The sequence below is a fragment of the Phragmites australis genome, chromosome 1, assembly GCF_958298935.1.
Source record: "Phragmites australis chromosome 1, lpPhrAust1.1, whole genome shotgun sequence".
Lineage (NCBI taxonomy): Eukaryota > Viridiplantae > Streptophyta > Magnoliopsida > Poales > Poaceae > Phragmites > Phragmites australis.
In genome coordinates, this window is record NC_084921.1 from 9,696,834 (window position 1) to 9,839,191 (window position 142,358).

At 42.9% G+C, this 142,358-nt stretch overlaps 10 protein-coding genes and 1 non-coding gene across 16 annotated transcripts; 4 read left to right on the forward strand and 7 right to left on the reverse strand.

The window, feature by feature from the left end:
- The first annotated feature begins 9,272 nt into the window (after positions 1-9,272).
- Positions 9,273-12,902, forward strand: LOC133908841 (probable uridine nucleosidase 2). 3 transcript variants are annotated; one of them, XM_062351029.1, is made up of 10 exons: positions 9,310-9,405; positions 9,549-9,664; positions 9,753-9,812; positions 10,036-10,221; positions 10,338-10,442; positions 10,697-10,793; positions 11,291-11,398; positions 11,514-11,649; positions 11,821-11,871; positions 12,254-12,902. In XM_062351029.1, exons 2-9 carry the CDS (start codon positions 9,557-9,559, stop codon positions 11,840-11,842), a joined length of 822 nt encoding a protein of 273 aa, XP_062207013.1. In that variant the 5' UTR covers positions 9,310-9,405; positions 9,549-9,556; the 3' UTR covers positions 11,843-11,871; positions 12,254-12,902. The 3 variants fall into 3 exon arrangements, with proteins under 3 accessions (XP_062207021.1, XP_062207013.1, XP_062207005.1); XM_062351037.1 differs by lacking the exon at positions 11,821-11,871 and having other exon boundaries at positions 9,273-9,433; positions 11,872-12,902; XM_062351021.1 differs by lacking the exon at positions 11,821-11,871 and having other exon boundaries at positions 9,315-9,405; positions 11,872-12,902.
- Positions 12,903-47,601: 34,699 nt separating this feature from the next.
- On the reverse strand, positions 47,602-50,203 carry LOC133887560 (GDSL esterase/lipase At1g33811-like). Its single transcript, XM_062327550.1, has 2 exons — positions 48,720-50,203; positions 47,602-48,616 (listed from the first exon to the last, which is right to left on the reverse strand). The coding sequence occupies exons 1-2, from the start codon at positions 49,104-49,106 to the stop codon at positions 47,729-47,731; spliced, it is 1,275 nt and encodes a 424-aa protein (XP_062183534.1). The 5' UTR covers positions 49,107-50,203; the 3' UTR covers positions 47,602-47,728.
- A 5,818-nt stretch (positions 50,204-56,021) lies between these two features.
- Positions 56,022-57,438, reverse strand: LOC133908859 (uncharacterized). Of its 2 annotated transcripts, XM_062351049.1 has the most exons (4): positions 56,965-57,436; positions 56,767-56,851; positions 56,609-56,660; positions 56,022-56,263 (listed from the first exon to the last, which is right to left on the reverse strand). In XM_062351049.1, exons 1-4 carry the CDS (start codon positions 57,356-57,358, stop codon positions 56,201-56,203), a joined length of 594 nt encoding a protein of 197 aa, XP_062207033.1. In that variant the 5' UTR covers positions 57,359-57,436; the 3' UTR covers positions 56,022-56,200. The 2 variants fall into 2 exon arrangements, with proteins under 2 accessions (XP_062207033.1, XP_062207041.1); XM_062351057.1 differs by lacking the exon at positions 56,609-56,660 and having other exon boundaries at positions 56,965-57,438.
- A 605-nt stretch (positions 57,439-58,043) lies between these two features.
- LOC133908886 (amidase 1) lies at positions 58,044-60,964 on the reverse strand. The gene is made up of 9 exons (XM_062351099.1): positions 60,771-60,964; positions 60,510-60,662; positions 60,277-60,401; positions 60,009-60,134; positions 59,604-59,789; positions 59,366-59,513; positions 58,778-58,946; positions 58,506-58,640; positions 58,044-58,390 (listed from the first exon to the last, which is right to left on the reverse strand). Exons 1-9 carry the CDS (start codon positions 60,890-60,892, stop codon positions 58,229-58,231), a joined length of 1,326 nt encoding a protein of 441 aa, XP_062207083.1. The 5' UTR covers positions 60,893-60,964; the 3' UTR covers positions 58,044-58,228.
- A 142-nt stretch (positions 60,965-61,106) lies between these two features.
- LOC133908872 (sugar transporter ERD6-like 5) lies at positions 61,107-70,496 on the reverse strand. Of its 3 annotated transcripts, none has more exons than XM_062351088.1 (18): positions 70,119-70,496; positions 69,922-69,984; positions 69,730-69,819; positions 69,484-69,543; positions 69,284-69,349; positions 69,142-69,207; positions 68,992-69,067; positions 68,725-68,789; positions 63,083-63,175; positions 62,914-62,994; positions 62,747-62,843; positions 62,581-62,627; positions 62,440-62,502; positions 62,301-62,340; positions 62,144-62,197; positions 61,977-62,036; positions 61,733-61,847; positions 61,107-61,589 (listed from the first exon to the last, which is right to left on the reverse strand). In XM_062351088.1, exons 1-18 carry the CDS (start codon positions 70,284-70,286, stop codon positions 61,517-61,519), a joined length of 1,377 nt encoding a protein of 458 aa, XP_062207072.1. In that variant the 5' UTR covers positions 70,287-70,496; the 3' UTR covers positions 61,107-61,516. The 3 variants fall into 3 exon arrangements, with proteins under 3 accessions (XP_062207072.1, XP_062207053.1, XP_062207063.1); XM_062351069.1 differs by having other exon boundaries at positions 62,281-62,340; positions 70,119-70,491; XM_062351079.1 differs by having other exon boundaries at positions 62,281-62,340; positions 62,747-62,831; positions 70,119-70,490.
- On the forward strand, positions 64,135-64,273 carry LOC133891408 (small nucleolar RNA Z247). Its single transcript, XR_009904212.1, has one exon. It is a non-coding gene; the product is annotated as a small nucleolar RNA Z247 (small nucleolar RNA).
- A 417-nt stretch (positions 70,497-70,913) lies between the features above and the next one.
- On the reverse strand, positions 70,914-74,898 carry LOC133908895 (uncharacterized). The gene is made up of 5 exons (XM_062351110.1): positions 73,296-74,898; positions 72,762-73,213; positions 72,449-72,664; positions 71,253-72,083; positions 70,914-71,145 (listed from the first exon to the last, which is right to left on the reverse strand). The coding sequence occupies exons 3-4, from the start codon at positions 72,603-72,605 to the stop codon at positions 71,437-71,439; spliced, it is 804 nt and encodes a 267-aa protein (XP_062207094.1). The 5' UTR covers positions 72,606-72,664; positions 72,762-73,213; positions 73,296-74,898; the 3' UTR covers positions 70,914-71,145; positions 71,253-71,436.
- A 2,085-nt stretch (positions 74,899-76,983) lies between these two features.
- Positions 76,984-78,182, reverse strand: LOC133908903 (pathogen-related protein-like). Its single transcript, XM_062351123.1, has 4 exons — positions 77,956-78,182; positions 77,745-77,877; positions 77,352-77,650; positions 76,984-77,235 (listed from the first exon to the last, which is right to left on the reverse strand). Exons 1-4 carry the CDS (start codon positions 78,091-78,093, stop codon positions 77,098-77,100), a joined length of 708 nt encoding a protein of 235 aa, XP_062207107.1. The 5' UTR covers positions 78,094-78,182; the 3' UTR covers positions 76,984-77,097.
- Positions 78,183-101,784: 23,602 nt separating this feature from the next.
- On the forward strand, positions 101,785-102,925 carry LOC133908920 (uncharacterized). Its single transcript, XM_062351147.1, has 2 exons — positions 101,785-101,943; positions 102,575-102,925. Exons 1-2 carry the CDS (start codon positions 101,838-101,840, stop codon positions 102,763-102,765), a joined length of 297 nt encoding a protein of 98 aa, XP_062207131.1. The 5' UTR covers positions 101,785-101,837; the 3' UTR covers positions 102,766-102,925.
- A 2,954-nt stretch (positions 102,926-105,879) lies between these two features.
- Positions 105,880-106,695, forward strand: LOC133908912 (uncharacterized). The gene has a single exon (XM_062351135.1). The coding sequence runs from the start codon at positions 105,975-105,977 to the stop codon at positions 106,575-106,577; it is 603 nt and encodes a 200-aa protein (XP_062207119.1). The 5' UTR covers positions 105,880-105,974; the 3' UTR covers positions 106,578-106,695.
- A 13,871-nt stretch (positions 106,696-120,566) lies between these two features.
- Positions 120,567-126,491, reverse strand: LOC133908930 (protein MEI2-like 2). The gene is made up of 13 exons (XM_062351158.1): positions 126,287-126,491; positions 125,517-125,572; positions 125,266-125,418; positions 124,175-124,638; positions 123,844-124,002; positions 123,651-123,767; positions 123,403-123,554; positions 122,858-122,952; positions 121,848-122,751; positions 121,679-121,763; positions 121,520-121,588; positions 121,177-121,356; positions 120,567-121,010 (listed from the first exon to the last, which is right to left on the reverse strand). The coding sequence occupies exons 2-13, from the start codon at positions 125,548-125,550 to the stop codon at positions 120,879-120,881; spliced, it is 2,544 nt and encodes an 847-aa protein (XP_062207142.1). The 5' UTR covers positions 125,551-125,572; positions 126,287-126,491; the 3' UTR covers positions 120,567-120,878.
- Positions 126,492-142,358: the final 15,867 nt, after the last annotated feature.

Sequence of the window (142,358 nt, forward strand, 5' to 3'; positions counted from 1 at the left end):
AGCAAAGCCTCTGAAACTGATCCTGTATTTGACTCCCTCTGTCATCCAGTGCATAATGGGATTTTCACATCCCTCAAACCACACTGTGGCATAGAATTGTGCGATAACCTCCTCGCACCAATCATATCTGAAAGCCATAATATCTTTCACCCTTTTGCTCTCACAGGCTGCAATCACTTCAGTGAACACTGGGTTGTTCTTCCTGGCCATATAATCCCAATAAATCCATTGCATGGGAGTAATAGGCTTCTTCTTGGCCAAAATTACTGTCTCATAGAAGTCTGCCTGAAAGTCATTCCAGAAACGATAATCGGCAACATTCTTCTCAAAATCATATGGGTTGTTTAACCTTTCACTAACAACTCTTGATACATTCTTCATGTAGTTTACTGTCCTTTTTGGAGCATCAACAACAGAAGTAGTTCTCCGAGGTCTGTGAAGCTTTAAGGGTCCAATGACTTCATCAGCTTGTTCTTCTTCATTATCCTCGGATTCAGATGAGCTATCTTGTGCAACACCTTTGCCTCTTTCTTCAGTAGAAGGCATCCTTCCTCGACCTCTTCCTGCAGTTACTTTGGCTGGCCCCTTTCCCCTTACAGACTCTCGGCCTCGCATAGCTTGAGATTTGGTTCGGCAGATGGTCACAAGGTCCCTGTCACCACTTCCAGCAACTCTGCCTTCCTCGATGTGAATACCACCACTTGCGGCTATTTTGCGGACTCTTTCACCACTAGCATGGCCGCTTCCACTATCTTCTGATTGGGCAGGAGCACTTGATTCTTGAGCGCGGGGGTCACTTCTTTGTTTCTTCTTCCTCTCAAAAGTGCGACCCTTCTCAAAACGGTCTCCGGCCATTGCAAGAGCACCTAGAAGCAATGGAATGAACAAAGAATTTGAGGAATAAAAGATTGGACAGGAAAAGCTGAAATTTCAGGCTGATACCGGAGTATCCGGTGTACACCGGAGACTCCGGTCTGCCCCGACAGAAAACCTAACAAGCTAGGGTTTTGAAGATATGGCCAACTAGAGATGAAACAAGTTTGGGAATGGGTTCTAGAGGGTACTAGAAACTATTCTACCAAAGGAAAACAACTCTAGACAAGAGCATTGAGAGATCGGGAAGATTGATGAAAACGGTACCTTTGAGCTCAAATCCTCCGGGGATTTTTGAGAAATAGAGATTTCCGGAGATTCCGGCCTTTAATCCAAGAGAGAATCGTAGCAAGACTTGAAGATCCTTGGGTTCCTCTCAAAATCGCCGGAGAGAAGGTCGTTTGGAGAGAGGACAAGAGAATAGATGGGAAGAGGTAACTGTTCGGGCTGGGGGAATATATAGAATTCTGGAGACACCGGAAACTCCGGTGTAGACCGGAGACTCCGGTCCTGATACTTTTACCGGAGACTCCGGTGGAGACCGGAGACTCCGGTCCTGACACTTGTACCGGAGACTCCGGTGAATACCGGACTGTCCGGTAATTGGAAACAGAACGAAATAACGCTGAGTCTGTGAACAGTGTCAGGTCCGGATACTCCGGTGAACACCGGACATTCCGGGACCTGGAACTGTCACAGCAGGATTTAGAGCTGAAGAAAATTGAAAAGGATTTACTGGAAGGAAGAAGTTGGACAAGAGGATTAATTTGTCAAATGTGATCAGCCAATCAAGCATCATTACATAACTATGATCACAAGTTACAAATTATGATCAGGAGATCAAAAAAATCCAAATAATTTTGAGAAAAACACTCAAAATGCAGTTTTCGCAAACTCTTAACTAGAAAAGCTATAGATCTACAACAAGCAAGTGTATGCAATGGTTCAAGCCACGTTCCGAGAATCTAGGATATTTAATTCACTTCTCAACTCACAAAACCTTTGCTCATCTAGTGGTTTAGTGAGGATATCGGCTAATTGTTTTTCGGTTCTCACATGGCGAATGTCAATATCCCCTTTTGTTGCATGATCTCTCAAGAAATGATGTCTAATATCTATGTGCTTGGTTCTTGAGTGTTGTACGGGATTGTTGGCTATTTTGATGGCACTCTCATTATCACATAAAAGTGGAATTTTGGGAGTTTTGTGGCCATAGTCTCTTAGAGTTTGCTTCATCCATAGGAGTTGAGCACAACATGCTCCCGCGGCAACATATTCAGCTTCGGCAGTGGATAGAGCTACGGAGTTTTGTTTCTTGGATGACCATGACACTAAGGACCTACCCAAGAATTGGCAAGTACCCGAAGTACTCTTCCTATCCACCTTACAACCGGCATAATCGGCGAATAGCCGATAAGGTCAAAGGATGACCCTTTTGGATACCAAAGCCCAAGGTATGAAGTATGAACTAAATATCGAAGAATCCTCTTAACGGCCATCAAATGACACTCTTTGGGAGCGGCTTGAAATCTTGCACACATGCACACACTAAGCATAATATCGGGCCTAGATGCACATAAATAAAGCAAAGATCCAATCATGGAACGATATACCTTTTGATCCACACTTTTGCCTTCTCTATTGAGGTCAAGATGTCCATTAGCTTGCATGGGCGTTTTGATTGGTTTGGCATTCTCCATGTCAAATTTCTTGAGCATATCTTTGATGTACTTAGTTTGGCAAATGAAGGTTCCTTCCTTGAGTTGCTTGATTTGAAATCCGAGAAAGAACTTCAATTCTCCCATCATGGACATCTCAAACCTTCTTGTCATGATCCTACTAAAATCTTCACAAAATTGTTGATTAGTAGAACCAAATATAATGCCATCGACATATATTTGGCAAACAAATAAATCATTATCAATATTCTTAGTAAAGAGAGTAGAGTCGGCTTTGCCTATTTCAAAGCCCTTTTTGACAAGAAAATCCCTAAGGCATTCATACCATGCTCTAGGAGCTTGTTTTAGCCCATAGAGCGCCTTATGGAGTTTAAAGACATACTCGGGATGTTTGGAATCTTCAAAGCCGGGCGGTTGCTCCACATACACCAATTCGGAGATTGGTCCATTTAGAAATGCGCTCTTCACGTCCATTTGATATAACTTGAAATCATGGTGAGTAGCATAGGCTAATAAAATACGAATTGACTCTAGCCTAGCTACGGGAGCGTATGTCTCACTAAAATCCAAACCTTCGATTTGAGTGAATCCTTGAGCAACCAAACGAGCTTTGTTCCTTGTTACTATCCCATTTTCATCTTGTTTGTTGCGGAAGACCCATTTTGTCCCAATCACATTTTGTTTTGGCCTTTCCACCAAAGACCAAACTTCATTTCTTTTAAAGTTGTTCAATTCTTCTTGCATAGCCATTATCCAATCCGGATCATCAAGCGCTTCTTCTACCTTCAAAGGTTCCAAAGAGGAAACAAAAGAGTAAAATTCACAAAAATTTGCAATTCTTGAACGAGTAGTTACCCCCTTTTGTATATCACCAAGGATGTTGTCCACGGGGTGATCTCTTTGGATACTTTGATGAACACGTGGATGTGGCACTTGAGATTGATGTTGGATGTCTTCCACTTCATTATTCAAGAAATTGTTCGGATCTTCATGGTCTTGATGTTGATCTTGTGATCTCTTGTCGTCTTGATCTTGGGTTGACATTGATGGTTCAACTTGCATTGAAGAAGATGGTTGATCCCTATCTATTTGAGCTTCTTGAGTCTTTTCTTGTTCTAGGGGCTTGATTTCGCCAATTGCCATCTTCTTGATTGCTTCGCTTGGTATTTCTTCATCACCTAAAACATTTGTATCGACTTGCTCCACTTGGGAGCCATTAGATTCATCGAATGTTACGTCTCTCGCAATTTCAACACATCCGGTGGTTTTGTTGAAAATGCGGTAGGCGTAAGCATTTGAACCATAACCAAGCATAAACCCTTCATCTACCTTTGGAGCAAATTTAGAACTTCTAGATTTCTTGTTTAAAATAAAGCATTTGCTACCAAAGACTTTAAAATAGGAAACATTTGGCTTGTTACCGGTTAGAAGCTCGTATGAGGTTTTGTTCAACAACTTGTGTAAATATAACCGGTTGATGGCATGGCATGCGGTGTTGATTGCTTCCGCCCAAAATTGATCCGATACTTTGTATTCATCAAGCATTGTTCTTGCGGATTCAATTAGAGTCCTATTCTTTCTTTCGACCACTCCATTTTGTTGAGGGGAGTATGGAGCCGAGAACTCATGCTTGATTCCTTCTTCATCAAGAAACTCTTCAACTTGTATGTTCTTGAATTCGCTTCCATTGTCGCTTCTAACTCTCTTGATCTTTACTTCGAATTCATTTTTTGCTCTTCTCACAAACTTCTTGAGAATGGCTTGAGTTTCGCTTTTATCATGCAAGAAGAATACCTAAGTGAAACGTGAAAAATCATCAACAATAACTAAACTATATTTGTTACCTCCGATACTTATATAAGTGATTGGCCCAAATAAGTCCATGTGAAGAAGTTCCAATGGTCTTGAAGTGGTCATCACATTTTTCAAGGGATGAGATGCTCCAACTTGCTTTCCCGCTTGGCATGCACTACAAACTCTATTTTTCTCAAAGATCACATTCGTTAGTCCTAGAATGTGTTCGCCCCTTTGAAGTTTGGACACATTCCTCATGCCAACATGAGCAAGTCGGCGATGCCAAAGCCAACCCATGCTAGACTTAGCCATCAAGCAAGTTTTAGGCATCACTCCATCCGTTGAAAAATCAACAAGATAGAGTTTACCCTTCAACTTGCCCGTGAAGACTATGGAGGCGTCCTCCCTTCTAGAGACGACCACACCCTCATTTGTAAAAAGACAATTATAACCAATTTCACATAATTGAGATACGGATAATAAGTTGTAATTGAGTGATTTTACTAACAAGACATTTGAAATGGAAGTATCATTTGAGATGGCAATTTTACCTAGTCCCATTACCTCTCCTTTTCCATTATCGCCAAAAATGATGTTTTCATGAGGTCCTCCATTTTCTTCAAAGGAGGAGAACATACTCTTTTCTCCGGTTATATGATTGGTACAACCGCTATCAATGACCCAACTTGATCCACCGGAGGAGTATGCCTACAAAACAAAGTTATGCTTTTATTTTAGGTACCCAAATTTGTTTGGGTCCTTTAGCGTTAGTCACAAGCACTTTTGGCACCCACACATTCCTTTTTACAATTCTATCTCTTGTGCGGGGACCAACATAGAGAGCAACCACTTTACCATGGTGGTCTCTCTTTAGCATGTATGAAGCATAAAAAGAACATTGGGGGGCATAAGCCTTCGGTTGCCTTGTTTGAGTAGGGTGATCAACTTGTTTGCCTCCTTTAACAAACTTGAGGCATTCCACTCCATTTAATACCACACGATCATTTGGCTTGCTTGTATATTGGTCAAAGCCAAGACCTCTCTTTTGTTTATTGTCTTTGGCTTGGATAGTCTTGTAAAGTGCATCCTTTGACTTATAAGTTTTGATGCACCCATATTTGACCAAAGCATTTAGCCTCTCATTTTCCTTTTGTAATGCTTGCAAGGATTCAATATTAGTTGTACAAGCATTTATTTCAAGGTTAGAACAACGAGAACATCCATTGCTAGTAGATGCATTAGATAGTAAATTTGCTTCACTAGAGTTAGAAGAGCCTTTCTTAAGAATATCAATTTGTGTTTCAAGAGTTCTATAATTTTCATCTAAACAAGATAATTTTTCTAGAAGCACGAAATTGTTACTCTTAAGATCGGCAATTGAGGAATTGGTTAAATCACAATCTTTAGATAATTTCTCAACTTTTTCTTTCTCTTTAGCAAAGAGCTCCTCGAGTTCAAGGTTTCTCTCCTTTTCAAGGATGAGCAAGTCTTCTTGCCTCTCAAGGGTCTCTTCATGACTATCTATTGTATCCATTAGCTCCTTTATTTTAGCCATGACATTTTTATTCAAACCTTTGAACAAATTATCACAATCACTATCATACTCACTATCACTATCTAGGAGCTTGGATTGAGATTTTACCTTGCGGTTCTTGGCCATGAAGCATTTTGGGGAGTCTCCATCATCATCATCATCATCACTCATTAAGAGTGATTTTCTTGGTGTAAGCTCATGAATAGCAATGGTGGCGACTCCTTCATCATCGGAGTCCGAGTCGGAGTTGGAATCCCACTCTTCTCCAATATGTGCTTGACCCGAATATTTCTTCTTGTACATCTTGTTCTTGTCTTTCTTGTATGACTTGACTTTATTGTCTTCTTTGTCCTTTCCCTTCTTCTTGTTTGGACAATCGGCTATAAAGTGACCAATTTCGCCACATTCATAGCATGCCCTTCTTGATGTTTTTTTCTTGGGCATGTCTCTCTTGTACTTTGAATAGCCTCCTTTTCTCATGAATTTCTTGAACCTTTTCACAAAGAACGCCATTTCTTCATCTTCGGAGCTTTCATCATCACTTGTGCTTGATTCTTGAACTTGCTTGCTCTTGCTTGCCTTGAGTGCAATTTCTTTATGCCTTGAGATTGAGCTTTGTTTAGCATGAATCTTCACTTCATTTGCTTCTTCTTCCATGAGCTCATGAGCAAGAATCCTTCCAAGCACATCACTTGGTGTCAGTCTCTTGTAATCTCTTCTCTCACGGAGGAGTGTCACCAAAGTGGGATTTCTAGGAGCGAATGCCCTAAGAAGTCTCTTGACCACTTTGTGATCATCAATGTCCTCGCTTCCAAGTCCTCTTAGCTTGTTCACAAGCACCATCATCCGATCATACATTGCTTGAGGAGTTTCATGATCCTCCATCACAAATCTTCCTAGCTTTCCCTCAAGCAATTCTATTTTGGATTCTCTCACACTTGTAGTCCCTTCATGAGCAACTTGAAGTGTGTCCCAAATTTGCTTAGCTTCCTCAAGTCCATCTACTTTGTTGAATTCCTCCGGACTCAAGGCACTAAGCAACACACTTGTAGCTTGAGCATTGCGATGCATATTTTGTTCTTCACTTGAGGTGAGCTCTTGGTCTTCCTCCGGTAGCTCAAAACCTGTGCAAACAATCTTCCAAATACTTGGATGAAGAGAAATTAAGTGCATTTTCATTTTGTGCCTCCAAGCGGCATAATGTGTACCATCGAAGAATGGTGCACGTCCGGAAGGCACGGAAATGTAATTGCTAGAAGAATTCAAACGATCATAATTGAAAGGAATCTCACTTCCCTTTCCTTTACCATTACCATCATCACTTCTTGATGGATCATCTTTCGGACCCCTCGGACTTCCGGATGTCGACATAATAATTCCCTCCAAGCGGTGAAGCCTTGTAGGAGGTTAGGCTCTGATACCAATTGAAAGTGCCTAGAGGGGGGGTGAATAGGCTTTTCTGAAATTTAAAACTAAAAACAGCGGATTAAACTGCCGGATATTCCGGTGAAGTCCGGATACTCCGATATGGTCCGGAGTATCCGGTCTAGTCCGGAGTCTCCGGCCTGACAGGAAATTTTAGAATAAATTTGGACTGAGGATCACAGCTAGATTCTATGAGATGCACTAGGTCAAGTAGATGTTACTAAGCTAGAACAACAATTAAAACTAGCAAGATTAATACTATAGCAATTTAAATGACAAATGATCAAATGCACACGATCAAGTGAGTTTCACAAGAAAGAACACGAGAATATATCCCGGAGTTCGGCCACCTCACAAAGAAGTGCCTACGTCTCCGTTGAGGAGCTCACAAAGAGCCGGGTCTTCTCCAACCCTATCCTCTTCTAGCGACCACAAAGATCAAGCTAGAAATTCTTACTCAATATGAAGGTGCTTACAAACTTCCCGAGGCACACCACAAGTTTTGGGTGCTCTTCGGGCAACTCCTTTCCTTTTAGAAACCCAAAGCTTCAAAGGAAATGATCGCAGTAAATGCTCGATGAAGAACTCAATGCTCAAGTGGCTTGAACTCTCTCCAAACCCACACTCTCAAATTTGTGCAAATTTAGCTCTAGAGATGATTGGAGAGGCTTTGAATGCTCTTAAAGTGCTCAAGAGGTCTCAAGGAAACCAGCCACAGCAAGCTCTAAATACTATGGAGAGAGGGGGCATTTATAACACTCTCTCACAGACTAGCCGTTACTGTTTTTGTCAGAGCTTACCGGAGTATCCGGTGTACATCGGAGTCTCCGGTCCTAAATCCAAAAAACGGCGTCAGAACGGTCACCGAACGTGTCAGAACTAGCCGTTACAGTTCTGTTTAATTACCGGAGTCTCCGGTGAACACCGGAGTCTCCGGTCCTGACAGTCTTTCCAAAAAGATTAAGTCCGGAGACTAGCCGGACCCTCCGGCATCTTCAGGTACCGGAGTATCCGGTGTACACCGGAGACTCCGGTCTTTCCTATTAATTATCAAAAAGATTAAAAGCTAACCGAGAGCCTCTGCCGGAGTCTACCTCGGAGACTCCGACTGCACACAAAACATTTTACCGGAGTATCCGGTGAACACCGGAGACTCCGGTCTTTTTCTTGAAAAGATTAACCCGAAGCCGAGACTCTCTGCCGGAGGCTAGCACGGAGACTCCGGCTGAGCGCTGAGTACCGGAGTATCCGGTGAACACCGGAGACTCCGGACTCAGAAGATTTTCAGAAAGAGTTTCGTGTCCGTGAGTGAATGTGTCTCTCAATTGGGTGATTCTAAATGATCTCTTGAGTATTGAGACACTAATCAAGCAAATAAATTCATCCATCTAAGAAAAAATCTATCCTAGACTCAATTGCAAAAGTAAAAAGAATTTAAGCCCTATCTTATATCCTTCGTTGATTCTTCAATTATTTCGACGGGCGTCAAACGTCATTTACCTTCACAACTAATGCTCATACCTGTTCAATACTCACAAAGCATGTTAGTTCTTTAATCGTTTTGTCATCAATAAGCCAAAACCCACTTAGAGGATCTAGATGCACTTTCAACTATATATTTAATAAAAGAGAGTATTATGCACCTATATAAAAATTGTAATTTCTAATGATAATAAAGAGCGCATGTATTTAAATATATTTAACTATCTTGTAGCACAAATATAATCAGTGGTGCCTAAGTAAACACTTTACGCTCTGTCTAAGCACTTATGCTACGATAATTTTTTAAAATAACCTAATTTTTTCTACTAATACCTACTATATACACCTTATGATACATACTCTAAACACCTAACTACAAGCACTAGCAGTTCATGCCCTCGTGCGAAGCGGGTATAGGTTGCGCGTGCGCATTGAGCGTCCGGTGGGCCACGTCCGGTCGGAAGCAACGTGGAGGCTCCCCGTCCACCCGTTACCCTGAGGCATCATTCTTCTCCAAACCGAGTCGTCGTCCTCGTCAAAGCAGCCTCCAAGCTGCCTCTCTCTCTCTCTCTCTCTCCGATGGCTGGAGCCGCGAAGGCGGGCAAGGGGAAGAAGAAGGTGATCATCGACACCGACCCGGGAATCGGTCGGTATTCTTCTAATCTTCTTCTTTCTCGATCGATAGCAGCAGTTTTTGTTGTTCTTGGGTTTGCATCGCAATTGACCAACCAACCTGTGGATCGATCGATGGTGTCGAGCAGATGACGCGATGGCCATCTTCGTGGCGCTGAGGTCGCCGGAGCTGGAGGTGCTGGGCCTCACCACCACCTTCGGGAACGTGCACACAGCCCTCGCCACGCGCAACGCGCTCCACCTGGTATGGCCCATTCCTCTCTTCCCATCCGATTCCGCCCACTCCACCTGCAAATAACAGTTGTTGCAACTGCGTTTGGTGTGTATTTCAGTTGGAGGCTGTTGGAAGGATTGACATCCCCGTGGCAGAAGGATCCCATGTAACAATCAAGGTTACTACTATTTCTTTTTATATTTTCCTTCTCACATTGTATCAGTGTTCAATATTCAACATTGCAATTTCCAAAGAGAAAAGCAGATAATTACAGTGATCTAGATTCTAGAAAAGTGAAAAATCGTAGGATCGTGCTGATCAGCAGTTTTCAACAACGTTGTTTGTTGATTGCATCATCGTAACTAACAATCGGTTTTCTTTTTCCTGTACACGGAACACAGAAAGACACCAAGCTAAGGATTGCAAGCTTCGTTCACGGTTCAGACGGTCTGGGAAACCAGAATTTCCCTCCGCCAGCTACAAAGCCGGTAGATCAATCGGCTCCTGCCTTCCTGGTTGAGCAGGCAAATCTGTACCCTGGGCAAGTTACAGTCGTCGCGCTCGGTCCGCTTACCAACCTTGCTCTGGTCTGCTCTGCTCTGCTTTGATTACTCACTGCACTAGATGCATCTATCGTATTTGATTCTTGTGATCTAGCTTGTCTGGCTTCTTTTAATGGAAATGTCAATCTCTCGTTTTCCAGGCCATTGAGCGTGACCCTTCGTTCCCAAGCAAGATTGGGCAGATTATTATTCTTGGTGGTGCATATTCAGTTAATGGAAATGTCAACCCTGCAGCTGAGGCAAATGTGAGGGCTCTCTCTTTCTCTGATGCATTTCTTATTCCGTAGTTACCACCTGATTACATTAATCTCACTGAATCCCTGCAACTGGAGTTGGCAGCTACCTTAACTTGAGATAATATGCAGTAATGCTTTGTTAAATGGAGCTGTAGTATCATGGTTCCCTTGTGAATTCAGAGAAAAATAAACATTCTTCTGATCGAGTGATGCTTAAGCTTAAGTAGTAGAGCCCTCACTAATGGGGTCATGCTTATTAACAGATATTTGGGGATCCTGATGCAGCAGATATTGTTTTTACCTGCGGTGCTGATATTTTGGCCGTGGGACTAAATGTAACGCACCAAGTAGTTCTTACCGGTAATTCTGATCCACTTGCAGATACCTTCTACTCAGGATGCCTGCTGCATCGAACTGTTCAGATTAATGAGTATCAGAGCATACAAGTATAATGGACCTAGCATGATATACCTTCCAATTTCATCTTACTTCACCACAATAATTATGCAATCAGAGCTGAAAACAACTACAGCTCGTTGCATGATATCTTTGTGATTTTGCATATATGGGTTATAACCTGATTCTCATCAACCCACCCTTATTTTAAATCACAATCATTTGATAAAGAAAGTGTGAATGATTTATTGCTTCTGTTGTATGAACTATGAAGGGACAACATTGTAATTGTTGCTTGGCTAATTCATTAGATCAAACTTAGCTCTATGATAAGTAACCATGATTCCAAATTATTGGAAGTATGGGCTAACTGGCAGTGGCCAACTTGCCATGTATTAGAACACAAGTGCTTTCATGTTTTGATAACTCAATGAAACATTGACACATCCGTTTTATTGCAGACTCTGACCGGGAGAAGCTTCAACAGTCTGATAGCAAATACGCTCGCTACTTATGCAAGATAATGGGAATTTATTTTGATTTTCACAAGGATTCTTACTTCATACAAGGTTTGTATATATCAGTATTATGCAAGGAAGTCGAAATGGCTCGAAGTACTTGTAGATAGGACAGATCAGAAGCTGTGCAATCTTGTGAACTGACTTCACACTGAAATGCTTGCAGGAGTGTATCTTCATGATCCAACAGCGCTTCTTGCTGCAGTAAATCCATCGCTGATGACTTACACAGAAGGTGTCGTGAGGGTGCAGACGGTTGGAATCACAAGGGGCCTTACAGTTTTCGACAACAAGAAGAAAAGGTTAGGCCACTCTCTTTCTCTCGCACAAAGTCAAATGCGTTGAAGTAGAAGCAGAAGATTTAAGCATGCAGTCATGTGCTCCTAATCCTATATTTCTATAGTGCACTTGTGAATTGATTCGTTCCTAATGCCTAATGAGTTCACGTTCGCATGGTATATGACTGGCTCTAGAATGAGATGGAATTCAGTCTGATGTACTGAACATTCCGAGCGGGTTTGCAGGTATGCGGAGATCACATCCTGGAGCGATATGCCCACCGTGAAGGTTGCTGTCACCGTTGATGCCCCCGCAGTCGTAGAGCTAATGATGCAGAGGCTGATGACGGATGATTAGGGGCAGCAGACTAGGACCTCGACCGCTGGATGATAATCATTCTGTTTGCAATTCATCAGAGGGCGACCCGAGAACAGAAGTTGATTCTGCATCATGCTGTGCTCGAAAGAAAGCACCTTGCACTTGCTACTATCTGGGATGATGCGCCTTTGTTTTGTTGGAACATTACAGTCTAAGAAAGAAAGAGAGGAAGTAGATGTCCCTCATATGAAATTCACGGTTTCGTAGAGCCAATCTTGATATTTTTTAACCATGCCTTCTAAATTTCAGATGCCTGTTATTTTGGAGGCAAGCTCAGGCAGCTGCTCCCTATTGCGGTTCCCGATGGGGGTGGGGGTGGCTCTTTCTTCACCGGGCTTAGAAGAGGTCGGAGGAGGGAGGTTGGCTCGACGGAGGAGTCAGGCACAGGGGCAGAGTGGCGAGGCACTGTCCGCCATGGGGTGGCGGAGGATGGTCGGTGGGCCAGTGCAGGGCGAGGGAGGCAAGGACGGCATGTTAGTGTGGCGGTGGACGGCGCTGATGAATCTGGTGGTGGGAGCGTCGCTGAAGAAGGGTGGAGGAGGGTGGCAGGAGGGGGCGAGCACGTGAGCTGCGGCGTGGGTGAGCCTGTGGGCAGAGGTGGGTATGGCGCGACCGGGGAAGATGTTATGAGGAAGAGAGGGAGAGTGAGGGATGGCTGAAGGAAGAAGAAAGAATCTCGTACGTCCGAATGAATATGATGGCTGAGGACGTCGCCTGGCGAAAATATGTTATTTTCGTATGCATGAACTATAGCATCACTCTTTTTTAACATATTAATGTGGGAACTTTAGGAAATCTATATTGCCCGTAGGGGTGAAATGTGCCGGATTTTTCTCGTCCGAACTGTTTTAGATGCTAATTACATTTCGAATATTCAAAAGAAATCTTGTATGTTGGATGGATCGGATCTTGGATGGTTGCATCGGATTCTGATATAGAGAATTAGGTATTCGTCGGATATCGGATATTCAAAAATAAAATCAGATATATCTAAAAATTATCCGACAACTATCCAATCCTATTTTACAGAACTTATAACTTTTTCATACAGAGTCAGATAACGACGATCTTTATATCAAAATTGTAGCTCAACAAGATCTACAACTTTGCACTCAACTTTTTCTATATGAAGTTATTAATATGTTCAAATAGTTAATAAAAGTTTTAGTCAGTATATTGGGCACTCGTAACTTCTTCGTTTTCACTCTAACATATCTCCTTCCATGAGAGGATATTGTTGATAGATTGGTAGACCTCTAATGTAGTTGAGATTTGAATATATAGAATAGTCAAACAATCATAACATATACAATATATATGGTTGCTACTTTTACTTAATATCTGAATAAATATTTGTGACCAACATTGTCTACATATGAGTCGTCATATATTCGATCCGTATCGAACCGTATTTGTGACCGAGACTATCCGTATCTATATCCGACACCATCCATATCTAGCTCCGATTCTGATAAAAAAAAATGAGATAGGATATTGATTACACCTATGATTGCCCAACTATTCCACTTATTCTACATCTACACCTAATATTATCCTCAAATACTCCAATTGCTCAAATTCACCTTGGAGCTCCTCCCACTGAAATTGTTAAGGGAAGCAAAACAATTAGGACATATCATGGTAAGTCTCAAAACAAAAAAAAGAAATCTTTCAGCTATCTGACGGGCTCAGAAAATCTACTACGAAAGTCAAGCCAGAGCCCAGAGGTACTTCAAGATCCAGAAAATCTACGATATATTAGGTTACTCCTTGCTAACTTCTGTTTTAAGAGTTGGTAATTCAATGAATAGTTTTAACACAGTGCAGAACAGGTGCATGGATCTTTGGAAGTTCAGAAGGGAGCATAAAGAAAAAAAGGAATTAAGTGTATACAGAAATAAACGCATGGCGTTTTCTAGGAAATAACTTGTACCTAAGATTAGAAAACAAAAACTATGGCACCAATTTCTAACGGGTGTAGGTTAAGTTCAGACATTGGAATATGAGACTCTGGCCTGAAATTTCCTTACGGTACAGTGGAATACTCCAAAAATAATTACGAATCATAACCAGGTTATAGTACAAATTTAGAATTACTACAGTTAGTATCACAAATGGCTATGAGCATATGACTAACCTCTTGAAGAGACAAGGAAACTAACTTCCACCCGGAAGCAGTAATATAGCGTCGTTTAAATGCTGTGTGGCCTAACGGTGTACCTGCAAAATCAGCACAGGTCATGTAATCGTGGATGTTTATTGGAGGGAGGAGAGGAGGATGATGGCAACTATGGAGGTTACCGACAGCTATGATTTTGGGCGTAAGGAGGCGGTAGCATGAGAGAGAAGGCGAGGGTCGGCTAGACATTAGGTGCTTGGACAGCAAGAAGAAAGATTTCTCTTCTAATTCTTGCTTATCTCTTTATTGATGATTTGCTTCTTTTTATATAGAGAAGGGCTTAACTTGGTCTATACGTAATCTATTACAATTTGAAAAGTAATAAAAAATCCTAATCTACTTAATGACAAAAAAGCAGTGTGGACCTAGCTGCCGCTACAGTACACACAGTATTGTTTGTTCCTGTCAATAGTATCCGCAAGTGGGCTTTTGAGCCGACCAGTCCTAATGGGCTATGGATTGGGGCACGATCCATGACATCTCTCCCCTTTCACTTGCAACTCGTCCTTGAGCTACTAATTGGGGAGAGCTCCGCATGCTACAAGGTGGGGGCCATGGTTGAAGACCAAGGAAGCCCTGTGCTGAAGAACGAGTTTTGCTCTCATGCAGTTTTTTGGCATTATGAGGCAGTGCCGAAGATGTTTGATGAAGAACTCCATTCGTCTTGTGTTGATGATGACGATGGTGGCCTTGAGTCAAAGGAGTCTGTATATCATTATTACGCCATTGATGTTGACGAAGAAGAGATACTTGGCGATGAGCTCGGAGAAGACATGGATTATGGTGACGACGTCCTTGGAGATGTCGTAGAATCCTTTGAAGATGATTGCAGTATAGTACTCCCTTGTATCCACGTGCATCCTTGTTGTGCCCATTGGAAGATTTGATCCTCTTGATTCCCATGGGGACGAGGCAAGCAGGTAGGCGATGAGGACCATCCCAAGAGCGACGAAGGTCGGTACAACTTAAGAAAGCATTTTTGACATCTATTTGATACAACTTAAAACCTTAGGACGCCGCAAATGCAAGAAGAATCCTAATGACTTCTAGCCTAGCTACTGGTGTAAAGGTCTCTCTAAAATTTATCCCCTTTACTTGATTGAAACTTTGAGCCACAAACCTAGCCTTGTTTCTCACTACAAACCCATCCTCCTCCTGTTTGTTTTTGAAAACCTATTTTGTGCTAACAGTGTGAACATCAAGAGGTGGTTCTACTAGGACCCAAACCTGTTTTCTCTCAAAATTTCTAACTCTTCATGCATGTTATTGACACAATTTGAACTAGATAAAGCATGTCCAACATCATTTGGCTCGAAAGAAGCAACAAACGCAGAATCAGTAAAGTGAGCATGATGAGCAGATTTAGAACGAGTTACCCTCTCGCTGAGATCACCAATCATTTGGTGTGGTGGGTGACACAGCTGAATGTGCTGAGGGGTCTCACACTGTGAGAGGACCTCTCCCTCAAACACTACTGGTGCTTGAAAGCAGCTGAAATGGAAGAAGAGGCTACAGGACTCTCTGCCGGTGTAGAAGAGGCAGGAGCCAGCTCGGGAGTGAGTGTAATAGGAGGTAGTGGATCATTCTCGTCATCCCCAAGAGCTGGAAGGTCGCCATCCAAGAACATGCTTTCACCAATCTCATAATCATCTGCACACTCAAAGGAAGCACTAGCACAAGGGGCTGATTTATCAAAGGTCACATCACAGGACTCCATGATGATAATAGTGTCAAGATTCAAGACCCTGTAAGAATGACCATAAAAAGAATACACTAAGAAAATACCATCGGAATAACGCAACTCAAACTTATCAAGATTACCATGCTTTAGGATGAAGCATCGACAACCAAAGACTCTCAAGTGTGAGACTTTCGGCTGCCTCCCAAAGTGCAACTCATAAGAAGTCAAATTTAAAATCGAGCAAAAGAAAACCCGATTGGAGATGTAGCACGCTGTGCTAATGGCCTCAGTCAAAAACTTCCTAGGAGTCCTATGCTCATCGAGCATCGTTCTAGCCATCTTTACCAAATTGCAATTTTTCTCTCAACCACGCTATTCTGCTGAGGAACGCGTGGGGCAGAAAATTGATGCTCAATGCCATGTTCAAGACAGAAAGCATAAAAAAGATAGTTCTTAAACTCGGTGCCATTATCACTGCGAATTTATTTTAATGCACCAAAAAGTTCCTTGAACAATCTCAAAGCTAAGCTCCGAAATTGTGAGAACACTTCATCCTTGCTCATAAGAAAGTAGACCCAAGAATAGCGAGAGAAATCATCAACAATGACAAGTATATACCACTTTCCACCCGCTGAAGGAACCCGGAAAAGATCAACAGTGTCCATATGGAGAAGTTCTCCTAGTCGTTCAGTCATCACTAGATTGACTGGTAGATGGGATGCAGCAACCATCTTATCATGCCAATAGGGAGCACAAACAAGATTCTTCTCAAATTTGAGCTTGAGCAATCCTCGGATCAAGCCTAGGGCACTCAAATGAGTAAGTAAATCAAAGCTCATGTGCCCTAGTCTTCTATACTACATCCAAAGCTCAGAAGAAGATTGAGCAATCAAACAATGAGAAGAACCAAGAGACTTAGAAAAATTAGCTCCAAAAACTCTCCCAACTCTGAAAATCTTGCAAATCAAAGCGTCAGAAGAATCAAAAACTCAAGAAATATCGCGTTTGAAACGCACTTCCAAGTCCACATTTAGCAACTTAGATACAAAGAGAAGATTGTATCCCAGATGCTCTACCAAAACCACATCCTTGATAGTAAAACTTTTATTCACCCTTACCATACCTTTAGTTTTCATCCTTCCTTTTCGATCATCCCCGAAAGTGATGTACTCGTGCCGCTTCGTCATGGTGAGGCTGGAGAACCATGATGCATCTTCGGTCATATAGCGCGAACAACTGAAGTCGATGAGCCACTTGTTCCTCCCTCCCTCCCTCCCTACCTACCTCTCCCCCCCCTCCTCAGCCTATTTCTTCTTTTGTTTGCTGCTGCTTGATGCTTTCTTCTTTCAAATTGTCACTCCCCTACTTTAATGCAATTGGATGATATAGTTCAGTTGCACAAATCCACAAGTTGTGCCATCTGAGATAATCATGTGACAATTAGTAAAAACATATGGTACGGGATTACTAAAGATTGGACACTTTCGTTTGTGTTTGGTTAAATATTACTACCTTTTCGGTTCAACTACTGTTCTTTTTAGCCTGCCACATAGTTGATTTGTTGATTTGGGTAATGCTATCATCTTCCGAGTTTATTTCACTTCTTTCATCTATGCAACACACGACAGTTTTGTTCACTTAAGGTCAATCCATGCTTACCAACATGGATGGTCCTGTGCAAGAAATAGTGAATATATTTATTTTGTAGTTTCCAGGTATAAATATAATCAGATTTAAACATTTGTACAATTCCATTTTGTTGTCATTCATCGGCAAGTGGTATGTCTTGTGAACGTTGTATAGGTACAGTGAGGCAGTTCCATAGTGCCTGCTTGTTTTTGTCACTCTTTGCAGTGATTTCATAATCCTACAGTAGGGACTCTTGGTTTGGACATTACCAACTTTTGATAGTGTGATAGGCGCTTAGTAGTATAACCTCTGCTTGTACCTCAAGGTTGGGCTTGTCAAGTGTCTTGATAGTTAGGTTTTTACAGTGACTTGTAATGACAACACTTCTTATGTTGAGTTCTTGAGGTCCGTGATTTGTTTATTAATAGCCATGTGAGGTTTTGTATTACCTATCTTGCATGTCTTACATTATCTATCTCACATGTCATCTAAGAAATTTTGATGATTTTAGCACGAACTGAGTCTATGTGGTGTGATTGTTAATTGTAGCGAAGTTATTGAATATTACTGTGGCCTCGATAGTAAAGTTACATTGACAATCTATTGAAAGTTTTTCAATGCTTGATTCTTTGTCTTCGATGGTGTAATTTCTCGTGTTCAACCAAAATTTTTGGATTGTTTCTGTACATGTGTTTGGTTCCAGTCAGTACTAGCAGTTACAGCTAATCACTTCAGTCACCGGTCTGTGTTTTGGAAAATTTAAGTTTCAATTTATTGGATGTTGCAGGGGGTAGACGATGCGAGGTTGTTGGTGTCAGTTGTTAGTTGTAGCTTTTCCCTCAGAGTATTCCAATGTTTATATCAAATCCACAGAGATTAACAAAGAATCGTATAATCTAGAATAGATAATCACTCTAGCAAGATAATCCTATCAAATAAGATCAATTTCATCGACAAAGCAAAGCATGAATTAGGAGGGAATAAATCTAATCCTAAGACTAGATCAAGATCAAACCAATAGATCAAATAGATAGAACGTGATAGCCAAATTAATCTTAATTAGGGTTCAGCTGCATAAAGATAATCAATGGTTAAAAAGCGTATTTAAACTCCTTGGATCACTATAGACTCGTTGACTAAGTGCCAAATCTTTCACATCTAATTAAGATCTAATTACCTTGGCTAATCTAATTAGACAACTAGACTAGTTTAATCTGAGCGATTAACCTAGCCTAATTAGACTTATCTGATTACCCGACCTGAGGTGGCTCTAATCACGGATTGTGATTCTTTGATCTGAATTGGCATGTTTTGAGGCCGTGATCTCCCACATATTTATAGGTGGAGAAGGTTGGTTCAAGGGCCGAGTCGGAGGAGGACTTGGGCAGAGCCACCCATGGGCTCCCTGCACGCCCATGGGTGCCCTGGAGTCTTGGTCGACTCCGGATTGACCTATGGTGTGTAGCTTCCTTTTCGAGTTCTTGTCAATTTCCAACACTTGTTTGGGTTCCAAGCTTCTAGAATTTCCAGAATTCGAGTTTGATCATGATTCTGGTAGAGTCCGTGTCGGAGTAGGTTTTCATGATTTTTCTGTCGTTTCTGGAAAATTCGACGTGGAAAGCTTCTAGATGACTGAGAGCTTGATTAGGCTTGAAGTGGGTCTCTGATAGGCCTGATGAGTTGTGGGTGCCCATGGGCGGCTAGGCCCACCTGGCTTATCAATCTTGGCTTTTTCTCCAGTATTTTGATCATTTTCATGGCTTTTCCAAATATGAGCTTTTCTAGGTATTTTTTGCCTCTTTACTATATTCTGCAAAACACTTCCAAAACGGCAACATACTCGAAAATGGTTAGGTTAGTGACAAAATAATATAATATTGCTATGAATCATCAAATATATTAAGCGTGTGTTTGATTCGATGGATAGAGCTATCCGGGAGATGGCCATCCGCTTTTCAACATGTTTGGTTTGTTGGATGGGCTAGACGGGCGGCTAGGCTGAGCAAATATTGGCTCGGATGCTGGATGCACCCATCCAGGCGAAAACGAGCGGACGGAGCGACCCAGGTTCGGGGGCTCGTTCACTAGTTGTGCTCATGTGGGTTATTAGTTTTTCATTTAACTCTCAATTTTATTTGGGAGTAAATTAGTGGTTCAAAAAATTTAAATATTTTTATGAGTAAACTAGAGCTTACTAGCAACCCGTTTTAATTGGTTTGGTCCAAAAATCTTGAGTCAATATTTAAATAAAATTATCCAAAGAAGCATATTTTTATAACTTCTAGCAATTTATAATGCCTCAAATAAATTCGCACAAATCTAGAAAAAATCACTAATATTCTTCTCATGTGATGTACTAATTTATAAAATTATGTCCAATCCTAAGTTATTTTGTGAAAAAGTGAGTTCCTTTGAAATGCTCCATTGATATGCATTTTTATCATTTCATATAATATTCTCTTTTTAATTAAATTTGAATTCAAACATGCATAAATTCATCCAAATACTTATGGAATGCATAAAAATATGAATAGATTATTATATCCACTATAATCCTATCAACAAAATAGAAAATTAGCTCATCCTATCCATTCTAATTTCGCCAACCAAACAGAAAACTGACTCAGCGGAGGAATGCTGCGATGATAAGGCAGCCAACAGAGTGATCTGTGCTGCCAACGCTGGAGCGAAGGTAGCATTTAACTTCTCATGATAAAATAGATTGACATTGCCTGGATGCCCACCCCTATGCTATAGGTTTATAATCAACTGATTCGTTTTTCACATTGAATCAGAGTATTTAATAAATCCTTCTGTGGCAAATAGGAACTCCATAATGGTAGTTTTTGATTGGAGGGTAAGGTTGGATGGGATGAACCAGTTTTCTGTTTGGTTGGATGGAATGGATGAACCAATTTTCTGTTTGGTTGGATGTATGTGATGAATCAGTTTTTTGTTTGGTTGGTGGGATTAGAGTGGATAGGATGAGCCAGTTTTCTGTTTGGTCAGTGAGATTAGAGTGGATATGATGATCTATTTATATTTATATGGATTCCATAAGCATTTAAATGAATTTGTGCATGTTTGAATTTGTTTAATTTAAATTGAATTAAAAAGAGAATATCATATGAAATCATAAAAATGCATATAAATAGAGCATTACATTGAAACTTACTTTTTCACCAAATAACCTAGGGTTGGAAACATTTTTATAAATTAATACATCACATAAGAAGAATATAATTGAATTTTTTCAGATTTTTGGGAATTTATTTAAGGTATTAAAAATTATTAGAAGTTATAAAAGTAGGTTTTTTTGAGAATTTTAATTAAATATTGACTCATGCTTTTTGGATCAAACCAATTAAAACGGGTTGCTAGTGAGTTCTAGTTTGCTCATAAAAATATTTAGAATTTTTGATCACTTTTGTACTTTCAAATAAAATCCAGAGTTAAATAACAAATGTGCACAATGACCTCTTGCTAGCAAGCAGGAACCGGACGGCATCATCCGGATCTTTTTTCTGGATCGGCTCATCCAGGATATCAACGAATATTTGGATGATCATGTCCGCCTGATCCATGAAACCAAATGCTCGGCGAGCAAAAAAGTTGGACGGGACGATCCCATCCACCCCTGGTACCGTGAACCAAACGCATTCAATGTGACGTTAGCTAAAAATCGATTCGTGGATTCAGAAATTGATTCGTGGAGTTCAACATGTACCTTGCTATATTCATTAATCCGACAATTCACTGAAGCTCGATCTCTGAAAATAATTCTCCAAAAAAGAAAGCATACCCTAAACATGGAAAAAGCTAAGCTTGTTCCTGTTGGGAATAGGTTGAGCACACATATCTGCAATGGTGTTCAACACTTCTCAATTTTCAACATAGATAATTGGGCAAACATGTCAATTTATAGTTGTACATATGAAGTTAACTTTACGTTATGAATAGAGGACTTTTACAGTACACCTAAATAAGTGCATAGTGTTTATTTTCTTCATTCGGTGGTTTAGATTGGCCCAATGATACTCTATCGCCCATCAGTATCATGGGTATCATTAAAGAGTATCATGGGTATCATAAGGGTAGGATTGAAAAAAAAAACTAGGATAAACTTGTAAATTATATGTTTAATTAGGGAAGATCAAAATGTTAGTTTATTCTTCGGATAAGCTTTCACTTATTCTGTTCATTTCATTTATTAGGGTTTCCACCCTCTGTCGGTCGGTCGATGATGGGTGGCGAAGGTCCGAAGTCCGATCAGTCAATGACGTAATTACCCCTAAGGGTATCAAGATAATTACAATAATACCTACTAAAATGAACGGTTGGATTATAACAATGATACTCTCCATCATTTAGTATTATAGTGTACTGTAAAGGTTCTCGATGAATAAGAGTGATCATCAATCAAGTTGGAACCAAACTATAACAGTACAATTCAAATGAAACAAGTGGCGCTGCATGGTGGTGGTGGTGATGGTAGCAGTAGTACCTTGTGGTCCTTTGAGAGATGTCGGTATGCACTGAAGTCACTAGCCAGGAGCGTGGGTGCAAGCAATGCCAAATTGTTTCCAGAGCTCTTCTCGGAAGACAGGACCTTGTTTTGCAGCAAGTCCAGGCGAAGCATATAATGGGCTTTGAGCACCGGGCGCCTCCCCGTAAACTCCTCGAATACGTTAACAATGTCCACATACTATATATCATTCAGAGCGATATAGATGACCTCATCTTCATTCATGCTGAGGACGGGGCACATCGGCCTGACCCGCGGCAGCCCCATTTCGTTAAAGCTCTCGCTTGCCCAGAGATCTCCCACAGGTTTTTTCGATAAAGGAAGATTTTATTACTCTCAGAGAATTACATCCAGGTGATATAATAAATCTGAGAAACCTTCCGACCTCCGTAAAAGGTGCACACAGCCAAAACAAAAGACAAAGACATTAAAACCAACAAAGACTAGAGATGCTATGACGACCCGATTGGCCATCTATGCCGCCACCCATACACCTGGATAAAACAATCCTTGACCACCCTCTCCAAATACTGACAAGCCTCCATAACCATGGCCCGAGAATCTGACTTCTGCAAAATTGCCCAGGCATGGAGCCAGTGTGTACATAGGTAGACAACCTGCAAAGGAGATGAAATATATCTTTTGTCAAAAACCATATCATTCCTGCATAACCAAAGCGACCAGCATACAGCCGCCGCCCCTAGCAGGACTTTCGGTTTCTAAGTCCTTCCTAATACCATTTAACCAGGTATCAAACATATGAGATACACATCATGGTCGGAAAAGACCTGAAGCCGATTGAATAATAGACCAAACGGTACGGGCAAGACGGCATTCGAAAAAAAGATGTTTAATTGTCTCTTCATGGTGACAAAAACAACATCTCTTACTACCTTGCCAATTCCACTTAGCCAAATTGTCTTTAGTGAGAACAACACCTTGACATAAGTACCAAAGGAAGATTCGAACTTTGAGAGGCACCTTTAGTTTCCACAGTTGGTTGTTAATATTTGGAATATCACAATGCACTAAGGCAAGATAATGAGATTTCACCGAGAACATCCCACTCGAAGTTAGATTCCAGCGGAACTCATCTTGCTCATGAGTAAGCACGATATTAGCGGTTTGAGAAAGCACAGCATCCCACGCTACTAATTTTTGCCCTATTAGATCTCTTCTAAATGAAATCTTTGGCGGGAAAGTTTGAAGTACTTCTGCTACAGTATCTTGTTTGTTCCTTACAATATTGTAAAGACAAGGATATTGTTCTCGCAGAGGTGAGTTTCCCAACCAAATATCTTCCCAAAATCTGATCTGCGAGCCATCTTTGATGGAGAAGGTTCCGAAGCGTAGAAAATCCCGCTTCACCTTCATTAGACTAGCCCAGAAATGAGAGTCCCCGGTTTTCCACTGGACTTGCGATAAGGGTTTAGACCCTAGGTATTTATTGCGAATCAGCTGTTGCCACAATCCATCAGACGTGAGCAACTTAAAGAGCCATTTGCTGAGTAAGGCAATATTTTTTGTATGAAGATCCTGAATCCCCAGGCCTCCTTGTTCTCTGGGACGGCACAAAATGTTCCATTTAGCAAGGCGGTATTTTTTCTTTTGACCATCACTTTGCCAATAGAACCTAGATCTAAAGTAGTCAAGTTTTTTTAGCACTCCTCTCGGTATAGAAAAGAAGGACATCATATACATGGGAAGACTACTAAGCACTGAATTTATCAATATCAGTCTCCCACCAGTTGATAGATGCTTTCCTTTCCAACTACTAAGTCTCTTTTCCATTCTTTCCTCGACCCCTCTCCAATCCGCATTCCTCAGTTTTCTATAATGAATAGGAATTCCTAAATAATGCATAGGGAGATTACCCGTCCCACAGCCAAAAAGCTCGGTGTACTGATCGGACATGGAGCGGGCCTCACCAAAACAAAACAACTCACTCTTATGGAAATTGATCTTAAGACCCGATGCTAGCTCAAAAGCACAAAGCAGAAGCTTCATATTGCGAGCTTTTTCGAGGTCATGATCCATAAAAAGAATTGTATCATCTGCATATTGAAATATAGATATACCATCATCAATGAGATGAGGCACCACTCCAGCAAATTGGCCATCTACTTTGGCCCTTTTGATAAGGATCGCAAGCATATCAGCTACAATATTGAACAAAATAGGAGAAAGGGGATCCCCCTGTCGGAGACCTCTTTTCGTTTGAAAAAAAGGCCCGACGTCGTCATTTACTCTAATTGGTACACTTCCTCCCGAAATGAAAGTCTCAATCCAAGAGATCCATTTGGATGAGAAACCTTTCATTCGTAAAGTTTGAAGAAGGAAGGGCCATTTGACCTTGTCATACGCCTTCTCGAAATCCACCTTAAAAATTACCCCACTCAAATTTTTCCTGTGGAGTTCATGAATTGTTTCATGTAAAACGACGACACCCTCTAGGATATTTCGTCCTTGCATGAACGCAGTTTGAGTAGAGCTGACTACTCGATTTGCAACAGAATTAATCCGGATTGTGACTACCTTTGTGAAAATTTTGAAGCTGACATTCAGCAAACAGATAGGTCTGTACTGTTGGATGCGATTTGCTTCAACGATCTTTGGTAACAGCGTTATTACCCCAAAGTTGAGACTAAACAAAGGAAATTCACCCACATATAATTCATGGAATAAATTCATCAAGTCAACCCTGATGACATCCCAGAATCTCTGGTAGAACTCTGCCGGAAACCCATCTGGACCGGGAGCTTTATTGTGTTCCATGCTGAACACAGCATCCCGGACTTCCTTCTCCAAAAAAGGAGCTGTAAGGAAATCATTCTCGGCCTGAGAGACCTGGGGGATGTCCTCATTCCTGGACTCATCCAGCAAGAAAGAGTTACCATCGGACGACCCAAACAATTGTTTATAAAAATTGGTAATATAACCCATTAGAGCCGTCTCTCCTTCGATTTTGCCTTCATCTTGCTCTAGGTAGAATATTCGTTTCTTCCTATGTTTGCCGTTGGCAACCATATGGAAGTACTTAGTATTATTATCACCTAGTAGAACATCCGACACTTTCGCACGTTGGTACCATCTGATTTCTTCATCACGAAGAAGTCTGGCTAGCCGATCTCTAGATTGAGCGAACTGCTCTCTCTCAAGGTCTGAAAGACCACGAACCTCGGCAGCAATGTCCAAATCATTAACGATGGATTGAAGGGTGGACTTTTCTTTCTTGTAAGTCCCATATGAATGAGCCGCCCAACCCCGAAGGTGTCTGCGCAAGGCGCTCATCTTGTTATTCCAACGTTGGGTGTGATTACGTCCTTTTACTGGCATATTCCAAATTTCGACCACACGGTCATTGAAATCATCCCTAGCAAACCAGCTAAGCTCTAATTTGAACTGCCTCCGATTAGAAGGAAAGGCGGATGTTCCAGTGCCGAGCAGCAGAGGCGTATGGTCCGAGACACCTCTATCCAAAGCGTGCACATTGACCAACGGATACTTAGACTCCCATTCTGAATTCATCAGAACTCTATCTAACCTTTCAAAAGTCGGATTAGGTAGGGAGTTTGCCCAAGTGAACTGTCGACCTGTTAACTCAATTTCTCTGAGATCAAAGCTATCAATAACAGCATTGAACAGAAAAGGCCAACGGTCATTATATCTGTTATTATTTTTCTCACTGCTATTCCTTAGGATATTAAAATCCCCACCAATCAGGGTAGGGAGATGGTTCTGCTGGCAAGCACGCACTAACTCCGCAAGGAAGCTGGATTTGAAATCCTCCTGCGCTGGTCCGTAGACTACCATGAGAATCCATTTGAATTTGTCTACCTTGTTACTTAGATGGAATTTAACACAAAATTCCCCTTCTGTAATCATCAACAAATCTAACGAGGAGGAATTAATTCCGAGAAGAATGCCTCCTGATCTGCCTCGAGGAGGGAGACAATGCCAAATAAAATCTGCACCGCCTGAAAGGCGTGCCTGATTCTTTTTTGACATATCGCGCCTCCCAGTTTCTAATAAGGCCACAAAGTCCAAATTATATTCCCCAATAGCTTCTGCAACATACCGAATTTTAGCCAAGTCTGACAAACCTCTGCTATTCCAGAAGATGCCTTTCATTGGGAAACAATTTTGTTGGATTTTTTGACATTTTTCTGGACCTTTCGCCCTTTTTTCTTAGAGGATGATTTAGGTTTTCTAGCAGTAGCCAAAAGGTCACAAATTTTTGTGCCCAGCTCTGCCTCTTCCCAATCAGCCTCAGAAACATCTTTAATCAGATGAGTGAGTAACTCACCCTCAGGTTCAGTGCACTCGTCTTCACTGATAACAAAAGGATTTGTCTCTTTTATGGAAATATTCTTTGGCCGATTACTCGACTTTTTACACAAAGGCGACATCTTCAATCTATCTACTTCTATGTGTTTTAAAGCATTAATAGAGATGCTAATTTCACTGCTATTATTACCCAGCGAAAAACCTAAGTTTCCCAAATTGGAAGTAAAAGCAGTGTCCGGTAAAGAAGCAATAGAATAGACGGAAGGCGGATGCAGCATACCTGGATTAGTGCCATTGCGAACACTAGCCGAGCTTTCTTTCAAAGGGTAGTCCAAGTTTCGGACTGCCGCCCTCCTCATGGCCCTGGCAGTAATGTCTTCGTCCGCCGCGGCGATTCCGACTGAAGAATAGACCGCATTGGTACGACTGCTTCGACGAAGATTCAGAGAAGATTTCTGAACCGACTCCATATCAGCTAAGAACTGAGGCCCATTCTGGACCATCTCACCCTGCAGCACCTTGGAGCTCTCTGGACGTTTGCTGGTCTGGGTTAGCAGATTCTGCAAGGCAAGATCCTCCACGTGAGCCCTCTCTTTGGTCCTGGGTATGAAGCTGGCCGGATCATTGTGCCCAAGGCGAAATCCCTCCGCAGTACACGAGTTCCAATCAGCGCTGGAGCATTTCAGAGCCGGCACCCTCTCCACTGATGGCACTGCCAACCTGGGTGGCGTCTGCAGCATCTGCTGATCACCCTGCAGGACCAGAGCAGCCTGCAGCTCCACCACCGGCTGAACACCCTGAGAAATCTGCTGGACCATAGTATTTGACAATTTCCCCGCAGAGGAGCCTGAACTGCCGCTCGGCTTGAGGGAAAAACTTTTGTGTTTTGGATTAAAAGGTGTGACCGCAATGTGACTCGGCTTGGGTGATGCTAAACCAGGTAGAAGGCCTGCCCCCTGTTCCATCTGCCTAGATCTCGCTTTCATATTTTTGTCCACCTGCATAGGAGCTGAATTGCCTGAAATATTATCTGAGACCATTGAATCGTTCTTTTTTGATTTTTTTGGACTGCTCTTTCGATCCGCTGGTATGGTCTTCACTTTCATCAAGAAGGTCATCATCATCATCATTGAAATCTCCCCCCAAAGGTGGATCAGCACCAACCTCTACCAAAAAGCTTTGATCTTCAAGAGTAAAAGTGATTTCATACCCATCAAGACCGAAGACAATGTCCATTTTTACCGGCAACAAATTAGCATCCATCATCGCAACCTTCATGCGGATAATGCCTCGTTGCCGTAAGCATTTCATGTCAATTTCTTGCGGAGAGCCAAGCACTGTGCCAATAGCCCAAATGGCCAAATAATGTCGGTATGCAGGTGGGACTCCAGAAACATGCACCCAGACACTGTTCAATTGATAATGAGGAGAAGGCACATCGGACGGCATCCATTCTCCAAACGAGAGTGTTACCCCATGTGCTTTTAGACGGAATTCAACCTTAGTCATCCTGTGAAGCTCATCCAATGTTGGAAAAGCCACAAGAAAAGAGTCAGCCCCCTTAGGGATAGCCTCCCAGTTCCAATCTGCGCGAATGAAATTTCTTAACTCACTCTGAATCACATCCGCTGTTACCCGGCCGCCTGTGACAGAGACAATATCAGTCGGAGAGGATTGAGGAGCGATACCTTTATGCCCGGTGTCGGAAATATGGAAGAAGCCTAGTTTGGTACCTCCGAACCCAAAAAGAGTCGCGTTTGGCTTTGGCAATCTTAACAGCGGACATTTGTTTGGCAAATGATCCTTCTTGTCACAGATCTCACAATATAAAGTTGTGATGCAAGACTCCACAGTATGCCCCTTAGTTTTACACCGGAAGCAATAAGGTTTTTTCAGTTTTGCTGAACCATCCAGAGCATCAGATGACTGCAACGAAGAAAGAGGAGCTGCACACTTATTCGTCCAGGGTTGAACACCAGCTGAAGAGGACTGGAGAGCAGACTGAGTTCTACCACGTCCGCGGCCAGAACCACGCGCATGACTCAGAGACCCTGCAGCTGACGCATGTTGCACATGAGCTCCAAAAGAGAAATGGCCAAAGTTTCCGGAACCAGGACCTGCTTTTCCACCGAAGCCACCAACAGCACCCGCCGCATTGGTGGAGGAGAGGGAATTAAAGATCGGAGTCGACGAATGAAGGTCAGTTCCTCGTCCAGAGAGACTATTGACTGCTTTGTTCTGCACCGACGATGAAACATGGGAGGCACCTTTGGATCCACCAGCCTTCTGGCCAGGAAATTGATCCTCCCTGCGTCCGGCCATGAGCACCTGTGCATATGTCTTCCGAGAACCTCTCAGCTCATGGCGATGGTGTGGAATTGGCCCAGATGGTTCTGACGGAGAAGAACGTCCTGTATTGGAGCCATTCCTATCCCTTATATCACCGAACACATCCTTCCAATTTCTCCCTAACCTTTCCTTGTAAGGCGCCTCAAAAGAGGAAACATTCGCATGGCCGGGATCATTGGCAACAGATAATTCACCAAGGCAATCAATATTTAGCCGTTCAGAGGAGATCTCAGACTTCAGCTTTGCCGTCAAGAACTCACCAAAAACTACCACCGATCGGGGTCGCGGTTTTGGCAACGGCCCTTTCCATGGCCGCATAAGCCAGCCACGGCCTCTCCCCCGACATCCATGAGCCATGGGATGTCTCGGCGAAAAACCCGGATAAGGAACATCCTTGGATAAAAGACCTGGGGATAATCCATCCTTCCGATGAGCAGCTCCCCCGTCCGAGAACACGCTTTCAGCAATGAGTTGGTTTGCCACTGACTCGACGATCCGAACAGCAAGCGGACCTTCAACGTCTCTTTCAGCACGGACGATCTCATCCTCGGAGAAACCAGCCAACCGAGCAGCACGTATGATTTCTGCAGCCGAAGGGGAACAACCGCCAGTATCACACGTCGCCAGATTAGAGGAAGAAGAAACTCCATCCATCAAATTGATTCCGGTAGCCTGCATCACGAGCGCGGTTCACGAGCGCGGTTCATGATCAGCGCACGAGCGCAGCCGCGGAGGAGCGGAAGGCGCAATCGTCGAGGACGAGCGCAGACCGCAGGGCCAGAGATCTCCCACAGGTAGAGCCAAGCTTTCCTTCCACTCCTTGAAATCAGGGGACAAAGTCCAGGTTTTCAACGCTGTTTCATTGTAGGGCATACCTTGGGAGTAGCCCATCACGGCGACGAACTTGATGGCACTGCAGACGCAGCCCATGGAGCGGAACGCTTCAGGATTGGGACAAAGCCGGCGATTGTTGGGGGTATACTGACAGTGCCCCTCGGGCAACGGGATGAAGCTGAACTCGGGCCCTTGAGGCGTGAACAAGTCGCAGATCAAGACGCCTGTGAAGAGATCAACCTAGCAAACGCGAGAGCCCGCAAACAAGAATGTATTGATCGTATGCGAATAAGTCATGGGTTCATTATCCCCTTTTGAATTGGAGTCGTTCTTGACTAAGCTCGTCTTCTTCTTCTAAGTAAAGCTTCAAATTTGAAAAGTTAAATGTGGAACTAACTCTAAAATCTACAGGTAGGTCCAATTTGTATGTATTATCATTGTTGATCTCAATTATCTTAAATGGTCTATCAGCTCTAGATATCAACTTTGATTTTTCTTAGTTCTGAAAACCTATCATTTCTCAAATGCAACCAAACTAAATCACCCGGTTCAAATTTTATTTCCTTCCTACCTTTACTTCCAGCAATTCTATACTTTTCAGTCATGCTCTCTATATTCTTTTTAATTATTTCATGCAACTTAAGAATAAATTCAGCACGTTTTTTTAGCATCTAAATTAAGTCTTTCAAAAATAGGCAAATGTAGTAAATCAATAGGAGCACAGGGATTAAATCCATACACTAGTTGGAACGGACTTACCTTGGTGGTGGAGTGTACCGATCTATTGTAAGCAAATTCAATATGCGGTAAACACTCTTTCCAAATCCTCATATTTTTTTTAGAACAGTCCATAATATGGTCGATAATGTACGGTTGACAACCTCTTTTTGACCGTCGGTTTGGGGATGATACATAGTAGAAAACAGCAGCTTCGTCCTCAATTTATTTCAAAGTGATCTCCAAAAGTGACTCAAAAACTTTGTGTCACGATCCGAGACGATAGTATCAGGCACTCCATGTAGTCGAACAATTCTCCTGAAAAACAAATCAGCTATGTTTGTAGTATCATTGCTCTTGTGACAAGGTATAAAATGTGCCATTTTAGAAAATCTATCCATAACTACAAATATATTATCCCTTCCCTCATTGTCCTAGGTAGTCCTAAAACAAAATCCATAGAAATATCCTCCTATGGTGCACTAGAAACAGGAAGAGGCATGTAAAGACTATGTGGATTCAAGTAAAACTTAGCTTTATTGTAAGTGGTGCATCGGGACACGTAGCGTTTGATATCTCGTCTCATCTTTGACCAAAATAAGTGGATGGTCAACACATCTTCAGCCTTTTTTGCTCTAAAATGTGCCATCAATCCTCCTCCATACGCCTCTTGTAACAACAAAAGACGAACGGAGCTAGCTGGAATACATAGCTTGTTAGCACGATAGAGCAATCCTTCATTCAACACATATTTATTCTATATTTTCCCTTCTTTACAATGTTCAAGCACATCTTTAAAATCCAAATCAGCAGCATATAAGTCATTAATAGTCTCTAAACCAAAAATCTTATGATCAAGTTGAGATAACATGGTATACCATCTAGAAAGCGTATCAACAATCACATTGTCCTTTCCTTTCTTATGTTTATGACATATGGAAAAGATTCAATAAATTCGACCCATTTAGCATGTCGTTTATTAAATTTAGCTTGACTCATAATATGTTTCAGCGATTCATGATCATAATGTATAACAAATTCTTTAGGCTATAGATAATGTTGCCAATTTTCAATCACATGAACTAAAGCATACAATTCTTTATCATAGGTAGAATAATTTAGACTTGGCCCACTTAATTTCTTGCTGAAATAAGCAACATGTTTACTTCCTTGAATTAGTACACCTCCAATTCCAATCCCGCTAGCATCACACTCTAGCTCAAAGGTCTTACCAAAATTAGGGAGTTGGAGTAAAGGAGCATGGGTAAGTTTCTTTTTGAACAACTTGAATGCTTTTTCTTGTGTAGGTCCCCATTTGAAAACCACTTCTTTCTTCGTCAATTCATTCAATGGGGCAGCAATGGTGCTGAAATCCCGCACAAAGCGCCGATAGAAACTCGCAAGACCATGAAAGCTTCTCACTTGAGTAACAGTATTAGGGGTTGACCAGCTCTTTATAGCTTCAATTTTTTGCTTCATCCACTTCTATTCCTAGTGGAGTAACAACATATCAAGGAAAAGAGACTTGATCCGCGCAAAAGATGCACTTTTCAAGGTTACCGAACAAACGTGTATCTCTCAAAACATTAAAAACAGCGCGTAGATGATCAAAGTGTGACTCATGTGACTGGCTATAAATCAAGATATCATCAAAGTATATCACCACAAATCTTTCAATGAAAGCATTTAAAACTTCGTTCATCAATCACATGAAAGTACTAGGTGCATTAATTAATCCAAAAGGCATTACTAACTACTCATACAAGCTAAACTTAGTTTTAAATGCAGTTTTTGATTCATCCTAATTTGGTGGTATCCACTTTGCAAGTCAATTTTAGTTAAAATTATAGAACCATTCAACTCATCAAGCATATCATCTAACCTAGGGATAGAGTGACGATATTTTATAGTAATATTATTAATAGCTTTACAATCAACATACATACGCCAACTATTATCTTTCTTAGGAACCAAAAGAACAGGAACAATACAAGAACTAAGACTTTCTCGTACGTACCCGCGATCCAAAAGGTCTTGGACTTGTCACTAAATTTTCTTAGTCTCTTCCGTATTGGTTCTATATGCAGCACGGTTTGGCAAAGTTGCTCCCGAAATCAAATCAATTTGATGGTCTATACCTCAAATTGGTGGTAATCCCGGGGGAACTTTAGCTGGAAATACATCAAAAACCTCCTACAAAAGGTTAGCAACAACAGGAGGCAAAGAGCTAGATATATTCTCAAATGAAACTAAGGCATCTTTCCATATCAAATCATAGCATGGCAGCTTATTAGCATAAATTTCAGTAAGATCAGATTTATTAGCATGCATAATACACTCTTTCAGTCTAATTCTATCGGACTTAGAAGTTGTTGTTACTTTCTCCTTTTTGGGTGGAAAAACTTTTTTTCGCTACTTGCTGATTTTCATATTCATTCTTAAACTCTTTTCTATTATTTTCAGCTATATCTTGTTCACATTTCACAATTTCAGCAGGGGTTAAAGGCAGAAAAGTTATTTTCTTTCTTTTATGCATAAGGGTGTAGTTATTACTTCTACCATGATGTGTTGCATCAGTATCAAACTCCCATGGTCGTCCTAACAAAAGTGAACATGCTTGCATGGGCACTACATCGAAATCAGCACAATCATAGTATTAACCAACAGAAAAATATACCCTAGATGTTTGCATTACCTTCAACTTACCACTGTTGTTGAACCATTGAATATGATACGGGTGAGGATGGTTTCTTATCGGTAAGGCAAGCTTCTTGATGGCAACCATTCTCTTGCATCGATGGCATACAATCCCGATCGATCGGTCTGTAGAAGCAACTGAAGAAGAGCTCTTGGCTGGCCCCTGCACACTTACGAATTTGCTTACCTTGGGAGCATGTGATGGTGTCGAAGGTACTGCTGAACGCGCCCTACTCAAGAAGGGGACAACAGATCGTGTAGCTGAACGTGGAGCTATTTTGACTTGTCTCGGTGTTGATTTTGAAGTGGTCGTGCTTCCAAAATTGCTAATTGGCCTCTGTTGTCGTTCCTGCAATTCTTTTTTTTACCACACATGCAAGTTGGAATAATCTAGGAGCACTATTGTATTCTTTGTAATCAACTATGTCCTAAATTTCACGCCTTAACCCTCCATATAAGTGTGCCATTGCAGCCTCTTCATTCTCAATAATATCACAACTCAACATACTAATTTGTACCTCCTGGTAATATTCTTCTACGGATCTATTACCTTGGCTTAATCACTACAATTTCTTACGCATATCACGTTTAAAAAAGGGTGGAACAAATTAGTTACACATAGCAACCTTTAAAGTATTCCAAGTAGTAGGAGCTAATCCATCGATACATACCCTATACCACCAGATGATTGCAAATTTTTTAAATTCACTAGTGGCTTGCCTAACTCTATGCACTTCAGGAACTAAATGAGCATGCAACTTCTATTCTACCGTCTCCCAATCTAAATACCTTTTAGCATCATAAGCACCCTCAAAAGATGATATAATAAACTTAATCTTAGCAAATGGATCATCATTAATACGTGGGTTATGTTGCTAAAAATTATTACCTCTCATACCTTGACGGTTGAAGTTCAATCGGTTCCTTTGTCATTCACCAAAGGCGTCACGTTCTTGTCTCAAAATTTCATCATCTGCGATGGACTCCTCTTGTTCATAGGCTGCACCATGAGGATCCACTCGACCATTGTTCGGTGGCAGATTAACCAATCGATCAAAGCGTGTATTGAGCATCGCAATGCTTTCATTAATTCGTTGCAGTGTTGTATTGGTTCCCGCAAGCTTCTTGTCGATGTCGTCATTAATAGTTTGTCGATGATCATCCAACAACATTGTGAGTTCTTCTATCAAAACACACTCCTGTGCATTCGATGCTTCTCCTACCATGGTTAGTCGAAGATAGAAAACAACGAAAGATAAATTATCCCTATCGACTACTAGGTGGTGGAGGTGGAGTCATACACTCTCAAACGTCTTACCACACTCTTGCAAGTGTTCTTACCAATCACCGCAGTTGGCACAACCGGTGGCTGGTTCGTGATACCTTATCGGGTGCGAGTGAGGTAATTGCAAGGGAGGATACTATTCTGATTGAGAGAAGGTGTAGCTTGGATAGGCAATATTTAATAGCAAGGAATAGCAACTAATGAAATCAGATTAGCAAAGCTGAATAAAAGTCCACAATACTCGTTACAGTTGCTGGCCCGATCATGTTCCTAGAACTAGCTCAAGCAAGCCGAAGACTATACCAGACACAAGCAATGCAAACTGATGCTCTCTTTTTTTAATTCTCTCTCTTTTTTCTCTCTTTTTGCATTCTTTGCTTTCTTTTTTTGGCACTCTTTACTTCTTGCTTGCTTTTTTTGGTGAATGTGACACAAACTCAAAACTCTTCTACTGACTTTTCTAAGTCGAAAGAGGTATATGGGTCACAAACTTTTTTCGGAGAGCAGGGGTATAAAGGTACCTCTGTTTCGTCTATGGTGGTCGGATCTGAGAAGGTGGACGACTTTAACTAAGTGGTCGGATCCGAGAAGGTGGACGAATCCGACTAGGTGGTCGCGGCAACTAGGTGATCGAACCCGAGTGGGTGGTCAGAGTACTTGGTTAGACCCTGAGTGGGTGGTCGGAGTGACTGATCAGAACCCCGAGTGGGTGGTCGGAGTGACTAGTGGTCGAACCTGAGTAGATGGTTGACTCGACCAGTGGTCAAACCCGAGTAGATTGTTGAATTCGAGTAGGTGATCGAACACAACTAGTGGTCAAACTTGAGTTGATGGTCAAACCCGACTAGAGATCGAAGTGGAGTAGGTGGTCGAACACGACTAGTAGTTGAACTCGAGTTGATGGTCGAACTTGACTAGTGGTCGACACAACCTGTGACACAATCTCGACTAAAGCAAACAAGGGCAAATCGAGATACATGATGACTAAGACAGCAAAGACTCGACACTAGAAACTAGAACACGATGACTCGACCAGCAACAAATACACCGACGATGGACTCAAACTCAACAACGCGAAAACTGAAAACAAAATTGCGAAAAGCTCAAAGTGATTTGGACAGCCGAAAAACTATGATCTAAATATTTTTGTGGGGCAATTTTTCTGGACTCTAGGTAATGGAACAAAACTAAACAAAGGGGATAACTGAGATTACCTATCGGGCAACCAAGGCTCTGATATCAGTTGATGCTCGTTTGCCCGATCTTCCGAAAGGTAATATGATAAGTCGATTGGTGGAGCTTCAACGTTGAAGATCCAAAGGCTCTGAACAGAACATATCGAGAACCCTCTCAACCACTACACCACTACTTCGTGGTTATCAACCGTGCCAAGACACAATTGACCTCACCAAGAAGGCTTTTCCTACAAGCGAATCGATAACACAAGCAAGAATAGGTAGATGCAACCTGAATATTGCTAATTACCAATGAAGTACTCAAGTTTGGGGTTCAACAAACTGATAAACGATGAAACTGTCTAAAATAGAATAATCTAAGCTAAACTGGATCCTAAACTATGACGGCTACCGTATATTTATAGGGGGGCATGAGGGGGTCAACCTAGGTTTGTGCAGCCGTGGAAAGAGGCGTGCACAACCTGGACTCCGACCTCGATACGATTACAAAATCCGACAGGGTTCAGAACAGTGACGCAGCACATTATTCCTTTGACTCTGACTAAACTATAAGGAATATTTGGTTGAGCATGGATCCATTGGAAAGTTCTCGACATAAGCTTTCCAGCAAGTCCAAGAATGCCTAAAACGGACTTCATGTGAGAGAGTTATGCCCGTTTTACTGACGTGATGTCTTGAGACTCGACCACGACCACGACTTCGATCATGTCCACAACTTCGACTAGAACTCAGCCTTGAGTCCGAGTAGACTTGGCCTTCGAGGGGTGACGTCTGGGTAAGATTGTAGTGCTTCTCCCACATACCTAAGCAATAAAATATCACAAGAATTTAGTAGTGATCCATTCAAGGAAACATGAACAGCCAAAAATGAGTTCACCTGGTGGTCTAATTATCGTGCACATACTCTTGTAATTGGATCTTGTATGATTTAAGGATTATTGGCGGTATTGATCATATCCGAAGTAGCCATGGGCTCATCACAAATGCTACTCTGTAATTAGGTAGTTATAAATGTTGCTTTCAGGTATATTATGAAACATGTCGTGGGATGTGAGTGATAGAGATGGAATTTGCCCCTCCTAGATAAAGGGAGAGATATCTCAGGGCCCCTTGAGGTAGTTGGATTGAGAAAGTGCATGACCATGCCAATATGATTCAAGAGTTAATCATGATGAATCCAATACTTGATCGAGTGAATGGTCGAGCTATCACAAGGGTGGCACAAATCTCGCATTGAGCTTAACTGGTATTATTTGGTTAAGGGATTGGTGTATATGTATATCAAGGTTCAGTCGATGTGATCTTTATGTGTGCTCAGGAGTCAATATGTGCTACTAGGTACCACTATTGACGTGCAATTTGGAAAGGGTTTCCGGGTAGCGGCCGTTTACACAGGAACCTAACGTGTCACACACTTAAAGGGATGGAATTTAAAACTTGCATGAATTGACTCTAGTGCAAGTGGGAGATTGTTGGTTATATGTTGTAACACCCTAAATTTTTAATTTTTGCAATAGTTTAAAATTCTGCTAGAATAAAATAGAAGTTGTAGATTTTATTCATTGAAGAAGGAAATTAATTTCTAAATTTAAATTGCCTTAGGTTATATTCTTGTTTGATGCATTCATGATGTAGTAGGTTTAATAGGTTTTTATGTGTGGAAAAATGTTTGCAAAAGTTCGCTAGAAGGCGCTCATTTAAAAGATCATTGTGAAAATAGTTTAGAAGTAAAAAAAATTCCTATTTCCTAATTTATCCCGGGCTGAATTCCCTCCTAAAGCCCATCCCTTTTCCCTTTTTCCTCTCCCTTATTCTCTTTTTCGGCCCACTCCCCTCTCCTCTCAGCCCAGCCCGAGCCACACTCCCTCCCTCTCCCCGCTTGGGCCGAAGCCCAGCCTTCTCCGCGCACGCTGGGCCTGGCCGCTTGGCCAAGCCAGCCGCTTCCCGCTCCTGAGTCGCCCCCTTCCCTATCTTGTGGGCCCGTGCCGCAGCTGTAGCTGAGCCAATCTGCCGAGCCGAGCCCCGCTCCCCTTCTTCCTTCTCCACCCGGCTCGATCCCCTCCACCGGTTGCCGCCGTGATTCCCACTCCTCCCCACGCCCTCTCCCCTCCTCGTAACGGTGGGATTCAATGCCTTAACTTTCCATCAAGCGCCCCCACCCATTTTCCCCTCCTTTATCCATCTCTATCGCTCAATCAAAGAAGAAAACTACCGGCTTTAATTGCCATTTGTGTCATCGGTCATTTGTAACACCCTAAGCTCTCAAATTTCACAATAGTTCAATTTTTTGCTAGAATTAAATAGGAGTTGTAGGTTTTATTCAATTTAGAAGGATATTAATTTCTAAATTTAAGTTGTCATAGGTTATATTTATGTTTGATGCATTCATGCTGCAGTAGATGCATTAGGTTTTTGTGTGTGAAAAATGTATGCAAAATTCATTAGAAGGTGTTCGTTTAAAAGTGTTTTGCGAAAATGGTTCAAAACTAAAAAGAAAACTCTTTTTCTAAATCCTAATCTTTCCCGGGCCAAATCCTAGCCGAAGCCCAGCCTGGTTTTCCCCTCTCTCCCTCTCCTTCTCTCCCTCGATCCATTTCTTTTCCTTGCTCAGGCCGGAGCCCTATTGCGTCGGCCCTATTCTCCTCTCTCCTGAGTGGGCCGAGCCCGGCCTCCTCACACGCGCTCTGGCCAGACCAGCCTGGGTGAGCTAGCCATCCCGCGCTAAGCCGCTGCCCCCTCCCACCCTGTCTCTCTGCCATGTGGGCCTGAGCTGAGCCGCGTAGCAGCCGAAATGCTCCGCCTGACTCCCCTTCTTCCTCCTCTCTCCACCATTTCTGCCACCAAATTTCACCGACGATTCAAAATCCGGACACCTCCCTGAGCCATTTTCCACCGATTTAAGCATGCACCCGCGATCCTCGCCTCTCCTTTAAGCGTCACATGAAAATGCTCGGGTCCCCTCCCCTCTTTCCTTCCCTCTTCACTCCGATTTATGGCACGCGGTGGCCGGTTTGGAAACCGCCTCGGACGAGTCGCGCTCCCTCCTCGAGACCCCTTCTCCCCTTTATAAGCCACCCCAAGCACCTTGTGACCATTCCTCGCTTTGTCCGGTTGTTTTGCTCTCTCCCGCTTGTCATTGTCGCATTCTTCGTCCTCGCCTTCGATTAGAGCTCTACCAATGCATTCTTCTCTACGGCTGAGCCCCCTCTAACCTTGTTTCTCCCCTCTCTGGTGTCAAAGGGCCACCGGAGGGACTCCCAGTTGCTCCTTGGCGTTGCCCAACCCCCAGAGCACCATCTTCACTAAGATATGTCAATCTCCGCCGCTGTTCTCCATCGCCGGCTGTCCCCGAGCACTTACCGGCCATCGTGAACCCCTCGGTAAAGACCCCCTTGCGCTCCTCTTTCTTTTGTGGCATTTCCCATTGAGTTTCGTGGCCAGATGTGCTAGATCAAGCGTCTCCGGTGAGGTTCCGACGACGTCCGCAATGGCACTGCCATCCCAAGCCATCAGCGGTAGCTAAAGACTAGTGGAGCACTGAGAGCCGTCCATTTTGTGATGTGCGGTTAGGATTAATAGGTTGCTTATCCCTTTGTTTGCTGAGTCAGTGCTTCATAAACTGAGTCAGTAGCCTATGTGGTACCACATGGTGCCACATCACCCACCACCACAACCAGCCGAGCCCACTCAACCCTGTTTTGCGCTTAAACCCCTAGACATCCTTTTATTTATGTTTACATCCTCTAGTTTTTGTATCTAAGCCCCTAGACTTTTTGGATATTATGTTTAGGTCATATTTGTTTATAGAAAACCCCTAGACCTTTTATAAATAACTTTTAGCCCATGTTTTTCTTTAGTTTAGCACATATAGTTTTTGTTATTTTCAAATAAGCCCTTTGTACCTTCAAAACCATATATCTTTTTGCTCGTAGTTCCGATTTGGGTGATTGTTGCACTCAAATTCTTGTAGTGACATGTAGAATCTTGTTATAGGGTTTTTTAAAACCTAGTTTTAGTACTGTTTGGTGTAATGCTATTCTTAGTAGTTTCTTTTATGTGCTTTTGCAATATCAAGCTTTTGAAGACTTCGAACAACCCTTAGCTGAAGGCAAGTGTCCTTAAATATCTTACTCCTATTTTAGAGTTTATATGTAGTTATTTATCCTTCGTTGCATGCTTGTCTAAAATGAAAGCCTATCATTTGAGTTTACTAGATTTTGTATGATTATCCTTGTCATTATTGATGAGTCATGGGAATTGAAGGGTAGACATGCTAGTTGCTGTCATGGCTGGGGTGAATGTAAACTTGACTAATGATTATGCAACAAGAACCGAGTATGGTAATTTTGTAGCAACATGGTATAGGGATCCTAGCAGGATGGATGTGTGATGATGGTGCGGGAATGTATGTGTGCGGGAAATGCATAGCTGGTTTGTGGTTGTTCCTATGTGGGATCCTAAGGACCAGTTTTTGAACATGTAACCAAGTTAAGTCACACAACCACGAGGTTTATATGGGTACAGTCTGGCCAATTAATTAGCCACGCCTCCGGTTCTATGGGCACCAATGGTCGGTTCAGTGGCACAAGAGAGGGCTTCTGTAGCGATGGAATCGTCTGTTAGCGGTGAAACCTCAGTCGGTGCTTACGGATCAGCGGGAGCTTTGTAACAGCCTTATAGTGATCTCTTGGCACACACCTCGAAAGTGTGTAAGGTACAGACAGGTACCGGTAAAAGAGTTGATTATGACTCATGGGGAAAGTTGTGCAAACTCTTCAGAGTATCAATCTGATCGATTAGACGTGCTCACGGTCAAGAGCGGGCTTAAACTTTTTCTTGATTAGTTTGGATCAGGGTTTTGGTATAGTTGATCGGGTAACCAGTAATGGAATTACTTGGTGAGTCTTGGTAGTCGGATGAAATCCGATGAGCTGTTCTACTTCTTATAGTTGCGTCCTCACACATAGAAATTAGGATGCTTGTTGTTGGAGTCATAGGTTAAGGATGCGTAGTGCAGTAAACTAGTTTCCAGCCTTTTCTTGACTAAAGCCCCATATCATGTTTTCCTACACTTGCGGAGTACATTATGTACTCACACCCATTTCTCCATCTTTTGCAGTCTATGTTGTTCAGAAGCTGTCAATGAAGCTATATCCTTTGATGGAGAAGACTTTGACCCAGAGCTCCTTTTCTAGGCTGGTGTGCCCGTGTTGACGCCTGTGGAAGAAGGAAGACCTTCTGGTGCTGGAGTTTTATCTTTTTCGCTATGTTTTCTTCTTGACCCTCGGGTCCTTAGTAATAAGTTATGTTGTTATTGTAATATTGGCACTATGATGATATACTGATGATGTAACGCATGTATAAAACTTGATCATAGCATACATGTGTTGTATCTAGTTTTGTTCCTTTAAAACCAGGTGTTACACCATTTCTCTGAGCACCGGCCGTCCCGCTCACGTTCGTGCCTGTGTGCTCCTCTTTCTTTTGTGGTAGGTCCCATCGAGACCCATGCTCGGATGCGCTAGATTGAGCGTCTTCGATGAACCTCCAGCGATGTCCATGGTGGCGCTGCCATCACAGGCCGCTGGCGATGGGTAGAAACCAGTGGAGCTTTAGGAGCCATCCAATCTTGTTGTACGGTCAGGATTAGATGGATGCATACCCTTTCGTTCTGCTGAGTCAGCACCTTCATAATCCGAGTAAGCATCCTAGGTGGCACCACGTGGTGCCACATCATCTGCCACCTCAGTTACCTGTGCCCAGTCAGCCCTTGTTTTGCACATAAACCCTTGGATATCTTTTTAATTATGTTTAAGCCCTCTAACTTTTGCATCTAAGCCCCTAGCCTTTTCTGGTCCTGTCCTTTTTGTAGAAAGCACCCTAGATTTTTTTGGACATTAGATTTAGGTCCTGTCTTTTTTCTAGAAAATCCCCTGATTTTTTTATTAAGCTTTTAGCCCCTGTCTTTTTTACAGTTTATCCCCTGTAGTTTAGTTTGTTTTCAAATAATCCCTTTTACCTTCAAAACATCATAACTTTTTGCTCGTAGCTCCGATTTGGGTGATTTTCACACTCAAATTCTTGTAGAGGCATGTATAATTTTTTTATAGGGGTTTTAGCTAGTTTTAGTACTATTTGGTGTACTGTTCTTAGTAGTTTCTCTTGTGTGCTTTTCCAGTGTACCGATTATGAGATGAGCAGTTCCCGAACCTGCAAGACCAAGCTTTTGAAGACTTCAAGCAACCCTCCGCTGAAGACAAGTGTCCTTGAACATCTTACTCCTATTTTAGGGTCCATATGTAGTTATTTATCCTTCATTGCATGCTTGTCTAAAATGAAAGCCTATGATTAGGGTTTACTAGATTTTTGTATGATTATCTTTGTCGTCGTTGATGAGTCATGGGAAATAAAGGGTAGATACGCTAGTCACTGTCATGGTTCGTTTATAAGTTAAACTTAACTAATGATTATGCAACATGAACCGGGTGTGATAACCTTTTGTAGCAACATGATATAGGGATCCTAACAGGATTGTTGGTTTGAGGATGGTGCAAGAAGGTGCATGTATTGTGCTGCACGGTGGGAACATGTATGTTCGTTTGTAGGATCCTAAGGACTGGTTCTTGAAGCATGTAACCCGGCTGAACAGTGCAACCACAAGGCTTATATGGGTACCACCTGACCAATTAATTACCCACCCCTCCGATTCTGTGGGCACCAATGGACGATTGAGTGGCACAAGAGGAGACTTATGCAGTGATGAAATCACTGTTAGCGATGAAACCTCAATAGGTGCTTATGGGTCAGTGGGAGCTTTGTAATGGCCTTGTAGTGATCTCTTGGTGCACACCTCAGAAGTATGTAAGGTACCGATGGGTACTGGCAAAAGAGTGAATCACGACTCGTGGGTAAAGTGTGCAGACTCTGCAAAGTATAAAACTGATCGGTCAGTCGTGCTCATGGTCAAGAGAGGCTTGGACTTCTTCTTGATTAGTTGGGATTAGGGTTCTAGTTTGGAGGGTTGGGTAGCTAGGTAATGGCATTATCGGGTGAGTCTTGTAATTGAATGAAATCCGATGAGTTATCCCTTTTGTTATAGTTGCGTCTCACTTAGTAAACAGGATATCTATTGTTAGAGTTATAGGTCAAGATTGCGTAGTGCAGTAAACCAATGTCTAGCCTTTTCTTGACTTAAGCCCCGTAGCATCATTTTTGCTACACTTGCGGAGTACATTATGTACTCACACTCGTTGCCCTCTTTCTTGCATTCTTCTATTATTTAGAACCCATCAATGAAGTTGCACCCTTCGATGGAGATAACATCGATCTGGAGCTCCTTTTCTAGGCTGGTGATCCCCCGGTTGATGCCTGTGAAAGATACAAGACCCTTTGGTACTGGAGTTTTCTTTTTCGCTATGTTTTTCTTCTAGACCCTCGGGTCCTTTTGTAATAAGTTATATTGTTAATGTAATAATGGCATTGTGATGATACACTGATGATGTAACGCATGTATGAAAATTTGATCCTGGCATAGATGTGTTGTACCAGGTTTTGTTGATTTAAAACCGGGTGTTACATATGCCCTAGAGGCGATCACGTATGCAGATTGGATCTATGAATGGGATTTAATATGATTGAATGTCCATTAGCGTTTAGAGTCGTGGTGAGCTTTAATGTGATTAATGGCTCATTAGAGTACTCTATATAAGAGGAGGCAGGAGCTATGGGCGCAAGAGTTGATTTCGCCACCAAAACTCTGGCCACCACCTCTTCCTGAACTCCCTGCAAAACCCTTGCTAGGTGTGCAGTGCTAGCACACCGGCATACAACGTTCTATCCATGTACGTGTGGATACCGTGGAGGCACTATTGTGATTATTGCGGTGCTGATCGATGACAAGGACACTAGGACGGGTTCGACTACTTCCTCATCGCGATCATGGGTGTGGTCGAGGCTTCTTGTTCGTGGTCAATGTGATCGACTACTTCCTCTATGTGGTCACGAAGCTAGTCGAGGACGTGGTGCTCGTTGTCAGAACTGGTCGAGAAGCACGACCACCTGCTCAGAGCTGGTCGAGGAGCATAACCACCTACTCGGTGCTGGTCGATGAGTGTGACCACCTGCATAGGGCTGGTCATGGATCTGATCGAGAAGCTGCTCGAGGAGTTTGATGTGCATGATGTTGGATCAGTCTACTCCAACTCTTCTTCCGCTGCACTGCGCGTCAAGTGGTAATGATTTATGATCTCCTACTCGCATGGTTCCTTGGTTGAACGTGGTAGAGAAAAAATTGTTTTTAGGCTAGCATAGCCAACCCGTCCCCCAACAGGGTCCCCACGCCCGCCCCTAGGAAGTTGAGCTACCATTGAGGCTTGGTGTGGTCAGCCTTGGCCCTGGCTCGGTCCTCGGAGATGGCGTGGGAAGGGAAAAGCGTGAGCTTTCTGGGGACCCTGTCGAAGCTACCGAGGTGGAGTTGGGCCCCTATAGGCTTGGGTGAGGACCTGAGCATCAAAGAGAAGCTGCCACTGTTGCTCCGGGGAGGGGTGACATGGAGAGTGAGAGCAGCTTCCATTCCTTCTCCCCGCTAGCGACGACCGCAAGCTCACCGCGTCTGCCTGCGAAAGAAGGGGACGTATGGACGACTGGATACGATGATGCCAATATTGTGGATAAGAATCAAATTTATAAGTTTTTGAAAAAAGAATCAGATTTATACGCTCGTAATGAAGAAAAAGCAAAATATGACCAGAATCTAGAGGCAAGTGATAGTGATTTTTTATTTTTAAAACTTTTTTAACTAATATTTGAAGAGTAAAACCATAGCCCACTAAATTTCTAAACCAACCATTTTTCTTTTGACATTTACAATGGACAACCCACACCCATTCAACTTGCTAGAGATCTTGCACACCATTAGAGCATAAACTTTCTAGTGAGATCCAACAAATTTGACTCCATTATGGGAACTTCAAACTCAACAGATGATGATGAGCTTTGAACTTGATTATGGAAATTTTGAACTCGATTTTTTTAGTACTAACAACTGCACATGTTTTTCACACACATAGAATCAATCCAGGATGTATGGAAGCCAAATAATAGGATATTAAATGTATTTTGGAATTTATGGAAGATAAATATTGGATGTCTAGGTATGTAAGGCAAATAATTGGAGGTTAAATGTATTTTTGGAAGGAGAAACACACTACTACAAAAAAGTTCATCCGTGCCCCTTTTCACTACCGGTTCAGAAATAATAGGCAGTGACAAAGTACCATTACTTGTTCTTACAAAAAATTGACAGTAATCGCCCATCCAGCAAAAACCAGTAGTGATAATTAAGTATCATTGTCATTTAAATTAAAACCGATAGTTGTTGGGGAAAATGCCCTAGCCCACGGGCATTACTAGGGAGCCACTATCAGGCGCTCTTCCAAAACCCTAGGGCTCTAGACTCTCTGCCAAGACTCAAGCTTCCAGAGACCATGAGGCTCCTTAGGCCACTACCCCTCAGGACGGGGGAAGCAGCTGGCCTCTGGAGAGAATCTCAACAAGAGGAGAACACTCACTGTAATTGGTTTGGTACGAAATGACCGGTAGTTGATTGCAATACAAGTGGTGGACACCCTGACATTTGTGACAGTACGATGTTGTGCCATAATTGACAACCGGCTCAGTACCACGCCTTTCATTAGTGTTAGCTCGTGGGCCCCAGACCTATGAGGCCCCCAGAGCTCTTAGGCTCCGGAGTTACCCCGGAGCCTGGCGGACCCCGAAGCGTGGGAGGAAGGGCAGTCATCAAGTCTCCATGAAGATCAGTCAAAGGGAGTTCACCGATTGTCGTTCGCCTGCTACGAAGTAACCAGCATTAAATGCCAGTCACCTGATGTCCTTACACTGTCTACCGCCACTTTATGTCCTTACACTGTCGTAGTAGATAATATCTTCTAGGCAAGGTTAAAAGTATTTTACCTAGGCCCGGGCCATGTAACCCGGGCGGTCCTAAATCCTTGTTACATAGTAATAACTTGTATGCCACGTCTCAAATAGCACTATAAATATTAGGCCATGGCCATCAGGCCAAAGAGGGACATCTTTTTACAATCAATACATTTTGTGCTATGCTGCCTCTCGTTGTCTTCTCCAAGCTTGATTCTTCTCTCTAGAGGAGGCTCTCGCCGCACCTTGTTTGTGAAAACGTTTTGTCTTCCGCCTACAACAGTGATACTATCGTTGTCGGTTCTAGCCATGAACTGACAGTGATAATAGAGGTATTACCACTATCGGTTAGTTATATTAACCAGCAATAACAATAAAATGTAGCCCATTTCAAAAATTTATAACTTTTTCATACGAAGTCGAATGGAGACATACTTATATAAAAATTATATCCCTCGACGAGATCTATAACTTTATAGCTGATAATTTTTTTATTTGAAGCCATATGGATGCCCAAAAAAACATCTAAAGACTATCAAAGGAAAAATCATGTATTGGATCACAAAGTAAATTATCAAATCTGGTGTAACACTAGTATGAATGATTCAAAAAGTCACACATAGAGCCCCCAAAGTTGAAAACTGTAACTTGAAAGTTTTTTATCGTGAGTTTTGTAACTCAGATTGATGGAACGTTTGTGTAATATTGACTTTTAAATGTAGCGTTATGTCTTTAAAAATTTTCAAGCAAATTGGAAAAGGTCAATTTTCGACCAAAAATTTTAGAGATCATGTCAACGGTCTTTTGAGCCTTTTTTGGGGTCAAGAAAGGTATTGGTATATTAACGCCGGTATTTTTTTTTTCAGATGTGCCTCCTCGTTAACTTCAAAACTAGAGGTAGAACATCGAAATCGGACTTCGTATGTAAAAGTTATAGTTGTTTTATTGAACAGTGCATAAATTATAGACAAACTTTTTCATATTAAGTTGAATGAGGATAAACTTTATATGAAAATTATAGCTCTCGATGAGATATATAACTTTTTAGTTCACAATGTTTTCATTTGAAGCAATCTATATACCCAAATAATCATTCAAAGATTTGTAGAGAGAAGTCAAAAGAATAAACTACCACATATCGATTAACTAAAATTGTGAGGAGAGATGGTAAAAAAGCTTCACACGATGGATGAGGTTGTGGATTCGACTCTCACAAACTACTCAAGCACATAAATTGCTATATTCATGAGTTCGACTCTCACAGAAGTTGTGAGGAGTTAGTCACAAAAGCTAAAGGGGCTTCGTTCGTCGAGTGTAAAAAAAAATTGGTCCCTAAAATATCAAATTTGAGACCGAATATCACTATCAGTTTGTAATACAAACTGGTGGTATCACTGCCGATTCTAAAATAGTGAACGGTGAAGATCGATCAGATCTGTCAGAACTCGTACATTTTATAGAAGTATAGATATCTATTAAGCTCAATAAAATGACAAACTTTCAGCTTGGATTGATAAATTTTGAACTCATATTCAAGGAAGATAAACTTAATTTTGAAAATAATGGACTAGAAATTCCCTACATGTTTGTACCCAAAACCAATCTCCACGAGATTCCATCCAAATGCCAGTCACCTCGCCATAAAACACGATGGATTTTTTTTTTTCGAAACAACGGCATGAGAGAACACGATGGATTCATATGGACCAAAGGAGAAAGAGTATCAATCATTTCGCGCTAAATTACGGAACTGCTATTGTTCAGTTGTTTGATTTTTTTTTTCTTGTTGGATCAATTGATATTGTGTGCAGTCTGACTGTCTTCAAGATTTGAAGTCAAAACATTAAATACCACAGCTAAAGATCCGCCGTTACATGCAGATCGCACGAATTGGAAAGGTGAGTGAAAGTGCATGCTTAGATGGAGAATTCATACTGAAATCTCTCCAGTTAATTATAAACTGCATGCTAGGTACATGGAGAATTCAACTTATTGAATTTTATAAGGACGTCTTCAATAATCATGTTAGCTAATTATAAGAACGTCTATGTCATATTTTTATCTATATAGAGGAGAGAATTAATGAAGAGGAAGAAAAACTAGCTACTAAATAGTAGTCGGTCTATAAACATATGCAGAATTTATTATCTTATTATATACTCTATCATATGTGGACATATATTTAAATTAAGAGAACATGTTATAGCTGATTTATTAAAAAGGTGATCTATTATGATAGCTATAGATGACATAAATAAATATTATAGCCAATAGCTCACTATATTGTTGGAGAAATAGACCGTCATAATTGCCATATATATACTAGCAAAATAGCCTACTGAAACTAGTACATATATGGATGAACATCGACATTATTGGAGGAATCGATTGGAGCCGATGATATATTCATATGGCGGCGAGTTGGCTGATGTTGATGGGGTAGGCGTCGGAGGTTGAGGTGGAGTTGAATGCCTTGGCGGCGTAGATTCTGTTGGCCGCCTCCGTGGGGTGGAAGGCGTCCCAGAATATGTACTTGCTCCGGTCGTCGCACGGCCGCTGCAGGGGCAGGCACGTGATTTGGCCGTTGTTCCGGCCCACGCCGCAGCAGCCGCGGTCCAAGACCGTGAACCCGTGCGCGGCGGCGTTCACGGCGAGGTCCATGCCGGTATGGACGGTGTCGAGGAAGACGAACTTGGCCCCGCGCAGCTGCTGGCCGCGGTTGAAGCGCTTCACCATGGACAGCAGGCCATTGTTGTAGATGGCGATGGCCCTGTTGATCGTGTCGTTGCACGCGCCAGCGTCGGGCGTCGGCTTCTGCTTGGTGGTGCTGTTGTTGCTTGCGTTTGAACTTGACGTTGACGATGACCTCCCGCCGCCGCCGCCGCCGATGGATATAACAATGCCGTCGTCGTCATCGGAAGGAGTATCAGGACCAGATGGTTGGTTGTCGTTGTTCATCCTGGCGAGCTCGTAGGGGATGCAGCCGATCTGGCCAACACCAACGACGACGAACTTCCGGGCGCCGAGGTCGTAGAGGTCGGCGAGCTGGCTGGAGTAATCCTGCAGGAGGAGGGTGGCGTAGGCGTGCGGATCGTAGACCTGCGCGGTGTCGTAGTAGTCGGGCATGAAGTAGTTGTTGAGGTAGTCGTTGCTGCCCATGCCCACGAAGAAGATGCACCGGCCCAGGTGCTCCATCACCTTCGTCGCGTTGCCGCTGAACCCCGCCGTGCGCCCCATGTCGCTCACCGCCGTCCGGAAATGGACCACCTGCTCGGACAGAGGGTAGTGCTCGCCCTGCCATTGATACAAGGAAGCTCGATTAGCTAGCTAGTGATGGCGACACCACTTGTATGAGTGATCGCGCGCTTTGCTTGTGTATCCTATGGACGGTGCCAACCAGGTTGTTCCCTGTCTCGGCTCTGATGCCGGACGCCCCCGAGGCGAAGTTGACCCCCCGCGCGAGGTCGGCCGGCCGCGCCACGGCGTAGGCCGGGAGGAGCGGCGGGCGGAGCCCCAGCATGTCGGAGAGGAAGTCGACCATGGTGCGGCCGTTGGTGAAGCGGCCGGGCGGGCCCTCGTGGAAGTCGATGCCGTAGGGGCGGTAGTTGGCCCTGGCCAGGCTCAGGATGCCGTTGTTGTTGCCGTTGTCCACCAGCGAGTCCCCGAAGACGTACATGCACGGCGCCAACGGCTGTGGCGCCGCCGCCGCGGCCCTCATCTCCACCGTGCACGCCATTGCCATTGCCGCCGCCGCCACGACAAGCGCGAGCCTCCCGTGATCCATCTCCGGCCGGTAACGCAACCTCGATTAGATTGGTAAGTGCAGTGCATGTTCATCGATCGATCGAATATATATAGGATTAGCTAGCTAGGGAGTTACCCCAACAGCAAGGCAGGGTAGATAGGAAGTTGATGAGATCGATCGACGGATGCATCGTGAATGGATCGATTTGATTGCTCGTGACAACGCAGCTCGTGAAATATTTGATGGATCGATCGTGCTTTGTCACAGGCAAGGGTTCAGAAAGTCTGAAACAAATGTAACAGGGGTGTAGCATGCATTGCTTTGCTAGTTGGCCGCTGGCTGCTTAGCGATTGCATTGGTAGTGGTTAGCTCACGGATTCCATTAATATATATGTGTACGTATTTACCTATGTGTATATGTATATGTATACATACTTTCATCCAGCTGCTTGCTTTTTTTGCATTGGACAGACTGCTAGCTTATATATAAAGTAAAGTAAAGTTGGTTTACTGTTGGAAAATGCTGATTTTAATGGGTACGATATGTGTATAATTTGGATGGGACATGGTACGATGACTATACGATCGATATAGATGGATCTAGTAAAGCAATTGAAGTTAACAAAAAGAAAACAACCACATACGACAAGCAGAAATTTTGGCACAAATTAATCCTTATACTAGTTACATACATGTCTGTATGTTGCACGGGAGCAAAATATTTTAAAGTAGGAAGATACTTTAAAATATACATGCGTAATCATATTGAGTAATTGCTAAGCACTGTTGCAATGAGAAAGAAACAAATATACATGCGTAATCATATATGTCATCCTTTCTAAACTTGCTCATTGGAAACCATAACATCATTAGATTGCAAACACAACATGTTAAGTTCCGCAAAAACAACTAAAATATTTCAGCAACTCTCTATGCAAATTTGAGGAGCATTGAATTTAAACTTACGATGCAATATTAAGAATGTGAAGCCTCATATGGGTATCGAGGTGCACTTGCAGTCAAAAAAGATGCTAAATGAAATAATTAAGATGCAACTGGTAATTTGCAGGGGTCCTATGTTGACCATATTGCTGACCTGTAACAAATCATGGCACAAATAGAGATTTGCACTGCCCCTGGACGTTCCTACAAAGGAAAAGAATGATGTGAATTCTTGGTTACATTTAGAACAAGAGTGCAATTACATCCAGCACGAAGCAAACAAGATTTGCCTTGTCAATTTTTCTTTCATTTGAAATAATTCTAGGCGCTCAACACAAAATGATTTGAAATAGTATTTCTCCAAGAACCACCAATATTACTGATCCATAATGAAACACTCCAAAACAGAAGCATATATTTGACTATGTAAAATGATTCGCAGGTTCTTTCTTACTACAACAATAAAATGATCCACATGAATGTACTGCACCACAACCATCTAGCAATAAAATGATACTTGGCAAGGAGCAACATGATAAACCATATAGCAAGCATGTTGTTTTTTACTAACCTCTGTGCTGATGCAATCCTATGTTGGAGTGGGGCGTAGCTACTCTCCTAATATGTAGTTTTGCATTCAAGTTGTAGAGCAAAAAGATACAGCTGCCTACCTGAACAAGTGCCTAACAATTATTAAGATAATTTATGACTGCAGGTAGATTCACATGAAAAGCAAAGGATATCATGTAATAAAAAGAAAACAAAAATAATGATGACATGTAAAATAAATTAGCCCCTTTGCAGTGGAAAGGATTTTAGTGTTTCAAAAGTTTAGATACCGCCATTTCCATTTAAATTTGCAATTCATAAATATGAAACATTTTTCTGACGAATCAACTAATGGAAGCAAATAATTTCAAACAATGATTTGCCATGGCAAAATCCTAACCATAACAACCATGGGCAATGAACAAAGATCCTCACTGCGTCACTGAGCACTGAACAATAAACTATGAACACACATGAAGACGCCAAATCCGGTTCACATATACAAAAATAATTACAACTACACTCCCATACAATAGTATTTATTGTCTGATACTATTGAGCCTACGCATGAGGAAATATATGCTTAACCTAGCTCATCGATTCACCAGTTCCATTCCGCATTCAGGTTAGAACAGATAATTTAGAATCATCAATTCAAGTTAATTCAGAGTCTAAATCTATTCCCTGTATATTTGTTTGTTAGTTCTTCCCTTGCTCCTCTTACCTTTCCTGTATGTTCACAAAATAAACTCAATCATGTTGCACAAAAAGAGTGAAACAATTGCATGAGAAACAATTGCTCAAAATTCATGATCTGGCAACCCAAAATGCATCATTGTTAACAATGATAGGTTCACAAGGTTTAATCATATATGACATCTAGGTATAACTAAACATGCACAAGGAACATTCATCTGTAAAATTAATATCAACTAATTCATTCATGACTTGGGAACTACAAATGAAACATGTGCACAGTTAAGATTTTAGTAGCTCACTTCACCGTACTACCTAGATGCCGCAATGGATGACGGCAAGTACAAAATGGGAGCACTATGAACCAATTTGGTTTTAACTTAGGAAGAACCCTCACTAAATCAGATTGGTAGATGAAGGCAAACAATACTGTATTAGAAAATGAGAGGTAACGTAAGTAGTCTGATAAAAATTATACATCTACGCAATTGATCGGGGAAATATTGTAGAGCCTTATCTAGGAAATATGACAAGCACCTTGCGTGTTGCATGCATGAAAACCTAATAAGATATATAAAACAACAGAAGTACTGTGATTTTCACCAAATAACACATAAATCCTACCCCCCCCCCCCAAACTTGCATTGTCACAAAATCCCATTTGGAATTGGTGGATCGGACTACACATGAATTAGATACTCGAATTGAATCACAAACAAACTAATAGAAGAGGTGTCGTCAAGAGTTCACCAAGGAAAAGGACATTTCTAAGGGTCGTGAGGTTGAGATGGCCACAATGCTTGAGGCAGGGGAGGTCACGCTATTATTGGTGAGATCTTGTGGCATGGTTCATCGCGCGAGGAGGGTGAGCTACTGGAACTAGGCACCACACTCCTAGATTTAGCGCTCGTCTCCGCACTACCGGTCCCACCTGCCCTAGATCGAGAATCAATTCCATCGAGGGGAGAGGGAGAGGGGGGATAAGGGTTTCTGTGTGATGTGCATTTGCATCTAGCGATGGAGCTCCATGGAGACTTCTGGGAAGAAGGTAAGACGCGTAGCAGAGGGCCATGGGAAGGGCAAAATAAGATGTGTGGCAAAGTGGTGTCTTACCGGAGAACTCCGAGGATGGCATGAGAGCAAAGGGCATAAGGTGGCCTAGGGAGTGGAGCACGTGACACGGTGGCACTCTTCCACGTCGGTGATGAAGCGGTCAAATGGCAGCGTTGATCCACCGGTGCGAGTCCATACACAGACGACGAGGCTAGGGTATGCAGTAGTAGCAAGGAAGGAGGGGAGGATGCGCAGGCCGGGGGTGAGCAATGCGGGCGGGTGGTTGGTTGGTTGTAGGATCATTAGCCACCTGTCAGCCCTCCATATGGATTCACGGATTACGGAACACAGAACAATCAGCGAACCCAAAATGTGGAGCGGAAGAAAATTGACGCGGAATATATGAGTCGTCCGATGGTGCAAGGACATGGCATTCATGATGGCCACGGGGTGGACGCGAGACTCATTAGAATCTTTTTAAGTAGTAGATATAAGCGCAATTTCAAAACATCAAGGTATTGTCGCTATTTTTAGATGTTCTAAAACTTTTCGGACTATTGAGTCCTTACTCCTTACCTTATAAAAAAAATTAGACCACCTGACTCTATACAATAAGGTTGTGATGAAGATTAGTACCCTATAGCTTATGATCCTGTTGTACACCCCTGATTGCTTCTACTCACGATGTGAAAAAAGCTCATGGGTGACCGGTCCGGCACCCGTCGTCTCGAATGCGTCACTGATGACTAGTCATTGGTGACGGGTAAGGACCCGTCACCAATGATATCATTGGTAATGGGTCATACCGTTACCCGTCACTTATGAATGTCTCCCATGTGCTGGGGTGACAGACATAAGTGACGGGTAACCTATAACCTATTCACCTGTCACTTATGTCTGGCACCCATGTGCTAGAAGGAATACATAAGTGACGGGTATGTATGATACCCTATGGGAATATTATGTTTTCAGGCTGCATCCTGGAGCGTAGCCAGGATTTAGCAACCGTATTCTCACTACAAACAACAGCAACACACCCAAATCTATATCGACAAACATGCATATAAGAACTCGCTTCATCACATAATTGCAAAGGTTACAAAGTTTAAATCAATTCATTATAAAATCATATATGTTACTTCTTCTCCTTGCTCTTCTTTTTGAACTGCTCTGAGTTCTTTATCTGCACAAAAGTATCCCAATCTTTCTCTTTCAAGTGCTTATAGCTCTCGAAGGGCGCCACCCCTTTAGCCAAGTACCAATTCACAAGCTTGCTCTTAAAGCTTCGGTGTAGTTTCGTGATCGCTTTCATTGCTGCATTGACCGCGGCGATCGTTTGACGCTCGCTCATGTTGCCAGGGTACTCCAGATACTCCTTGACGGCATTATCGAACAACTATTATTTGTTATATGTGATAGGTAATATATCTGGTCCCGACCTGAGGCGACATAAGTGACGAATCGTGTAATGACTCGTCACTTGTGTGTCCCCTTTGTCCGTTTTTCACGTAGTATACTTACTTTGGACGATTCCTTGGATTGGGTTGTTATCGTCCCGTCCCACCTCTTGGCTTTATATATCCTCCATTCCTCCTCTCAGAGGAAGTATGAATTCTTATTTCTTACCAATAAATGGTTTCAGAAAAGAAAATTCTTACTAATAAGGCTTAGTGTAGGCATCCTTTCTCACTTCTACACATTAAACCCAATTATGAGCTTGAATCAAACTACCGCACCACCACCTGATTGTGCCACATGTATGGAAGGATAAGAATTTTGTTTGAAGCACCATCAAACGATGATACATTTGACACAATAATACCTAGGGGTGAAGTTATAACTAATTTGACGGTGGTGCACCATATCATAATACATCGAGTAATATAGTGCTCATTATAAACTAATTACTACTAAAGTATTGTTTTAATCTGGTGCATGTGTACCACCGTAGTTGTACCTTGGCGTCGCCCCTGAGAATACCAACGTATTGTCACCATGGCAGTGGTAACTGAAGTGTGGTGCGCCACATATGCTTCTTTCTCTACTTGTGAAGTCGCGCGGAGGTTAACAAGTCAAGATAAAAATGGTTCAATTTTGAGTGGAGCTGGTCCCGTAGCTCAGTGGGTTAGAAGGTCAATATAAAAAAGTTGGTCTTTTGGTCCGTAGGTCGCAGGTTCGAGACCCGTCAGGACCATCCATCGTCTTCCACCAATAATCTTATTTTGGTTTATATGTGTGAGCATTTTGATTATGGACTAACTGGAGTTAGAGTTGGAAAATATGGTTTATATGTGTTGAGTGATTAATAAGATTGTTGATTTGATTTGTCGAGTTTTGGATTGTTTGAGTTTCATTTGAGCATTTTGATTATGGACTAATTGGAGTTAGAGTTGAAGAAATATTTCTGCTTGTCTTATGGTGTTCAGATGACGGATGCAATTTGGAGCATTTTGGTTATGGACTAACTGGAGTTAGAGTTGGACAAATATTTTTGCTTGTCTTATGGTGTTCAGATGACGGATGCAATTTGGTGATCGACGACGAGTGATCAGGGCTAAGCGGGTGTTTGGTGCCGAACGATCAATGAGGCCAGGCAGAATCAATGGTGATCCTAGAGGATGAACACGACGTGTTGACAAAGTCAATAGATGTCGGTGCAAGTGACAAAGCGACCCGATGGATCAGGAGCGAAAGAGACTTGACAGCGATTAGGATCGCAAGACGGAGTACATATGTCGACATCAAAAGCAATTGCTTAATGTGTAAGCAAGTGGTGAGTCATGCTTTGAGAAGTATGCAGAGGGTTTTACAGTTGGGTCTCAAAATCATAGGAGGATTGGAGGAGTATATGGCACCATCACGAATCTTACATCGAGGCGAAGCTAAGTTGTAAAGGTGCCGCGACTGTTCAATGGATGGAGTAAGAAATAGATCAAAATACCCTCGGTGGTAAGTAGGAGTGTACTACAAGATAGGGATCAAGTTTTCTAGACCTATAAATAGAGAGGTATGACTATGGAAGAGTTTGAACCAGGCATATGAGCCTTGTGTGCCATCCATTTGAGAGCCTAATGTTAGGATTTTAAAGGAGATGAAGATGAATGCTTAACTTATGTAATAGGTGAGAGTTTTTGAGAGAAAACTCTTTGTAATCTATTTAAAATAGAGCTGACCTTTTGAGTAATGAAGTTTATATTTTTGCATATGTTTGAATTCCCCTCCTTCTAATCTCTCTATATTGGTTCACTTGTAAGTTTGTAATTTTTCTTTTTTCGGTTGTGATTTTCTTGTTGATTTTCGTTTTTTGTCTTTGAGCTGTGTTTTTTCAACCTTAGAAAATTATTTTTCTTATTGCTAGAGACATAAATGTTTATATAATTATGTATTTGAGAGGGTTTTAAATCCCCTTGTCTCTAGACCATCAATTTAAAGAGTTGTTTTTTTCGATAACTGTTTTTTTCTTTATTCTTTGTTCAAGTTTCAAGATTTTGTGCTCAAAAACATACGAAATAATCTTGAATAGAGCATATAGTTCATATTTTATCCAGAGTGTCATGTTGCTTTAGAACTTTCTTTCTTATTTTATCTCTCTAAAGTTTATACTTACGTTTATATATTTTTTTTAAGAACGTTGGATGAACAAAGAGTAGATTATTTATTTTATAAAAAATGTATAAAACATCTATTCACCATCTGTAATAGTTGTTCTCGGTCTGCATGAACATATTTTTTTAAGAAATAAGCTGTTCAAATTATCGCTACAATCCAGACATCTGCTACTACTATTAATGATTCAACCAGGTATATACGCTTGCATTTAATGCTTCCTCTCACTCTGGGTTTTAATTTGAGCAAGCTGCGTCGCCATTGCATGTCGTGTCTGTGCTCACTGCTCAGAGCATGCGGGCAAGGCTTGGAAAGCGTTCAAGGATCCATGTCACTCCCCTGATGATGACCTGCATTGCATGCCCAGCACCAATATCTTCAGAAGATGCACAGATGATAATTATAGAGTAAAATACACCGGCGGCCCTCAACTTGTCACGATGTGTCATACGGGTCCATGAGCTTTGAAACTACAGATCGAGGTCCTTAAACCTGTCACGGTGTGTCATCCAGGTCTAAACTGCCCAAAATACTCATACCACATTAGCAACCTAATGGTATTTTGGGTAGTTTGAACATGACACATCGTGACAAGTGTGAGAACCTAAATCTACAGTTTCAAAGTTCATAGAGCTAGATGATGCAAATGCAGACGCATATGAATCGATGACAGTCTATGGAGGAGGAGTGCATACCAGTGCCAAATCCCCGGGTTTGGCAGCAGGCTCCACGCAGTCTCGACCATACCTGATCGATGATCATGCCGATATGGATTTGATCAAGAGGGGCTAAGGTAAACTATATATTGAGCACTAGAACGAGAGGAGACAAATGGAGAAGAAGCTCTGCGTACACGATCTGCTGCTGCTCCGAGTCGTAGTCGAGCAAGCGGTAGAAGCTGCACCCCCTGCTGAAAGGAAACGGCCTCCCCCTCCACTCTGCAACCATTCCCATCGCCATAAAATTTTGACTGCTGCTAATTCGCGCCATTGTTGCATGATTGCACGGTAGAGATGGCTCTCGCTCGACGACGAGGTGGCTAGTGACGTACCCAGGTGCCAGGTGACCCCGACGGCGGAGGAGTCCTCGGCGGAGATGTCGTCGATCACGAACTGCAGGTCCGGGCTGATGGAACCCATGAACTCGCCGAAGAAATCCAGTATCTGCTTCCGCCCCACGAACGGGCGCGGGAAGACCAGGTCCTCGTACACGCACCCCTCCGCGATGAGCGGCTCCACCGCCGCCAGGTCCCGCCGGTTCACGCCGTCGTAGAACCTCCTCACCACGTCCGCAGCCGTCGTCGTCTTCCCTCCTCTTGTCGCTGCTGCTGCGGCTACCAGCGCCGCCCTGCTGCTGCCGCCGCCGCAACATGGGCTCGGCCGGCCGAGGAGACTGCGGGGCCGAGCAGCACCGGCCACTCGGAGGCGGAGCTGGAGCGGCCGCATCGCGCGCGTCGTTCAAGTAAGCACGCTGCACGCCAGCCTCTGTTCTTGCCAGCCTTATCTCTTTCCGTTGCCACTTGTTATAGCTGTTAGAAGCATGTGCTGGGATTTCAGAATATCTAATTCCAGCGGCAACGTACAATGCTCTAACACGAAAAATAACTAAAATTTTAACAGAATTTTGTGAATTTCAGTTTTTTCGTCTGTGAATGAAAAAAAAAACGAAATTGAAATCCCTGACCTACTACTATGTTTTTCTTCTTCTTTTTCTCTCTCTCATTTGTTTCCTCGCCAATAATGGCAGCTTTAATTAATATGTATTATTTGTATGAGCTGAATGAATTAACCTCAAGAGTATGTGAACTAAAACTAATATTCAGAAATTTGAATGGATTCTATATATATATAAAGCATATAACAGAGTTATCGTAGTTACAAGAACACCGGAAATGTTCTTTTGAAAGTCCGAATGTCCCTCTATTTCTCACACAAGTATTGTGTGCTTTGTGTATACAATTTCTCCAGACAGAATTTCGAACGTTATACGTTTTGCATTTGCATTCATATTCATTTACTGGCTATATCTCCAATTCCGGAGTTCCAAACATGCCCTTAACTCGTGGTGATACTATATCTCCAATTCTCCGTATACAAACACAAGCAATCAACGGCTTCAACCCAAAAAAAGAAAAAAAAAACACTCAAGCAAACAACTTGTATAGGTTTTTTCTCTCGCTCTTTTCAGTACGAGTATACACCTGGCATGGATAGAATGTTGTACCAATATCCAAATCTAGATCAAGAACCAGTCAAGCAGGATACACAGAGCGAACGAGAATTGATTGAACAACAGTTTTGCGTATAATTGATGGCTCAAGGAGAGGAGTCTGATGAGCCCCAAGCTTTCTTGGCCTCCTCTTTGAGCGTCTCGTACAGCTCATGAGCTACATTCAGGAGGAAATGGTCCGCGCCATGGCGTGCCATGAGCGAGACTGACACTGGAACACCATCGCGCACGCCCAGCGGAATGCTCAGCTGCAGCCCATGCCCAGCACACAGAATTAAAAAAAAAAAAACACTGTTAGTGAGAATCAATCGTTGGATCTGAACTGTGTGAACAGCTTGCGGTTGAGGTTCAGCAGATACATACCTGGCAAACCCCAGATAGTCCAGCAATCGAGAGCAGGGAGAATGCTCTTGCACGGAAGTTTTCCAGTGCAGCAGCCTCCATGTGCAGCTTTGGTGGAGAACCAGGAACTGTCGGGATTGCAAGGATTCCATCATCCTACAGATAAAAAAACAAGTGGGTAAGGAAGCACTGGGAACGTGATCGTATTAATAATTGATATCATTCACCGTAAAAATATTATCTGCACTTCTGTTTGATTTACAAATGCAGGTACAGAGGATTCTCTGAATAACCTTGACAAGAGCAGCAAGTGCCGACTTGAATTCAGTCCTCACAGCATGAAAATCCCCAATGGGTCCATCTCCTGATGCAATTGCCTCGTGTACCCGCTCTCGGATGCCAGGGCCGAGGTTAGGCTTTACGGTGTTGACCCACTCTGCGTGGTTAGCTTTGAATTCAGACCTGAAACAGATATTAACGTTTTTACCTCCTCGTCCAAGATATGTAACTCTAGCCAGTGTGCGAGGAAAATTCATATTGATTCACAACTTATAAAGGTAAAATGGTACCATACTACCTCATCAAGTTCATCTGTCTAAATTACTCGCTCCAGCCATAGAAGAATTGTCGGTTAGTGGCATGTGCAGACAAACATTCTAAACTTTGGTTGTCGATATGTTTTTGGTAGGAGTTACTGAAGGGAGCATGATTTTTATAAACAAGAAGGTGAGCTAGAGCAAGGCATATCTTTAAATCTTTTGTATTTTACTATTTTAGATAAAATACAAACTAGTATTCTATAGTATTTTCTTTATTACTACTTGCAACCTTAAAGAAATACTACTAGTCAGTTTGAATAAATTGTAACTTGTAAGTGAAACCTTTGAAGGCATCTCATGACATATGAAATAACAGACAGAGCAGGTACAGAAGGCGCTTCGCTTTTGGAGAAGTCACCAATGAATTTTCCAATAGTCGGAACATTATTGGAGATGAAATCACCAAGGTTCCTATTGTCTACTGCATGGCCTGTCACAAAAGGTATCCATGCCAGATAAGATCTATGCCGGAACAAAAGAATCATAAGTTTAAGCTACATGAGTTCATAGTACTACTTACTACCAAATTTCTTGGCTATTGAAGCATTGAGAATTTCATATGTCTGGTCATTCGGAGAGCCTAATATCTGGAAACAGTCTGTAGGAACTGTAAATTGAGTCGGTTGCTTGATAGTGTTGTCAGCTGGTAGCGGCAACAGCACGTTGCTTACACGAGATAACGTAGAGAGATCTCTGGCCAGCCACCCTGTATAATGTGATATGAACAGTCATAAATATCTCCATCACTCTTAATACAAACATTAATGACTTTGCGCTTGTTTTCTCAAACTAGCAGTACACTATGTTGTAATTTGACCAACACAATGTAACTCGCTAAATTTCATAAAGAATCAAGTATTAATTGGAATGGCACTTGAACATGAAAGTGATGAGATTAGCGGGAAGTTAAGGAACATTTACCTACCAACAGTATCAAACATTTGTGCCATTGGAATGACATTTTCTTTTGAAACCAATCCGTGGGAAGGCCGGAGTCCAAATATGCCACAATAGGCAGCAGGTACCCTGACACTCCCACCGGTGTCCGTGCCTACACAACAATATTACACAAGGGGAAAAGATTGGCAAATTAATTTGCTGCTACTGAGAATAACCAAGAATTATTCCCTAAAAAATAGGAATATCCAAGAATTGAGAAACTAGGAGAGCAAAAAGCGGGTGCAGAGACAGACCCAGTGCAAAGTCGACAAGATTCGCGGCCACTGCGACGGCTGATCCACTGGAGGATCCCCCAGGAACTCTATCGGGGGCGCACGGATTAGTCGGCGTGCCGTAATGCGCGTTCTCCCCATTTATGCTGTGAAAATTGAGCTGAATTTCAATGGCCTCAGTTTGACGGAATTCCAGTCTCGGTACCGTGACTGCAAGAAATGGATTCCAGTTTCCGGTGGGGGCATGGCATCACCTGTATGCCATCTCATCCATGACGGTCGTGCCGATGCTGGTGGCGCCAGCGGCCAGCGTGGCCAGGACGACGGGGGAGGTGGCGGCGGCGGGGGCATGCGTCCTCGCCCAGTCCGGGTTGCCGAACCCAGTGACCCGGCCGCTGATGTCGAAGCTGAAACAAGAGAACAACATGCATGCCTCCTTGAAATGCTTGACGATGCAATGAATCACGACATGGAGATTGATCGAGAAGGAGAGGGAGGGGGGGATGCTTGCTCACATGTCCTTGACAGCAAAGGTGAGGCCGCTCAGGGGGAGCTGCTCCTGAGATTGAGGAGGCACCAGCTCGAATTTCTCCATGAAGGCGCCGTAGTCTCCTCCACCTTTCGACCCCATCTCCATGCCTTACCCTCACTCTCTCCACCTCAACCCAAGCAGAGCAGAGTGATAGCTGACCTGGATTGTGGATAATCATTTGGTTGATCCCTATATCGCATGCTCACGTTCACGGACACACACAGGCTAGGTGGGTTGGGCCGGGTACATCAGTCGTAGGCCACCCATGGAGTAATGGAGTGACCCGGCCCGCTAAAATCACGGTGTATAGGAGCTTTCAGTATTCATTTGCTCAGAGATTCATCTTGAAAAGATAGGTGGAAAAAAATTAAATGATATATAAGAATTAACGGATAGATGAATATCAAATTAAAAAAATAGATAGAAGAGATAAACTATGTGTCCACATCCTTTGTGAAGTTGCCTTTCCCAGGAGAGTAGAGCTAGAGTGTGACACTTTGATCGTAATCCAGCATGCAACTATGCAGAATATATTATTCGGAAAAATGTCATATACAAACTTCTATGAGCACAATCAATAGTATCTATCCCAGATAAACCACTGAAGCCTAACAATCAAACATACTAGTATCCGTGGAACAAGCTATTTGAACTAGACAAGCAAATCATTTGTGAAAGGGCGTCAAGGACGAGTTCATGGAGGCTTGAATCTCTTCTAGGGTCCTTCCTTTAGTTTCTGGCACTAACCGCTCCACAAATAAAACTGTGAGCCCACAAACGCTTGCAAAGACGAAGAATGTGCCTGCATTTCGTCCAAGATATACAGATATGCATCGGCCAAGATTTCAGAGGAAAGAAATTGTTGGCATGAATATGAATACTAATGCTACAATTCATCGTGACTATTTGACAAAAAAAAATCTTGCAATTGCTGCCTTAATTTACCGTAAGAGTTCCACATCAGGAGGAAGTTGAATGTGTAGGAGACGATCCACGAGCCGAGCCAGCTTACTAGGGTCACAAGGCTTCCTGCTGATCCTTTCATGTTTATGGGGAAGATCTGCATGTCCAGTGATGAATGTAGTTAGATTCATCTCTACTGCTAGCGCACTTTTAGTCCGCCTGTTCTGAATATATTTTTTTTGGTCAGTAATCTACTGTCTGTCTACTGAAGAGCAGAAAATAGTACCTCTGACATTATAACCCATGGTATTCCCCCCATACCCAGTGAAAAAGATCCAATGAAAACCTGATTTGCAAGCAACAAAAATATTTAGAGCAACAGTTCTGATTGTGTGTGAGAGAGAACAGCTCTCTGCCGGTCATGGAGAATACTAGTCAACAAGCAGTATGTACCAGAAGGCCTGCCAAAGCGAACACTACGTTCAGGTCCTTTTCCCAGTGCTGTTCCTGTTCCAGGAAGAGAGAAACTACAGTTGAGCCGAAGAATGGAAATTTGTCTGACTTTCTTATCGCTATCAGAAAATTCAAACCTTAGATAAGAATGACAAACCAACTAGTAGGCAACCCAAGCATGTCCCAGCTGCAGAGACCTGGAATGTTACCGCATAAATATTACTGTGGCCATAATTCATTAATAACTTTTAAGTATAACTGATCTCAAAAAAAACTTTTAAGTATAACTTTGTTACCAACAAAAGTGGCCTCCTTCCAGCCTTGTCCATCAGAAGCACCCCTAATCCCGTCATCGGAACCTGCAGATGCAAAACTCTAATCATGTACCTGAATTCAGTTAGAAGCACATGAGCTGGCTAGGGGCTTGATGAAGAGACCTGGACAGAGGCCATGGCAAGCATTCCTGTGTTTCCTGACGAGAAACCTGATTCGTATCATGAGTGATTAGTATAGTACCCCTGTATGATCTGTGGTAAAGATTTATCTTCTGATAACAAAACAAGTGTATGTGAGTTGAGGCAGTAAGTTGTTATTGTTCATTACCGGCCGAAACGAATATTTCGCTGGCATAGAAGAGAATGCCATTTACTCCCCCAAACTGTTGAAGGGCCATTAGCCCAACTCCAACCTGACCATGGAACTGATTTTTTTGAGAAAACAGCAGAAACATGTTCCTTCTATGTAGAAAGGCATATTTAAGAGATACTCACTGTAACAGCATGAATAGAATCCTTCTGAAACAGGTCCGACATCTTCGACTTTGGTAGGCACTGGAGCTTTTCTGTGAAATCCTGAATAAATAGATTATAGAATTAAAGAGAGCTTAGAGTAGTACATTATTAAGTTGAAGGTTTGTTTTAACTCTTGAGCAGTTCATACTTTGATTTCTGATGCCTCTTCAGAGATATCAGTTCCTTTTCCCCTTAGCTTCTGTAGTGCTGCCATAAATGCACCTGGGTGTCCGAACCTAGCCTGAAATACAAGATGTTTCTATCAAACTTAACTCCGAGGGATGAACTTATAGACTTTAGCTCACGAATACAGATCTTACAATTTCTCGGTTGGTCTGTGTTCAGATATTATCGTAAGTACTGTTAGAGTATATTCGGTAGTTAGTGTTAGAAAATGTGTTGTAACTCTGTCACGTTAGCCTTGAGGTTAGTTAGATGACCGCGTCCATGGTCAGTATGTGGCGTGCGTAATAGGCGTGATGACCGGTTCTCATGGATGTGTGAGACCTAGCACTCGCCGTTGTAATCCTCTCAATGCGGATCTCATGATCGTGTAAGCCTGCATATAAATAGAGAAGGATCCCAAGAGGATCAGTGCGGTTTTGCCAAACTATTTCTGTTTTTCATGGTCATCAGAGCCACGTCCTAAACACTGATCTCGCCATGGCCGGATCACCGAGTTCTGCCATCTCCAGAAACTCAATCTCTTCTGCTTCCGCTAGCCAATCCGGTCTTCTTCCCACACCATCCTTCCACCACATGATCAATGTCAAACTCACCCAAGAAAACTACCTTCTGTGGAAGACACAGATGCTTCCGTATCTGAGAAGCCAGGGACTTCTCGGCTATGTCGATGGGTCGATCGCTCGTCCCAATCAGACAATCTCCGTCGAGCCAGAAGAAGGCGGCGCTCGACGCATCGCAGTGAATCCTGAATTCACTGCCTGGTACCATCAGGACCAAATGGTGCTCAGCCTCATCATATCCTCTCTTAGTGAGGAGGTGCTCGGCAACATCGTCGGCGAGACAACATCGCGCGGCATCTGGCGGACGCTGGAAAAGAACTTCGCGTCAACATCTCGCGCCAGAATCATGCAGATCAGGTTGCAATTAGCCACGATCCAGAAGAAGGACATGAGCATCGTCGACTACTTCAACAAGATGAAGCGTCTCGTCGACACGCTTGCTGCCATCGGCAAGCCACTAGAAGATGAAGAATTGATCGCCTACATGATGCGCGGTCTCAGCAGCGACTACGACTCGCTGGTGACTAGCATCACCACGCGCGCCGACCCCTACACCGTTAGCGACGTCTTCGCCCACATGCTGAACTTCGAGATGCGTCTCGAACAGAACCAGACCACTGTTCAGGTATCATCAGCTAATCATGTGAGCAGGAGTCCAAGTCGCGGTGGTGGCAGATCCAACCGTGGCGGTCGTGGTCGCGGTGGTGGGCGCCAGGCAAGTGGCCGCGGGAACAACTCCGGTGGTCAACTCAGTCAGGGCTCCCATGGAGAGCCCTGTCAGGTCTGTGGCAAGACTGACCACGACGCGCTCCGGTGCTGGTACCGCTTTGATCACTCGTACCAGGCCGACGACACCAACAAAGTGGCTGCAGCAGTCACCAGTAGCTATGCCGTCGACGACAACTGGTACATGGACAGTGCAGCGACAGACCACATCACCAACGACCTCGAGCGCCTCAGCACGAAGGAACGCTACACTGGTGGTGACCATGTGCAGGTTGCCAATGGAGCAGGTTTGTCCATAACTCACGTAGGAAATTCTACTATTGCTGCTGCTCCTCGTAACCTTTTACTGAAAAATGTCTTGCATGTTCCACGTATCAATCACCATTTGTTGTCAGTTCATAAACTTGTTTCCGATAATGATGCATTTGTTGAACTTCACCCCCATTGTCTTCTTGTCAAGAATCGAGCCACGAAGGCAACCCTCCTCACAGGAAAATGTGAGAATGGACTCTACTCAATTCCAAATAAAAGAATTCTCCAGGCACTCTTCTCGGCCAAGGTCAACAGAGAGCTGTGGCATCGACGGTTGGGGCATCCAGCTCCTTCAGTTGTTCATCGAGTTTTAGAGCACAATAATCTTGCTGTAGTCAAAGACAAAACTTTCCCTGTCTGTGATGCTTGTCAGCAGGGCAAAGTTCATCAACTTCCTTTTTCTTCTTCTTCACATGTGTCTTCTAGTCCCTTAGAGTTGATCCACACAGATGTTTGGGGACCAGCTCGCACTTCTGTTAATGGATTCAGTTACTATGTTAGCTTTGTTGATGACTACAGCCGATTCACTTGGATATATTTTCTTAAATATAAATCTGATGTTGAGTCCATTTTCTTGCAATTCCAATCTCATGTTGAATGCTTGCTTGACAAGAAAATTCGCACTGTCCAATCTGACTGGGGTGGAGAGTATAGTCGTTTACACAAGTATTTTCAGAACAAAGGCATCACTCAACACATATCCTGTCCACACACACATCAACAGAACGGCCTAGTAGAAAGAAAACACAGACACATTGTCGAGACTGGCATCACACTCTTAGCCCAATCCCAAGTCCCTGTCAGATTCTGGGATGAGGCTTTTCATGCTGCATGTTTTCTTATCAATAGAATGCCCAGCTGAGTGATTGACAATGACACACCACTGCATCGTTTACTTGGCACTAGTCCTGATTACAATGCTTTGAGAGTGTTCGAATGTGCTTGTTGGCCGAACTTGAGGCCATACAACTCAAGAAAATTAGAATTCAGAACTAAGCAGTGTGTTTTTATTGGGTACAGTGCACATCACAAGGGATACAAGTGCTTAGATAGACAAACTGGTCGTGTTTACATCTCATGTGATGTTGTTTTTGATGAACACGTCTTTCCCTTTGCTAATCATTCAGGTATCAGTGAAACACAGCCACAAAATCATAACCAACCCACTTCCCTACCTACTGTTGTTCCTCTGTCCCAGTACATTGAAAAATTCTTGACTGAACTCTTTCCGACAACAGCCGATTCAAACAGCAGTCCAGCAGTAGTAGAAATTGCTACAGATAATGGGCAAACTAACCCTGCTAATGATCACTCTGGTGCTAGTTCTCCTTTGTCTGCAGGTTCTCAGGATGTCACAAGTGCTTCCACTCCACCATCAACAACACCAAGTGAAGTTGCACAAGTATCTGATGAAGCAGTTCAGACTGCAGAAAATCAGCCTACACCTGAACCTGAAACTGCTCCTGCTCCTTTCTCTCAGCCTTCACACCATATGTTGACAAGGCTAAAGGACAACATCAGGCAACCCAAGGTGTATAAAGATGGCACAGTGAGATATGCTGCAGTCACCTGCAAATCAGGTGGCAGTGTTGCTGAACCTACTTCACATGTTGAAGCAATGCAGAAACCAAAGTGGAAAGAGGCCATGGATCAAGAATATGGTGCACTACTCAAGAATCAGACCTGGTCACTTGTGCCATCTAAGAGGGGAATCAACCTTATTGATAGCAAGTGGGTTTTCAAACTGAAAAGGAAAGCAGATGGCTCAGTTGACAGATACAAAGCCAGGTTAGTTGCAAAAGGATTCAAACAGAGGTATGGAGTAGATTATCTTGACACTTACAGTCCAGTTGTCAAGCCAACAACAGTGAGAGTGATTCTGTCTCTAGCTGCCTCTAAAGGTTGGTCAATGCGTCAGATTGATGTGCAAAATACATTTCTTCATGGAGTGCTAGAAGAGGAAGTGTACATGAGTCAGCCACCTGGATATGCAGATCCACAGAAGCCACATCACATCTGCAAACTACAAAAAGCTCTATATGGTCTGAAACAAGCTCCAAGGGCATGACATTCAAGGTTGACTTCTAAGCTTCAACATCTAGGTTTTACACCTTCACAAGCAGATGCCTCTTTGTTCATATTCAACAGGAAAGAGCTGACTATATATATGCTGATCTATGTGGATGATATAATTATTGTCAGCTCCTCCTCTAGTGCTACAGACAAACTGATTCAGGAACTGACACAAGACTTTGCAGTAAAGGATCTTGGAAAGCTTGATTACTTTCTAGGAATTGAAGTTAAGCATGATCAGAAGGGCAAGGTGCTATCTCAGAAAAGATATGCTGAAGATTTACTGAAGAAAGCAAACATGCACACCTGCAAGTCCATCTCAACTCCCATGGCTACAGGTGAGAAATTGGCAAGAAGCCAAGGTTCAGCTCTGTCAGATACTGAACAGTTTCAATACAGAAGCATTGTTGGAGGTCTACAGTATCTGACAATAACAAGACCAGATCTCTCTTTTGCTGTCAACAAAGTGTGTCAATATATTTCAGCTCCAACTGATGTGCACTGGGCAGCAGTGAAGAGAATATTGAGATATGTCAGAGGCACAATCGAGCAAGGACTCAGAATACAACATTCAGCAAACATCAGTCTCAATGCATATTCAGATGCGGACTGGGCTGGATGCCCTGACGATCGACGCTCTACATCAGGTTTTGCAGTCTTCTTAGGTCAAAACCTAATATCATGGAGCTCACGCAAGCAACCGACAGTGTCAAGATCATCAACTAAAGCTGAATACAAGGCTATAGCAAATGTCACTGCAGAAATGGTGTGGGTTCAGTCACTTCTGAAAGAACTAGGAATATATCAAGCTCAACCGCCAACACTGTGGTGCGACAATCTTGGAGCAACTTACCTCACAGCCAACCCTGTTTTTCATGCTCGCACTAAACACATTGAGGTCGACTTTCACTTTGTGCGTGAACAGGTTGCCCGCAAGGCTCTGAAGGTCAAGTTCATCTCGTCGAAGGACCAGCTTGCAGATATTTTTACCAAACCGCTACCACGATCACCATTCAACTCAATCTGTGACAATCTCAACATCAGAAGACCATGTTGTGATTGAGGGGGAATGTTAGAAAATGTGTTGTAACTCTGTCACGTTAGCCTTGAGGTTAGTTAGATGACCACGTCCATGGTCAATACGTGGCGTGCGTAATAGGCGTGATGACCGGTTCTCATGGATGTGTGAGACCTAGCACTCGCCGTTGTAATCCTCTCAATGCGGATCTCATGATCGTGTAAGCCTGCATATAAATAGAGAAGGATCCCAAGAGGATCAGTGCGGTTTTGCCAAACTATTTCTGTTTTTCAGTTAGGATTTATAATCCTGTACTACTATATGTATCAGGGAAACTTCTTGCCCTCTAAGTCTTTATACTCTATTTATACTGTTCGAGACGCTCAATGCAATTTATCCACACAATCTATTCTTTCTACATGGTATCACAAATTTAGGTTCTAATCCTAAGCCACAAACTCTAGCCGCCACCAGCTTCCGCACTGCGCGCTCCCGGGGAGATCGATCTCCACAATCTCATGTGATGTTCAAATGAGTGTATCTTCATGATCAAATGATCATCTAATGGTGTGTTTGGTTTGAGGGGTGAGGTGGTGATGGGTCATCTCACTCCTAATTTCTTGTTTGGTTTGAGGAATGGGATGGGTTGAGCCATCACCACCTCAATCCCCATAAGTGCATATCTAATTTAAACATGAGGAATGTAGTTATCCCACCAAAATTCATAGGATGATCTCTTGATGGATCATATCATCTCGAATCAATTGACTCCTCAAACGAAACACATCATAAGTTTGTCAATACCACCAAAAACTTTTCTCTTTTCGAATGAGAGAGTTGTCTTCAACTAGAATTGGGAATGGAAGTGGAACTAAAGATCAATAAGATATTAGTAGTTCAAGTAAAGCTACTTACCAGCCATCTGGGGGATTCAGGAATCACAAGAAGGCCAAACAGCTGCAGTAAACATGGTAGCACTCCTGCAAGAGAAACCGAACATTCACGCATAATTATACGCATTAAATTTCAATGTGCATGAGTTTTGAAGCAGATATGGTGAGAAAAAAATGAATGTCAGTTAAAATTGGTTAAATATTGGCTCCTCATACAGGCAAACTTAATCTAGAACCTATTCAAATTCATGGGAATGGTAGAAAGGTACATCCAAACAAGCTATTGTACCGATGATTGCCAAGGTACGCCAGGTGGTAAAGGTCCCCAGAACATACGCAAGCGACGCTCCACAGCATATCATAAACTGCATAAATGGAGTTGTTTTCTAGCTCTGAACAATCAGTGATAAACTCTCCCTTGATTTAGTACAGTACAAACCTGGTTTACAGCTGCAAAGCCTCCTCTAAGATTCTTTGGTGTTATCTCTGATATATAGACTGGAACCTGTTCAGGTACCACAAAATTCAAACCGAATTCGTCCAAAAAGAAGTAACAAGATGGAGTGGAATATTGTATTCACCACATATGAAAGAAGGCCAATTCCACATCCGGTGGACAGCCTTCCAATGTCAAGCCACCAATAATTCTACGGGACAATAAACAAAAGAAAACTATCAGGTGAATTTAGAAGATAAAATATTACTTAAAAGTTATAATAGTAGGCATCAAAACAGCCGCTGAAGTAGGAGATACATAGAAAAAAAAAAGGTGGAGTGGAACCTGGGAAAAGGTTATCAAGAGATATCCAAGTATGCAGAGAACATCTGATATCGCCATTGCCTGCGCACAAGAAGTTACGCTCAAATCACTCAATCAATGCAGAGAACATCTGGCTGTTTGGCTGTAATACCCGGCCCATTAGTATTTCTGGTTTAGACCCGTGCGACCCAAATGGTACCATCAATGGTGGAGGTAGCTCAGTTATATAGCAGGATGGGGGCATGGGATTAAGTGATTAACACTTACGCATCTTCGACCGACTCGATCTGCTACGGCGCCACTGGCAATAGCGCCCAGCATTGCTCCAATGGTCAGTATTGAGCCGAAGACGGAGTACTGCATGTGATGTGCACATGAGCAGATTAGCGGAGCTCACGAGATGCTTGGGAGTCAGCTCAGCTGTGGCACCAAGACGAACAATCGTTTACGGGAGGGTACCTCGGCTAAGGAGAGGTGGAGATCACGCATGATGCCCAGCTGAGACGGCGATGAGTAGCCCACCTGCAGCGCGCAGCGAAGGAGGAAATCGATATCAACTCTTCCCGGTCCTTGATTCATGATGATGGTGGTACATGAATACTACAGTAACACAGGCAGGGCGCGTGCCGGATGTTCGAGGAAAGAAAAGCGCGTACCGAGACGCCGAACTCGAAGGACCCGGCGACGGCGACGGCGGTGCTAGCGACCACCACCGCGATCGAAGAAGAGGAAGAGGAGGCGCTGTGACGGCCATCACCGCTGCTCCCGGCCAACGTTACCAGGAGAGGCTTCTCGGCTTCTTGCTCTTGCTCCGCTCGCTCCATAGCGCTGGCCGGCGTTTCTCCCTCTCAGTTCCTCTGCCTCTCGCCGCTTGTTCGAGTTACGGTGAGAAGGACGAGCGGACGACCGGGCGGATCGGTCCAGTGAGGCAGTGACCGAACATACTTCGTCCGGTCATGACTCATGACACGTGCTGATGCTCGTGTCCTTGTTCTTCTCTTGCCCTTTCTTTCGATCATGCCATTGCAAACTGCGTGTTCACGGTCTTATTAGTTGCGGTTTTATTAATGCTGAGGCAAACATTATTTGCCATCCTTAGGCCATGCTATAGTACCCCGAAAAATACTGTAGCACTCAAAATTTCTCTCCGCCGATGCTGCATCCAGTGCTATAGTGTCGATGAGAGAGAATCCGATACTCTAAATTTGCCAAAAACACTGTAGCAACCAAGGAAAAAAATTTCGGTAAATAAAATTTATCGGAGGTCACTGATAAACATGATATATCGGATCAAATTCAAACGAATTTAAATTTTTAAAAAAAAATTGGCATGATTTTGCTTGAAACTGTCCCTGATCCATCAAACATCACAATTGCATATAACAACAAAGAAATGAGACAATATATCACAAGTTTATAGCACACATTAGATAGGTTCATTACGCCGAACATAAAAATATCATACTAAATGCACAGTCCCAAATATTACAAGTCCATTGGATAGCAAAATAAGAAACAACCCAAATATTACATGTTTGAAACACATATCACCAACATAGGTGCCAAATGAACATCAATTCCATTACAAAATACAGGAGTAGTGCACTTAAGAACCAACAAAATATTCAGATAAGCACAGTATAGAGCGCCACATCCACATCTTCTCCTCGGAGGCTTGCATCACTACAAATATTTACATGTGAAATGTTCAAAATCTGATCATGAAATCAAATCAAATCACAATGCAATGCTCACATATAAACTAGTAGTAGAGGAGAGGTTCATCTAACATTTTAGAGTTGGTAGACACTCTTGAGAGTTGGTTTCTTCTTCCTAGTTGATCTTGGACGGATAGGGGTTGGTTCCCTAAGCCTAGCACCTGAACCACTGCCTGCACCACCACGGGCTCCACTACCACTAGCTCCGTCACCACCTTTGCAACACATTAGATTTTCAAGGGGAAAAAAATACATGTTATTGACAATAAATCACAATTGCTGAAACTGATTGAAACTCACCATCATCTTCATCATCAGAGCTGCTGTCCCCCGACTCGGCATAAACTGGACTATCATGTGAAGAATCTGATTCATAGTCATTTGCAAAACCTTCTTCCTCTTCCTCTGATCGCACCTTCCCTTTCTTCTTACCGCCCTTTCTGCCAAAACAAAGCTTCCTCTTAAATGCAGCCACCTCATGTGCCTCCATTTGTAACTTATCAATGAGAAAGTTGCTAGGTGTGCGCCAATCAAGATCATCATCATATTCGTCGAGAGTTGGTGTAGACTCACTCATGGAGTTGCACAACCACTCCATGATTGGGTTGCCTTCATCATATAAAGCAACATCCATCATCATGCTACATGGATCAGGGCCCTCCTTTTCTTGAAGGCTTTGAAAATCAACTTCAAACTGTTGGATGCACAACTTCAAATTATAATGCACATAAACCAACTTGTACAGCTTCTCATAACCTAACCGATTTCTTAATTTGGTATGAACCAAAGCAAATGTACTCCAATTTCTCTCACACCCACTAGATGGCATGCATTGTGAAATAATACGCTTTGCAAGCTTTTGTAGTTCTTTGTACTGTCCTCCATATGAAGTCCACCAATCAGCTGCAATAAATTAAAAAATATAAGCAACAGTATTAGATGTATTAATTATATTACGCCATGGGTAAAAGTTCGATTGATTCTTTTATATAGTGTGTGATACTATATTGAAAAATAAATAAGACACCATGTACTAGTTCTACCAAGTTCGAAAATGAAAAGGCACATGGGAATATACACTCAGCAACTTATATCTAGAAACAGCCACCATATGCATCTAGTTAATGAACCAACAACAACCATGTCACCAACCAAACCAAAATCTAAAAGAGAAAACAGAAAGCACATAACCCTTTCTGCACTCATTTTGCCAAGTAATTACCAAGATCTAAAAGAGAAAACTGATTTGGCCAAGAAAAGTATAGTACCTGCACTCGTTTTGCCACGAAGTGCCGAGCACCGAGCCTCCGGCGATCCAAATAACCCTTTCTGTGTGCTGAAGAACGAAACAAATTGGTCAATTGCAATCGATGCCTCTGAAGGTGAGCTTGCAAGCTTCTTGAGTGCAAATGTTACAGCCAACATAGAACTTAGTTTTTATGCAAATTTTGACCTGTATAGTGCTTCAGGATCAAGTGCAGCAGCTAGAAAGGCAAAGAAATTCAGAAATATTAGAAAATTAGAATGCATGAAAAAAGAACACAAATTGAACAAATTTTCAGTTCAATCCTTAGTTTTTACCTGCAAGCATGAGTGTTTCATTGAGAAGATATCGAGTTCTCCTATTAATTACTTCATCTAACCTCTCTAAGAGATCTCGTTTAGCACGCTCATCGTGCTTTAATTTACCACGTATTTCATCTTGCGCACGTAACATCCTTGGAAGAAATCCAGATATAGTTCCATTCTTTTGCTGATCAGCAAAGCGAAGTACAGAGTAGATTGGTGTGACAGCTTTCAGCACCAACTCCACCTTATCCCACCAGAGCCTATTTATCAAGCAATCATATGTGAATTTATGGTCCTCCTCATTTCTCCATTCATTATTTTTCCACTCACTAGATATCATCTATGACTGAAACTTATCCTGCCTGCCCCAAAAACTCTGTAAGAACATGAAAATTGTGCCAAACCTAGTAGCATTCCATCGAATCAACTCTCCGCCTATCTTCTCTCTCATCATAGCATGGAGCCTGAAAAGATAGGAAGAGATGAGTGCACATGTGGAATTGTATTGAGTGTCACATCTACAATTCTAAAAGATAAGAGAGTTACCTGTTATGGTTGTAGAAGAATCTACATATCCGCTTTGCATTGTCCACTACTTCCACAACCTCATCAAAACGTGCTATGTCCTTCAACATCAAATTGATAGTATGAGCTGCACATGGCTGCCAAGTAATGTGTGAATACTCAGCAGTGAGTTGCATGCATGCTTTCTTGTAGTTGGAACCATTATCTGTCACAATCTGAATGACAAATTTTCCCCCAATCTCTTCAACAATCACCTCTCTAATACAATCATAAATAAATTCTGCATTTTGGACGTGACCAGTTGCATTCACAGACTTATGGAAGAACATACGTCCATTGCAAAATATCATGAAATTAATAATACACATCATGGTAGGTCCTGTCCATAAATCACACATGATGGTAACTCCAAATTGACCCCAATCTTCTTTAAAATCAGCCATGTGGGCCTGCAAGTCTTCATAGTTCATATCCAGCAATGGGCCATCTATATATGTTCCCGTTGGAATAACCACTCCCTCTCCAAGCTGTTGAGCTAATTTAATGGCCGCTCGAAAGTATGGGCAGTTTGCTTTTCTTCCAGGAATATCATTAGCATGGAACTACTTCGCCAAAGCTTTCCCAAGTTTCTCTTTGGCATCTCCCTGGAGCATAATGTCCACCCTAGGCTGCGATGATGCCCTACTGCGTGCCAAATCTATATCAAATGGAACTTTTGAAACACTTGGACTTCGGTAGTACCTGTCAATTTTAGTTTGACTAGTTGAGCAACTTCCACTACCACTTGCCCTACCAAAAGGTAGGGAGCTGCCACTTGCCCTACTGAAAGGCGAAGAGCTACGATGTTCCAAGCCAATATCCCTCAACGATTCTCTTATTGCCATCTCAACCTGCCCCTCTTCATCAGGAGGAATATTAGCCCTTCTAGCCTTCCCATAAGCTTCCTCCATAATTGCCTTTTCAACAAAGAGACGACGCTCATTAGCATCCATCTTCTTTTGTCTCCTTGATGCCATTACCTTCAACATTATCTCCCTAACATTACGTGGCACATTTGGGCATGGTACCACGTCCCCTTGCAATCCAGCCAGATGATTCCTTAAACAGGTTACACCTCCACTGTCCCTTGCAACAGGACAATAACCACACTTGAATCCATTAGTTTTCCACTTCTGACCATGGCTCCATGGTTTCTCAATGGATCCTCGTAGTTCTATCCGAGTCCCTGCAATTCAAAAGAAAGAAATGCAAAATGTGTGCAAAAGAGTATATATTTGCATGTAAACAATCACTGTAAATGAAGTAAAAGAGTATAACTAAAAAACTGAAAATTCTAGCACAGGACAAGAAACGTACCACACATAGATGGATGTTTAACATAAAGAACAGGACATGAAGTTAATAATGTAATATGAGCAAATTTCACACTGAAATCTGAACTACACATATGGATCAATGTTTGGTTTAAATTTTAATTGCATGTCATATATATTTGGATACTACCTGACACTAAACATACAAAAATCTGAATTTGTTGGGCAGTGTATCAATGAACACTCTGTACAAAGAGTTACTTTTTCAACATACAAAAATCAGTATCAAGGTAATTGTGTCTGCCAGGTGCTTGGTTGATGTATAACCATTAGAATTTGAGTACTCAGTTGGTATAGTATTTATTTTCTACTGAAATGAAATCGACATGCTTCTGTCAACAAAAGTTGTACCAAGCTGCTGCTGTGAAGGTTGAAAAGAAAACAGCTGCTGTATAAGAAATAGAACAGTTGGATTTATCGCTAAAGGTACATGATTCTGAATCAACATTAGACAGGAGTACCCGCACCTAACAGTTTACAACCTTAAGCCCAGTTTAGTTCAGGAACATGTGTGGCTACCACTTATATACTTATCCCCCAGGCACCATCAAGGTTACAACTGCTCTTCTATATAACTTGGACAGCAAATTTCAACTGAATTGATGAGGCAGAATAACTGAATAAGTTGCTGCTTCCAGTTCCAACTCTCTGTTTAGCGGGCAAACTAATGAAGCCTAGAAAACATAATTCTAGTTGCAACTTGTAAGTAAAGTCAACTCTAGCTCAAATGGATTCAATTTTTGTAGGGGATAATCACACTTACTCCCCACATATCAGCTTCATTTCACCTTACTGACAAATAACAAGAAAGCAAGCACAAACCACAAGCTGAATGTAACCAACCATACTCGCATCGATGCTCACTTGATTTAGTGACCACAACTGTGGTAGACGTCGTGGTCCTGCCGCCGGCACCACTGGACAATCCGTCGACAGCTAGCTCTTTCTCCTTCCCCTTGCCCCTACCTTGGCGCTCCCCCTTGCCCTGCGTCGCAGCCCCTCTGCCTCCAGTACCCACCGCCTCTCCCTCACTTTCCATCGCCATGGCTCAGGCCACAGGGCACTCAACCACAGGTCCACAGCCACGCGGGCGCTCGAGGTCGAGGAGGTGGCTGGCCGACCCGATGGAGATCGAGGAGGGGGCCTAGGTGATGGAGACTGGAGAGAAGGTTTGGGAGAAGGGAATGGAGGTGGGAGAGCAGCTGGAGGGTAGGGCCAGCACAGCAGCCGCCTCTCTGACGGTGACGCAGGACCGCAGGTGCGCCGCCCGACGTCCAGCGGCAGGGGCCTGAACAGCAACACCCTCAACCGCAGCACCGCGCCATGGCGGCGGAGGCGGGCGCGCCGCGAGCTGACCTTGCGGGGCTGCGGGTTGGAGACGGCAGTGGCGCGATACCTGGGTCAACGAAGCAGCGCTGCGGCGGCGCGTCCGTGCGAGGGGGGCGGGGGGCTAGTCGGGCAGGTGGGGAAAAATGTGGCGATTTACGGTAAGGGAGGGTGGGGGCGGCGATTTTTGGACGAGTCAAGGCGGTCACGCGCGGGACAGCGAATTTAGCTAAAAAATTTTGGCCGGTACACTTTTTTACCGGACCCCACCGATAAAAGCAAAATTTCGGATTTTTCGCCGAAATTCGCCGAAATTTTTTTCCTTGGTAGTAACCGCAATACTGTTTATAGAGGTTGAATGTGGGTCCGGAGAGAGGAGAAGAGTAGTAGAAGGTAGAAAATAGGGTAGCTGTTGAAGATAGAAAAAATAAAGAGTACTGTAATAATATTAGAAGATACTATAATAGTATTATAGAGAATAAATTTTTAAAGTATTTGCTAGAAATGACCTTAGAAACATGCTTCGTTATTTGTCACTCTTATCTACTATCATAAGTGCGGCGATATTGTTCAGGTGCTTAAAAAAAATATTTTGTTTCAATCGAAGAACGACAACCATCGAATCTTTATTGAACTTCTCATTTGCTCGCCTGTCTGCACACGTCTCCAGTGGTGCTCCTGCTGTCACGCTACCTCGACATCCTTGTCTCTCCACCTGTCACGATCTTTTCTAAGTACAGAGACGAATGAGACCCTCAATTGCCACCCCCAAAAAAAAATCAACTCTCATCTCATTTTCATACAACTGAAGATTAGAAAGCATGCTATCATATGATAAAAAGCTTCGCATGTCACTGATACAGGGTGGCAAATCATAAAACCTGGTATCATAAAGGTGGGAATTCCTTAAAAACCCTTATTTCCGTCGTAGGTAAGCGGAGTTTTTTTTTTCCTGGAGGAAAAGTCAAATGGAGGGACCTCCATTCCACCCAAAGTGACGTGCGCCACAGTGGCAGACAAACAAGCTACTTTATTCAACACATTTTCATGTTACACTGAAGAGAATTATTCAGAGCAAATGCAATCCCGAAGGTGATCCAACGCATTGAGCCCAGTGACATGTTTCAGTTTCCCCGCATCAGAGGGCAGCCTGAGCCTGAGCCTGACGCAGCAGCAGCAGGAGGCGCGCTCAAGAAGCTCGCGAGGAAGTTGCCACGCTCGTAGAAGTACTCCGCCTTCTCCACCTTCATCTCTTCGTCAACCTAACGCATGCCACGTTGTTGCCGAGAAGTTGAGCTTGATAAATACTCTGTTATCCATGTGAAGTCCGAACAGATGCAAAGGCAGGGACAGAGATGCTCTGGGTCAGTCAGCTTACATGGAAGATGCAGACGCCGATGAACTCGACGCGCTGGCCGTGGGGCGGGTGCTCCTTGAACGGCCCCTCCATGTACCCCCAGTGCCGGAACTTGAAGGCGATCCTGGGCGGCCCGCTGTAGACGTCGAGCACCTCGATGGCGAACCCCCGAGGGAAGGCCGTCAGGAACGTCGCCATGCTAGACTCGAGCGTCTCCTTCTCAGGGTCGTAGATGCGGTGCTCCGGCGGCAGCGTGGTTCGAAGGAACGCGTTGTAGCCGCCGATGGCCATCAGCTCCGCCCGGGTCAGAGCCTTCATCCCTGCATGTCCGTTGCACGGCGCTTTTCAGTGGCCGCCATCGATGGCTGAGAAGCTCGTGGCGATCAGATGGGATGGCATGGGATGTGATCTCACCGTTGGTGCTCGCGCAATACTTCTGGGAGTTGACGGTCTTCTGGTCCTCGGCGCGCACCTTGTGGACGAGCTCCATCTCCCAGGTCTTGAGCAGCCGCTGCACCTTCTCCTCCAGTGATCCCTCAGGCCATACCTGCCGCAAAAGAACGATGAGCAATCAGCTTCCTTTCTTCGTTCCTTTCGCAAAAGACACGTGCTAGAGTTTTAGTACCTGAGTCCTCTCTTCCTCGAAGAGCCTGTTCACCACGTCGTAGTTGGGAGGCGCTCCATACCTCCACACGGTGTTCTTCTCGCTCTCGCCGTGCATGAACGACCGGTACTTGTCTCCTCCCGCTTCAGTGGAAGCCATTGCTGATCTGCTATCGGCTTTCGTCCCAAATAAGAGGCCCCGTACTTATAGTCAAATGAATGAAAGGAAGAAGAAGAGTATTTGGAAAACGCTGTGACCAAGGGGCCAAACTGTGCAATCCTTTTCCGTGGGGAAAATTAAACAAGAGTAATTTGAAAGCGAGATGTATCAGATTGGGTGGACCAACGCAGATGAGCTTTCCCCCGCATATCGCCACTCTCTCTGGTCAACCCTGTCACACTCGATTTCTCCCCCCGCATATCGCCACTCTCTGTCCAATCCTATCACACCCGATTTTAAAAGAATCAATCAGATGTATTTTATATGTATGTTAGGATCAAATTTCATATATACGATGATTTTATAATTAATAACATAACAGTATCATTATATAACGATAAGATTCATTACAAAAGAATCTGTATGTCTTAAAAAAAATACTAAGATAACTTTCAGCGGTAGTGGATTCTCTATTCATTCATAGTCGTTGTCCAGGAGAGAACTAGCCTAGAATATGGTCTTCAGGTCGAAATCTTCTTTCGTCTAAAACTCGACTCCATCGGCTAGGATGTCCTCGAAGTCCACACCTTCTGAGCAGCATCAAGAGATAGGGAGAAAACAAGTGTGAGTACATGAAGTACTTAACAAGTGTGCGAAAATATGATATGAAGGCTTAAAGCAAAAAAGGCTTAACTCAGGTTTATTGTATCTATATCATTCTAATCTAGGACTCAAAAAGGACTTAGTAATCCTAATAGCTAGGTGTGATGACACCATCATTAAAGGAATAGCTTATTGGATTCCATCCGACTACCAGACTCACCAGATATCCTATATTCGGCTACCAACTCATCGGGGTACCACCACCCGACTACCTAAAATCAACCATCTAAGATCCCCACTAACCATGAAGAAGTCTAAGCCCGCTCTTGCCCTTGAGCACGGCTGATCGATCAATTTTATACTCTACAGAGTCTGCACATTTTACCCATAAGTCGTGAACAACTCTTTTGCCGGTACCCGTTAGTACATTACACACTTCCAAGGTGTACGCCAAGAGATCACTACAAGGCCGTTACAAAGTTCCCGTTGAACTGCAAGCACCCACTAAGGTTTCATCGCTAACAGCGATTCCATCACTGCATAAACCCCCTCTTGTGCCACTCAACTATCTAATGGTGCTTACAAAACCGGAGGGGTGCTAATTATTTAGCCAGGCTATACCCATATAGGCCTCGTGGTTGCGTTGTTATGTCGGGTTACATGTCCATGAACCGGTCCTTAGAATATCAAACAGGTGCTCGCACATCACCCAATACGCACACAGTAGCCATACCAACCAAACCAACCTGCCTAGATCCCTATGTTCCATGTTGCTATAAAAGATTACCCAGACCAGTTCATGTTACATAGACCATTATTCAGATTGACATTTATCCCACCTTACTTGACAGCACAACTAAGCACTTCTACCCTTGACACCCAACTACAACATAGGTGACAAGGATAATTATGGAAAGTACTAATAAACCCTAAACATGTGATTCATATTGACAAAACATGCAATTAGAAAGTAAAAGACACACTTTCCTATAATAGGATCATTGTGATTAAGGACACTTGCCTTCAGTAGCAGGTTGCTCAAACTCTTCAAAAGTCCAGTCCTGGAGATTCACGAACTTCTCGTCTCCTATTGCAATCACACACACCAAAAATAAATAAGTATAACATCTAAGAAAAGTACACTAAACAAAAACAAAGCTATGAAAATCCTACTAACGGATAATACTCGCTACTAAGATCATGTGAGCGCAAGAATCACCTAAAACGGAGCTCGTATGAAAAAGTATGAGGGTTTTAAGCTTAGGGGGCTTTTCTGAAAAAGAACAAAGGCTAATTTGTAAAAATAAAAAGTTCTAGGGACTTATTTGTAAACTTTAGGGACCTATTTGTAAATAAGTAAAAGTTCAGAGGGCTGAAAGTAAAATAACAGTACTAATAGGGGTATAATTGTGAAAATAGTAAAGTCTAAGGGCCTAAATGCAAGATCACCTAATTTCAGATATTAAAGGATTTATTTTTGAATTGAAAAACCTAATAAATGCATCAGCAGGCTGACTGGGCTCGGGTGGGTGATGTGGCTTGCCACGTAGGACAGAAACAGCCATACGGCACGCTGATGTAGATCACATAAACCCAGTCATCAAAAGTGGACACGTGGCACGATCATATTGGCTAGCGAAGAGGTACGCTAACTCTAATATCGGCTGTCGATCAAGAATCGAGCGGCTTACCAGCTTCCTTCTTCCACCGGGCGATGCGAACAGCGGCATGAGGCTCCGATGCGGCGGCCGGAACTTCGCCGCCGGTGTCACGGGTCTCTGACGGACGGCGAAAAAGCTTCACCGAGCGTCGAGGATTCCGTTTGAGGCACGTGTCGGCGTCGGCGTGCGGCGGAGTGGCTCGGCGACGGTGAAGGGCGGCGACGGAGGCTCAATGGCGGCTAGAGCTCGGATCCGACGGTGAAACTCGACGGCGAGAGGTCGTGGACGTCTAGCTGCGGTCAGCAAATGGTGTCGTGAGCTCGAATAGCATCGGGGAGGCGCAGGATGGCACGGTGATGGCGAAGGGATGCAGCGGAACTACAGCGGCATTGTAGGAGCTCTCTGGTGGGGGAAAATCGAAGGAATTTGGGGGCTTAGGTGCGGTGGAGTGAGAGGAAGCTCGGGCGAGGGTTGGATCAGGGTTTTATACCCGCGGGAGGGGTGGTTGTGGAGTCAAGGGAGATCGGGGTCGTGGATGTGCGCCGGCGGTTTTGGGCAATTGCAGAGTCGAGAGAGAGATCGTGGCAGAGGTTTTGGCCAAGCGGGCACGGAGGCATATCGTGGGTGCGGGTGCGGTGCAGGTGCGAAGAACGGGTGCCACAAACGCAGATGAGCTTTCCCCGTTTGTTGGTTTCCCAGCGTCACGCATGACGGCATGATCGAGAGAACTAGTGGTGGATCAGGCTAAGTTACTGATTGCCGAGCTGCAATTGATAAACAAAGGTAGTACTGGTAACTTCCGGTCGGCTGCCGCGATGTCGCCGTCCTGCTAGCGTCTCAAGCTTGGCCCGATTACTTTTCTGCTTCAACTCTCGGTCGATTTTAGCCCAATCAGACTAATTTGCATGATATTTGGTTGTAGCATTTGTCTTCTCTGCATTTCATTGGTTGTAGCATTTGTCTTCTCTGCATTTCAAGGAATAGCAATGCAGATTTCTAGTTAAGGAGAGTGTTGAAATTGATCTCGATAAACAGCTATCGTATCCTAACTAACGAGACCGAGAGATGAGGAGGAGTCCCGTCTCCATACACACCACAATCGGAGACGCAACCAACATATGTTTGCGGTCCCGAGTCAAGCATCGCCATATAAATAAGGGGGTCAGGCGCCTAGTAAGCTTATCCATCCCGTGAGGTTCTATGTTTCCACAATTAATGTGGTGTTTGATATTAGAGCTAATGATCATTTGCATAAAGACTTGTTTTAGTATCAAGATTTGGTATTAGAGCATTAATTAGCCCTAATCATACCCAATTAGACCTAATAGACTTGTTTAGTGTTCGGTTGATGCTAATTGATGGTCAAAAAGATTTCTTTTGCTACCGGTTTAGTAAATTGGCCATCAATTGAATGTTCTCTAGTCTAATTGGACTCGAACTTGAAAGATTAGTGTATATTAATAATGTCTGTGATGATTTTTAGCTATGATTAGTGTTGAATTAGTGCAAATGTTTATGAATTAGGGTTCTTTGTCTCGGATTAGGGCTTATTTTCATGGTTCAATTATGTTTATGTGCATGTGTACGGTTGTTTTTGTGTTTATGGGTTCAGATTGGGCAATTTCGGAGTTGGTCGAGGTCCTTTTGGTCTCAGCTCAACAATAAGAAGGAGGGGAAATCAAATCCTTTTGAAGAACCCTACCAAAATCCCCTCTGATCCCCAAAAATCCGTAACCCTAATCCCCATGAACTCTCGGATTGGAGCCCTAAACCAAGAAAGAGGGGGGTTACGTATTTTGTATGCCTCAATCATCGTCCGAGCCGCCTTCAGCCTCACCTCCAGCAAATTGGCCACCTCCACCTCAGATGCGCACTTCCTAAAGGCACTGCCATCCCCTCCTTGCTGTCGTTGCAATTAGAGGTATTCTATTGGGCTCCCCTTCTCGCCGCGTGTGCCACCTTAGCGGGCACCGCCATCGAGCTAACCGACGGAGGGGCGCATGACCTAGGTCACACATGCGCTCTGGCGGATAGGCCTACAGCGGCTCCCTCATGGTCTCTCTCTCTCTCTCTCTCTCTCTATCTCTCTCTCTCTGTCTCTCTCTTCTTGCCGGTGACGGTGAATCGGCCAGACCCGCCACTCTCTCTCTCTCTCTCTCTCTCTCTCTCTCTCTCTCTCTCTCTCTCTCAGCGCTATCGAAATGAGAGGGAGGCAAAATGGTCCTTAGAGTTAGGGTTTCAGGGTCAGCCAAGGATTTTGTCCTGGCGAAAAGGGCAGCGAACTGTCGATCGCGATAGACAGCTGAAAATCATCGCGCGTTGGCCCGTTGCGCACTGAGGAGGCCTTGGGCCGCTCCCTCTAGGTCGAGCTGGCACATATGCGCATGGGCCACGTGTGTTAAGTGGGTCGGCTCAGTAGCCGGGCTAATTCTTTAAGAAATTTGGGCTTTTCATTTTAAATGAAGATTTTCAGTGATTTCTAATGTTTTATTCATTTAAGCACTGGTTTAATGATATAATTGCCTAAATAATATCATTTTATGTGCTAAAAAATTACAATTAATTTTCTCTCGATGAATTGGACCTGACCAAATCAACCAACTCGGTCTTCAAACGTATGCTTACTAAGTGCTGTGAAACCAATGGTGAGGGGAACCAATGTGAAGATTTTTCTGAAGAATTTTATGGTCAATTTATGTAGGTTCATAATTACTTTCTAATCAAAGTTGACTGTAATTATGCACATTTATGTGTTCATTTAAATTCTTTTTTGTTTTATGTCCAACGGTGATGTAGATTAGAGTTTTAATTTTTTTTTGTATGACTTTAATCAGACCAATGTAGGGTTATTTTTGTGTAAATTATTTCTTTATGATAAATTTTCTAATTTGGCCCAACTTTTCTCTCTAGCTCTTAATTCTTCCTCTGTTGCCACCACAATTGATGACATAGAGAAACTTACGGGGAATAATTTTTCCTCTTGGAAGGCAAAAGTGATAGTTGTCCTTGGCATTTTGAACCTTGACTATACACTCAGGGTTGACTCTCTCATTGCTCCCGCCATTGGTATGGAGGATTATGATGAATTAAAGAAAACTTATGATGCATTTTTTGGGAAGTGGGAGCGGTCAACCATATGTCATTTATGAGATAATAAGGAACTTGATATCAGATGCTATAAGGGGAGTAATCCCAAACTCAGAAAAAACTAAGACGTACTTGGCATCCGTGGAGGAGCAATTGAAAGTCACATCCAAGGTTTATGTCGATACACTGATTCGGAAGCTCGTCAACACTAAGTATAATAGGTTTGATATCATAAGAGAGCATATTATGATGATGACAGACATGACTACCAAACTCAAGGGCATGGATATATAAATTTCTGATGGTTTTCTTATCTACTTCATTGTGACCTCTCTCCCTCCTGAATTTTCTCCCTTCAAAATCAACTACAATACTCAAAAGGAGAAATGGACCATGAGCTACTTGATTGTGTTGTGTGTCCAAGAGGAAGAGAGGTTGAGGGTTGAAAAAAAGATTTTGTTAATCAAGTTAGCAGCTCTAGGAACAAAAGAAAATTCCAAGATGATTTCAACTCTAAGAAGAAGTTGCATTTCATCACTAAGCACGATAAGGCAGCGCAAAGGGCGCTCAAGGCATCTGCTCCTACCTCTCAAGAACCTAAGGATGACATATGCCACTTCTACCACAAGAAGGATCACTGCCAGAAAGACTGTGTTGATTTCTTGAAGTGGCTTGCAAGAAAGGGTAATGATTTAATAATGTTTATTGATGAATCTTTTTATGCTGATTTCTTCCTTAATTCCTGGTGGATTGACTCAGGTACCACTGTGCACGTTACCAAATCCTTACACGGATTCCTTATTGCGAGAACGCTAAGAAGGGGGAGCGAAGTCTTAAAGTGGCCAATGGGAAGGAAGCTGAAGTTGAAGCTGTCAGATCCCTTCTATTAGTTCTTGATAGTGGCTTCACACTTAGGCTGAATAATATAGTTTATGTTCCTTCCATGAGGAATATTCTTATTTCAGTTTCGATGTTAGACGATGATGGCTTTCATTGTAATTTGAAAACAATAAGTGCATTCTTAAGTTTAATTCAGATGTTATTGGTCTTGTCATCTAATAAGACAAACTTTATATGCTTCCTCTTAATGAATCATTTGTGTCTATTAATGTACGCGATGTAAGCCATAAGAGAAAGAGAAGTACAATTAATGAGACTTCTTCGAAACTGTGGCATTGTCATTTAGGACACATTTTGAGAGGAAGAATAGAGCGTCTCATTAAGGAAAAGATTCTCCAACATTTAGACTTCTCCGACTCTAACCACTGCATAGATTGTATTAAAGGAAAATACGTTAAGCAAACAAAGAATTTGGCCACTCAAAGCATAGGGTTATTAGAATTAATTCATATAGACATATGCGTTCCTTTTTCTGTGACATCGGAGAATGGTTTTGATTCATTCATTACATTCACTGATGATTTCTCCTGTTACAGCTACATCTACCCCATTAAGGATCGATCTGAGTCTCCTGATAAATTCAAGATTTTTAAGGCTGAGGTAGAAAATCAGCACAACCTAAAAATTAAGGTAGTGAGATTTGATTGTAGGGGAGAGTATTATGGGAGACATGCCCCTTACAGGCAAATTCCTGGTCCTTTTGCTAGATTCCTTTAGGAAAAGCATAGTAGTCTAATATTCTACACTTGGTGAACCTCAGCATAATGAGGTAGCTGAGAGATGCAACCGCACGCTCATGGTCATAGTGCAAAGTATGCTCAGTTATTATAGTTTATCAGTTGGATTGTGGATGGAGGCGCTTAAGACAACCATACACATTCTTAATTGGGTTCCCAGTAAATCAGTTCCAAAAACACCTTACGAATTATGGTCTGGGAGAAAACCCTCTTTGAAGTATTTGCGTGTGTGGGGTTGTGCAGCTGAAGCTAAAGTTTTTAATCCACATATTGGGAAATTAGATCATAAGACAGTTAGTTGTCACTTTATCGGGTATCTCGAGAGATCAAAGGGGTATCGTTTTTACTGTCCAAATAGGATCACTAAGTTTGTTGAAACAAGACACACTTTATTTCTTGAGAACGGGAATCTAGAACCCAGGAAAGTTGATCTCAAGGAAAAGTGGGTTTATGTTCCTACACCGCTGATCCAAGAGCCCTACATCCATATGCCCCAGGTGGTAGCACCTTCAGTAGAAACTAACGTTAGTGCACCCCCTGTGGAGGTCTTTAAAATTTCTAACAATACACCTAACGATGAGCCTCAACAATCCACTGCAGGACCCGGTCCTAGTCCTGCAGTGCCTAATGAACTGATCAAGAGATCACAGCGTGACAGGAGACCTACCACCTTGAACTATTATGTTGTCTACATGAATGAGAATGTTAATGACATAGGGAAGGCAAAAGAGGTCATAATGAGTGAGCATTCGTCTGAGTGGCTTAATGCAATGAATGACAAATTAAAGTCTATGAGCGATAATGATATATGGGATCTAGTAGAAATCCCCGATGGATCTAAAATAGTAGACTGCAAATGGGTCTACAAAACCAAACATGACTCTAAGGGGGACATTGAAAGGTTCAAAGCAAAGCTTGTAGCTAAAGGCTTCTCGCAAAGAAAAGGGGTCGACTATAATAAAACTTTCTCTCCTGTATCAAGTAAGGATTCTTTCAGAATAGTTATTGTGCTATAGCACATTATGTTAGAGTTGCATTAGATGAATGTAAAGATGGCATTCCTTAATGGTGATTTAGAAGAAAATATTTACATGGCTCAACCAATAGGTTTTTGTCGGAGGATTAACTCATATCGCAGGGATCCCAAGAGACCCCTTTTTAGAGATTCGGCCGGGGGGATGATCCTGAATAAGTTCGTCGGAGAAATAAATGAAAGTGGATGTAAATGCAACGGCCGTTGGTGGGGGATGATCGACCTAGCGCAAAGAGGAATAAATGCACCGGAGTTTAGACAGGTTCGGGCCGCACGGGGGCGTAATACCCTACTCCTGTATGGATGAATTAACTGTCCTGAGGGAAGTCCCCCGAGGATGTATCTGGTTACAAGAGTATTGTGTCTAACTAAGAGCTTGAGGCTCCTTGTTTCTCGGCAGAAGCTCTGCTCAGGCTAGCTCACAATGTCTTCGTCTGTTGGCTTGGTTCGTTGTGGGGTTCGTCTTCTCTGTCTCTCTTTTTTTCTTCTTCTTTGTCCCTCCGGTGTGTCGACTCTTTTATGCACTCGCCGGCTACGACATACCCCGAACGGGAAGGAAAGGGTACAAGTTCCAAGACGCCATGACTGAAAAAGGCGTCATCATTTTCTCTGGGCGAAATGACTGGGGCGGTGGAAAAAAGCGCGGCGCGTGTCTGGTCACTCGTCACTGTGGACGCCCTGGCAACGGGCGCCGTTGAGAGGGCCCACCGGGCAGCCACAGAGGCACCCGGCGTGCCCGCCCTGTCTTGTTCCTCTGCCACGGCAGGGCGGCAGGCGGAACGTCTTGATCCTGGCAATGCTATCTCGAGACACACCGGGTGATACGGGACGAGACCCGTGCAATTAATAGCCCTATGCCCCTCTGCCAAAGCATGGCAGGAACTGACGCTGCGGCGGGAGCAGTTGGACATGTCAGGCCGCGCGTGCTCATTCAATGCGGCCTTGGACCTCTGACAGGCAGACACCTCATCGGTGGGCCCCTTGGGGGCCTCCCTGGGTCGTCGGGGAACCGAGTGCTCGGGGGTACCGTTGACCTCCCCGAGCACTCTCTCCCGAGAATGCTTATCCTCGTCCTCGGGGCACCGGGTACTCGGAGGTACCGTTTACCTCCCCGAGCACTTTCTCCCGAGCACTCTTATACTGATCTTCGGGGAACCGTGCGCCCGGGGACTGCTGCGCGCAGTCCCCGAGCACTTTCTTCCCGGGACTTAGCTCTTCTGATCGTCGGGGGACTTGGGTGCTCGGGGGCGACCGGGCGCTTCCCCGAGCACTTTCTTCCCGGGACTTAGACTTTGCGGGTCATCGGGGGACTGGGGTGCTCGGGGACCGAGGATTGTGGCCCCGGGCACCTTCTCCCGGAACTTAGACTTTCCTCACCTCGTGGGGGGAACCTCGCGGGGTGGTGCCTCGTGGCGGACAGTTGGCCTGGCCTTGGGACTCAGGGACCCCCGGTTCCTGATACACCGATAGTTTTGTTGTGGAAGGCAAGGAATATTTAGGATGTCAACTTGAGAAATCAATTTATGGCCTAAAGTAAGCGTTTAGGTAGTGGTAGTTTAAGTTTGATAAAGTCATTAGAAATTTTTACTTTAAAGAAAATAAAGTTGATAACTGCATTTATGTGAAGTTTAAATGGGAAAAATTCACCATTTTAGTTTTTTCTGTGGATGATATCTTATCATCCAGTAGCGATAAGGATATGCTATTTAAAACCAAGAGATTTTTATTTCCTCTAATTTCAATATGAAGGATCTCGGTGAAGCTTCGTATGTTCTTGGCATTGAAATTCACCGAAATCAGTCCAAAGGAGTATTAGCTTTATCTCAAAAGGCATACATTGACAAAGTACCAAAGAAATACAATATACATAAGTACTATGTTATGCCTACTCCTATTGTCAAGGGTGATAAGTTTGGGACATTTCAATATCCGAGGAACCAGTATAAAGTTTATCAAATGAAGTCGGTTCCTTATGCTTCCGTTGTCGGAAGCATTATGTATGCATATGTACGCACCCTGACTTAGCTTTTGTTACCAGGATGCTTGGCAGATATCAGTCAAATCTAGGACCGGGCCATTGGAAAGTCGTTAAAAAGGTCTTTTGCTATTTGCAGGGCACTAAAAACTACATGCTCATATTTAGAAAATCGGATAACCATGAAGTTGTTAGTTATTCAGATGCAGACTTGGTGGGATGTGTGGATACTAAGAAATCCATGTCAGGTTATATCTTCGCCCTCGCTGGAGGAGCCATCTTGTGGAAAAATTCCAAACAGACACTTACGTCATCGTCAACAATGCAGGTTAAGTTTGTAGATGTTATGAGGCTACCGGGTAGGCTGTATGGCTAAATAACTTTATCTCGGGATTAAGAGTGGTCGACAGTATTTCAAAGCCACTTACGTTGTACTACGATAATCTACCCATATTTTTCTATACGAGTAATAATAAGTCAAGTGGTGCTGTCAAACGTATCAACATTAAGTATCATGCTGTGAAAGATAAAATTCATGATCAAATAATAAGTGTCAAGCATATAAGTACTAAGTTAGTGCTTGTGGATCGGCTCACTAAAGGCTTACCACCCCATATTTTTTGTGATCATGTTGCCAGCATAGGGTTATTGGAAAGCCTATGATTCTAGATAAGATGACCATAAAGCAAACCAACTTCCATTAGGAATAACGAATTTTCATTTTGAGATAAAGTAACATATTATAGGTATTTGGGTTTCAGTGGTATTTCATTAGTCTAGTAACTCTTTGCCTTAATATGTTGTTTCATTGAGAGTGGGTTTATAATGTTAGCCTTACAATCAAGGGGGAGAATACTATAATTAATCTCGACAAATGTCTAATGTATCCTAACTACCGAGATCAATAGATGAGGGGGAGTCCCGTCCCCATATGTGCCACGATTGGAGGCGCAACCAGGTTGTGGTCCCAAGTCGAGCAGCGCCATATAAATAAAGGGGTCATGTGCCTAGCGGGCTTATCCATCCCGTGTGGTTCTAAACACCATAATAACTCCTCGATCCTAACACGACGCTGAATCAACTCGAAGACCGGTGCCGTCATCACCATCGCCTCCATCTGCACCGACACACCAATGACTACATTGACCACACGTTGACCACATCTGCACGGACATCTTCTTCATGCCGACACTGCGTCAACTCGCTACACCAACTCTTCTACATCAACAACACCTCATCGATCAACTCTAGATGGCATCCCCGAACGTTGGTATGTTTGCACGCTTATGCAATTAAGGTGATGTTTGATATTAGGGCTAATGATCATGTGCATAAAGACCCATTTTAGCATCAACAGAGAGAACCCCGCTCCAAGATCCACTAGATTATATAGATATTTCAAGTTACCACACGTTTTCAAGCCTGATTTAGTTGACTTCAGCCTATAAAAAGTGTGTGTCTCAAACCCAATCACTTGCATACATAGCAGTACTCACAGTTAAAGCTAGCAGCCATAGACACCAATCAAAAATACTTGACATTTTGGATATGATCCGATCAACTTTTTTTAATTTTTTACTATAATTTTTAAAATATTTAGTTTTAAAACATGAAAATCATATGTGTATATTCTTGAAGAATACTTTCATAATCTCATAGATTTATTAAATTTCATAAATAAATTTTAGTAGAAGATAGTGATCGAAGTTATTTTTTATAATGGAAGATTTATTAACTCGTATTGTTACATCAAGATGATGCAACCACATAAGAGTTCACCCGCAATCTCTACATGACTAGGATGTACACAGCCGGCATTGTGTTGCTAGAGAATGTGACCAGGAGTAGGGTGTTAGACCAGACGACGACGGACATGGAGCAGCTGGAGATGTTGCAGTTCTCTCAGGTGCTGAGGCATGTCATCTTCTGTTCGTTGGGATCAAGCTTTTTCCTTTGTAGGGGCCTTGTGCAGTAAACCCCTACGTGCGGTCCCCTGTCGTTGTAAAGTAGTAAAGGTCCTGAAAAGCTTTCATAAAGAGGGGTAGTTTTGTGCATAAGTATAGCATTTTTGGTCAAACCACCGAACCACACATCTTTTTTTGGTGGGAGGGTACTCCGAGTAGTCAGTACCTCATAGGACCTTGTTGACACAAAAAAGATGTCACGCCAAACATTGGGCACTTCGTGTGCAAGTCAAACTGAAACTTTCATGGAAGGTCCAGAAGTTTCGGTTGTCCAGAAGTTTCGGTAGGCCATCCGGAAGTTCCAGTTTGGACCGGAAGTTCTGGTTTGGATACTCAGCGGGCAGCACTGTCGCCATAGCACTGCGCCGTTGAGCCTTCATTGTCACCCACGCTCGGGAGGGACCCTGTCAGAGTATAGATGGCTGGTGTTTTGTTCTTGGTCGTCGAGATCAAGAACGGGAAGCAATTAAGGTTGGAAGATAGAGCTAGGGCAAAGAAAGTAAAAATGAAAAGACAATGAAATTGATTTGATTTGATTGGGTGTTGGTGGGTCTCAATCGGCCATGGCTTCTATATTTATAAGGAGTCTTGCCCCCATTTTGAGTCAGAATCTATCAAAACTCCCATTCAAATCCGATTCATCTCTTTCCTAAAACTTGGATTTGCTCCAGACCGGAAGTTCTGATCGCAAAAGTTGGAAGTTCCAATATGGTTGGAATATCAGGATTCATTTCGGAACAGGCTCCCGGGTTCAGCTAAAAATAATTAATCAGATGTTCGGTGTAACATCGGAAGTTCCGGTGTAACATCGGAAGTTCCGATATGGCCGGTCCAGATTCGTTCTGGAATGGGGCTCTCGGGTTGAACAAAAACATTTAACCAAAGTTCCGACCTGAATCCTGATGTTCTAATAAAACTCCGATGAGAACAAATTCCTAAACACAGGACTATCCAGTATACACAAAAATCTAGAGGTTCCGAACTGCTAAATTTTCCAGAACCGAAATTCATCATAATATGCCAATTTTGTTCGTCAACACATGCCCAACTATTTTTTGGTAAAGCTTGCGTGTCAAAAAAAACATATCCTCTCTATTTCTACGTTTATTAGGGTGATGATCAAGACATCGGTCATGAACATTCCTTAGGATGATGATAACTCATACATCATCCATATTTCTTATAAGCATCTTGCCCTACATTAGGATAAAATTTCTTCAATTATTGCCCGTTAATAGCTCTAGGCAATTTCTCCCCTTGCAAAGTTTCTAACAAATAAGAATTTTTAGGGACGATACTTACAACTTTGTATAGACCTTTCCAACTTGAAGACCACTTGCCAAACTTATTGTCCTTCGATCCAACAGGCAAAATAGTCTTTCACACAAGACCTCGAATCTGAAATGACTTTGCTTCTACCTTCTTGTTGTAAGCTTTGGCTACCTTAATTTGTCTTCCTCAATCTCTCTCAAGGTATCCAACCTTTTATCTATCACTTCATCAATCATGTCCATCATTAGATCATAATAATCCGCAGCTGATAGGTTATTCTGCTTGGTCAACCTTAAAGCATTAAGATTTACTTCAATAGGTAAAACAGTTTCTTGTCCATAAACAAGTTCATACAATATTACTTTAGTGGCACCATACCTAGATATACGATGTGCCCACAAAGCCTCTGATAGAACCTCATGCCACCTTGTAGGATGTTCCTCTATTTTCTTCTTCATAAGCTTAATCAAAATTTTATTACTAGACTCGGTATGATCATAATACGGAGATGAATTGAGAAGTTTAATTTTCAATGACTCGGCAAATTCACGTACCTAACATGACATGAATGAAGTACCTTGATCCGTAGTCAAAGTTTACAGAATGCCAAATCTATGAACAATATGCTCCAATATAAATTCAATTACCTCCTTATGTGTCATGTTCTTCAGAGGAACAACTTCAGCCCATTTAGTAAAGTAATTCGTAGCAACCAAGATGAAGCGATGAACTTTTGATGATGGAGGATGTATTTGGCTGATAAAATTAAAGTCCCAACCTAAGAACAACCATGGTTTGGTAATAGGATGCATTATAGCAGCATGAACTAATTAAATATCACCAACTTTTGGCATGCCTCATATCCTTTATAATATCTAAAATAATCATTAAGTAGAGTAGGCCAATAAAAATCAGTTCTTTTCAATAACCACTTCATCTTACACGCTTATTGATGTGTGCCACATATGCCTTCATGTACTTCAACTATAGTAACTCTTGCTTGATCTGAATCCAAGCACTTGAGAAGCACACCATCCATGGTTCGACGATATAGATCATTATCCAATAATGTATATTTGAAGGTTTGTTGCTGAATCTTTGTATCAACATTTTTGCTAGGATCTTTCAAGTAATCAATGAGATGTCTTCTCTAATCTTTGGATTCAGCAAACTCAGCATTTTCTCCCACTATAGAAGACATAACTGAACCCAAAAACTCATGTTCGGCTATACAATGATCAGCATTTCAAGCATCAGTTTTCCAATCACAAAGAATTTGTCTCTATTAACTTAATAACCGAATGCTTGTTGTGCTAAATCGTTAGCTCTAAAATTATCATCTCTAGATACATGATTGATAACAAAATCATCCAAAATAGCAATGATGTCTAGACATTTATCAAGATAACTATTTAGCGATCCGTCAAAATATTGATAATTACCGAAAACTTGCTGCATGACTAGTAACGAATCACCAAAAGCCTCTATGTTCTTTACATCCATGGAGCTTAAAATTTTTAATCCTAACATAAGAGCTTCATATTCGGCTTGATTATTCGTGCAAAAATACTCTAGTCGACAAGATATCTCAAAAATAACATCTCTAGGTGACACAAAAACAAGACCAACATCTTGTCCAACCCCACAAGCTAAACCATCAAAATAGAGCTTCCATGGTTTAATAGATATAAAAATTGACATCCAAATCATGCTTATCATCAATCTGATGGTCAATAATAAAATTAGCTACAATTTGATCTTTTATAGATTTCAAAAATTCATAAGCCAAATCATATTCTATAAGTGCATAAGCCTGTTTGCCAATTCTACCACTTAAAATCGGTTTTTGCAACATGTATTTACCACACAAGTACTAGATAACAAATAATGTCTCAACTTTGTGCAAGCACAGTATAGTGACCAGTATAATTTCTCAATAGAGACATACATTGTCTCCGTCTCCAATAAACGTCAGCTCAAGCAAGCAATTATGTGCTCTTTACTATCATTTTCTTGCACTAAAACAGCACCAATCACATCATCTCCTGTAGTAATATATAGCCAAAAAGGTAATTTGGCTTTAGGTGCCTAAAGCACCAGAGGAGGAGTCAAATATTTCTTGATTTCATCAAATGCACACTGTTGTCCTGTTCCAAGTAAATTCGGTCTCATTTTTCAACCAAAGTATAGGTGTAAAAGCACTAACTTTTCTGAATAAGTTTGATATAAATCTTCTAAAGTTATTTAACTTACCCAAAATTTCTACACATCTCTCTTACATGTGGGTGCTTGAACATTTTGTATAGCCTCTACTTTACTAGAATCTACCTCTATGCCTTTCTCATGTATAATAAAATAAAGCCTAAAAATTTCCCAACCAACATGCCAAAAGCATATTTTAGTGGATCCATTTTCAGGCCATATCGATGCATCCTTTCAAAAGATAAACGTAAATCGGCTAAATAAGAATCATTGCAATCCGATTTTTCAACTATGTCATCAATGTAAACTTCTAGTATAACACCAAGCAAATCATGAAAATTAAATCCATAGCTCTTTGATAAATAGCACATGCATTTTTCAATCTAAATGTCATGACTACCCATTTGAATAAACCAACAAAACTAGGACATCGAAAAGCTGTTTTAGATAAATCTTCTTCGACCATAAAAATTTGACTATTATCAGCATTACCATCAAGAAAACTAATTATTCTATGTCCTAAAGCATCATTAATTAACACGTCGGCTATAGGCATAGGATATTCATATTTAGGAGTAGCTTTATTCAAATCTCTAAAATCAATGCAACTCGTAACTTACCGCTACTCTTGTTCTTAATCAGGACGATATTGGAGATTCAATCAGCATAACTACATGGCCTAGTAAACATCTCTTTCAACTATCGGTCTATTTCTTCTTTGATCTGATCATACATAATAGGATTAAGCCTTCTAGGTGGCTATTTCTAGGGTCTAAACCCCGCTTTAATAGGCAATTGATGTTCTACTAACTCTCGATCAAGCCCCGACATCTCATGATATTTCCAAGCAAAACTGTCAACATAATCTCTAAGCAACTCGATTACTCTAGCCTTGTAATCAGCTTTCATATTATTGTTTACAAGCGTCGGCCTTGGAATATTACCATCACTGATATCAACCTCATCTAACGGATTGGCCAACTAGAAAAATTGTCCTAACTTATCTAACTCATCTAAATCTTCAATGGCTTCACAAATATCATTCATATTTGACCGATATTGCTCTATATGCTTTTGTGGTCATTCTAAATTTCTATCTCTACTCATTGATACACTACATTATTGAGCCGATTATCACAAGTCAGCTTTACAACCACGGGTATAAATTTTTCCTTGGAGACACTAAAAAAATCATAATCCAAAAGATCAAGATCCGATAGGCACTTAGCATTACCATATCTCCAATCAAATGAAGTATCTGCCAAAGCAACATGGACCAAAGTATCCTCTTGTATAATTTCCATCATCCACCCATTGAACTAAAAACCAATGCAAGATAGAAGCAACATAACTATTCACATGAATCCAATCACATCCAAGAATAACACTATAATTACCTTGCACCTCCACGGTGAAGAAAACGATGGATAATGTCTTGCTTCCAATAGTGAGCTCCATAGAGAAAACACTCTTGGCCTCGTTAGAATTATCTGCAAATCCATTGAGCACCAAATTAGTCTTCACTAATTCATTATCATCTCTACCAAGCTTCTTGAAAACTGGATATGGCATCAAAATTACTATAGCTAAACCATCAACAAACAATCTTCGTTTGGCGAAGCATCAATAGTGTGCATCGGCGAATCACCATAATCAATTAATTCCTCATATTACTTTTCATCTCGCATAGGTGCCGGTGTTGTTATTGGCAAAGGGGATGTTGTAGGAGCTGTCATGGCATCTAGTTTTAGTCTCCATTCTTGCTTCACAGGTTGCATAGGCTTAAGTCATTGAAAGTATCATCCCGCGGTTTTTCGGCTTGTTATTCCATCAATTCTCGCTTGCGAAGCCGCTACAACCTTCTCTTTTTTGCGTGAGATAAGCTGGAGCAACACTACCTCAGCTATAGATATTTAGAAAGTGGTTTGCTACTACTTGCTTCATCATTATTAGCCTTTGGAATAACATGGACAGCAGTAGGTACATTTTCAAACATGACCGATTTATTGCTAATAATAATCGGTCCTTTGCTAAGCTCTTCGGCGGCCACTTTCATTGAACCAATCTCAATGATATCAGCAGCAGTGGTCCTTATTTTATCAATATTAGAATATGAATTCTGAATAAAAACTCCTCTCTCCTTGACCCAGTATTCTTTCCTCACATTTTTAGCATGTTGAACATCACTAGACCAATTGGTATGCCCCAGTCAGTCATGGACAGCACGTGATAATCTATCAAACACCAGCCTATGTTGTGTTGTCCATCCCGGATGAAAAGGAGAAAATGGCATAGGAGGATGAGGCATCGACATACCGTTATAACCCTAAGTTGGGTAAGGAGGAAAAGGCATCGGAGGAGGCATCCATGACCATGGCGCCAACTCAATTGGTGGGTACAAAGCAGTAGCATGGTCCTTCTTTGATTGATGGTGATCATGAACTTCTTGCTTCAAAGGTGATCTTGACCACTTGAGATTACTTGGCCGATTCCCATGTGTCTGGACGGTCTTATCTTTCTCATACTTAAACAAAAGTTGCTTAAAAGTAGGCTTGAGTTTTTCAACTTTGTCACGTCCCTTTGCTTCATTAGTCTTCCATTTTCAAACCTCCAGGCTCTTTGGTTTGATCATCTTTGGTTCAACATTGCCATGCCCCCCGACGGTTGAAGTTTTTACCACAAACTTGATTGATTCTTTGCCTTCGGGAGTCCTCTTAAGTAGCACTTCTCTTAGCAAATTTTTATTCTCTCCCAAAGGTTTAGGTCTTTCTTCGCCAACGATTACATTTTCCCCTTTAGTTGATTCAGCTTGAGTTGGCCGAATTAGAATGCTCTTATCTTGGAGATCAATGACATTAACCGGGAATGGTTGTTTGTCCACTTGCATCTCTATAAATTTCAATCATCCTTCATTAATGGCTGATCGAATCTGTCGACAAAAAATATTGCAATCGTTAGTAGCATGAGAATAAGAGTTATGCATTTACAATAAGCTCACCTATTCAGCTCTTCTAATGGTGGAATTACATGACCATGAGCTAGTTTAATTTTTTTTCTCTTGTAGAAAATAATCAAAAATTCTATCACACTTTGCCACATCAAAAGTAAATTTAATCTCCTCTTGCCGATTCTTAGGAGGCATTAGCTTAAGAGTAGAGCAAACAATCCCAATCGGCTACACATATATCAACGTCATCATCGTCTGAATTTTCAGATCATATTCAAACATATGCACATTAGAATGATCGACTCTAGATTTATCATGTGATTTCTGAAAATTTCTAGACTCTTTAGTCCGGTTTTTCTGTGTTAGAGCTCTTTGTAAGACTTGACTAACATCCTAAAATCATAACCCTCTAGCTTTTTCTTAAGATGAGATAGTAAACTCGAATAAGCTAATTCGGCTAAATCTTTTTCAGAAAGTGTCAAGTTAAAATGCTAGTTCTTTTTTATCTCTAAACCTCATAATATAATCAGCAATAGGTTCACTGTACTTTTGTTTAACTGATATTAAATATGAAGTCTCAATTCAGTATCAACACTATAAAAATATTCATGAAATTTTTCTTCTAATTGAGACTACACATGAACCGAATTGGGAGAAAGAGATGTAAACCAAGTAAAAGCAGTTCCAGGCAATGACAAAGGAAATGGTCTAATTTTAAGCACATCACTAGAACTAGTTTCACCTAATTGTGCAAGGAATTGACCCACATGCTCCCCAGTTGTTCTATTATCCTCCCCGGTAAACTTAACAAAATCTGAAACCTTAAAACCATGGGGGTATGAGATTGTATCATGATGCTCGGGATCTGACTTTTGGCATGCACGAGCTTTTCTACTAACATCTAAGCCAAATTGTTCTCTTAGTATAGTAGCTATTTGTTCTCGCATAATTTCAGTATAATCAGCCACAATCAGATTAGGGTTAGCTATTGCCTAAAGCAACAGTGTAGGCATATTTGGCACATAGGAAGTGATAGGAGGTGGTGTAGTGAGGTTTTGTTCATGTATTAGCCCATAAGGGATTCTTGATCCTTGTGGTGGTATGGGCGGAACACAATATACTATGGTTCGATAATAAGGCGTTTGCACATTGGGATAACTTTCGGCTCTTTGAGCCGAAGTTGAAGCATAGGGCCTAGCATATGGTGTTTAATATGGGTTTTGTGTCACGTCGGTTTTAATAGTATGAGAGGTAACATGATTAGGTGCAATAGTACCCATAATATTTTGGCCATCATGAGAATTATTTGAGTAAGGATAAGAGACACTAGTTAATGCCTTAACAACAGTAGATGGGATTGGGGCACTAACATTACTAGCAAGAGGTTTTTTCAAATTTTGTTCTTCATGAATTTGTAAAACTAAAGGTCAAATCTTTTTAGCCAATGTATCATCAACCATCTGTTGAACACTATTAGCCATGGTTGCACTAACAGAATGATCAATCATACTAGCAACTTATTCATACGAGGGAGAGGGTTGAACACTTACATTGGTCGGTACCTTAGGACTTTGATTGGTGGGCGGTGCAGAATCTTCTTTCTTGAATATGCCTTGCCGAGTATTCACATAGCACGAGAGCAGCTATTGCCAACATTGCTCTAAGTCGGCTTCAATCGCCAAACGCGCCTCTTCTGACAACTCGTCGTAGGACACAATAATGATGTTGTCTTTATTGATTTCCAAGATAGACATGCCATAGGGTTTTAGAATTCGACCAAGAGATAGCTGAAAAACTTCTTCCCCAGCGAAATCACCAAAAAGTGTGTTGAGGCGAAAAAAATATCATGCCAAATACTAAGCATCTCGTGTGCAAGTCGAACCGAAACTTTCCTAGAATATTCGGAAGTTCCGGTTGGGTCTGAAAGTTCTGGTCGGTCATCCGAAAGTTCCAGTTTGGACCAGAAGTTCCGGTTTGAATACTCAACGAGTAGCACCGTCGTAGTAGCACTACACCGTTGAGCCTTCATCATCACCCACGCTCGGAAGAGACCCCATTAGAGAGTAAATGGTCAGTGGTTTGTTCTTAGTCGTTGAGATCAAGAACGGGAAACAATTAAGGTTGGAAGATAGAGCTAGGGCAAAGAAAGTAAAAACAAAAAGATAATGAAATTAATTTGATTCGATTGGATGTTGGTGAGCCTCAATCGGCCATGGCCCTTTATATTTATAGGGAGAGATGGGTTTGCCCTATTTTGAGTCGAAATCTATTAAAACTCTCATTCAAATCTAACTCAATCTCTTTCCTAAAACTCGGATTTGCTCCAAACTGAAAGTTCCGATCGCGAAAGTTGGAAGTTCCGATATGGCCAGAATATCCGGATTCATTCTAGAATGGGCTCTCGGGTTCGGCTGAAAATAATTAATCGGATGTTCCGGTTTAACATCGGAAATTCCGATATGGCCAGAATATCCAAATTCATTCCGAAGTGGAGTTCTTAGGTTGGACAAAAACATTTAACCGGAAGTTCCAATCTAAATCCGGATGTTCTGATAAAACTCCAGTAAGAATAAATTCTTAAACGCCGAACTATCCAGTATATAAAAAATCCGGAAGTTCCAACCCAAATTTCAAAGTTTTGACTTGCTAAATTTTCTAAACCAAAATTCATCCTAATATGCCAATTTCGATCGTCATCGGACCTTGACCTGCCTACTCAGGTCACCAGTGGGGATGTCGTGCCCTTTGTGGATGGTAGATTGCAGGGGCAATTCAATCCTCGGCATGCCCTGGAAATGGTTAGGATTTCCTTGTCGTCTATGGAGGAGAGGAACAACAGGCCGACGATAGACGACATTGCCAAGGCTCTTACAGCGTGCGACGACGAGGATGAGCACCCTGCGTACAGGTCATGAGTCGTGACCACCCGGCTAATGGCAAACTAATTTCATGAAATGCAACTGTAGTAATGGAGCCGGAAGTCTGTCACTGCAACATCACATCAACGTTACTAGTACCTGTTCATATTCATTAGGACAATATTAAATAATTGAAGTCTAGAACATACTTAACATTTTCTGTATTTTTGTATTAATGCGATTCAGAACCATGGTAATAGGTAGAAGTACTATTATCTCAGCGTTATTTATAGTACAACTGCCAATTGTAATAACGAAATGCACAGGTTCTCGAAGCAAAATGTTAGCGTTCTGAGTAGTGAGTAGTAGATTACTTTATTATTAGCTGCACGGTTGTTTCAGTCTTGTAAATCAAGCTGAGAATTGTTAGCGTGAGTGCTCGGCAATACGCATCCTGTAAAACGCTAATTCTTCTTCTATCAATCAATGATACGCACCAAAAAAAATTGCTAAAGAAAACGTCAGTGCACTTTTTGGGCTCTGCCGAAACGGAAAAAAGCTCAAGGCGTCTGCAGCACCGCTGGTTTGTTGAGTGCTACTGGTGCCCTCACAGCTCACCAACGCGACGGGCATGGAGGACGTCGCGTGCCCCCGGTTCTGCCTGGGCGTGAACTACGTGACCTGCCCGTCCGGCTCTGAGAAGCTCCCGACGAGCTGCAACTGCTGCTTGGCGCCCAAAGGCTCCATCTCTCGGATGGGACGCAGTAGATTTGCTGAGATAACAATGTAGTGCTTCTTGTGTGTTCAGTGTTCTCGATCCATATATGGAACAAGGACTAGCTAGCTGCAATATGCATGTAATCTGATAGGGATGAGGACAGAGCATTAATAGATATTCGTGGATTTATATTAGTACAACTTAATCAACTAATTAATTATTTTTATTTAGTTAAAATAACTAGTTAGTTAATTGAGTTGGATTAAAATAGTTTTACAGGTCGTTCCACGTCCATCCCTATAATCTGAACCAACCTGCAGGTGGCAAATAAAACTTCTATTTTGTTTTGGTAGATTTTTTGTGTCCCATTCTCGGTGTTATTCGTCTCTACACGATATTGTGATGGTCTAGCGATGCCATGAGGTCATTGAGATCCATGCGGCGGATTTGCACTGTGTTGCCTAAGTGCCCACCGCACGCCTGCACCATAGGCTGAAGGAACTCTTTTTTCTCACCTTGCATTGCCCACCATTTTTATACGTCAGTCAACCGACTCTTGCTCTCAGCCTAGTCAGTTTTACAATCTGGTTGTTTCAGCTTTCAGATTATAGTTATCATAATTTACAAGTTAAAATAAATATGTTGTATCGTACAATCCAGCTTCTAAATTGTAACAATCTAGCAATCCGTCTTCCACTAGCTTTTATAATTATACAATGCAGTTTTCATAATTCACGATCTATATGCTACTTTTCACAATCTACAACTGAAACAAACAAACCCGATCATGAGTGTGGGCAGCGGAAGGCCACAATTCTTTCATCCTCCTCCTCCTTCATCGTTGTGCCTGAGCTTGACCTCCACCACCCATGATCCCCTGCCGGTTGAACTGGTGTATTCAATAGGTTGAAGTAGGTTTTGAAAAATGTTGAATCAAGTTTCTAAAAATGTTGAGCTATTTCAACAATTTTATGAATTTGTTGTGACAAGTTTTTTAAAATGTTGAATGTGTATTATGAATTTGTTGAGTAAGATTTCGCAAAATATTGAATCAATTATTTCAAATTATTGAAAGGCACAAAACTACAAACATAATGAATTAGTCACAAAGATTAGATAAAAAGAAAGAAAAAGAAAAAAAAGAAAGAACCTGGGCATGACCTTTTCATGCGCACTGGGTGGACCTGGGCCTCTTCCCCGCATGCTGGGCCTATTGTTCGCGGGCTAGTTCTAACTTTTTTTTCACATGCACTGCACATAGGGAGACCATCCAATTGCGCCGTAGTACCGGAAAGTAAATTCTATAAGACTCTTCACCAAAAGATCCCTACAAGACAATGACTAATATCGTCTTTTCCTGATCTAACGGTTGACATGTGTAACTAAAAGAAAGGAGAAGGACACGTGACATACATAAAAGGGAGTCTTTTTGTGAGACTAGATCTTGTAGAATTTCTTTCTATGATACCGGTGCCGGAAAGTCGAGTAGCCGCTACCGAAGTCTGAAGAAATGAGGTTCCATTTTATTTGTTTTTTTCGTGGTCTAGTCAAATTCGGTATAAGCTGCAATCAACACCAGTTATTAGTTTATTGTTACAGCGGGGATTCTAGTCCAAGATCCATACATATATTCAAGTTTATCAAGCGGCCGGTCAGCAATTCCAGCCTGACTTGGTTGACATCAAACTAGGAAAAGTGTGCATTTCAACCCAGTCACTAGTGTCATAGCATGATAGCATTACTCCTGAAGCTAGGCAGTTCTTATATAAGAGCTCCGAGGTCAGGCGATGAGTGAAGACACCACCTTCGCCGTGCTTGATCGGAATCAGCTGGAGAGTGAAGCAGGCATGGCTACCTCCAGACTTCACATCACCTGCGCTCTCCTCCTGATCGGTAAGAATTCCTAATCTTAGCAACTTCCTTGCATACTACGTATATCTTAAACTCCTCAGATTGAAGTCACATCTATCTAGTAAGGCAAATAAATACCATGTTTCCGTTTGACAAATAAATACCACATGGTTTTTGTGCACTTTAAACACAATTAGCTAGTAAGGCCAGGTTTAATTTTGGTTGAATTTGTTATTATATTTGGGTAGATCAATAAATGAAGATCTGTCCGCGCGCGATGTGGTAGATTGATAGTAAGCATAGGCTTCATCAGATCAGTAGCAACCTTAATCAGGGGCAGATCCCGGGGAGGAGATCTGGGGGGCTCCAACCCCCTACTGACCAGTAGCAACCTTAATCAGGGGTGGATCCCGAAAGGAACCCTTACTGCTTTGCAGCCAATGTAGTAAGTCCCTATGAGTCCTCTTCCTCTTCTCTCCCAAACAATTTTTTTTGCTATGGATGAGAGAGAGGAAGAAGAAAAGAGAGAGTGAGAAGAAGAGGAAGATGAGTTAAAGAAAGAAGAGAGAGGATGAGCCTCTTCCTTGGCTCCTCTTTCATTCACCTTAATGTAGGGTTGTCTATGAATATATATACTGTCTTTCGCACCTGATGTGTGTAATTGTGAGCCAAGGCGTCTTGCTGTTGGGGGAGGGGCATAAGGGCATGGAGGCCGTCGCTTGTCCTCTCTACTGCCTGGACGTGGACTACGTGACCTGCCCGTCCTCCGGCTCCCAGAAGCTCCAGGCGAGGTGCAATTGCTGCTTGACGCCCAAAGGCTGCACGCTCCATTTCCCGGATGGGACGCAGCAAACTTGCTCTTGAACCAAGAGCTTCTTGTGTTCATGGACCATACATGGCCGAGGGTGCTAGTTAATGACAGTATGTAATCTGAAGTTCTGAACCGACCTGCTTACCTGCAGGCGAATAAATTAGTCTTTTTAAATAATGGAATAAATTAGTCTGGCGTGTGTGTTCATCGTTATGTATAATCGTCGACTTGCACGGCTGCACGCACATCCATCTAAGAACTGTTTCTTAACGACCGGTTGCAAGGTTGTGTATTTCTGCTGCCTGATTCTGTCTTGGAAGAGGAGTTGGACAGATAAACTGCAGAACGCCAGAATTAACTCATTTTTTGTTCTCGAAAAAGAATTAACTCAATCTCTAAACATAGTCAGGGAATGCATTAGCACAGAAGATCTGACGGCATTACCCGTCTGTTTGGTGGTTCCAAACTCATATTGCAACTAAACATAATGGTTGCACTTGTTGCGAGACTTAACGTAAGGTGCTTACGGCATGAGTTGATGAGAGTCATGAAACATCTGTGTCCGTATTCTCAAGGGCATCTTTCTCTTTTTTAAGTACAAGTCGAACACATACACACACGTACATCATACTCATATTTACACATATCTATATGGGTGTATTCTAGCACACATCTAAATAAGATTGGAGACGTAACCTCATGTAGCACGGACTCACGCTTTGACCCTTATTACACCCACATGTGCAAGACTACTTCTCTCAAGATTAAATCCGAGAAAATGCAAGTACTCATACCGAGTCTAGAACTCGAACCCGAATGAACAGGTTCTACCATAAAAGTCCTAACCAACTGAGCTTCGTCTCGAGGACGCCTTTCTCTTCAAGAGGATTCGTGGCATGTCAAATCCTGGTAAAGTTCTTCGATTTGTATCGAATTAAACCACATGCTCTACCACTTGGGTAGGGCCGTCAATTTCATTAAGTTTTATTCTTACTAAAGTACTTTCTAGACGAGATATTTAACATGTTAGCTACAACACTGCACAGGTTGAGTTGCACAGCACCTGACATCCATCGTTTACAGCTAGGACTATTGGGCCATTTGCTCCTTAGCTTTCATCTCTCAGTGTTAATGTCCGCCTAGCAGAGCAATTTCACAGTTAGTGTTCTTTCTAATCTCAATACATATCATCGATCCACTAGAAATTTTCTCTGCCCCTACCATACTCCAGCTTGATAGTTTCCACCGTCTATCTAAAGTTGAGCCATACTATTTGAGGACCAACTTGAAAAGCCACCTAGACGCTTTATGCCCAATCTTACCGCGGCTGCTAGCGTAAAGTTAGTCCACGTTTATTCCTCGTATACCGAGTTAGTCCATGCTTATTCCTCGTATACCGCTATCCATCGGTTGGCTGAGCTAAAACATAAGCTCGATCAGTCCAATATGGCCGGCGAGCACAAGTGGGCCTCCTGCGCGCCCTCCTTCCAGGGCTAGTTCAAGCCAAGAGGTCCATATTCCGGCCTTCCCTCTTCTGTAGTACATTGTTTTGGATTTTCCTTTTCTCATTTTCCCCGATTTTTCTTTATAGTTTTGAGTTTGCATTGAATAGTGGTGAATAAAAATTGTTGACTTCATAAAAAAAATTTAGACCAAGTATTCTGAAAATGTTGGGCGGAGTGTATCAAAATGTTGAAACAATAAGTTTTTTAGAAGAAAATATAGTTTGATCCCTAGTACTTATGTTTCTAAGTTTTGGTCTTTCACACACGCACAACAATTTAAAAGACCGAATTCAACAATTTGTAAAACCTAATTAAACAATGTTAAAATTCATCTTCAACAATTTGTGAGACCTATTTCAACATTTTATGAGATATTTTTCAATAATTTCTGGTAACATGTTCAACATTTGTCTATGATTAGATGAAACAGTGTATTTCGAATCTTTGAAATAGAATATTCAAATTGTTGGATTTTCAAAAAATCAAAAAATATTCATATTGAATATAGTTTTGTAGCATTAACTGTAAGCAACACCAAGATGCAAAGGGTTTTCAAAACGGACATCGGATTTGAGAGAAAAACAAAGCGCCACATCACCTGACTGATGTATGGTGACCTGAATCGGTCGACCACATATAGGTTGGCTGTTGCCTTCGGACCTTTTATATTTTTATATTCTTTAAATTCGAAACCACAAGTATAGAATTATAAAATTTCAAAACGCATTCATATATTTACATTTTTTGGATTTTAAAAAAAATCGTTGCCTTGGGTCTGAATCTGGTGGTCAAGTAAGCGAAGCCCACGGGCCGGTAATCATCTCTGCTCCAGCCCAATCAACAATTTGCAAGGACTATGCCCAACGCTTTGCATGTGATTTGTTGAGATAGTGTATTTGAATGGCTAAAAAAGTGTGCTTTAATTGATGAGTTATTTTTTAAAATAAATAAATAAAACATGTTCATATCATATCTGATTTGTTACAGTAATCGTGAACAACATCATGATATAAGCGATTTTCAAATTGGATGCATGGTTTGAGAGAAAATACATTTGAATTTCAAAAATTCCCAAGTAAACTCCCCTCCCATCCACCCAGGCCAATCCATATGTGTGTGTGTATATATATATATAAGAGATTGCATGCACAAAAAGAAATTGAAGTACTCCAAAAAACTATAGAAGGGTGGATGAAAGGGGGATTACCTTGCCAATCTTTATTCTCCAAAAAGAAGGGTTCAATCCCTTCGGATTTGATGGATTTTAGGAAGGAGATGAGAGAGAGGAGAGAGGGACGTTCACTGCACAGAAGAGAGTTGAGCCGGTGGGGAAAATGAGGGGAGAGGGCACAGGGAAAGAAGCGGGACCGGTTTTAAGTCCCAGATAACGGTGTCAAATATAGTGCCGTTGTGATACTAAAATACAGTGCCACAGGACATGGTGCCGCTATTGCCCACATCATCCCATCATTCTAGCGCACACATCTGACGTGGCACGTCTCGGTGCCCAGGTTCATGGCACATGTAATGTAACTACGGCGCCACTTTCTCCCGATGGTCTATTTGTAAAAACTGTTTTTGAAAAGGGCTAAAAGTAAAAATTCCACACCCTTGATTTGCATAAGTAATGATCCATCCATGACCCTACGCGTTGTGGTCGGGGAATATGTTCGATCTCCTCAATAAACCAACCACGCTTGCCACGGCTAATTCGCTCGCAGGCGCTTAATTCTCTTGCAAATATCTCAGTCTCTTTCATGGCTGGTCGTACTGCTAGCTGCCAGCATGCTCTGCTCAGAGCTCTCCACGCCAAGCTGCTCGCCTATGCGCCGCTGCCGCGGAAAACTTTCCCTTTCCTTCGCGCCTCCTCCTCCTCCACGGCCTTCGTCGCCGTCCTCGCCGCACTCCTCTGCGGCGCCGCTGCGTTCCCTGGAGCCCCGGCCTTCTTCCTGCCGCTCGTGGCCTCCACCTCCGCCTGCTGCGCTGCGGCGCACCTGTTCGCCGCCTCCGACGCGGACCGTGACGCGGCGAAGGAGGTCGTGCTCGTCCGCGGCGAGGGGAAGGCGGAGGCCGGGCTGCTGGCGGTGTACGACGACGCCAACGCGAGCGCGTACGGCCAGGGCGAAAGGCACGGCGTCCAGGTGGGCTGCTTCCTGCGCAAGTCGGCGAAGCGCGGCGTCGACGAGGACGGCGAGGAGGTCGTCTTCGCCGGTAGGCTGCTGACGTCTGCCACCGCCGCCGGCCTGCAGCGCGGCGAGCTCGAGGAGGAGCTCGTGGCGCTGCAGGTGGACAGGCTGTCCGAAGGCATGTGGAACAGCTACTTCGGCGGGTGGTCGACGTGGAACTACGTCGAAGAGTGACGACGAACTAGGAGGGCAGCACTCGTGCAGTTGAGCTGAGCTGATGCGAGTTAGGTTCCGTTCGCAAGGTTGGAATTTTTTTCTATATTCCTACGGGAATTGAACTACTTATGTGAAACTCCCGTGTTCAAAAAGAAAAAAAAATGTCCTGTGTGCTTATATATATATATATATATATATATATATATATATATATATATATATATATATATATATATATATATATATATATATCTGTGTGTGTGTGTGTGATGCTTTGAGTTTTTAATTCTCTGCTGTTGGCTTGCTGCTAACATCTCCATACACGATGGACGATGGTTACGGGTGGTTGGCGAGTTAGTATGATCGCATTCGTTGGCTAGTTCTTGTCATGATTGATGATCAAACAGAGCGTTGAGCCAACCGGTTATTTGGTGGTCCCATGGTCCGTGGACGGCTTACAGTTGAATGTACTCTTTAAAAATGGGGGCTGCTAAAATTCAATCGACTGAAAAGAACATTTTGCTTCAGTTGATGATATCAGCCGTTGGATCTAGATCGGTGGCTCTCGGCGAGGCGGTGGTGACGCTGCCGGCTGTGGGCTATGGAAACGGCCAGTGGGCCAGAGCCAAGGCGGAAGCGTCACACATCCGCCTCGGTTAGCGCGGCGGGGATGACGGAGGCAAACCCGGCAGTGGAGAGGTCACTGGGGATAGAAGGAGGAGGGCGGTCGGCGAGGGAGTCACGATTGAGCTCGCATCTGGGAGAGAAGCTCGCGTCGCAGAGAATCTCATGTCGCATCGTGACGGGAGGTTGAAGACGACTTCTGAGCCAACCGATCTAGATCCAACGGCTGATATCATCGACCGAAGCAAAACACTCTTTTCAATCGATTGAATTTTAGCAACCCCTTTAAGGTAAAAATATAAGATATATTTTATTTTAAAAAAGTTATCAAAAGTAAATTTTAGCTGTTAATTTATCTTATAATATTATCAATTTCTATAAAATTAATATTATATTAAAAATATTTTGAAAATTTGTATACTAAGCATGCATATAATTTGAATAATTGACGATCAAAACTTATAAAGTTTGATTTTTTTTTAATAAAATACACCTTACATTCTTTAACCGTGGGAGTAAATTTTTTCAGACACATCCTAATTTTCATTGTATCCTGAGTTTGAGCATGCTAATTAATTATAAAATTCACTTCAAATTAATCTTTTTACAATTTATTAAGCTAACTAAGGCTAAGAAAATAGGTATGTGAATATATATATATACTAGTGTTAATTGGCTAAGTATTCCAAAATACGCCAAATTTATTTTTAGGTAACTCCTGCCTTAAGTTGATTCATACGCAATTGGTTTATGGCTTTTATGCTTCTTTGAGTGGTGATTTGAATTGAATGTCTCTCAATTCAAATCTTTTCATAGATTCTTTTCCACTCAGATCCGAATTGAATTTAAATCCTTTTTTATTCAAATCATATTCACAAATCTTAGAGCTTTACCTCTATCTCATAATTCAAATATTTCCATTTAAATTGATCCTAATCCAAAGTCAAATTCAAATTCAAATCTATCATTTGAATTTAAATCCCACAACCATTTTTCCTTTTTCCTTCTCCCGGGGCCAAATCTCTCCATTTCCTTCTCTGTTCAGCCCACCGAGCCGGCATGTTCCTTCTCCCTTTTCTCCCTCTTCTCCTGCGCTGTCGCCCCATCTCGCCAGAGCCCCGTCCTCGCTGCGACGTCTACGTGTTGCGCATCCGGCCGATTCCCCGTCGCGCTCTCCCCTTCCTCCTCCAGCGCGTCGCCGCGCCTCGCTGGCTCTCACCACTGAGACGGCCGACGAGCCACCTGCTCCCCCTCTGCCATACCGTAACGCTCTCCCACTCTTTCTCTCCCTCTGCGCTCTCTCTCCCGCAGCCCAAGGGCCTGACGCCGCGCGACTTTCATGCCCCGCCCGTGCGTGGACGGAGCAAAGCACCCACACCGCAGGAAAAATGGTGGGCGCCGCTCCGCCACCTCACCGTCGTGCTGCCTGCCGACGTCACGCGCACACCGCCTCTATGTGCTCCCTCTCCCGCTATAAATAGCGTAGCCTTGGCCTCTCTTCTCCCCTTTTCCCCCATTCCACCACCGCTGTCGCCATTACACTCCACCGCAGCTCGCCGCTGTCGATTCTCTCACCACGTGCTGCCGAGGAGCCTCAGGATCTTGCCACTGCCTCTGTGCTGCTACCCGTTCACTGGAAGCCTAACGGGAGCCCATTCACACTTTAACCGAGCAGCGCCACCGCCACCTCTTCGACAAATCGCCGGTCGCCGTCCCGCTTTTCATCGTTCTTGAGCACGGCGAGCACCCCAAGCCCCTAGCACCCCCTCCTAGATAGCGTGTAGGCGTCCCCATGCTCTCTCTTAGCTAGATGCAGCGTGTCACCGTGAGCTCTGCTCTCCGCTATCGTGTAGCTGTCACCGTCGATGTGTCCTTGCCCTGTGTTGTCGCCGACCATCGAGCCGTGTCGCCGAGGGGTCCAGTGGCCCCTTTTTCTTGTAGGTTGGCACCTCCCAGTGCAAGGGAGGTGTTGTCCAGTTACGTCCTGCCGCTATCTCCTCTCCGGTCGTGATTTGGCGTCGTTCTCGCCGCCGGCCGCCGTCGACAAGCGCCCAGCCGAGTCCGCCGTAGCACGTAGTAGGTCGGCGTGCATTCGTCTTCGTGGAGCCCCGGCCGGAACGCTTCTCCGGCGAGCCTTCCAATGCGCACCGCCATCAATTTCTCCCCGCCAGCCGATTCTCCCCTCCCCTCCGCCTCTTGCAGAGCGCCAGCGTGCGCGCACGCGTTTAGCGTGGCCTCGGGCCATGGTTCGGTCTGGTTGATTGGGCCACAGCTTGGCCCAGTGGCCGGCTGGTCTACCAGGCCGGCCCTGCTGCCAAAGGCAGTGTGGCTGTAGGCCAGCCTAACTTTTTAGCCCATTAACCACCAGCCCAAGACCCGAGTAGGCTATCACTGTGCGGCCCAGTACTGTGTATACCAAACCTAGCCCAGGCCCATCTAAGCCTGGATCCGGCCCATCCAAGCCCATTCTGCCCAAGCCTGTACTGTTCATGTGGGGTCCCACCGATCACTATTCATGTGGGGCCAGGTTACTGTTCAGTGGGTCCCACCTATAAATAGTATCATTTTGTTCCCGATTTAATTTATGATTAAATCTTTTGGGAGCCATAACTTCTCCGTTCTGGCTCCGATTTCGGTGATTCTTTTGCCAAATTTCTCTAAAATTGAAATCTACTCATCTATCACATTATGATATCCATCAGAACTCATTTTTCTTTCCATTTTGGTGTTAATTTATTCTTCTCTAGTGTAGCTATTATTGATCGTAGTCGCAATGCAGAGCAACCAAAGTTCTGCGAGTATTGCACAGGGAGCATCAGGAGCGAGGAGGACCCTGATTACAATCAAGACTTTGAAGAAAACTCCGGAGAAGGAAAGTCCTAACTCCTTGATCATATTGAACCTATGTTTTCAAATAATATACATGATCAACTAAAACCGGACTTATTATCGCATGTGCTATATATTACACTTTTACAAACTACTTGCAATAGTTAATCCTATTAAACACATGCCATGTCTTAAATATTATCATCCAGAATACATACACCCTAGGATTACCTGTCGTTATCTATATTACCTGTCGTTATCCTATTAAACACATGCCATGATATCTAGCATGCTTTGGATTGAATACGTCTCCTCGGAGATGTCACTTTTAAAACACCTCTCATCAGAGAGAAGAATTACTGCTATCAATGATAACTCATATACTATGAATCCTTGATGGTTGTGAATTCCGTGATGGTTGTGAAATCCTTGATGTCATGTGGGATATGGATGGTGATGTATAAAAATGGATGAAAACTGTTTTGGCGTAGGCAGGTAGAGTGGTCCTCCAAGGAGGATGCTATTGGGGGCTTGAGTTACATGATGGTATTCATTGCGCATGAAGATGCCTAGCCCCGCCGCTTAAGGACCGAGTCTTGCGTCATCATGTTTAGCCATCCTCATGCAAACATGCATCCTGTATGGGTAGGACTTGACTTTTCTTTCACTGGACTGAGTTGGACATCATACCAGGAGGCCGAGAGCAACGAGCAACCAAGGGTCCATCTGTCCCGCTGTTTGGATGTTTCAGGGACTGGCTTAGGCTTTAAAAGGGATGCTAGCCTTCGGAACATGCAGCTCTGGGACTTGGTGTGTCTCGTAGAAAAGCCCGACAGAAAAAGTGTTTGGAGAGTCTTGGTATGATTCTCTCCTCCGCTAGCTACGGTTAGAGGCTGAGCATATCGCGTGGGTAAAGTTGTACAACCACTACAGAGTGTAAAACCTATTTGAATAGTCGTGTCCACAGTCATGGACGTGCGAAGGCATAATCACGCTTGACTAGACTCAGGGTGCGTGTGTCTTGATGAGTGAGTGTGTGGACTAGAAGTCCGTGTGATGTGGCGTCTGGCTCGATCCGCCAGAAGCTGTGTGGTACTAGAGGTACGCCAAAGATGATAAAAGGGACTGCAGAGTGAGATGTAGCCCTTCCAGGACTAAGAAACCCCAGATACAGCTTGTTACTGGTTTGTAAACTGCTTAAACTATTTTAAAACTCATTAGCCGATGATACCACTGACCACTTGTATAAAACAGCTTTGCGCTAAAACTAAAACCATAAAGCCTCGCCCTTGAAATACCCCTTTATGCATCTATCAACCCTTTGAAGTAGTATATGGCTTGCTGAGTACCTTCCGTACTCACTCTTGCTGTCATTCAAGTGAAAAAGCTGATGCCGACTTCGCCGGAAGTGAAGCCAGGGAGATAGAGTAGTCTCTAAGGTCGCGTTCGCACCCTCACTGCTTGTGGCTTAGGCTTTTATTCCGCTGTATATTTTGATGGCCGCTAGACCAAGCTTGTAATATGCAATTCGGGTTGTAACCTTTTGAATTCGGAATCTCTCTATAATATACGAAGTTTGACTATGATACTACAAATGTTATACTATATGTATCACCTACGTAATTCAGAGACTGATATTGAAAACACAGGAGATCCTGATAACCTAGGGTCTTACATTCATCTTAAGTATATATGCTCATTATAGTGTCAGTTAATATCAGTCACTGTTCGAACACGTTGACTGTGTGTTGCTAAGATGATATTTAGTACTTTGTTGTAAAAACATCACACGGAGAACACTGGTACGGACACCTTTGGAGATCAGCAACATGCTCAACCTATAGAATAGTCTTGGTTGGATATGCATCACACGGATGCATCTTGGTTGGATATGCATCTCTCTTTGCTGAAAAAAAATGATCGCATGCTTTGCTTCCGGACCGTGGAGTGGCCTGACGTAACAATGAAGCCTCAGAGCTTATTCTTTCTGCACGCAACATACTTATTAAGCAAGGCGAAAATTGACCGTCGGACTGAAAGCACAAGCAATGATCAAGTAATAAAACTGGAGCTTTTTACTAGCACTACGGAAAATAACAGCTTAACCTCCGATCCGGCTGTCTCGGGATCACCTGATCTCATCGGACTTGCCTCCGGCCGCCGAGCCACCGGTTCTGTGCGCTGCCGGCCTGGTCACAACAGTATTGTCCGCGTGGTTTGCGACAGAGGGCAGGTTGGGGTGATTTCGCTCTGGAATCATTAGCAGTACTGCCAAACGGGCTGGTCGGGGAGTGATTCCGCGCAGGAATCACTTTCCGTTTTGTATAGCGAGGTAGGAGTTGAAAAAACTAGCTTCTACTTGATTTCGACTGATTCTTCTCAATTTTAATATAATATTCTCTCAGGAATCACTTCCACCACTAATATACCAAACGATTTTACAAACAAAATCATTTTCACCACAGAATCACTCTCACTCTACTTTCACCATAGAATCACTCTCACCACAGAATCAGAGCTATATCAAACGGCCCTTTACAAGGTATTGAAGTCACCGGTGAGAGGATTCCGATATGAGCGGAAATCGGAGGACTTCCGTGGTGAGTAGGATGGTTGGTGGACATTATCGGCGATTAAATTTTGCTAAAATTTTAGCGAAATTTTGAGAATTTTGAAAGAAAATAAAATATTTAATTTTGGAATCTTTTTATTGACATGTGAGACTCACGAAGTAGAGAACGAAAAATAATCAAAATTTTGATGAAATTTTATAAATTTCTGTTTTTTTCACAGGTAAAAAACATATTGTAGAACGAAATTAAAATATTTCAATATTGCTATTTCACACGTAGATCCGTGGATACACTCTACTTCAACCCAATCACAGGGCAGGATTGGGTGAGCAGAAATCGAAAAACGGTCCGTGGTGAGGTAATATAATAATGGCCTTTATGTGGGTCTTATCTAGCTGTGGTTGCTATATCACACGTGGATTCACACTGGAGGTGCCCTCCCACACCAGATTCGGCCTACCTAGCATTGGTTCTAGCAGGTTTAGATAATAAGATTGTTTGTCTCGGTTTTGCTTGGTTTGATTTGTTAAGGAAATAAGTAGAAAAGGCAGCTCAGCTCGACTAGTTATTAGATTGAGTCAGTTTGTTTGGCTCGCGAGTTAGGTAATAACTTTGAGTAGTATAAGTGTATAATAATGCTTGAGCAATTAGTATATATATACAAAAGAAATCAGTCATGTGATCTGTGATCATCTTTTCTTAGAGTGCAACCAAGAGAGAGCAGGATAAAAATAGCCAAATCTCACGTAAGCTTCTTGGACTTGCAATTGCAACCGGTTTCAATAAAACTAATAAAGTTTTTTACATGGAAATTAGCCTCTACCAACAACAAACTTATGTGATGTGACCATCCAGATACAATTGAGCTACTAAGATAAGAAACAATCAACACAAAAAAAGGAATCGGTGATACTATTATAATAAAATCCATCACCACCTTCTAATGAATCAATTTCATAAATCATAACAATAATAGCATAAGTTTAATGGAATGGGCTATGCGACGCAAAGGATCTGGCAATTTTGAAGAGCAACAGCCGGCGATGGCCAACGACAAAGGAGGCGAGTGAGATGAGTAGTCAAGTACATGATACCGCTAGATTTAGTCCATCTAAAGGAGTTAAGACGAGTTTGTCTCGTTTGGATCGCTAGCTTGGACGGTTAGGACGTTGGGAGACTTAGACCTCCCTGGCTCATTTGGCCTGCGAACAGCTGGAGAGCTGGATTATTAATTAAATGAGCTATAAAACCAACTTTGCTCGCTAAAAAACAAGAACTAGCCAAGTCAAGCTAGGCGTAAACTAAGCTAACTCGTGAGCTAAGAGCTTTTCGTATAACCCTAAGCCTACTTAGCTAACTAAATGTTCTGCCAGGTCGCCACCACACGAGCCACCCCCACCGCAGAGCGCCACCACCCATGCAGCACCCTGGCGTCCTCTTCGAAAAATAAAATTTATAGAAAATCGAGAATAAGGTTAGACTCCGACAATAAATTCATGAATTCATAAAAAACTACTAAATTTATCACTGCAAATTAAAAAATACATATTCCTAGCCCGTGCAAATGCACGGGTTAACAGCTAGTGATACCTAATGTTACAACATCCCATATGACTGGAGTAGTTGGTATCTTTAGATAGAGATATTAAAGGTTACACATGCTGGAAATACGGTCATCGCTTAAACAAAGAATCCCTTTCATTCCTTTTGAGCGTCACGTTGACAAGCCCTCCGGCAAGCTCGCCGGTGAGCACTACAAAATTGTTCTCCGGTGTAAAATCAGATTGTTCCAGCCCAACAACAACAAAAAAAATGTTCCCATAGAATTGTTCCAAGGCTCTAGATTCTAACCCTTCTTTCATCTTCCTCCTCACTGATGACGGTGACACCGCCTCCCCATTGCAGCACCGTCCCTACTCGTCGTAGCATCACCCCTGTAGCGTCGACCATCACAACACCGCCTCCCTTTTGTAACTCCCAACACAGCACCTCTCTCAAGCCCAACGGCGCGACGGTGATGAACGAGCGTGGAGCTCACGAGAAGTGTGCTAGTGGTAGCATGAGAAGGTTTGCTGGAAGGGAGAGGCCCGAGGAGGGGAAGGCGGCACGGGGTGACGCTGGGTGGCGGTGCAGGGCCTGGATGCGGAGGGGAGAGAGGGTGTGCGAGACACGATTTGCGTCCGCCGTAGCCGGCGTATAACATTGGCGCCCACACCGCGTCGATCATATGAACTGAACCGAAGCAGCCATGTGGTATAGAACAAGTTTTGGCAACCTGCGACGCGTCAAGCCCATACTGCAAGAAGACGGCATTCCCACAAGGCTTCACAGGCCGGAAAGGGCAAGCACAAGCACATACCCATCCACTGATAGATACAAGACAAGGAACATGCATGATCACTAGTCGTCGTCGCCTTTTGCAGCATTTTTGAAAAGAACCGTAGTGGCACCACAACTGACCATCTGTTGAGGCATATCCATATGTTGCTCGCTTGCCACGAGATCCATCTGTTGAGTGATGCCTATGTTTACATGGACCTATAATTCTATGCAAGCCTTATATTCATATATTAATTCTTTGATTCATGTTTTAAACTTTCTATTTATTATTCTAGTCGGTCTCTGATTTCTATCGTTTACTGTCGTTACGTGAAAATCTTGACGTTCAACGCTTGGCGAAAATATTTGATAGCTAGCCTGAGATAGACTACCATATCTCTATATGTAAGATGATAAAATTGTATCGCTTGTCAGTCAGTGTCATTGTTTATATTTTTCAAACACCTACCTTGTGCAAATTCTATTGCCACATGCTCTCATCGGCAGGGGCGGAGGCAAGGGGTGCTCAATAATTGCTCATAATTAGAAACAAAGGTAGCATAAATATCATTTAGGGTATTAAATTTCTTAAGTTATTTTGATTATTTCTTAAGGGTTCTTTGTTGCTCATTGATCAAATAAAGGAGTTCATCATAGGAGAGAGAATTCTAATCAGATTCATCATCACTTATATCGCTATCCATACATTTGGTTATAAGACACTTATGTGATGATGGCTTACATGACGATGACCTTAAGGAAGAGCTCTTTTGGAGGAGTGGGTGGCAAAGCTCTTATCACTTGAACTTGAATCTTCATCTTCACTCACTCATCTTTCCATGCTTGCAAATACTTTGGCTCTTCCCCTTGTCTCCCTCTTGCTCTTGGTCTTTTTCTACTTCTTGATGCGATTAATAGTTTTGACCAAGTCTTTCATAGAGATTCGATGATCAATCTTGGCATTGATCTTTTTAATGTTCTTCTCTACTTGAGAGATGAGTTTAGTGACTTCGGGGTCTATTTCTTCATCACTTGATGTGCTTTACTCATCATCTTTATTGCTTTCTTTATCTTCATCTTTATCTCCATCATCTTCGCTTGAGCTTGACTCTTGCTCTTGCCTCCTTATCTTTCCCTTTATATGTGGGCATGATGCTTGTTTGCTTGTAAGAGTAAGGTTCTTGGTATCGAATGAGGAAGAGATTTTCACCCCCATGTTTATAGTCATCTCATGGGTGGTGATCTTAACAAGCACTTGACTTGGAGTCATCTTTTTGATGTCGTTGTTGTAGTAGATGATAGAGACTATCAACTTGTATTTTGGAAGCAGAGCTTAAAGTATTCTTCTCACTACTTGATCATCATCAATTGACGTAAAATCTAGCTCATTGATCTTATTGACAAGAATATTCAAATATAAGTAAATGTCATTAGCACTTTCATAGGTAAATTGTTTGAAGCTATTGAGCTTAGTAATAAGCATATGATATTTCTCATTGCTTGTGCCTTCATGTATTTCAATGAGACTATTTCAAATATCATATGCATTAATGAGAGAATTAACACGATTAAATACATCAACATTTAAAGATGATAAAAGAATATTCTTCGCCAATGCATCTAATTGCATCTCCTTGTTGGTAATGCGAGGTCTCATCTCTTCCTCAGTTACTCTCCAAACATCTAGACCTTTGGTTTGCAAAAAATAATACATTAGAATTTTTCAATAGGGGAAATTTGTGCCATCGAAAAGTTGAGCATTATGGGTATCCATTCCAACCCCGGACGTCACAATTCTAGAATGTTAAGCCTATCAAGAGCATGAGACTCTAATACCAATTGTCAGGAATGGTGACATCTTATGAGCGGGAGGGGGTGAATTAGGACACTTAAAAACTATTAGGCTCCAAAAATTTCACAAGATAAATTTATCTCAAATTCTATCTAAATATGCTCTAGATTTATCTAGTGTGTCAACTCTAATGCTTAAGAGAATTGCAAACTACTCTGGTAAGGTAAACTGCAAGTAAGTAAATGTGAAAACATAAATAAGGCAGAGAGACAAACTCAACATAATAGATTTTTATCCTATGGTATCAATTGCATGAATGCCACCCATAATCCACATTAGAGCTTTACAAAGGATATACTCCCGGTCGGCACCCGGTCACTGTTATTGAGCCACCAAGTCACAAAGACAATGTCTCAACCCGGATGAGCCACCAAGCCACAAAGATAAGATCTCACCACAAACCTCTCTTCCAGTTACTTACCGTCGTGATCACTTCGTAGCTTGAGCCACCAAGACAAGAGTCTTCGTATCCCCGTACACGTGTCTTGCTGCTGCTCACACCAAGTCGGAGGGTCAACAAGCTTGAGCCACTAAGACACAAGATGTCGGCGAGTCACTAAGTCTCCAAGGCACCGACGTACCACTTGGTACGAGCTAGGATCACTCTTTGATACCTTCTTCAAGCTGCAGCACCTAGCTACAACTCACTCTAGCCCTATAAGCACTAAACACTCTCTAATCTTATGCTTAATCATCTTAGATGGTCACTTTAAGTACTTTGGTGGCTTGAATATTTTCTCAAGTGTGTATGAGCTTTCTCTAGACTAAAGCAATATGTCACACGTCAAATGGCTGAGTGGAGGGGTATTTATAGCCTCAAACTCGCCAACTAGCTATTTTTTCAACGACTTAGAAAAGCTGCTAACATCGGATGATCCGATGAGAACAGTAGTACAAACTCAGAAACTAACTATTGGAACTCCACTCAAAGCCTCTATGGACACCGAATATTTTGATGTGCCTTCAAATCCATCACTGGACCTTCTAGTGAGTTATCTTGAGTCAGACCACGCCACTTCTTCTTTGTGTAAAATGCTCTTGTGCATTCATCTCTGTAATCATCAGGCTATCCGGTGAGTTGATCTTCATTCTTTAGCACTTGTAGTCGCTTCTACAAGAAATGCTCCTATGCCATACTCCGGTATGCACAAATCAAGCACCGAACCTTTCGGTGGGTTGATCTTCAGTCTTCTGCACTCGCATTCTTCTCTGCAAGAAATACTCAGGTGTTACCCAATGCAGATCACCAGACTATATGGTGAGGTTCTCGACCTTCTCCCCCTTTGTCAGAAATACTCTAGTGAGTTCAACACACAGAGCACCAGACTATCCGGTGAGGCTATTAGCCTCTGTGCACAATACTCCGGTAAGTACAAAATCTACTGCACCGAACTATCTGGTGAGGTCAATTCTCCTGGGACTTCTCTAATTCAATCAAACTTTGTTCCGGCTGTGGTGGCTTCTTCATGTATTGCATCTATGAGACCTACTAATATATATTTTTGACAAACATGTTAGTCCTAATGACTATGTTGTCATTAATCACCAAAATCACAATCATTACCTAATAAGGCTATTTTCGCTACACCCGCGTCGTATACCAGCATGGTTCAAAGCTCTATTTTATGTAAACTATAAGCCTAAATATGAAAAGATTGCCAAGAACTTTCAGCTTGCCATGAAAGTAGTAAACCTTGGTACGAATTATGATATCTTGAGATGACCTCTTAAGCTACCTTATGGTGTTCCTCGGTTTCATGATTGGTAATCTCACTATAACTGATTCGTTTGTGAGGTGCAAATGTAATAATTAATTGTTCTGTAGGAATGATTTTGGTTTCTTCATTATCGAGTTCACGTGGCAGAAGACTAGAACTAGCAATTCAGAGTAAATCTTCTCTATCGCACAACAGTGTACAATTCATACTAATCAGTGTTCAATTACTATTCTTGTTATTGATATGCAATGTACATGCATGATAGCTATCAACTGAGGAATCAATTTTAGTCTACTGAAGTATAACGGGAACGAATGTGAAGACGGCATTTCCTCCCGTGTACGAGAAATTATTAAGTGTATTAGGCATTAGATATTTTGAAAGATAAATTAGTATTGATATTATATTTACATATGGCTATCTATTTAACCATATATTACTTGATGTATCATTTATTTTTATTTTTGATGCTCTAAAAGCATATCAGAAATAGTTTTTTTAGAGGAACCAGGTTGGGATTTCATTGATAGAACATGGAAATTACAACCCTCTAATTACACAGATAGAAGCTTTGTTTCACCAGCGGTTGAACCATCCTCATACGGCATTGCCCCGCCGGAGTTGGATAGAGAAACACACTAAAGTAGTTCTCTCAAACGAGGATGCGTAAAAAAAAATTTTGCACAAGGGACAACCCGCTAGAGACGAGCCTTGACATCGCTGAACGAACAAGCAACGCAGAACAGCCATCGGCTGTTATCTCGTCAGATAAGGAGCGAATTGATGCTTCCGGCTGCAACCTCAATGCGGACACCAACGCCGACAAACACACCAGCGAGGAAGATTGACCTACAAAGGGGCACTGAAACCAACAACCCGTCCTCTCTAGGTTGTGGTAGACTAACCTCCACGTCACAATGATGATGAAACCAGTGACTCCGTCGCCATCTGCACCACCTTCAGCAACACCAGATTGGAGGGATAGAAAACTAACGAGCTTACTGGTGAAGGCCTCAAAACTGAAGTCGTCGCTGGAGGAAGCCCGTAGGGCTAAAATCCACAGTCTCCATCTTGAAGAAGACGGCAAAGGCGGCAAGCACGACCAACCTTCACCTCTGCCAGAGACGAAGCAAAAGAACCCACGTGACTCCATCGCCACAATGGGTAAGCCTAACCCTATCCTATCTAAACCTAAGCTAAGTAGAGGGGATATGTACACCCGGCGCCAATCTATGATCTCCTCTTACTCACTGGAGCCGCAGCTCCGGAAGCAAGGGAAGACCGACGAGACCGGCGCCGGAACTTGAATCACCCATCAATCGCCCCTGGCTAATGTAGAGAAGGGGATAGAAGAGCCTGGAAGTAGCCATCTGTATATAAAAATAGTAGATGTGCAAAAATTGCACGTATAGGTACTTAGTTTCTGAAAAGAACCGTAGTGGCACCGCAAATGACGGGTACATCAGCAAACTTCTTTACGGCCCGGCCTATCTTACGCTACACCAATGCAACGAAGAACCAATCAACGTTCAGAATAGCCTGATCCCGTGCACAAGCACAACATCATCTTATTCAGTCCGGAAGTGCCGGAGAAGAGTTGAGGCCTCTTATCAATACCATCTTCAGAGGGAGAAATGAAAAGGAGATTAAAAACTTGCAATCTAAAAGGAGCCCTTGATCCACGCTTAGTGCCCGACTGCCCGTTGAATGGCAAACTGACGCCAGTAGTTCACGGACACGATCCTGGCCCGGTGCACGGCGATGGGTCTCCCAGGCCGGCTGCGACACGTGCCGCTGGGGAGGGTTGCATCAGCAGCCGTTGACGCTATTGAGTGCCCAGTTGGACGGGCAGAAGTAGGTAGCCCGTAGCCGTCACACTGCGCTGCACTGCACTATATCTGTCTATGTTTTGATGAAGACGTAATATATATCTGTGTCAAAATTAGTTGGATCTTACCAGGTGGCGACGTTTCAATTGTCAGGGAAATAGAACAATATATCTTTCCTCTTTACTTGCAGGCCCGTTTTGGGTTTCAACCTAATTCAAAACGCAGAATGAACAGTTCGACCAATCCAAAACACAAAATCAATATGCAGAATGAACACAATTTTCCAACTGTACAGATTGACCGATTCACTTCAGTTCTGTTATTTACAGCAACCAAGAGCATCCAATTACAAGAAAGGGGGGGGGGGGGGGGGCAGAGAGGAACCTAGCAAGCTCCCAACTCCAATTTGGAGCCTGCTTGTTCAGGGGGCGACAACCCACAAAAACTAGATGTGCCATGCCACACCAGAAAATTCAGCACTAACCTGTCTTCCTCACTTTTATACAGTTTGGGGGTGGATACCTTCTTTCTAGACAGTTAGACTTGATGGCAACTCCGATCCTGGTTATCATTGTTCACAAGCTCCCCGCCATGGAGTTCTCTCCTATCTTCTCGTTGCGATTGTTGTCCTCTTCATTGTCGAGAGGATCCCCAACCTCGTCTTCCAGAGGCATGTGGATGCATATGCCATTGATTGGAAACAGTTCCTGAGTTTCATTCCGGACATTTATGGTATTAGTAACACTAATAACTGTACTTCAAGATCAAACATAATCTTCTTGATGCTGGAAGAGTAAACCCTAGGCATATCGTCGATTAGAAGAATTGAATTACCAAGTAGTGTTAACATTCAAGAAGACACAATTTATTTACCTGATTTCCAGCGTCTGGCCCATTGGGATGAAAGAGAATGGGGCGACATCTCTTGTCCTCGTTCATCAAACTAGAGTTCTGAAAATGTGACACGAGTGCAGTCCTTCCCTGAATTCTAGCATAAGCCAAGGAGGCTACTTTCTCGCTGTTGAACTTCTCCCATTTCTTCCCATTAAACGCCTGCAAATTAAAGGAATGCATCCAGAAATAAATCTTTCAAGCTGTTCAGATTGATTCTACTGATAATCTAGGCAGCTGACTCAACTGAACATCGAACAAGATCTTAACTCTGGTGATAACTAGAGAACAGTGGACATGTAAAGGTCAGGAAAGAAAAGCACACCTGGAAGAACGATATAATGTGCACAGGTGATATCATGTTGATAAACGCATATCCAACATTGCATTTGTTCTGCGTGCCAAAAATATAATCAGATAGGTGCTAGGCATCAAAATATTCCCTTGAAAAACAATAGCAAAATAAATTAATAAAGTCTAGTACCTTGAAATCAATTGGTAGGTAGAAAAAATCATATGTTGCTCTGTGAAGCTCGTCAATTGCAGCCAAAAGCATCTTAGAGGTATATCTGTTGGATTCAAGGGAAAAAAACTGAGTGAACACAACTCACTAGAAAAGATCTCAAATGGAAATATGATTGGAAAATATATACTTGTTTGGAATGTTTTTAATCATCAATGTCGTTCGAGTATCATCGCCTTTACGAATCTTCTCCAAATCAAGCTGATACTGCCTCTTGCTATCAGCTTGGAGCGCACTGCTGTCAACACGGCGGTTACGGGCACAATCAATGGAGCTGTCAAGTCCAAAAGAATTAGGCCCTTGGTATGTGGGATTACTGTAGAATGTCTGTCCCAATCTGGGTGAGAGCATCGGCCTAAAGTTAGTGGAGCTATTATCTGTCAGACTTCCGCTTAGAGAAGAAACAGGATTGACAGAAGCGTGGCCAGCCATGTTCAGCACGAGGCCTCCTCCATTTCGGCTGCTCCCAATATTCCCCATGTTCCCAAACCTGGCTTGCTTCAAAAAAGATGTCTCTGGCGATTCCAGTGAGAAGCCAAACTGGCTCTCGAATGGAGCACCTGAAGGGGCAGAGCCAACATGATGATGATGGTGCTGATCTAAAGACCCAAATAATGAAGCCTGACGGCTGCCATACAAGAAGCCTTGTCCCTGAGAGCGGCTATTAGATGACATTGCAGGTCTGATTACTGGTGGACGCCAAATAGGGGAGTGGGAATGTTCTGAATAAGGCTTTGGACTACCCCAGAGAAACTGAGGCCCTGTTAAAGTCCCGGGACTAGAACTCATATGCTCACTGCTGTGATCTTGGTACGAGTGAGAATGCTGAAATGCAGCTCCAATGAACTGGTTGCCGTTTGAGAATACCTGATCATATTTAGACCGATTGTTATCCTTCCCAATAGGTGCAATCTTTGCAGCATTTGACATTAGTGAAGGCATGCCAATAGGACTCATTCCCGTCCCAGTTGGAGACCTGTTGAAAGCTTGTAACACATTATTATCTGTTGGACTACTATAGTGAGCCCATACCCCTGCCACACAAGGATAAAAAAAAACTTGATTAGTTTTTCATACAAGTGATTGACTGTAAAATACATCAGGGCAGCACAATACCCAAATTAATTCCAATAGAAGTACCTGGAGGAGAATTAGCGATAGGTGAGCCAACATGATGATGTCTATAGCTTCTGGGCTCCTCTTGGTCCAAATCATTACCAAGTTGCTGCATCAAACTAAATCAGAAGATAAAAAGAGAAAATTCATCTGATCAGTAAAGTACATCAGAAACATTCCATTAATAAAGTAATGAACTATTTCGCATGTATGACAACTAAGTACAAAAGAGTCCTGCCCAAAACTCAATGGGCATCTTGATAGCACCTAAGGCATATCTACACGTTCAAGAGTAAGGTGTACAGAAACCAGATATTTCGAACTGCATGTGAAGTATTCAAATAAACTGAAGTCAACAAACACTGGTGTTGTACTTCTAACTTGCAAAATTATCAGAAATAACTTAAACTTCCAAAGTGCCATCAGGAGCATGTGGTCTCCAGAACCACAGCAAACTAAGATAGTTTGATATTTATCATAGAGAAAGCATGGTCACAGACAGAAATCAACCTAACTGTGGTATCAAAAAATTATTATTCAGAAACATAGGTGAGAGATCATAATCGTACTTTCTACGTGTTCCACCAGGACGGCTTGGTTCCAACTTGATTCGTTTTCCGGCTATCTCACTTTTATTCAGGGACCGAAGAGCAGCCTCTGCTGCTCTTACATCATAGAACTCTATAAACTTATGATGTTTTTTATTTGGTGTCTCCCGTATCTGCAAATAGAAACAAAATTACAATCAACATGAATATAGAGAGAAGATAAAAAAAAATATAATGAGAGAAATCGACATTTGGAGTAACATCCTAACCTCCTTTACTTCCCCATATGCCCCGAAAATCTGGCAAACCTCTTCATTAGAAACTGACGGATCTAGGTTAAAAATAACAAGCGTTCCCTGGTTTAAATCTTTGTCTGATGGGTTCTCCTGAAAAATCAACACTATAATCATTCCAAGTACTTCCATCAGTGTGGGTGCAAAAGAAAAACTAAACGTAAAAAACCTTTGGGATGGAAAAATGGATGTCAAGCTTTCTCCTCCTCAGAGGCTTGTTCTGCAGTGCACGCATAGCATTGCGTGCAGATCGGATATCAAAATAAGATATCATTACGAAACCCCTATGCTTTGTTGCAGTGTAAAGGGTTCGAATATCCCCATATTGCTGAAACAACAATAATAACCACCATCAAGACCAAATGAGATTCAATATCGGAGACGATAAGGTAAGAATGCCAGGAGCTCATTATACAACATGGTTCATAAAGGTGCCAAGATCATCAAAGTTTTATATTTCATGAAAAATAAATAAATCTAACGACCACTGCAGTTATTACCTCAAACAAAGAGCGCAGTTCAGAGTCATCAACATTGCTATTGATGTTCCTTACAAACAATGTTCTGGACGGGTGTTCCCCATATGGATGCTCCCCAGCCACAGTTCCGACAGTGCTTGTAAGACCAAAAGGGCTGATCCCATCACCTCTAACCCCATCACCAATACTTGAATTCCCCAAACTAGTTGTGATGCTCTCCACAGGGTCTAAGTCCAGCTCCATGCCCCCTCCGCTGCCAAATACATCGAACTCTTCCAATTCCTCTGTGCTATTTGTCTGCCCGGGGGGATCAATATCATCTGTGATCCCCGCGAAAAGCTCATCTTCATCAGGCAACAGCTCATTTATCTGCCGAAGATCAAAATCAAACTTGTAGTCCTCTTCAGGATCATCGTCAGGCACTTTCATTTTGGCAGATGTGTCACCCATCAATGGAGTACCATGTGCAGAATCAGGAAAGTTCACTGAACAAAAAGGCAAGAGACATGATCAGGATATCAACAAAAAGTGGCACTACTACACTACACTACAAAGGTAATATTTATGAAACTTTTGATGCATTGAATTTGAGTTTAGTTTGACAAATAGAGGCACGGGGCCACATATTCGACATTTAGACTCTTAACAATCATTTCCTTTTCCCTCTCCTCTCGCTTATCTCACTTGGCCCTGCAATTCATCATCCTCTCTCATCTTTTTGCAGAAATTTACCAGACTTCAGTCATCCCTCGGCCACTCCCCTAGAAACCCCGTTGTACCCATGAGCAGAGCTACTCTTTGGACAATGACGCTACTAATCAGGACATATATATATCAAACGTAGTCTGACTGAATAACACATGTATCATCTGGCTACTATAATATATTTCTATATAAATGGGTCATCGACCCGGATTCGTTGGGGTCACGTCCCGTGTTCCAAACATGCGTCCTAAAGAACACTGCCCCCTTCGAACCACATTTTTAGCCAACCTTTGACCCTCAACCCAATCGACCCTGGTTTCTGGTGACTATGGTCCACATGTACAGACTACAGATGCCTAGAAAAGCAGTATGCTTCAGGTGCCTAAAGAAGATGTCAAGCGGCATACACTTTTCATGAGGAAGAACAGGCAGCGAGGTTGAGAAGAGGCTTGCATCACCCAGACCACCGTGTGCATTCGGCGGCGGCGGCGCAGGGACCCTCCACGGGTTGTTATTTCCAGTCATCTGCCGCATCTTGGTGGCAGGTGGTAGTGCAAAACCTAACAGAAAAGAGTATTTCAACAGACATTCAGATACATTAGCATAACCCAAATACGGCAGGAAGCTGGAGTGGACAATATTTGCGGAATGCACTAACCTGGTGGACTGAAAGGATCTGGTGATCGCTCCATCACTGCATTCGTGGGGAGATACCTGCAGAGCAAGCAGATGGAGCTACCTTTAGCATTTGGGTTCGGTTATGCGCATACAAGTGAAGTTTATGCGAAAAATCGAAACTTTTTTGCGTTGTGTGGATGAAACAAGCTTTGTACAACCGATCAGGCGCTTTGACAATAATAAGCTCATTAGTTTCAGTAAAAATCACAGCTGCAATCTATAAATGCGGCGTTGTTTCATTGGGAGTGAGAAAGGAAGCAACTTTGATCCAGGCTCATGGAAGAAGAGCAAAAACGACATCTATTCTGCAATATGAAGCGCTGAAGCATTGGACAAGTCAAACATGTAACTAGAAATTAGAAACAACCAGCTTTCAGGGGCGGACTTAGCGTTGGGCATGGGTGATAAGTTGAATACCCTTTTTTTGGGGGGGGGGGGGGGGGGATTTGGATTTGATTGCTCACAGAAGCAGGTAAGAGATTGATCTCCCAGAACAAGTCCTAGGTGCCGTTTGGTTCAGGAACAGCCTCGAACTCGACGGCAGGGAGGCCCGCCTGACCGCGAGATGGCTCTGGGACGACGCCCTAGTTCTAGGAGACGGCGGAAGGGGACGAGGGCTGGCGTCCAGCTAAGGGATGAGCCGGCGATTGGGGAGGAGGAGCCGATCTGAAGAGAGGAGATTTGGGGATGGAGGAGGTGGTGACCTGGACGAGAGAGAGAGAGAGAGAGAGAGCACCGGCGAGACCATACCGACGATGAGGCGGCGCGCCGGTCGCCGGCGGAGCTGCTCGCGCGGGGAAGGTGGAGGCGTGTGTCAGCGGCGGCGGTGTTCGAGTCCTCGAGCGGCGGCGGTGTCTCGATTCTTGAAGCGATAACAGTCGGGGACGGGAAATCGGATGTGAATGCGGCAGCAGAAGCAATTGAAATCAACTTTTTTTTTAATCAGTAGTAGGCCAAGGGAAAAAATTATCCCTAGAATATATTAAAAAAATCAGAAGGAAAAAAAAGTAGGGCAGCAGTGGATTGCGACATCTCTGATGATTGGGGCGAATCCTTTCCCACACGATACACCCACTCGTAGATCTCCTGACACTGTGGGACCACGCTACGGATTGGCCCCATTGTCAGTGGGTTAGGAGGAGGACGGCTCCGTGAGCGCGCGTACAACGGCACTGCGGCTAGTGGCCAAGTAGCGCACGGCAGGGCCCACACTCACAGCCAAGAGGGGACTCCGGTGGTGGCGTGTGGGGCTGCGGTGTCAGTAAAAGGGTAATAGTTGTAGGGTTGGATGGCGGCTGGCGGCTGCTGCTCCTTTTATGTTTAGACATCTTCAATTATATTCTCTTTATTTATTTTATTTTTATTTTTTTTTCATATCTAAAAGCTTTTTTTTAATAAATTCGTAAAAAAAAGAGAAATAAACATACTCTGAAGAAAATAGTCTTAAGAATCCTTTGTGATAAGAACCTAAAAATAAACTGTTAGGGTGCTGAATAAAATAAAAAACCTTTTATAAAAAGATTTTTATTCGCGAAAGGAATCTGTTAGGATGGTTTTAAAGAAAGGACACACAGAGTTGAAAATTTCCTTCCATGTGCTCTCCTTTGTAGTAGTATCTTGTTCATGTTTCCTCCCCGTATATTCATGACTTGATTCAGTGGATGGCATGGCAGTTACACGTAATGAATTATATCTAAATCCTTCTCTTTTTCTAATGATTACACATACATATATAAGCAGGAAAGGAAGCATAACCAAAAAAGGAAAGAAAAAATAAGAATTAATTTAGTTGGGAAAATATTTGGTGAAAACCGAGCTTCAACAAAAATTAAGAGGGGGCCAGTTCAAAAGATTCATCAACAACTTATGTAAAAAACTAATTTATTACTTGATAAATACATGTTTACTGTGCATTACTAAGTATTTTTTTAAAGATAAGGAGGGGCCAAGGCCCCCCTTGGTCTCCATTAAGCTCCGCCAGTGCTGTGGAATGTGATCCCTCCCACAACAAATAAAACAGAAAAGTTTATAAGGTGTGAAAAAACTAAAAAAAACACATGTAGATGAGATGGTGATATACTACAGGCATATAAAATTTTCAAACTAAAACTTAACTTCGTTTGTTAGATATAAAATTGATAAAGACTGAAGAAAATAACCAAACAAAAAATTATCTTTTTCTTCTCTCCTCTTTCTTTGTTTTTTTATATTTTCAAAACATGTTCTTTTACACTGAAAGAGTTTTTCAGATTTAGTCAGCCAATACACTACATCATCATCAAGGTCTTGATGTGACGTGCAGCTGTGTGCAGCTTGTAGCTTGTAGAGCTAGCTATCTAGCACTAAATCAAAAGACGATTGCTTAGCTTATTGGCTAACAAATTTTCTATTCGATCCAATCACTCGCTGATACGTACTAACTTGGATTGCTAAAACCGTGTGAACTCTGATCACTCACCACACCTACTATCTACATATTACAACTCTAGTTAAAGAGCTTATAATGTGTTTCGGTTGGCTTGCCCGTTTGTCTCGGTAAGACTAGCCTTGCCAATATTGAAGAGTGAATTTAGCTCTCTCGCTGACGAGACAAACGCAGACACTAAGACAACGGGCAAGAAATCTGAACATGGGATTTCTTGTTGTGCCAGGCAAAACAAGAAACGATCGGGCTACCAAACGCGCCCTAAAAGTCAACAAGCCTAATGTTTACAATTAACCCCCAATTAACTACTAATCTACTCCATTAATCTGCCTGTGACTACCCCTTTTAAACGAGGGGCAACACGGCTTGTCACAACTTATTGCTTCGATAGATTAGCCGTCTGCGTCACAACTCCAATGGATCGGAGAGCACTCGAATATATCTATTACAGCAGCCACGAGATTCCCAAACATTCACTACGTGACGATTTCTATCTGCTGATATGAGTCTTCTGCAGATAAAATATGAGCAGGTTCAAAAAAACTTTTTTCAACCTTTCTTTTTCCGAAGTGAAATTTATCCGACTCCATCACCTAATCTTATATTGCCAATGTGCAATCAGCAGATAATGCCCCAACAACCAACACATGGCCCCACTCTACTAAATTCTCTACTGCTTGTGATTCAAAGGAGGTCTACTCTCTGAATCAGCTGCAGTGCACTGCTTGTAATGTTCACCATGACATGACAGTCCCTGCCTGATAAAAGCCTCAGAAACAGACCGGAGGAGGGTGGGGAGAAGATACTTCCTTTCTACAGCAGCACCACAGCCATGCGTTTGCTCACAGTTGCTATCAGGAATAGGATGCAGTTATATACTCCGTATCACATTCCTTCTTCTTCTTTTTTCCTGCTCTCCTTGGAAAGGTCACAGTCCACTTGATGATCCCATTGCATCCTCAATGTATATGCTTTTTTTTGTTTTTTGAGCTGCAAGTACAACCCATCCGTGTACATGGCCTGCTGCAGTTCATATTTGTTTCCTTGTACAGCTCGAGTTAGACTGCAGCATGCTCGTCAGAAAAGGACAACTCGTCCTGTATATGGCCTGGAACCTTCCCTGTTTATGCCATGCACATCACCACAGCACCGCACCACACACCACAGCCACCAAAGCCCATTCTGGCAGTGGTGGACGCAGACCGGAGGCTCTCCCCTCTTAGGTCATCTGTAGTAGGTTCCGTTGCTACAGTACCAAAAACTGTAGCGTTCAAATTGCTACAGTAAACGTAAAACTGTAGCAGCCATATTACTACAGTAAACATAAACCTGTATCGTCCAGGTTGCTACAGTAACGGAAACCTGTATCGTCCATGTTGCTACAGTAAACGTAACCTGTAGCGACCAGATTACTACAGTAACGGAACCCTGTATCATCCAGATTGCTACAGTACGTAAAACTGTATCGTCCAGATTTGACACGAGGGAGAAGCATAACTCCAAATTTACTGAAACACTGTAGCAACCATAATACTGTTTATAGAGATCGACGGTGGATCTGGAGGGGGAAGAAGAGTAATAGAAGGTAGAAAATATGATAGCCGTTGAAGATAAAAAAAATAAAGAGTACTGTAATAGTGTTATGGAGGATAAATTTTTAAAGATTTTTTTTCCTTTATGCTCTAGCACCCTTCTCCATCTTTAATTTTCAATAGAGTTTGAACCGGTAGAGGGACTGGAGCCCCAGCATGCTTGCTCCAGCCTCCAGTCATACACATCGATAATCTACACATGCAATTATTGGCATGCTATGCTATTCCTTGCTTCTGTTACACCATATTCCTAGAGTCTGCAGGATTATGCCTTTACACAGTATGGGCTGGGCCCTTGGGCTGAGAAGGCGAGGAACGAGTAACCAATAAGGTTGAAATTTTGGACTAGACCCAGGTGGCTTGCGAGGCCTAGAAAGGCCCGTGAGTGGCCATTTGGCCCAGCCCATCTCAAGGCCTGGCTTCGGCGAGGAACATCACGATTCCTGGTACTTTTTTCCCGAATAAGGCACTGATTATATTGAAGTAACACGTTGATTACAGCCCCGGTTTTACGTAAAAGACCCTGTAGGTTAACTAAGTTACACGATGACAAATACCAATTTTCATCTTCAAGTCTGACATGTATTCCGACCACCTTGAGGGACACAGACGATCCACCAAAACAAAACGAAGAGACTTTATGAAGGAACATCGGCAGCCATCTTCATTTTCCTGTCAGATTAGAATGACTGCGTTAGTTGTTTATGGATTTGCCTGTGATTGAGAAATCCGTGCCAACTGTGATAATCAGATGGTTATTATTAAAATAAACAGTTTTAAGGATAATGATAAATTCACAATACACATAAATAGATGATTAAAGTCTATCAAGAAATTGAGAAACTCCAGAGTGATAATCTTGAATTATATCTAAACAACTAAGAACTTGGTAGATCACTTTACAAAATGACTATCGTGGAATGTGATAGATAATACATCAAAAGAGATGGATCTGAGACCTATGTGAGTTATACCATAGTAGTAACCCAACCTATGTGATCAAAAATCTCTTGAATTAGGACTTGAGAAGAACAAGCTATTGGTCTAACCGGAGGAGAGTACCTTTATTTTTGATCCACTCGAAGACAGGTTGGCTATTGTCTTAATGTGTTCTGTTTAGTTTTAAGTAGCGAAGATGCTAACTTATAGGGTATTCTTAAAAGAACATATCTATATGAGCCTAATTGTTGGTCGCAATCTATAAAACTTGAGTGATCTCTAGTAAACTCATAAAGAGATCATAGAGTATGACTTATATGCTCTACCCTGAGGTAGTCTATTGACATCTAAGTATCAATTATGACTTTAAGTGAAACTTGTTTGCGCAAAACTTACAGTTCAAGGTATAGTCTATTGTTCAAGATTGTGAATGAGTGTAGCTTGATATTCTAAGTGGATGTTTAATTTATCAATATTCACTGAAATATTAGTATATTAAATAATAGTAGGAAATTTACAATTCTCTATGAGACTTTGATATCTGGTGGAAGGCTGTTAGAATTATAGGGGTAGAGTCCGTATAATAATTCTCAATAAATCTCAAAGGCCTATATTGTGGAGATATAGTTTATGATGAGATCCACCCTCTATCAGTACTATATTACTAATGTAGGTGGAGATGTGAGATTTTCTCCCTATATATATTTAAGGACCTCACCTCATTGGATGAAAAAAATAAATAGACTGCTAATTAAAAGGAGCCCTTAAATTGGGAACGTTCTCATCACGTGAGTCTGTATAAGAGTTAAGGTTTTACCTCTTTCTTTTTCTATTGCGTTGCCGCTGTAGTCTACTTCATCCCGTCGTCGATGTGCATCGACAATCGGAAGAGTGCGTCTCCGAAACCTTCGCTCTTTAGATCTTGCACTCGGAGAGGGCGAATAAGGTATTTGAAAAATACCCAACGTGACTACTCAAGTTCTCACCACGACTCGTCTTGTTGGTCGCTTGTGCGCCGTCCGCTATCATCGTCAACAAATTCGATGCATCATCAGCATGATCGATCACGCCGTCAACACGGTGCAACCAGCATTTTTAGCAACCTCACAACATGTGACCAACATGTTAAAACTATGTTACTCATATTTTATTTTCTGCGATTCCTAATTTCGAGTATAGTAGATTCAAACATACATAGTGCTTTCATACACATAACTAGATTATGCTCTGATAATATAAACATGTTAGCTTACCAGTTTACGATCATGAATATTTATGGATTAAATTAAACCTAAAAGTGTTATATATTCCAACGCAATGAATCTTTTATACTGAATTAAAGGTCTGTTTAGTAGAGCTCTCTCTGATCTAAATTTTCTAGATGGAGTGTTCTCTGAGGATAGTGATTCTGTGATTGAAAGTGATTTTCTATAGTAAACTCTATAGAGAAAATGATTATGTATGAAAAGTGAATTAGACAAAACTATTTTTTTTCAGTTTTCAATATCCAGTTTATTTTAAAGAATTACAGATTCTACTCGAGAGCTAAAACTAAAAATTGTTGTTGAAAAGAACTCCTAATTCTATAAAAAACCGCTCTGAAAACTTTGCCAAACAGATCTAAAGTTATGGCATGATTTAAGGGCCATACCTAATGGTACCATCGGATCCAAAACCTTCGGCTAAATTCGCCGTCGTGCACAACAAATTTCTTTCTGTGTCGTTATGGCATAAGCTCCTATAGTTACGTGAGAGCATGTGCTCTTGCGGATAACACGGTTTCCAGGTCACAAAACATGCATGAACTGTTTCTCTCAGCACGATTTGGTATAACCAATCCATTGCCAATCTGTCACGTTCCCAGATGATCCAACACACCGATGAATCACAGAAACACCTCAAAGTACCACAGCTCAACTAGTTTTACTGCCAATCCAACTTAGTTCACAATAGCAGGGTACAATCTGGGAAAAATGGACTCTTAAACAGGGAGTTGCAAACTAGATTGAGGAGGAAGAGTAGAGGTACTGGGAATGGGGAAGAGAGAGCAGCAGCAGCAGTGGAGGGGGAGAACCGGACCAGAGGGAGGAAGACGAGTCTGAGGAGGAGGAAGGCTATCCTGAATTCTATTCTTCAATTCCCTTCTGCTGGGCAACTTCTCTTGATATATGATGCTGTCTTCAGTTCGGGTGGCCCTCCCAGCCTTCTGCTGTCCAGCCCATAGCCAGGCCCACATCCCATGCCCTGACACAATCATCATAGTCATAGAAAGGTTAATCATGGAAGATCATCAACGAAACCCAATGCAGATAACGTATCATATGCTGATCATAACCACATCTAGCTGGGATCGATCTACACACCACCTGATCGATGTCGCCATGACCATGAGATCCACTGGTCTGATCAACAATTGTTAAAACTATCTAAATAGATTGTGTTTATTGGATCGACTCGAGATATACACTGCAGATACGGTTCAAACATAACACAACATGCCACGTCGGGCTATGTCTGCGTATAGCATGCGACATTCCGTGCCAGCACGACACGACCTGGTTTAGACGGGCCGGTACGAGCACAACCTAAGCACAGGCACGAGCATGACCTACCCTGGTTGCCTGGCCGCGTCGCTGCTCCGCCACTTGGCCACCTTGTTGCCTGGTCGTCCCACCTCGCCTTGCCCCGACCGCGCCACCCTGGCCGCCCGTCCCGCCGCTCCACCACTCCGCCTCGCCGCCCAACCGCCCTTGCCCATCCCCAACCGCGCTACCCTCCTCCCGCCTAGCCACACCGCCCTGCCACCGCACAACCCCATCAGTCCCCGTCCCTCCCTGGCTGCGCTGTCGCTCAACCACCTCGCCTAGCACGGCCTACCGTGTCGCAACAGTGCCTGGGCTGACCCAGCATTATGCTTCTTGAGCCATATCATGGGCCGCGCTTTCGATACGTGAGCCGGCATGACACAACCCGATTAATTAGCCAGGCTAACCGGGCCGTGCTACGCCGTACTATACATTTGGCCAGGTTGACGACTGTATTGCATTTGCTATGGTTATTGTAATTGGGTCCGGAAGTACAATTTTGATACACAAGGAAGCACAAGTGCAAAAACTAATATCACAAGAGGAATGAAGTTTGATTCAGCATCGATTACGAATTGTCTGCCACGATTTCGTGGATCGACCGATGATGCATATGACACAGGAAATGGTTGAAGGATCTGTGGTGTTTAGAAGACCAAAGGGCCAACTCAAAACGTCCGCTAATTCTCCATCGATTAGACTTTACAAGTCAACGTTTACAACATACACTATCTCTGGGCATCATTTCCGTTCCCTTCTGCGATTCATGGTTAACAAGAACATGCCAAAACCCATGAACCAAGGGGAAGGAAGTCAAATATATAAACTTGGCGACGTGTCAGGTCAGACCACTCCAGGCATTACGATTTCTATGAATCATCCAACTCAACAGGCGTAACTTGGCAGCTGCTCCACTGTCAACAGACTTGCTCCGATACTGCGTCAACAGACTTGCTCCGATACTGCGTCAACAGCACCGATTCTTCAGGATCCACAACAGTCACAACTCCCTTATCACCAGGTCCATCATCTCCTCCATTAGAATTACACAGGATAGCGCTTATTAGTTATGGCTCAGCGCGCTCACGTAATCGCCTATATAAACTCGGCACTCTCAATAAATATAATCAAGCTTGATTAGCTTAATGTATCAGTAGCCTCATATCTCTGAGCTCTCCCACGCCGCCGATGATTGATGATGTAACATCCCAAGTTTTAGCATTTAGATTTTAACAAAATTCAATCCAATTAAAAAATCTATTTATTTAAAATAACTTAAAAGCAAGAAAATATACATTTGAATATATATGTAGTTATATGTATATACTCAAATATATTATTTTAGCTAAAGTATTCCAAAGAGCACAAAATTAAATTCTAAATTAATCCCTGCAATAAATTGAATCATATGCATTTTGGTTTATTGTTTTTATGGTTCTTTGAGTGGAGATTTGAATTTAAATGTCTCTCACATTCTTATTAGATTCTTTTCATTTGAAATTCAAATTTGAATTCAAATCCTCTCCCAAAATCAGAACTTCAAATCCAGATCATAATCCAAATCGTCTTATTTGAATTTACCCCATTTTAATTTCAAATATTTTCTTTTCTCTCGGGCTGCTCTCTCTCCCTTTCCTCTCTGCTAGTCCATCAGCAAGCTGACCGGCCTTCCTTCCTCTGCTCCTCGTTTGTCGCGCACGCACCTGGGACGCAACGTTTCCCCGGCCCACTCCCCGCGCGTGTCAGCCCAGCTCGCAAGCTCGTCCGGCTGACGCACTAGCCCAGCACACTCTCGGCGTGCTCTCTCCTCTCACCAACGCTTGGGCCAACACTGAGCTCATGTCCCTCCTCTAGTGCACAGCCACGCTGTCTCGCCACCACGGCCGGTGCATTCAATGCGCCAGTGACTTTCTTGCCGCCCACCCTCTCTCTGCTCTCTCTCCCCTTCCTCTACTCACTCGTGTGCAGTGCGAGCCGCCCCCTGACACATAACAACTTCTTCGCCCACCACATGCACGGGTCGACGCAGAGTCGCCGTTGTCGCGCGAAATCTGGTAGGCGCCGCCACCAAAAAGCTGTGCCACGCCTTCCCGCTGTCACAACCTCTCTGTTCCTCCCCTCTCTCTATAAATAGGGAAGCCCAGGCCCCTTTTCCTGTTTCCCCCCAAATCTGTCGTCACCGTCATTTTATTCGTTGCCACTACCGCCTCCTCCCCGCGAGCAGCCGAGGAGCACCAGGAGCTCACCGCCTTCCCCATGCCACCCTTCCTCGCCTAGGAGCCAGACGGGAGCACGCTCGAGCTCGAGGCCGAGCAGTGGCCACCGCTGCTAAAACTTCACACCGCCGGCTCCCATCCTGCCCTTCGCCGATTTCAAGCTCGGTGAGCTTCTCTAGCCCTCTTACTCCCCTCCTAACTAGCATGTCATCGCTCTTGTGCCCCATTTGCACGACAGCGTGCAACAACGGAGTTCTTCTCTGCCGTCGCGGTGAGCTCACCGCTAGCTAGCGCCTAGTCCCTAGCTGACCCGGCCTTCGTGCCATGGTGCTTCTTGAGAGACATAGCCGCAGGTTGTAGGTGCCTTATGCGAGCGAATAGCACTTAGTCGTTGCCCAGCTTTTGCTCCGTCGCCTCGACCTACTCCGACCGATGTCTGGCGCTACTCCGTTTGCTGCCTGCCATTGATAAACTCTAGAACATGTCCCCCGTCATGCGTAGATGCCCGACATGTATTTGTCGTCGTAGAACTCTAGTGGGAACCCAACTCCAGCGAGTCTCCGATGCGAGGTCGCTGTGATTTCTCATCGCCGGCTATTTTCCCTGCTCCACCTTGGCTAGCAGCACGCGTGCGCCCATTAATGGTGCTATTTCATAATTTCTCGATTTAATTCTAGGTCAAATCTTCTGGGAGTCATAACTTCTCCGTTCTGACTCTGATTTCGATGATTCTTTCACCTAAATTCATCTAAATTTTAGATCTATCTTTCTATCATAGTGTGATATCCATTTGGTCTCATTTGTTATTCTATTTGGTGTTATTTGATTCTTCTCTAGTATAGGCCGTTGTTAATCGTAATCGTGTTTGTAGAACGGAGGATTTCACGGAGAACCCAGAGGATCCTGACTTCAACCAATGTCTAGAAGAAGACTTTGATGAAGAAAAGTCCTATCTCCTTGATTATTTTGAACTCATTTTTTCGATAATCTAATTGTTGATCAACCTAAAACTTGATTTATCATTGAATATGCTATGTATTATGCTATTTCAGCTGCTTGCAATAGTTAAATCCTATCAAACAATTGCCATGCCTTAAATGTTTTATCTAGAATACATATCATCCTAAGATTTACCCATCGTTAACTATATTAACGCCAGAAGACGCTTTGATATCTAGCATGCTTAGGATAGAATACATCTCTTCGGAAATATTGCTTAGGGAATACGTCTCTTTGGAGATGTTGCTTCACTGAATAATCATTTCAACTCACATGCTATGAATCTTTAGTGACTGTGAAATTCTTGATGTAGTATGGCATCTGGACACACCTCGATTCCATCTTTATCGGCAACAAACCAAGCTATGCGGTCCACCTCGAAGCTGAATTTCACATCCTCACTCAAGGCAACCTCTCGGTTGTTGCCTACTGCCACAAGCTCTAGACCCTCGCCAACGCTATAGCTGATTGCGATCAGCCCATCAGTGAGTGCGCTCTCTTCCACAAACTCATTCGTTGCCTCAGCCCATGGTTCTCCATCCTTCAGTGCATGTTGTTGGCACTCCCGGTCTTCCCACCTTCATGCAAGCCCGCAACTACCTCAAAATGGATGAAGCATCACAATCCAGCAAACTAGCTACTGAATCTGCACATGTGGTTGTGGGTAATTCTTCCAGCAACGACACCTCCAATAACTGCACCGACCAATCATCCCGCACCTCGTCCAACAATGACCACAGGTCTGGTCACGGACGCGGTAGCTGCTCTGGGCGGCAACAACCTCCGCAGCAACCACCCCAACAATATGTGCCTCCTGGTGGCGTGGCTTGGCGCGCACCTTGGATTGGAGCCATAGGACCTGGCATCCTTGGTTCCCGCCTGAACTACACTAACCCTGGCCATGCCTACTCCTCACAACAAGCTGGCTCCTCTTCCTCCATGCCACCCGCCTCATCTTGAGACATCGCTGGCCTGATCCAGGCACTCCACCCAGCCTCTATGGGTCAACCATCTGCCCCTAGCGACTGGGTCCTTAACACGGACGCCACTTCTCATATGTCCAGTGATGCCGGTACATTCTCTTCTTACTCTCCCTCCCCCACTCATTCTCCTGCACACATTATCATCAGCAATGGTGCATCCCTCCCGATCCTTGGTATAGGATCCTCGATCTTTCATACCCTATGTGCTTCCTTCAAACTCCACAATATCCTTTACATCCCTCACCTCATTCAAAATGTCATATCCGTTCGTAAGTTTACACAACATATTTCATGCTCGATTGAGTTTGACCCAAGTGGTTTTTCTGTGAAGGATCTCAAAATCAGACGATCATGAGGTCCAACAATCCCAGCGATCTATACACCATCCACTTCAATAACCAGCCAACCCCAGCCAAGGTTTTTGCTGCTACATCATCCACCGTTTGGCACCAAAGGCTCGAGCATTCAGGCCAGAGTTCTACTCTCCAGTTGTTTCATCATATTCCAATTTCCTGTTCCAATAAAATTAATAGCAATGTACTTTGACGCTCATGTCAAATGGGTCACCATGTGCACCAGCCGTTTCCCAATTGTTCTGCTGCTACTTATTTCCTATTTCAATTGATTCATTGTCACCTCTGAACATCACCAGTTGTAAGCTTCACTAGGTTTAAGTTTTACCTCATTGTGCTTGATGATTACTTAACTACACCTGGATATTTCCACTTCACCACAAATCCTACACATTTCCGACTTTGCAATCCTTTTTTGTGATGGTTGATACACAATTCCATCGCTCCATTCAATGTGTCCAATGTGATAATGGACACGAGTTTGATAACAGCACATTCCGCCAATTTCTCTCCACTCGTGGCACCACCATTTGTCTCTCGTGTCCATACACTTCACCCCAAAATGGTAAGGCCGAACTCACTCCGCGCACAGCCAATGACATTCTTCCCACAATGCTCGTCCAGCCCACATCCCACCCTCCTTTTGGGTCGAATCTCTTAACACAACCACATATTTGCTTAACAGGCTTCCATGTATACCCCTACATTCCCTTACCCCATACCAAATCCTCTTTAGCGAACCTCCTAGCTACTCAAACCTCCACGTGTTTGGATGCCTTTGCTTTCCCAACCTCACTTCCATCACGCTCCATAAGCTCACCCCCCACCTTGCATTTTCCTTAGTTACTCCCATGATCATAAAGGTTACAGATGCTACAATCCCTCTACGCACAAGGTTCTGATTTCTTGTCACGTTGTTTTGACAAAATAATATTTCCCTTTGCTGCCACAGGGCGACCTCACCACCCTCCTGATCGCCCAGCCACAATGAATCCTGTTGAATCCGCATTGGATCTAGTGCCAGTGCGTACCCTAGCAACCTAGGCAGATCCTCCGCGGGATTCGTTGCTGCCCACCCCTCCAATGCCACATGCTACTTCGCCCCTTTCCACACCACCCAACGACAATTCCAGGATATCTCCACCTCCTAGCTATGTGCACCTTGCCCCTGATCCAACACCAGCTGCCGGCTCACATGAAAAAACAACCTCCGCTCCTCCTGCTCCACCCCTCCTCATCCAATGCAAACGAGAGTCTGGTCCATCATCTTCCTTCCCAAACATGTCTTCAACCTTTCCGCCACCATCTGCCCTATTCCCTCTTATTATCGCACATCACTTCGTGATCCTAATTGTCTCCACGCTATGCAAGAAGAATTCCATGCTCTCCGCTCCAATCACACATGGTCCCTGGTTCCCCTCCCTCCTAGTTTTAACATAGTCAAAGGTAAATGGCTTTTTCACCATAAACATCCTGATGGCTCACTCTCCCGTTATAAAGCCCGTTAGGTTGTTTGCGGGTTTACTTGATAAGCCGGTATTGATTACCATGAAACGTCCAGTCTCATGATTAAACCAGCCATCATATGCATTGTGCTTAGCATCTCTACCTCTCTCTCATGGCCTATACACCAACTATATATTTCCAATGCTTTCCTCCATGGCAATCTATCTGAATTATATATTCCCAACAAGCATCTGGTTTGAGGACCCTTCCTTGCCCAATCATGTGTGCAAACTACGCAAATCCCTCTACAGCCTTGAACAGGATCCGCGTACATGGTTCATTCATTTCACCACATTCCTCAAACGTTTGAACTTTCACTCATCCATATCCGACCCCTCCCTCTTTATCTACCACCCAGGCGCCAATACTGCCTACCTCCTATTATATGTTGATGATATAATCCTCACCGCCAATAACAAACCCTTTCTCCACTCCTTGATTTCCAAGCTGCTTTCAGAGTTCTCCATGAAAGGTCTTGGCAAACTACAACACTTCCTTGGCATTCATGTTCAGTCCACCCCATGCAGCATTTTCCTCGCCTAGGAACAATATGCTCTAGTCATCCTTGACCGTGCCAATATGTCTAACTACAATCCTTGCTCCACTCCCGTTGACCTCAAACCAAAACTCTCTGCCGAGCACTCTCCTCTTGTACCATATCCTACCACATATCGCAGCCTGGCTGGAGCCCTTCAATACTTAACACTAATATGTTCCGACATCTCTCATGCCATCCAACAGGTCTGCCTATTTATGTATGATCCTCGCCACACCCACTTCACTCTCCTCAAACGCATTCTCCAGTTTTTCCGTGGCACAACTCACCTTGGTCTTCACATGCGTCGGTCCCCATCTTTTGATCTCATTGCATATACAGACTCCGACTGAGCAGGCTATCTCGATACCCGCCACTACACATGCGGCTACGGTGTTTTCCTTGGAGATAATTTGGTTTCATGGTCCTCCAAATGGCGGATGGCTATCTCGCGATTAAGTGCCAAAGCTGAATATCGTGGAGTTTCCAACACTATCGCTAAATGCTGCTGGATCCGACAACTTCTACAAGAGTTTCATCAACATATTCGTCGTGTCACCGTGGTTTACTAGTACAATGTCAGCGCTATGTACATGTCTAAGAACTCGGTTCAACATCAATGGATGATACACATCGAGATCGACCTTCATTTTGTCCATGACTGCATCTCCATTGGCGACATCAAGGTGCTTCATGTCCCGTCTACATCTCAGTATGCGGATATTTTCACTAAAGGTCCAACATCGTCTATCTTCATGGACTTTCTTCACAGTCTTAACGTTTCAACAAATTCAGACCGCGGGGGGCTGTCAAGAGACTTGCTCCGATCCTGTGTCAACAACACCGATTCTTTAGGATCCACAACAGTCACAACTCCCTCATCACTGGGTCCATCGTCTCCTCCGGCAGAATAGAACAGGATAACGCTTGTTAGTTATGCCTCAGCGCTCAACGTGCTCATGTAATCACCTATATAAACTCGGGCACTCTCGATGAATATAATCAACATTGATTAGCTTATCTTACATCCACAACTAAGATGCAGAATGGGATATATATATAGTTGAAGATGAATAATAATATTTCAGGGTAAAGGATGTAGATACACCTATTGGCTCCCAAGTAGCTATTCCAAAATACAGTATATTTGCTAGGCAAAAAATGAGCCCAATGCTCACTCTCACAATCTTGTAAAAATTCTATAGGAACAAGAGCTTCAAATGTCTGTTAATGTTGATGCAAATCACCATCACAATTCTGATGGTTTAGTCAACTCGTTGGATAACAAAAGAACGGTAAGATCATGTTCCTAATGGTTGACATAAAGTAAAAAAAAGTTTGTGCGCCATGTCACGACAGCCCTCTCCACTCATCTCCAATCTTCCACCTCCAAAAACACATGGCACACTACCTCCTCCCTTATGCCTAATGATTGCACCATCTGTGCATGTCTCCCACCCCTAGTCCTGTTTCTCGTCCCACCGGCCCTGCTTCTTGGTTTGCCACCGCCTCATCTAGATCCCCACCTCCGTGAGCTTCTGCCTCCTCCCCACACCCGCGTGCGCCACCACCAGTTGTTCTCCACCTCGCCATCGTGAGTGGTGGAAGAGACCAACAAAAAGGGGTGGCACCCCTATTGTTAGACCACTATTTTGGGGTTCTACTATGCATCTTATATAAGTAATTGGATCAGTCGCTGATACGCATATTTCTAACATAATAGCATTACAATGATTGTATTACAATACCATAAACAGAGTCTCACATAGGACATACATCATCAGGTTCATTAAAATACAGGTCGATGGGCCAAATTAAAAGAGTTCAAAAATAAAACCGACAGTGAAAAACAGGTAAGCCCAATTCCTACATACAACTTGGGTGTGGACGTAGCTTTATTCGTCTACTCTTTGTCACCATCATTGACATAATCATTCTTCGGTTCTTCATCTAAATTCAACAAGGGAAAGAGTGAGTACATAAGGTACTCCAGTTCTTCATTTGAACTCCAACGGAAACATGGAGTTTACATGGGGTTTGATAGTCCATCGATTATAAGGTACTTTGAGCCATTAACTAGGGATATGCATACGACTCATTTTACTGATTGTATTTTCAATGAAGATCATTTCTCGGCATTAGGTGGAGGGAAATACCTGTCCAGGGACGAATGTCAAGAAATAATTTGGAAAGCCATAGTTAGAATGGATCCATGTATTATGGAAACAAAATGTCAAGTTCAAAATATAATTAATTTGAAAAGAATTGTAAATGAATTGCTAGAAGCCTTCACCAACTCAAAGGAGGTTATGAAATCACATATACCTACAGTAAATACAACTAAAAGAATAGAAATTCCACATGAAGTGGATGAATTAAAGGAATTTTGGCTTGCATCTTCCACCTTGAATCAAAGGAAGAGGGGGAGAGAACCAGTTGCAAAGGTTCTAAAAGAACCAAAGGTACTAGCTCAAGCAAAACTTCTAGGAGTAGTACTAAGAAGATAAAACTTGTGCAAAATACCACTAAGAAGACTGCGACGATTTATGAGAACCTTTTAGAAGGTATAGGAGCCCTTGCTAGGGTGCCACCTGATGTGAACTCACACAAAGTGCTTCTATCAATAGTAGAAGAACCCAGGGAGAATGTGTACATAGCTGATACCCACATAGGGAGACCGCAAATTACT

Excerpts from the sequence above, each read along its gene's own strand:
- LOC133908872 (XM_062351069.1), bottom strand. The coding sequence starts at position 70,286 with ATGGAGCGAGCGGAGCAAGAGCAAGAAGCCGAGAAGCCTCTCCTGGTA. Across the intron at positions 69,068-69,141 it reads GCTTTGCAGCTGTAAACCAG|TTTATGATATGCTGTGGAGC; the intron begins GTTTGTACTGTA and ends CCATTTATGCAG. Across the intron at positions 62,198-62,280 it reads GTTTGTCATTCTTATCTAAG|GAACAGCACTGGGAAAAGGA; the intron begins GTTTGAATTTTC and ends TTCCTGGAACAG.
- LOC133908841 (XM_062351037.1), top strand. The coding sequence starts at position 9,367 with ATGGCTGGAGCCGCGAAGGCGGGCAAGGGGAAGAAGAAGGTGATCATC. Across the intron at positions 9,434-9,548 it reads CGACACCGACCCGGGAATCG|ATGACGCGATGGCCATCTTC; the intron begins GTCGGTATTCTT and ends GGTGTCGAGCAG. Across the intron at positions 9,813-10,035 it reads GATCCCATGTAACAATCAAG|AAAGACACCAAGCTAAGGAT; the intron begins GTTACTACTATT and ends CACGGAACACAG.
- LOC133908903 (XM_062351123.1), bottom strand. The coding sequence starts at position 78,093 with ATGGCTTCCACTGAAGCGGGAGGAGACAAGTACCGGTCGTTCATGCAC. Across the intron at positions 77,878-77,955 it reads TCGAGGAAGAGAGGACTCAG|GTATGGCCTGAGGGATCACT; the intron begins GTACTAAAACTC and ends CTTTTGCGGCAG. Across the intron at positions 77,236-77,351 it reads TCGGCGTCTGCATCTTCCAT|GTTGACGAAGAGATGAAGGT; the intron begins GTAAGCTGACTG and ends GGCATGCGTTAG.
- LOC133908886 (XM_062351099.1), bottom strand. The coding sequence starts at position 60,892 with ATGGAGATGGGGTCGAAAGGTGGAGGAGACTACGGCGCCTTCATGGAG. Across the intron at positions 60,135-60,276 it reads TCTTGTCGACTTTGCACTGG|GCACGGACACCGGTGGGAGT; the intron begins GTCTGTCTCTGC and ends ATTGTTGTGTAG. Across the intron at positions 58,641-58,777 it reads CACTTGCTGCTCTTGTCAAG|GATGATGGAATCCTTGCAAT; the intron begins GTTATTCAGAGA and ends TTTTATCTGTAG.
- LOC133908895 (XM_062351110.1), bottom strand. The coding sequence starts at position 72,605 with ATGTTGGCTGTAACATTTGCACTCAAGAAGCTTGCAAGCTCACCTTCA. Across the intron at positions 72,084-72,448 it reads TCGTGGCAAAACGAGTGCAG|CTGATTGGTGGACTTCATAT; the intron begins GTACTATACTTT and ends AATTTATTGCAG.
- LOC133887560 (XM_062327550.1), bottom strand. The coding sequence starts at position 49,106 with ATGGATCACGGGAGGCTCGCGCTTGTCGTGGCGGCGGCGGCAATGGCA. Across the intron at positions 48,617-48,719 it reads CCGAGACAGGGAACAACCTG|GGCGAGCACTACCCTCTGTC; the intron begins GTTGGCACCGTC and ends TATCAATGGCAG.
- LOC133908930 (XM_062351158.1), bottom strand. The coding sequence starts at position 125,550 with ATGGAGCGATCACCAGATCCTTTCAGTCCACCAG. Across the intron at positions 125,419-125,516 it reads AGATCCTTTCAGTCCACCAG|GTTTTGCACTACCACCTGCC; the intron begins GTTAGTGCATTC and ends CTTTTCTGTTAG. Across the intron at positions 122,953-123,402 it reads CCTGGTGGAACACGTAGAAA|TTTGATGCAGCAACTTGGTA; the intron begins GTACGATTATGA and ends CTTCTGATTTAG.
- LOC133908920 (XM_062351147.1), top strand. The coding sequence starts at position 101,838 with ATGAGTGAAGACACCACCTTCGCCGTGCTTGATCGGAATCAGCTGGAG. Across the intron at positions 101,944-102,574 it reads CTGCGCTCTCCTCCTGATCG|GCGTCTTGCTGTTGGGGGAG; the intron begins GTAAGAATTCCT and ends TTGTGAGCCAAG.
- LOC133908859 (XM_062351049.1), bottom strand. The coding sequence starts at position 57,358 with ATGCGGCCGCTCCAGCTCCGCCTCCGAGTGGCCGGTGCTGCTCGGCCC. Across the intron at positions 56,852-56,964 it reads CGGGGTCACCTGGCACCTGG|AGTGGAGGGGGAGGCCGTTT; the intron begins GTACGTCACTAG and ends GAATGGTTGCAG. Across the intron at positions 56,264-56,608 it reads AACCCGGGGATTTGGCACTG|GTCATCATCAGGGGAGTGAC; the intron begins GTATGCACTCCT and ends CATGCAATGCAG.
- LOC133908912 (XM_062351135.1), top strand. The coding sequence starts at position 105,975 with ATGGCTGGTCGTACTGCTAGCTGCCAGCATGCTCTGCTCAGAGCTCTC.